At 37.7% G+C, this 144,179-nt stretch overlaps 2 protein-coding genes across 12 annotated transcripts in view; both read left to right on the top strand.

Annotated features, from left to right (window-relative positions):
- ABCA9 (ATP binding cassette subfamily A member 9) overlaps nucleotides 1–10,615 on the top strand; it is an 81,353-nt gene extending 70,738 nt beyond the window's left edge. For 8 of the 9 annotated variants that reach the window (XM_034942788.3, XM_063599360.1, XM_063599359.1 and 5 more), the window contains 7 exons: nucleotides 130–205; nucleotides 279–373; nucleotides 1,086–1,205; nucleotides 1,412–1,552; nucleotides 2,622–2,701; nucleotides 9,069–9,124; nucleotides 9,246–10,615. In XM_034942788.3, the coding sequence (XP_034798679.3) occupies nucleotides 130–205; nucleotides 279–373; nucleotides 1,086–1,205; nucleotides 1,412–1,552; nucleotides 2,622–2,701; nucleotides 9,069–9,124; nucleotides 9,246–9,344 (667 nt within the window). In that variant the 3' untranslated portion in view covers nucleotides 9,345–10,615. Of the gene's footprint in view, nucleotides 1–129; nucleotides 206–278; nucleotides 374–1,085; nucleotides 1,206–1,411; nucleotides 1,553–2,621; nucleotides 2,702–9,068; nucleotides 9,125–9,245 lie in introns of those variants that run through there. The other variant, XR_010110710.1, reaches the window with a different exon arrangement.
- Nucleotides 10,616–27,210: 16,595 nt separating this feature from the next.
- On the top strand, nucleotides 27,211–115,916 carry ABCA8 (ATP binding cassette subfamily A member 8). Of its 3 annotated transcripts, XM_063599352.1 has the most exons (40): nucleotides 27,223–27,417; nucleotides 33,982–34,142; nucleotides 41,394–41,494; nucleotides 42,471–42,675; nucleotides 46,314–46,478; nucleotides 50,146–50,249; nucleotides 50,921–51,147; nucleotides 53,720–53,861; nucleotides 54,188–54,373; nucleotides 55,355–55,502; nucleotides 58,551–58,719; nucleotides 61,135–61,193; nucleotides 61,932–62,042; nucleotides 63,947–64,122; nucleotides 64,878–64,997; nucleotides 65,239–65,377; nucleotides 65,971–66,061; nucleotides 75,570–75,709; nucleotides 77,280–77,399; nucleotides 79,928–80,126; nucleotides 80,545–80,711; nucleotides 88,436–88,569; nucleotides 89,139–89,276; nucleotides 91,617–91,724; nucleotides 95,692–95,862; nucleotides 96,068–96,181; nucleotides 97,885–98,004; nucleotides 98,804–98,869; nucleotides 99,319–99,410; nucleotides 100,482–100,602; nucleotides 101,224–101,341; nucleotides 101,993–102,084; nucleotides 105,538–105,698; nucleotides 106,517–106,592; nucleotides 106,666–106,760; nucleotides 107,494–107,613; nucleotides 107,828–107,968; nucleotides 113,429–113,508; nucleotides 114,850–114,905; nucleotides 115,022–115,916. In XM_063599352.1, the coding sequence occupies exons 3-40, from the start codon at nucleotides 41,399–41,401 to the stop codon at nucleotides 115,118–115,120; spliced, it is 4,866 nt and encodes a 1,621-aa protein (XP_063455422.1). In that variant the 5' UTR covers nucleotides 27,223–27,417; nucleotides 33,982–34,142; nucleotides 41,394–41,398; the 3' UTR covers nucleotides 115,121–115,916. The 3 variants fall into 3 exon arrangements, with proteins under 3 accessions (XP_008959337.3, XP_063455422.1, XP_057156282.1); XM_008961089.4 differs by lacking the exon at nucleotides 33,982–34,142 and having other exon boundaries at nucleotides 27,211–27,417; XM_057300299.2 differs by lacking the exons at nucleotides 27,223–27,417; nucleotides 33,982–34,142; nucleotides 41,394–41,494; ... (6 more) ...; nucleotides 55,355–55,502; nucleotides 61,135–61,193 and having other exon boundaries at nucleotides 58,641–58,719.
- The last annotated feature ends 28,263 nt before the right edge of the window (nucleotides 115,917–144,179 follow it).

The raw sequence follows: 144,179 nt of genomic DNA, 5'->3' as shown, positions 1-144,179 counted from the left end.
CTTAAATTTTATGACCACTCTGACCACTCATAAACACCTCCCCCACCGTCGTGTTTCTCCTGATTTGCTCATTCTCCCATGTACATTCGCCAGTGTTGGGATTATGTTGATTGACTCTGTTTTCTTCAGGTTAGTGGATGCGCTCAAGCTGCAGGACCAGCTGAAGGCTCCTGTGAAGACCTTGTCAGAGGGAATAAAGCGAAAGGTACGGGCAGGGCTTGTTGTTGCTCTGCAAGTGCCGTAGATGGGAACCAGAGGGGCTGTTCCTCCCGTTGCAGCTGTGCTTCGTGCTGAGCATCCTGGGGAACCCGTCAGTGGTGCTTCTGGATGAGCCGTCGACTGGGATGGACCCCGAGGGGCAGCAGCAAATGTGGTGAGGTGCTATCATGAGCAACCTCTGCATGAGTGTATTGATCCTGTGAAAACTGGCCTGCAAAATCATTGTTTACTTAGAAAGGGAAAGACACTCACAGTATCAGGAAAAGCAATATTTTAGGAAAAAAATTATCTGATTTCAAATCACAACCAGCTTTTATTGAGAAGAAAAAGCTATATTATCTCACCCTAATATTTGCTCGAATAATTTTTGTGTCTGTGCCTACATGGAACATTTTTATACAGCCAAATCAATCTATAATTAAGCTTTAAATCTTTCTGCAACATCACCTGATATACAATTCCTATGGAGGAAAAAAAGAAACATTCTAAATCTTCAATATATTTTAAAATTATTTTTGGGAAGTTTCTGAATTCTGTCATTTTGTACCTATAGGGAGTATGTCATGATTATCAAGCTTTTTGGTAAATTCTCCTAATTTTCTTTGTTCCTACTGCATTCTCATAAATATTTCTGAACTTAGTATTTTTATAAACAGCATCTTACCCAATATCATTTTCTACGTTCTGAATTATATACTCTATCCAATAGTTTGGTTTCCGTGCCTGTCATCCCTACACACACCCCTTTTTTGTCTAGTCTGAATTCGCTGCATGTTTCATCTTTGCATCGATGGAAACTTCTTTTAAAAATTCCAAATACCTTGAGCATTCCCATGAGTTCACGTTTTCTCTTGACTTAACTTTAGGCAGGTGATTCGGGCCACCTTTAGAAACACGGAGAGGGGCGCCCTCCTGACCACCCACTACATGGCAGAGGCTGAGGCGGTGTGTGACCGAGTGGCCATCATGGTGTCAGGAAGGCTGAGGTGAGTGCCTGTCCAAGCCGGCGCTCAGCCCCCAGGTTGTGTGCTGTGAGCAAAGTTTATTTCCCTGCACCAGGCTACCCATTGTGAGGAGCTAGCATGGTTGCTCCCAACTCTATGTGGCCTTACTCTGGCCTCCAGAGGCTGAACATCACAAGCCATACATTTTTCTCTTTTCTTGCTTGACTTTATCCTTCTGTTACCTTCAGATGTATTGGTTCCATCCAACACCTGAAAAGCAAATTTGGCAAAGACTACCTGCTGGAGATGAAGGTGAAGAACCTGGCACAAATGGAGCCCCTCCATGCGGAGATCCTGAGGCTTTTCCCCCAGGCTGCTCGGCAGGAAAGGTAGACACAGGTGTTTTGTTTTATCACAGTCCTTGGTTTTTGTTTCCATATTTCTGCTATGATGACGGAATAAGAGCTTTATCTTCTCATTCTTTAACTCTATGGTAATTGCAAGTACTTTACTTAAGAGAAAATTCAATTCCAAGGGCTCCCACAAGAGGGAAATAAGAGAACAAAGTGCTGATTTGAAAGCTGACTCTTGTAAGAGAATCAGCATGCATGGGGGCTCTAACGTGCCAAATACTGATGCATGCATGCGCTTAGGTTATCTCAGGGGTTCCTTCTAGAGGGTAAAACCATCCCTCATTAAAGGAAATCACCTGCATAAAGCCCATGCCAGAGTGCCAGGCATCAGTCAAAGCTCAGTGAATGGTGTCTCTTAACATTTCTATATATTATTATCAGTGAAATCAACTGAGGCTCAGAGTGTGGAGACAGGAGTAGAATCTAGTTCTTTTTACTGAAATGCTACTCTCTTCTCACTAAGAAGAAGGATAAGAAGTTCTGCTTCTTCCCTTCATAAGGCATAGGGGCTGTTAATTTCCTTCCCTTTGTCTTTCATTCCTCCTCTTAGTAGATTGACTTCTTGTTGATCAAAGAGCACTTACATTATGAGTGTCTCTCTAACACCACACAGATGTGACTATTTAAACAGATTGCTGACGATATTGTTGCTCCTTTTCATTTTTTTATTTTTATTTTTTGAGACAGGATCTCACTCTGTCGCCCAGTCTACAGTGCAGTGGTGCAATCACCGCTCACTGCAGCCTCAATCCCATGGGCTCAAGTGGTCCTCCTGCCTCAGCCTCCATGGTAGCTGGGAATACAGGCACACACCACCATGCCTGGCTAATTTTTAAGTTTTTTTTGTGGAGATGGGATCTCCATCTGTTTCCCAGACTGGTCTCAAACTCATAGGCTCAAGCAATCTTCCCTTCTTGGCCTCCCAAATTGCAGTGGTTACAGGCATGGGCCACCGTGCCTAGCCTTGTTTCCCTTTTTAGACTTGTACCCATCGGGGTTTCAACCTTGACACCTGGAGTTCAGCCTCACTGTCTTCTCTTCGCAGGTTCTCCTCCCTGATGGTCTATAAGTTGCCTGTTGAGGATGTGCGACCTTTATCACAGGCTTTCTTCAAATTAGAGATAGGTAAGAGTGACTGTTTAGAGACAAAACTCTGGGAAACAGATAAGCCTAAATCTGACATAGAACCAGTATTTAAAAAATACATAAACATAGAATTATGCTGTTACATCATTAATACATTACTAAGACTGCTAATCCAGTGTTTTTCCATAAGGGGTGATTTGGCAATGTCTGGGAAGATTTGGGGTTCTTACAAGTGTGGACAGAGAGGTTGGATGCAAGTGGTTTCTAGTGGGTGGAGGCCAGGGATGATGCTAAATACCCTACAGTGCATTGGTCAGCCATCACAGGAAAGAATGATCAGTCAAAACGTCATTAGTGCTGGGGCTAAGGTACCCTACTGTAATTGAACAAGGCTCTGGGAGAAAGAGACCATTTACATTCAGGGGTAGATTATCCACAAATTCATACAAACAGAAACATATGAATTTGGTTTTTGCCTCTATGTATTGTTTTATAGCCATCTATTGATAGATGCAGATAAGGAGGTTCCTGTCTCTGTTTAGGTGTGTTAATCTGTAACTCATTTTAGGCCCTTGGATTTTGGTCTTTGCATACTGCATCAATGTATCAGGGGCTTGGTTTTTCCCTGTCATGTTAGTGTATGAAATCTGATGAGTTAGTGTATGAAACCTCATGCCCCTTCTTGAGCTGTACTTTCTGGCTTGTCACCTGCCTTCATCAGAGGCCTCAAGCATCCTAGCTTTTTTTTTTTTTTTTTTTTTTTTTGAGAAAGAGTTTTCCTTTGTCGCCAGGCTGGCAAGCTGGAGTGGTGCAGTGGCACAATCTCGGCTCACTGCACCTCTGCCTCCTGGGTTCAAGCAATTCTCCTGCCTCAGCCTCCCGAGTAGCACACACCAGCACACCCAGCTAATTTTTGTATTTTTAGTAGAGACAGAGTTTCAACATGTTGGCCAGGATGGTCATCCTAGCTTTTAATGAGATTCTTCTTGAGACAGGGTTAGGATCACCCAAATAGGTTTTTGTTTCACTTTCTCATCCTGTTGGTCAACCTCACCCTGTGGTCTATGTGGCCGTTTTTCACATTGACCACACTGACCATTATGCCCCAATGGCTGGTTGGCATCTTTCCAGTTGGAAGGATTCCGCAGTGAGATCAACAGGAAGTATTTTATAATGGATTAGGAGCAGAGATTGATGTTTCAGGAAGGCTGCCTCCCTAGAGGCTTTTTAAAAAAGGCTGCTCATGTTTCTGCTTTTTCTTTTTTTTTTTCACATCACATACTTAACATTTATTTGTGCTGAGAATATTTTAGATTTACCCACTTAGCAAGTTTCAAGTATACAATAAATTATTATTAACTACAGTCATCATGTTATACAGTCAATAAATCTGAATTTATTTATCCTGTCTGACTGAAACATCGTACCCTTTAACCAATATTGCTCTATCCTCCCTACCCTCTATTGTTCCCTTCCCTTCCCTCCACCCACCCCTGGCCATCTCTTGGCAACCATCATTCCACTCTCTACTTCTGAGTTTGACTTATTTAGGTTCTACATATAAGTGAGGTTATGCACTATTTGTGTGGCTGTGCCTGGCTTATTTCACTTAGCAAAATGTCCTCTAGATTCATCCACAACACGATTTCCTTCCTTTTTTTTTTTTTTTTAGTTTTTTTATATTATTATACTTCAAGTTTTAAGGTACATGTGCACAACGTGCAGGTTAGTTACATATGTATACATGTGCCATGTTGGTGTGCTACACCCAGTAACTCGTCATTTAACATTAGGTATATCTCCTAATTCTATCCCTCCCCTCTCCCCCCACCCCACAACAGGCCTTGGTGTGTGATGTTCCCCTTCCTGTGTCCATGGGTTCTCATTGTTCAATTCTCACCTATGAGTGAGAACATGCTGAGTGAGTTTTCTGAGAATGATGGTTTCCAGCTTCATCCATGTCCCTACAAAGGACATGAACTCGTCATTTTTTATGGCTGCATAGTATTCCATGGTGTATATGTGCCACATTTTCTTAATCCAGTCTATCATTGTTGGACATTTGGGTTGGTTCCAAGTCTTTGCTATTGTGAATAGTGCCACAATAAACATACGTGTGCATGTGTCTTTATAGCAGCATGATTTATAATCCTTTGGGTATATACCCAGTAATGGGATGGCTGGGTCAAATGGTATTTCTAGGTCAAGATCCCTGAGGAATCACCACACTGACTCCCACAATGGTTGAACTAGTTTACAGTCCCACCAACAGTGTAAAAGTATTCCTGTTTCTCCACATCCTCTCCAGCACCTGTTGTTTCCTGACTTTTTAATGATCGCCATTCTAACTGGTGTGAGATGGTATCTCATTGTGGTTTTGATTTGCATTTCTCTGATGGCCAGTGATGATGAGCATTTTTTCATGTGTCTTTTGGCTGCATAAATGTCTTCTTTTGAGAAGTGTCTGTTCATATCCTTTGTCCACTTTTTGATGGGGCTGTTTGTTTTTTTCTTGTAAATTTGTTTGAGTTCATTGTAGATTCTGGATATTAGTCCTTTGTCAGATGAGTAAATTGCAAAAATTTTCTCCCATTCTGTAGGTTGCCTGTTCACTCTGATGGTAGTTTCTTTTGCTGTGCAGAAGCTCTTTAGTTTAATTAGATCCCATTTGTCAATTTTGTCTTTTGTTGCCATTGCTTTTGGTGTTTTAGACATGAAGTCCTTGCCCCTGCCTATGTCCTGAATGGTACTGCCTAGGTTTTCTTCTAGGGTTTTTATGGTTTTAGGTCTAACATTTAAGTCTTTAATCCATCTTGAATTAATTTTTGTATAAGGTGTAAGGAAGGGATCCAGTTTCAGCTTTCTACATATGGCTAGCCAGTTTTCCCAGCACCATTTATTAAATAAGGAATCATTTCCCCATTTCTTGTTTTTGTCAGGTTTCTCAAAGATCAGATAGTTGTAGATATGTGGCATTATTTCTGAGGGCTCTGTTCTGTTCCATTGATCTATATCTCTGTTTTGGTACCAGTACCATTCTGTTTTGGTTACTGTAGCCTTGTAGTATAGTTTGAAGTCAGGTAGCATGATGCCTCCAGTTTTGTTCTTTTGGATTAGGATTGACTTGGCAATGCGGGCTCTTTTTTGGTTCCATATAAACTTTAAAGTAGTTTTTTCTAATTCTGTGAAGAAAGTCATTGGTAGCTTGATGGGGATGGCATTGAATCTATAAATTACCTTGGGCAGTATGGTCATTTTCACGTTGTTGATTCTTCCTACCCATGAGCATGGAATGTTCTTCCATTTGTTTGTATCCTCTTTTATTTCCTTGAGCAGTGGTTTGTAGTTCTCCTTGAAGAGGTCCTTCACATCCCTTGTAAGTTGGATTCCTAGGTATTTTATTCTATTTGAAGCAATTGTGAATGGGAGTTCACTCATGATTTGGCTGTTTGTCTGTTATTGGTGTATAAGAATGCTTGTGACTTTTGCACATTGATTTTGTATCCTGAGACTTTGCTGAAGTTGCCTATCAGCTTAAGGAGATTTTGGGCTGAGACGATGGGGTTTTCTAGATATACAATCATGTCATCTGCAAACAGGGACAATTTGACTTCCTCTTTTCCTAATTGAATACCCTTTATTTCCTTCTCCTGCCTGATTGCCCTGGCCAGAACTTCCAACAGTATGTTGAATAGGAGTGGTGAGAGAGGGCATCCCTGTCTTGTGCCAGTTTTCAAAGGGAATGCTTCCAGTTTTTGCCCATTCAGTATGATATTGGCTGTGGGTTTGTCATAGATAGCTCTTATTATTTTGAGATATGTCCCATCAATACCTAATTTATTGAGAGAATTTCATATTCAGCCAAACTAAGCTTCATAAGTGAAGGAGAAATAAAATCCTTTACAGACAAGCAAATGCTGAGAGATTTTGTCACCATCAGGCCTGCCCTAAAAGAGCTCCTGAAGGAAGCACTAAACATGGAAAGGAACAACCGGTACCAGCCACTGCAAAAACATGCCAAATTGTAAAGACCATTGAGGCTAGGAAGAAACTGCATCAACTAACGAGAAAATAACCAGCTAACATCATAATGACAGGATCAAATTCACATATAACAATATTAACCTTAAATGTAAATGGGCTAAATGCTCCAATTAAAAGACACAGACTGGCAAATTAGATAAAGAATCAAGACCCATCAGTGTGCTGTATTCAGGAAACCCATCTCACATGCAGAGACACACATAGGCTCAAAATAAAGGGATGGAGGAAGATCTACCAAGCAAATGGAAAACAAAAAAAAGGCAGGGGTTGCAATCCTAGTCTCTGATAAAACAGACTTTAAACCAACAAAGATCAAAAGAGACAAAGAAGGCCATTACATAATGGTAAAGGGATCAATTCAACAAGAAGAGCTAACTTTCCTAAATATATGTGCACCCAATACAGGAGCACCCAGACTCATAAAGCAAGTCCTTAGAGACCTAGAAAGAGACTTAGACTCCCACACAATAATAATGGCAGACTTTAACACCCCACTGTCAACATTAGACAGATCGAGACAGAAAGTTAACAAGAATATCCAGGAATTGAATTCAGCTCTGCACCAAGCAGACCTAATAGACATCTACAGAACTCTCCACCCCAAATCAACATGTTTCTGCTTTCAAAAGCATTCCCTCCCACCTCAAATTCCTCCTGCAGTACTTAATTTGCTAAAAGTGAAGTTCTCATTTAGGGGGAAAAACAAAGTATTTATCAGAGTTTCTTGCTCCAATATGTGAAGACGACACAAAGTACAAAATGTGGAGATGTAAGCTAGCATTTTTTCCTCCAAATGTTCTTGGACACCGTTACATTCTCAGGTGCAATACACTTATTGAAGGGGCTAGGCACGGTGTCGTCCAAGCCAACTGCCTGCTCCATGGCAATCCTTTTACCTTGTTGCATAGTTTCATTCTTTCCTACCACCAATCTCTGCTGGGTAATGTAAACTCCAGCAAAACCCTAGCCTCACATGCCCCTTCTTGGTCAGACTTGCTTCGAATTTGAAGACCTATAGCTAAGAAGGTGAAATGGTCAATTTTATGTCTTTTCTTTCTCTATTTCCTCCATGACTCATAAACGAATGTTTTGGGCCTCTCCAGGGTGTAGTGTAAGTGGAAAAAAGAAGAGATAATATTGCATCAGAGCTTGATCTGATCATTAGAGCTATGATATCACATTGGGGTCTCCAGTATAGAAATGAAGAATTGCTGGCCCTTTCTTTCATTGGGTATTTTTATGGGTTCCTTGATGACTTTCTTTCCCCCCCTCATCTATTACCTCTGATTACAGCTCCCCGGGGTGGGTGATGCATCCTGCTTTTGGCTCCTGTGACCACCTGGCGGCTCCTGTGACCACCTGGCAGCTCCTGAGTCCCTTCCTTGAAACCCCTTTCCCTTTCCAGGTGATCTTCTCAAGATACCTCCCCTTTGAAATCCATGAGAAACACACAAGCATCTTTGCTTCTCTAAACTCTACAAGTGCAGGGAAGTCAGCCACCCACTGTATTTCTTCTTCACATGTTTCCAGATATAAGATAGAGACTAGTCCTATGTCCAAGGAAAGAAGAAAGAAAATGCCACAGCAGTCTGACACTGTCCAAAAGAAATATTTGCCTTCCAGTCTCATTTTTCCATTCATTATCTTCCTCTTCTTATGTATCTACATGGTTGAGGTCTCAGTCATGGTCCAAATTGGTATAAGATGGTAAACTCAAAATAGGATAATTCAAGGAACGTTTGTTTATCAGAAGACTCTGCAAAGGTACATGGAACAGTGCAACTACCTGAGACGAGAAACAATAGAAGTGTTACCATTCTTAGGTCCAAAGGGACTAAGAGAGGAAGCAATGACCTGAACTTGAGGGTAGAGTCATGTAGAACTTACTACCTTGAGAGAAACAAGGCACACACTTGGTGTCAGGGAGGAAGTGAAAGAATAAATGCCTTGACCTCCTGTCTCCCCTGTCCTTCCTAATGGGCTTGCCATTGGTGATGTCCACCAGAAGACATCTGTTACATCAGCCTTTGGAGTAGACAAGAATGAGGGCTGGTACAGAGGGGTACGTGGTCATCGTCTAGCACAGAGGGTACCATCTCTTAGCTTGTTCTGCACAGATGCTCTGGAACCTCTGATATTGCTTTCTAGTTTTGTGGTGCCTCTACCAATACTCTAGATGAAAGGGATGGAGTTTCCTCCTGTTATATGACTATATCGCGTTTGCTTTCCCATATTTAGTCTAAGAATACTTATGACCTTATCTTTTATGTTTAAGATCTACTTGTATGTATTTTGGTTTGTTACTTGGTAAAACTCACTGAAAAAAAAATAGAATTCCTAATGTATGCTCATTCTTATGCAGTTAAACAGAGTTTCGACCTGGAGGAGTACAGCCTCTCACAGTCTACCCTGGAGCAGGTGGGTCATTTTTAGTGATTCTATATCATCCATGGAATATACATGTATAATGCATTCGCCTGGAGCTGCAGGAGGCAGTATGGCATTGTTCTCCTCTCTTTCTTTCTTTCCTTCCTTTTAGGTTTTCCTGGAGCTCTCCAAGGAGCAGGAGCTGGGTGATCTTGAAGAGGACTTTGATCCCTCGGTGAAGTGGAAGCTCCTCCTGCAGGAAGAGCCTTAAAGCTCCAAATACCCTATGTCTTTCTTTAATCCTGTGACTCTTTTAAAGATAATATTTTATAGCCTTAATATGCCTTATATCAGAGGTGGTACAAAATGCATTTGAAACTCATGCAATAATCATCCTCAATAGTATTTCTTACAGTGAGACAACAGGCGATGTCAGTGAGGGCGATCGTAGGGCATAAGCCTAAGCCATACCATGCAGCCTTTGTGCCAGCAACCAAATCCCATGTTTCCTACTGTGTTAAGTTTAAAAATGCATTTATTATAGAATTGTCTACATTTCTGAGGATGTCATGGAGAATGCTTAATTTTCTTTCTCTGAACTTCAAAATATTAAATATTTTCTTATTTTTTTGATTAAAGTATAAATTAAGACACCCTATTGACTTCCGGGTAAGGGGAGTCAATTGATTACCCAGCAGCAGAGTATTTGCTTTTTATGATTCCCTTTTTAAATACTTGTTCTTAATTCACTGGTTTTCCTTTTCTGTCATTTTTCAGAGTTTAGATTGTGAGTCCATGTTTTGTCTGTTGTGCCTATAAAGGAAATTTGAAATCTGTATCATTCTGCTATAAAGACACATGCACACGTATGTTTATTGCAGCACTGTTTACAATAGCAAAGACTTGGAACCAACCAAAATACCCACAAATGATAGACCGGATAAAGAAAACGTGACACATATACACCATGGAATACTATGCAGCCATAGAAAAGGATGAGTTCATATTCTTCACAGGGACATGGATGAAGCTGGAAACCATCATCCTCAGCAAACTAACACAGGAACAGAAAACCAAACACCGCATGTTCTCACTCATAAGTGGGAATTGAACAATGAGAATACATGGACACAGGGAGGGGAACACCACACCCTGGGGCCTGTTGGGGGAATGGGGGCTAGGTGAGGGATAGCATTAGGAGAAATACCTGATGTAGATGATGGGTTGATGGGTGCAGCAAAGTACCATGGCACACGTATACCTGTGTAACAAACCTGCACATTCAGCACATGTATCCCAGAACTTAAAGTATAATAAAAATAATTTCAGTAAGAACCTGATCAAGTTGAACATGTATATATATGTTATATACAAGTTTGAAACATATTTCTGTTTTTATATGTTTTCTTATGATGCAAGGGCATACTCTTATGCAAATAATTAAAACTTCATAGGTCTTAATTTCCCATATCTCTATATATTATTATGACCTATCCAACTGGTAACCCTATGAACACCTTAAAATAAACTTGTATACTCTTATTTAGGTGAGTTTTTCTTGTTAATAGTATTATTATTGCTATCTAATTGAATACTTGAAGGAAGTTGTGTGAAAGACCTTGGCTTTGATTTTAGTTCTTATATTCTTCTAGTTTTTGAAAATAAAACACTTCCATCAACCCGTAAGAATATTCGTATGAGACCTTGGGCCAAGGGCCCCAGACTTCTTATTTTTTTAAAAAAGAGACATTAATACTGATCCTACTGAGTCACTTGACTTTTATAAGTCACAAATGAGTTGATACAAGTCAACCCATTGAAAACTATAGTTCACTTTACGTACATCAGTAATAGAGTGTTTCTCGCAATGAGCCAAATTTCCAAAGACTGTGCCATTATCATTGTATATAAGGCCTATGCCTTAAATAAGACTTGATTTTATAAGACTGGGTTCATCCGCACTAATGACACACTCAGACTCAGGACTTCAGTGAAGCAGTTTTCAACAAGAAAGTGTCAATGCGCTATATGTTGGGAGCTGATGAAGAAACACATCATTTCAGTATTCTAAGAGTATGTTCCCAAAGCTAAAAAAAAATGCCAATAATAATCTCAGTGAAAATGTGTTAAGCAAAGGATTTATATCCAACAGTTCTATAAAAGAAAGTGAAATAGTAAACTTGAGCCACATAAAAATTCTAGAGCTATAGTAATTTTGGAAGCATAATATGATAATGGCAATATTATCATTATTTATTAGACTAAGAATACACATTATAACTAGGTTCTGTACATATATTGATTATTTTATGCAATCTTCATAATAACATTACCAACAAATATTCTTATTTATATTTGGCACTGTGAGAGGCAGAATTTCCAAAATGGCCCAGTAGAGATCTGCCTCCCTAATCTCTGGACCCTAAGAATATGACACAATATTGCTCCATTGTCTCTGTTATATTTCATGACACCTTTGACATTAGGAAAAGAAAGATTATCTCTGTGGGCCTGATCTAATCATCTGATGCCTTAAACGTAGAGAGCTTTCTTAGAATAGTGGCAGAAGGGGAAGTCATAGAGATTTGAAACATGAAGACTTGTTGCTCTGTGTCTGTTTTTGAAGATGGGAGGGTCATGGGGAAGGAAGGTGGGTGTCCTCTACTGTGGTAACTTAAAGAAAACAAACAAAAGAAAAAGAAAACCCTGAACTGCCACAGACCACCGTGAGGTATTAAGATATAGAGATTGTTGAGATTTAGGGGTTGGTTACAACAGATAGTCAGCATTACATCGACTAGTACAGTAGTTCATGCCAAGAAAACAATGAAAGCAAAAACCTAGGGTAAGAATCTCTCAAGCATGCAGGGCACTGATGCAATTGCAATTGAACTGTTCCATGCTTCCTGTTGCCAGTCCTTACCTGGTGCAGAACTCTGCAAGAGTGATCCTTCCTACTGTCTTCCCACGTGTTTATCTGTGTTGACTCTCTGGCTAGTGGATACTTCCTTCATTCTCAGTGTATTCACATTGCACCAACCTGAAAGTGTCTAGCCAAGCAATAGTAACTTGCCTACTACTAGTGCTAAAATAAATTATCTTCTTGTTTTGATTTACTGAGTTATATTCATGGAAATTGCAAAGCAAAAGAGTGGAAATCTTGTGCTAAAATCACTGTCTTGACTGGGTGCAGTGGCTCACACCTGTAATCCCAGCACTTTGGGAGGCCGAGGCGGGCGGATCATGAGGTCAAGAGATCGAGACCATCCTGGTCAACATGGTGAAACCCTGTCTCCACTAAAAATACAAAAATTAGCTGGGTGTGGTGGCGCGCACCTGTAGTCCCAGCTACTTGGGAGACTGAGGCAGGAGAATCGCTTGAACCCAGGAGGCGGAGGTTGCAGTGAGCTGAGATCCCACCACTGCACTCCAGCCTGGCGACAGAGTGAGACTCCATCAAAAAGAAAAAAAAAGTCACTGTCTTGAAATGAAACTCTTATCATAAGTTGGTGGAAATATTTTAATGTCTCCTCCAAACCCCTCTTCGGACACAATCCAACCCAAGACACAATGCCTTTGGATGAGTTTATCCTTTAACTTAATATAAAAAAACTAGGAAGGAATATCTCCACTTAGATTAAAAGTTATATTGCATGAATGTTTGGAGTATTTGAAATAGAAGGTAAGAATAACTTATTTTGAAGCCTAAATAAATGAAAATATTATAAGGATTATAAAGAAATAATTTTAATGATACTTAGTTTATTCTTATATGAGATGTGAGTTTCTCAACAGTGGCACGATTGACATTTTGTATTGGAAACTTCTTTGTTGGAGTGGTGGTGGGGGAGGCTGTCCTGTGAATTGTGAAATATTTTGCAGCATCTCTGCTCTCTTATCCACCAGATGGCAGTACCACTCCCCAAGTGTGACAACCCAAAATATTTCCAGAAATTTCCAAAATCTCCCCTAATCCGCTAGATTTATATGTTATTTAAACCAACTGCTCGATAATTTTATCTTTAGTAAAAAAATGAGGAATTCAGAACAGTTATCTCCTTTATTTAGAAATTTTGGGTTCTGTGCTTAGCACATTCGGCCAACCTGCAAAAATTGTCCTTTGAGAACAAATCTAGTAAATTAGCAATACGAATGTTCAGTAATTAATAGAAATATCTATAGACATTGGAATACATTTTGTTTGACGTTCACGTCCCTTTGAATATTTTCAAGACGGCATGGGCCTCAGTGATGTCACATAATAATCTGTAGATTATTTCTGTGAGGGAAAATAAAGACCTCAACAAACTGTAGTATATACGGAATCAGTGAAACTTCTGACAAAGCAAGTGTGGCAAAGACTGTTGAAAATAAAATGAAGTCTCTCTTTCTGGGGTGGCACCGTAAAAAGCCATTCCTTGGGTTGTCTTGACAGGAAAGGTTAATGCTGAAGTGGATGTGTTAGCTTACCGGGAAAAAAAGACCTTGACTCAGCACCGACTCCTCACGTGAACCCTGGGAGTGCATTTAAACCAGCGCTACACAATAATCTTAGAATTCTTGGTGGAAAAGGACCTCGAAGGCTGGACACACACCTGTAATCCCAGCACTTTGAGAGGCTGAAGTGGGAGAATTGCTTAAGGCCAGGAACTTGAGACTAGCCTGGACAATATAGCAAGATCCCATCTCTACCAAAACACACACACACACACACACACTCACACACAAACACCTTTTTAATTAGCCGAGCACAGTGGCATGAACGTGTAGTTCCAGCTACTCGAGAGGCTGAGGTGGGAGGGTGGCTTGAGTTCAGGAGTTTGAGGCTGCAGGAAGCTATAATTGCACCACTGCACTCCAGCCTGGGCAATAGGTGAGACTCTGTCTTTTAAAAAATAAAAATAAAGGACCTCAGCGATCCTACTGTGATTTGCTTATTTTACAAATGTAGAACCTGACAAATTTCATTACTTGCTCTTAGAGAATAGAGAGATATTTATCTCAGGTCACAGTAAACTTTTGCAGACTTATTTTTGGGACTTTTGCAGACTTATTTTAATATCTCTTTACATATAATAAAATATAAGATTGTAACTAGAGGCTGGATAATGGCTTACAGTTCTTCCCTCACTAATAGATGCATAGTAAATCATAATGAGTTTGACCAGGAGAAGAGTCTCTTTTATGATTGGCTTAGTTTGAATTTTTACCCTTCCCTGTATAGGTTCATGCTTTCCTAGAACCACACTGCCCAGTCCTTCATTTAGGATCCTTAAGGCTGAACAAATTTTAAGGTGGAGCCCATTGACTGACATGGTTGAGTTCAGGAAGCAATGAGCTGAAAATGGTGGAAAAGACTGTCCTATTAAAAAAAAAAAAGGATGGAAAATTTAAGCAAAAATGTTTCTATCAGATAATGTGGATTTCATATTGTCCTTTTTATTATTTATCTTCTGCTAAACTCATGTGTTATTCTGACACTTTGAGTAGCTCCATTTGCTAAATATTTGGTTATTATCTCACTATTTTGAAACTCTGTCTTGTTAATTATGTCATTCATTTTAGATAATCAAAAGAGAACTTACAGTTTCAAGGCCCATCCATACTTTGACCTGCCTTCCAACCCTAACTAACTTCATCTCCTTTCTTTATCACTTAAACTATATTTTCAAGGTCACATTTTGCCTTCCCCCAAACCCATCCTAAACTCCCAAACTCAAGTCTTGCAGTTTTCCACTTTTCCAGTCGGAGCTGAGCATTGCTGGAGAAAATCATTTATCATGCTTACCGAATGCAATAGATAGAACAGTGTGTATATGTATTTAATTTGCATCTGTCAATATACTGCAGGATTAATGTCCTTGGGGATTCAAGACACATGAAAATTGTATAGGTAATGTTGTTTTGGCTTAGAAAAAATAAACTCTACATTCTTAAAAAATGTCCCATGTTACATTTTTCTCAACTAGGATTCTGATTAAATTTTACTCCTATTATTAAAATTGAAAATCTTTCTCAACACCCTAGAGAGTAGGTATTCTACGTTGCTAATCAGAAGATTGATATTCTTAAAGCTCAGCTGAACATGTGTTAGGTTTATGAACACTAAGTAATAAAATAAAGGAACTATGACTTTAAAATATGTTTCCAAAGAAAGTCTAGACCACAGCAGGATTCTAGGCAGATACCTGGAGTTTCATGTGCTGCAGGCCAAACCAGCTATTCCCTCCTGCTCCCACTCCACTACCACAAACTAAGGAACAATCTTCTCAAAGACAGTAATTGGAATTGATTATGCACCTCCCACTAAAAAAGCAAGCAGGCCAGGTGCAGTGTCTCACAACTGTAATCCCAGCACTTTGGGAGGACAAGGCGGGTGGATCACGAGGTCGGGAGATGGAAACCATCCTGGCTAACACGGTGAAACCCTGTCTCTACTAAAAATACAAAAAATTAGCCGCGCATGGTGGACAGCACCTGTAGTCCCAGCTATCCGGGAGGCTGAGGCAGGAGAATTGCTTGAACCTGCAAGGCAGAGCTTGCAGTGAGCCGATATTGTGCCACTGCACTCCAGCCTGGGCAACAAAGCAAGACTCTGTCTCAAAACAAAAACAAAAAAACAAAAAAAAGCAAAAGCAAGCAAACCCTTTCTAATTAACCACATCAAGTTTCTGTTTACTGAAATCATCATTAAAAGTCTAAGACTCCCAGATTATCCATCAGCACTAGAACTCTTATCCGCATGTAGTCTTCTCATCCTTAGATCTTTGCCTTCCACTTTGTTCAACCCCACCCATCTGACAACCAGAGAAAACTGAGCCTTAGCTAATAATTCAACTTCATTTGGAAGGTGTAAGTCTAGGGCAGTGAGCATAAGAAAAAGGGGAAGAAGGTAAGGAAAGATATGAAACAGATTTTATGTGCGCTGCTGGGCTGGCTGCTGCTCCATCATGAGCTGAGAAAAAAGCAAGCCGGTTGCTAAGCCAGTATGTTCACTCACTTCATAGGATTTCTCTGGAATGGCTGCAAGTGGGTACTTGCAGATGTAGTCCATGAAAGAAAGAAAGAAAAGTAAATTTATCTTCCAAGCAACATCCTATTTCTATTTTCCTGTTGTATAAGGTTTAGCCCACAGTGTATTAGTTTTCATGCTTTTTAAAGATTTCCCCCTTGGGAAAATGGATCTGATAACTGATTGTGTGTTGTTAAGTCACAAATTGAGGGCCAGCCCTTATCAATAAGGCTTGGCAGGCAGAGAATAAAGGCCACCAGACCCAGGGCTATACCTGGGATTACAGTCCTTTTGGAGAGCTCTGCAAGAGCACCAGCAAAGGGGCATATGGCAGTACAGCCTGGCAGGTGGGTGGTGGCTTTCTAAAGAAAGAGATGGGGCCGGGTGCAGTGGCTCACGCCTGTAATCCCAGCAATTTTGGAGGCTGAGGAGGGCGGATCACCTGAAGTCAGGAGTTCGAGACCAGCCTGACCAATATGGTGAAACCCGTCTCTACAAAAAATACAAAAATCAGCCGGGTTTGGTGGGAGGCATCTGTAGTCCCAGCTACTCGGGGGGCTGAGACGGGAGAATTGCTTGAACCCGGGAGGCGAAGGTTGCAGTGAGCCAAGATCATGCCACTGCACCCCAGCCTGGGCAACAGAGCGAGACTCCATCTCGAAGAAAAAAAAAAAAAAGGAGGTGGAAGGGGACATCACTATCTTATATAAATTGAAATGATTATAAGGGAATACTGTGAGTAAATGTTTGCCAACAGATCAGCTAACTTAGGTAAAATGGATAAATTCATATAAAGTCACAAGCTGGCAAAACTGACTCACGTAGAATAGAAAACTTGAATAGACCTATAACATAAAGAGATTAAATTAGTAATTTTAAAACTTCCTGAAGAAAATAAGCCCGTGCCCAGATGACTTTACTGATAAATCCAAATATATATTTAAATAAGAATTAATACCAATTCTTCTCAAACTCTTCCAAAAAATATAAGAAAAGTAATACTTCTCAACTTCCCAACTCACTTTATAAAGCTAGTATTACTCTGATACCAAAACCATACAAAGATATCACATGAAAAAGAAAACTACAGATCAATATCTTTTATGAGTATAGATGCAAAAATCCTCAACAAAATACTAGCAAAAATAATTCAGCAACATACAAAAAAGATCATACACAACGGCCAAGTGGGATCCATCTCATAAATGTTAGTGGTTTAATATCCAAAAAATCAATCAATATAATACATCACATTAATAAAATAAATATCAGACGAAAACAGATGCATTAACAAACAATCCCATCAAAAAGTGGGCTAAGGAGGTGAATAGACAGTTATCAAAAGAAGATATACAAATGGCCAACAAACATATGAAAAAATGCTCAACATCACTAATGATCAGGGAAATGAAAATCAAAACCGCAATGTGATACCACCTTCTTCCTGCAAGATTGACCGTAATAAAAAAAAAATAGATGCTGACGTGGATTTGGTAAAAAGGGAACACTTCTATGCTACTGGTGGGAATGTAAACTAGTACAAACACTATGGAAAATAGTGTGGATATTTCTTAAAGAACTAAAAGTAGAATTAGCATTTGGACCACCAATCCCACTACTGGGTATCTACTCAGAGGAAAAGAAGTCATTACATGAAAAAGATACCTGTGCACGCATGTTTATAGCAGCACAATTCACAATTGCAAAAATGCGGAACCAGCCCAAATGCCCATCAATCGACGAGTGGATAAAGAAACTGTGGCATATATTCCATCATATGATGGAATACTCATATGATGGAATACTACTCAGCCATAAAAAGGAATGAATTAATGGCATCCACAGCAACCTGGATGGGACTGGAGACTATTATTCTAAGTGAAGTAGCTCAGGAATGGGAAACCCACCTTCGAATGTTCTCACTCATAAGTAAGAGCTAAGCTATGAGGATACAAAGGCATAACAATGATACAATGGACTTTGGGGACTCAAGGGGGAAAGGTGGGAAGGGGGCGAGGAATAGAAGACTACAAACTAGGTTCACTGTATACTGCTCAGGTGATGGGTGCATCAAAATCTCACAAATCACCACTAAAGAACTTACTCATGTAACTAAATACCTCCTATTCCCCAAAAACCTATGGAAATAAAAAAATTTAAAAATATAACAAATATCAAAACTACATAGTCATCTCAACTGAAACAGAAAAACATTTGACAAAATTCAACATTCTTTCATGATAAGAACAACAACAATGTAGGAATGGAAGGGAATTTTTCCAACCTAATAAAGGAAACCTTTGGAAAATCTGTATCTAAAAACATGCTGATCAAAGAGTGAATGTTTTCCTCTAAGATCAAGAACAATAAAGGGATGTCTGCTTTCCACTCAACATTATACTCAATATTTTATCTAGGTGGTTAGTTAAGGAAATGAAATAAAAAGCATCCACTTCAATAAAATATCTAATAACATTTCCCCAAAGAAGTTGTACAAATGGTCAGTAAGCATATAAAAAGATGCCCAATATCACTGGACATTAGGAAAATGCAAATCAAAACCACAATGTGACACCACTTCACAGCTCCTAAGACAGTTATCAGAATGGCAGAAAGTAACAATTGTTGGTGAGAATGTGGATAAATTAGAATAGTCATGTATTGCTGGTAGGAATGTAAAATGGTACAGCCACTTTGGCAAAGTTTGGCAGGTCCTCAGGATGTTAAACATAAAGTTACCATATGACAGCAATCCCCCACCTAGGTATATACCCAAGAAAGATAAAAACATATACCCATGAAAACTTGTGTGTGAATGTTCATATAGTACCATCATTCGTAATAGCCAAAAAGTAGAAAAACCCAACAGTCTGTCAACTGATAAGAGATCAAATAAAATGTGGCACATCCATACAATCGAATATTATTTAGTGATGTAAAGGAATGAAGCAAAGGTACATACTCTAACACAGATGAACCTTGAAAACATTACACTAAATGAAAAAGCCAGCAACAAATATTATATAACTCTATTTATGTGAAATATCCAGAATAAACAAATTATTAGAGATGGAAAGCAGATTCTCTCTGCAAGATAGTTCTTTATAATATGATGAAAGTCAGTGATATGGTTGGCTGTGACCTCACCCAAATCTTATCTTGAATTGTAGTTCCCATAATTCCCACATGTTGTGGAGGGTCCTGGTTGGAGGTAATTGAATCATGGGGGTGGGTCCTTCCCGTGCTATTCTTGTGATAGTGAGTAAGTCTCATGAGGTCTGATGGTTTTATAAGAGGAAATTTTCCTGCGCAAGCTCTCTTCTCTTGTCTGCCACCATGTGAGACATGCCTTTCACCTTCCGCCATGATTGTGAGGCCCCCCCACCCACTTGACACTGTGAGTCTGTTAAACCTCTTTTGTAAATTGCCAAGTCTCAGGTATGTCTTTATGAGCAGCATGAAAACAGAGTAATACAGTCAGTCAACCAAGTACAGCTGATGCTTCTCGGCCACAGGACCTGGCTTGCAGTCACTAAAAAAGGAATTTTTCCCAAGAGTGATCATGTAAATTTCATATTCAACAGGCCAAGGATCACAATCTTTCTGGAAAACAGACTCAAGCAAGACAAGTCAAACATAACATAGAGATGACATAGAGACCATTTTCCTAAAAATAATGAGACTCAGGGATAAACTGAGTTTGTAGGTCACTTTCTTCAGATGTCCCAAAAGTAAGTCCTTTTTTCTGTTTTGTTTGTATTATTCAATTATAAATGATTTCATATACTAAGTGCCAAACATCTCTAGAGAAATTATTTTTAAAACAATGAATTAATGTTTCTGAATAATGGCTGATATGGTCTACAAGAAAAAAAAACTTGGTTAATTATTAATTTTTAAATTTTTTTAACTATTATATCATGTTAAGACAAAAAATGCGAATATGTGAAGAAGCTGGGATTTTATGGACTGACTATGAGGAACTTAGTGAATCTTTTTGGTGCATTTGATGTGTGGATATGAATGTGGCTGCATTTACAAATCTGAGTTACAAATATACATACACACACACATATATATATGATTTTATTGCACAAAAATTCACAGGCATTTTATATATACTTTCTATTGCTTTGAGACTTTTCCACCAATAATATTTAGAGAAAGGTTTTTATTGTCTCTGTTTTTCACTCTCAGACTTACATTTTTAAAACATAAGATGCTTTTCTATATCTTTTACTCTACGGGTACAATGTATTGAACGAGATTGAGAAATATGTACCTTTTCATTACAACCCTATTATTTCAAATATACATCCTTTGCTGTTTAGAATCGTTTCTAGTAAGCAGTTTTCTGCACTCATGGTGAATAGCAAAGCGTTTTCTTCTGACATGAAGATCAGCATGACAGGAGAATAATCAGAAACTTTACAGTTAGAAGTAAACCACGACATGCATAATAACAAGTCCATGTTATTATTTTTTATTTAGATAAGAGCTACAGAGATTACATGAATCAGGGAATAAAAGAAAATGTAAACAGGAGGGGTAGTTTAATGAACTTGTTTATACTTCAAGACTGACTTACAACGGTAAGACTAACCATTGCGAGTCAGACTCAGTTATCCAGGACATTGGGCGGTGGTTGATTCCACAGTTAGCAGATCACCTTTTTGGCCAGCTCACCCTCCTGTCCAGCCTTGCACAATCTCTTTAAGTGTCTACATAGCCAGGACCAATCCTTGGGGATCTTAGACGCCCTGACCTAATGCTTTTATTCTTGGACTAACTTCTTCCCTCCAAATGTTGTTCATGGGCTTTCTGACTTCTTTTTTATTTTTATTTTTTTTTATTTATTTATTTTTTGAGGCGGAGTTTCACTCTGTCACCCAGGCTGGAGTGCAGTGGCCTGATCTTGGCTCACCACAACCTCCGCCTCCCTGGTTCAAGCAATTCTCCTGCCTCAGCCTCCTGAGTAGCTGGGATTACAGGCGCGTGCCACCACACCCAGCTAATTTTTGTATTTTTAGTAAAGACAAGGTTTCACCATGTTGGCCAGGCTGGTCTCGAACTCCAGACCTCAGGTGATCCACCTGCCTCTGCCTCCCAAAGTGCTGGGCTGACCTCTTTACCTGGCCTGCTTGACCTAGATTTGCCTTTCAACCTCATTAAACAGCCAGGTGTAGATTCTTCCTCTGGCAATACTCTTTGAGACTGCCTTGGCTAATGTGCTTCCTGTTGCAACTGGCCCCTAAACACCTTACCTGAGCTTTGACTCTAGTAAGTAGCACTGCCTTGAGGGTCATCCTGCCTCATGAATGGGATAAGCGCTTCAGGCAGGGGCACAACCACTCCTTATCTCCATGCAATATTCCATGATGACTGTGTAGATCATTCTTGGCCAACATGATGTAAAAGGAGGAGGCCACATCCCTCAAATATAGGACCTAAAACCCACGAGGGGACGCGGCGGAGGAGGGTCGCTGTCCACCCGGGGGCGTGGGAGTGAGGTACTGGATTCAGCCCATTTGGCCCCGACGCCTCTGTTCTCGGAATCCTGGTGCTGCGGGTTGAGGTCCCGGTTCCTAACGGTGGGACTGGTGTCCTCGAGATGAAATTTGGGGTTTCCTTGGGGCTTTGGTGGGATCGGTGTCCTCAGGATGAGATTTAGGGTTTCCTTGGGGCTTTGGGGATCTTCACCTAATATCCGCGATTATTTTATGAGAGGAGTGGTCTTGGCTGTCAGAACTGGATCCCTGGGGTGATATTTGGGAGTTACTGGAGTGATCTCTGAAGACCTAGGGCTATGAGCTGGAGCTGCTGGGGCTGAAATTTGGGGCCTCTGAAGTGGCATGGAGATTAAGGTCCAGAGAGCCTGAGATCTTGAGGGCTGACATTTGGAGAGATGGGGTCGAGGGTTGTCTTTGGGCCTTGACTGCTTTGGGCCTTTCTTACTCTCATTCCCGGGATGCTTTGCCAGAATCTCTGCTGGATTGGCCGTAACCCTGTCCCGGAGCGGGCTCACAGGGTCTGAAGGCCACGCACGAGGCAAAGGTAAAGACTCAACTGACATAGGCCATGACAGAGGTGCTGACTTCGTGCCTAAAACTTCTGATTCATTTATGCAAGCCTTGCCCCAACCTGCTTCCCGGAATACAAATGTTCCTTCTAAAATCCCTTTTTCTTTGTAATTCACACAAACAGTCTATTTTCTTAAGCAATTAAAACCTTTCATGAACACTTAAGTTGTACAGTTTTCAGGAGAGGCTCAGCAAATCAAAGTTGTATGGGATTTGTATGAGCTACGGAAAGATGCGATATTCAACTCTGCACTGAAACGTTTCCTTCTGGGAAAAGTACAAAACGTTAAACTGTAAAGTTTTTGCTGCAATAAAGTGTATATATAAATTCCTCCCTTGTGATGGTGAATTTTATATGTCAACTTATCTGAGCTATGGTGCCCACATACTTGGCTGAACAGTAGTCTAAATGTTGCTGTGAAGGCGTTTTTTAGTTGGGATTAATGCTTAATCCAGCAGACTTTGAGTAAACCGGATTTCCTTCCATAATGTTTGTGCTTCATTCAATCAGTTGAAGACACTAAGAACACAGACTGAGGTTTCCTAAAGAATATGAAATTCTTCTTAAGACTGCAACCTAGAAACCTTGCCTGAGTTTCCAGCTTGCTGCCCTGTGGACTTTCGACTCAAGGCTACAATATCCACTCTTACCTGAATTTCCATCCTGCCAGCAAATTCTACAGATGTAGGATTTGCAGCCCCCACAATCATGTGAGCCAATTCTTTAATGTAAATCTTTCTCATTCTCTCTCTGTCATATCTATAGATCTATTTGCTATATCTATCTATGTATCATCTATTATCTATCATCTATCTATATCATCTATCATCTCTATCAATCTATCTATCTATCATCTATCTATCTATCATCTATCTAACATATTCATCTCATTGGTTCTGTTTCTCTACACAACCCTGACTAATAAACCCACCAAATTCTAAGAAGTTCTCCTACCCCTCCCAGGTGCAGCATACATTTCTTTTGCTACAGGTGAGAAGTGCTAAGGCTGTAATTTGCTGTTTCCACCAGAGGATGGGACTGGCCTATGACTGCACTTCTGCTTCCTGATTATGCATGCACAGGGCTCCTTTCAAGGGCCTCCAAATATAAATTCATTAGATTCATCTCTGCGTCTCTGCACTGCTAACTCCCTCACCAATATTATTTACCCACACACCAACCACACATGCGCATGCACGCATGCATACACATACAATAAAAAACGAAAGTCATATTTGTGTCACATTTTTGGAAATGACAGCTGTTGCTCTGTCTCCCTGGGGCAGGGTGCCTGGGCCTGCCAAATACTGAGTACGTGGCAACAGCCCATCTGTGCCTGTTTTCACAAGATGCTGTTCCACAGCAATCCCTGCATCCCTATCTCAGCAAGCTCCAGCACCACTCCAGGGAGCCGTCAATGTCTAGAAGAATCCCATCCTCTCCAGACACTCTACAGTAGCATCTCTCAAACTATCCGTGCTGAAGGACTATTTTATTTCTAGTCTGCAGATGAATACTTTTAAAAAATATAAAACATGTACCACGACATTGCAGAAATGTTAAGTTGCTACAAAAGCTTCAAAAGCAAACTCTCATTTCTTTACTATTTCTTCACTGACCAGAAAGCAATCATGCTTTGAACAGAACTGTCCTAAGTGCCTAACACAGAGTGGCTGAGGATGGTGCCTAGGGCAATAGACAGCACTGATCAGGGAAGACTGTGCAGGAGGATGTATATCCTGGTGTGGCTCATGTTCCATATCATCTGCATCCTCAGGCTCGCTATGAACGAAGCCTCCAAAACAGGAAATATTTCTCTGCACCCCAGTTTTTCCCATCCAAGCACACTCACCCCATTTTTATTTAGTATGCCTGCCCTACTAATTGTAATCACTTTATAATCCAGGCCATTTTGATTCTCCCAGATGATCAATGACGGGAAGTTGAAGAAGACAGGCCATGGGTTTTTAGTCTATCTAAAGCCTATTCAAATCTCAGTTCAGAGGGAGACTCTTTCCCCCACCTCGTCCAAACATATTATGGTCTTTCCATGGTAACTGTGAAATCAGTTTATATATTTAATCACCTCATATCTGATTATCTACTCTTATGTATTATGAACAGAGAAGGTGGAACTAAATTTCTATTCCACAACAAGAAGGAGGTTGAGATTGGAAATTCTATACCCAATATCACTGCAATTTCTTTTCTGGATACATCAGCTCGACATAGTTTCACACATGTGCACAAGGAGTCAATATTATTCTTGATATAATCTTTACATTGTCAAAAAGCATAGAAACATTGAGGTCCAAAATTCTATTCTATTTCAATAGTGTAATGTTTTTAAAGAAAAAATGTGAGGGTTAAGTTTTTCTTTTTATTTTATTTTATTTTATTTATTTATTTTTTTGAGACAGAGTTTCACTCTTGTTGCCCAGGCTGGAGTGCAATGGTGCAATCTCGGCTCACTGCAACTTCTGCCTCCCGGGTTCAAGAGATTCTCCTGCCTACGCCTCCCGGAATTAAGTTTTTCTTACAGGAAAAAAGGAATTTGATTGTCTCCTCACATCAAATTAGTGTAAATGAAATGACTCCTGTAATAATAAACAAATTACCCCTTAATTGTGCTAGATACATCAATTTCTAAAGGCTTTTGTTGATGTAATGAAATGGTTAAATATTACACAGAATCTAAGTAGGAATACTAATGTGTTAAAATACATTTATGTCTATGTGTACTCAATGATTAGCTGCCAGTTATAAGTGAGAATATGCAGTATTTGGTTTTCTGTTTTTGTGTTAGTTCACTTAGGATAATGGCCTCCAGCTGCATCCATGTTGCTGCAAAGGACATGATTTCATTTTTTTTATGACTGTGTAGTATTCCATGGTGTATATATACCAAGTTTTCTTCATCCAAACCACTGTTGATGGGCACCTAGGTTGATTCCAAGTCTTTGCCATTATGAATGGCACTGCCATGAACATACAAGTGCATGTGTCATTTTTGTAAAATGATTAATTTTCCTTTGGGTATATACCTAGTAAAGATATCGCTGGGTTGAATGATTATTCTGCTATTCTTTTTTTAAGTTACTTAAGAAATCTCCAAACTGCTTTTCACAGTGGCTGCACTAATTTACATTCCCACCAACAGTGTATAAGCACTCCCTTTTCTCTGCAGCCTAGCCAGCATCTATTATTTACTGGCTTTTTAAAAATGGCCATTTTGACTGGTGTGAGATGGTATCTGTATTAGTCTGCTCTCATGCTGCTAATAAAGACATACCTGAGACTGGGTAATTTATAAAGGAAAGAGGTTTAATTGACTCACAGTTCCACATGGCTGGGGAAACCTCACAATCATGGCTAATCATGGTTATAGTTACTGAGCAGCACCCTTGTTGACCTCCTTCCTATTTTGTCTGTATATCATAGTAAGGTTTATATATTTCACTTAAAATGAAGAAATATTAATTCTGGGTAAAGCATGTCATGTTAAGTATGTCTTTTGTAATCCTGAGAGTGACCACTAAAATAACTATACAAATAGATACAGTTATGAAACATAATAGATACGTTGAAATGCAATACCAAAAAAATAATTTCAAATAACCAACAAGAAAGCAGAAAATGGGAAATAGGAGAATTAAAACCAGAGAGAAAAGAAGCAAATAACAAAATGGCAGATCTGATTTTAAAAATCAATAGCTACATAAAATGAAAATAATTTAAACACACCCATTAAAAGATATGCATTGTCAAATTGGATTTTAAAAACCAAACACATGACTCTATTATATGCCATCTACAAGAAACTCACTTGAAATACAATTTAGAGCTGGGTATAGTGGCATGTATCTGTAGTTTCAGCTACTCAGGAGTCTGAGATGGGAAGATCACTTGAACCCAGGAGTTCAAGTCCAGCCTTGGCAACATAGCAAGACCATCATCTTAAAATAATAATAATAATAATAATAACAAACACAGACACACACACACACACACACACACGCATACACATATAATATGAATGTGATGTTTGGCAGGGCCAACAGAATTGAGATCATAACCGCCACTCTGAAAGCATATAGTGTGTGTGTGTGTATAGATAAAAATAAACGGATGAAAACAAAATACCATGAAAACAATAATCACAGGAAAGTAAGAATGGCTATATTATTAATATGAAACAAAGTAGACTTTAGAACACAAAAGTTACTAGAGATAAAGATTAACATTACATAATGATAAAAGGGTCAATTCACCAAGAAGACATAACAATTCCAAATGTTGCAAAATACATCAGGCAAAACATGATAGTTTTAAAGGGAGAAATTTAAAAGTCCCTAAGTTTTGTTAAAATCTTCAACATTCCTCTCTTAGTAATCAACAGAACTAGGAGACAGAAAATTAGGAAAAATATAGGAAAAACTGAACAATATCATCAACCAACTAAATGTAATACATATTATATAATATTCCACTCAACACCAAAAAACTATACAACTTTTCAAGTGCCTATGGAATATCTGCCAAGATAGATCATATCCTGGGTCATCAAATAAGCCTTAACAAATTTGACATACATAATTTTTTTTCTGAGTATAATTGAATTAAACTCCTGATTTAAAATTAAATCAATAACCAAAAGATAAGAAAATCTTCAGACACTTGGAAATTAAGCACATTTCTGATTAATCCGTGGGTCAAATAAATTGGAAAATAGTCTGAACTGAGTGAAAATGAAGCTGGGAAGCAGAGGAATGAAAATTTTGATTATCTAGGTAAAGCTGTCAATTAAGCAGACTAGAGCTCTGGGTAGAGAGAAGAGCTTTTCTCTGATTAAGCTGTTTACTTTCTCATGGCTTAAAGACAGCACTTTAAATTTTGGTATTAGCCACAATAATCTTGGACGTAAAAGAGAAATTGCTCCCTATAATATGATATAGCCAGGCAACCCAGTATAAATGCCACTGCTCTGCAGGAACTGGCCGAATATCAATGAGAAGACAAACAGTCCAAGCATGATGACGTGAATGTGATGTTTGGCAGGGCCAACAGAATTGAGATCATAACCTCCACTCTGAAAGCAGTCTTCACAGAAACTTTTCACAGAAGTCAAACAGTTAAAGAAAATTCTAGATACATGGTAGAGACTAGGAGAAAATATGAATAATTTTCTTCTAAACAAGGAGCTCAGTGGATAAACCATACCTCTAGATTCCTTGCTTCCATTTTCCCAGAAGTAAGTTCACTGTATTTTTTCTGTTTTGTTTTGTATTTTGCTTTTGTGTGTGAGTTTGTTTCAGAGGTTTTGTCTTTTCTTATTCCTATCACAAAATTATAAATAAACCTTTATAAACTGAATGACAATCATCTATGCAGAAATTATTTTGAAAAATATTGGGCTATTTTAAAGATTTTATATCTGGTAATTAATATTGGATAGATAAAAATATTGAGTTAGAATGTTTTTTAAAAAATTATGCAACCATTATGTTGTTTTAAACATAACTGAGTGTAGAAATAAGTTTAAATTGGCTAAAAATTTTTTGTGAAGAGCTTAGAGTTTTAAGAATTGGGTTGGAAGACTGAGTTGTTTTTGAAGTTAAAGTTATCTACTTTGATTGCACAATAATGTAGGGCGTTTTGGATAAGTGTTCTTCTGACTTTAAGACTGTTTACCAAGAGCACTTACAGAAATATTTTTATTGTTCCTATCGCTCACTCTTAGGCTATAAGAATTTTAGAAATGTAAGATTCTTTCTAGGATCTTTTACTCGTTGGATACAGTGAGTTGAATCAGAATGTGAAATATGTAGCTTCTCTTTATCACAATGTTATTTAAAATGTACATTGGTAAAAAGAATTTTCATACTCCTATAGTGAATACATGTTGTTCTGAATTTTACAACAGTATAAGAGGATAAAAATGAGTCATTACAATTTGAGACTATTTGCCATATGTATAATAAAGAATTCATGTTTTTGCTAGCCTTTACATAAACTGCAGAACATACAAAAATTGGGAAGAAACAAAGTTGGCAATAATACTTTACGATGGAAGATATAAGGGATTGGAGTCAGACTGGAGTTTGCATGCTACCCAAGACTGTAGCTGATTCCATAGTGAGGAGATCATCCTCTTGGCCAATGTCTATTAACTTCGCCAGTGAATTATGCATTTCTGTAGAGATGCTGTGATATATTTGTGCTTGTGCACGAGGTGGAGTGTAGGGAAACATCACACTCTGGGGACTGTTGTGGGGTGGCGGGAGGGGGGAGGGATAGCATTGGGAGATATACCTAATGCTAGATGACGAGTTAGTGGGTGCAGCGCACCAGCGTGGCACATGTATACATATGTAACTAACCTGCACAATGTGCACATGTACCCTAAAACTTAAAGTATAATAATAAAAGGAAAAAAAAAAAAAGAAATTCCTCCTGTACAGAGCTTGCATTGGCGGCAGCTGCTTTAAGAACCCAGAAACTTTTGCCCTCTCTGTAGGCTAGCTCACTGTGAAAATATCCCATGGATTTTACCTAAAATTGCTTACAGAGAGCGGCATTATACTTCTATAGATAACTGCATCAGTAACCAGAGAGGAGAAGTACAGCAGCAGACTACCCTCTACCCCCGGTAGGAGTAGTAGCACATCACAGTTTCAGCAAGTTCAATCTTGAGCAAAGAACATGATGTGATTGTTTGTGGGTATGTCTGTATACGGAGGGTGATTTTAGGTAAGGAGAGCCTTGCACAGCTCTCTTAAAAGTATCCATGGTGTATATGTGCCACATTTTCTTAATCCAGTCTATCATTGTTGGACATTTGGGTTGGTTCCAAGTCTTTGCTATTGTGAATAATGCCGCAATAAACATACGTGTGCATGTGTTTTTATAGCAGCATGATTTATAGTCATTTGGGTATATACCCATTAATGGGATGGCTGGGTCAAATGGTATTTCTAGTTCTAGATCCCTGAGGAATCGCCACACTGACTTCTACAATGGTTGAACTAGTTTACAGTCCCACCAACAGTGTAAAAGTGTTCCTATTTCTCCACATCCTCTCCAGCACCTGTTGTTTCCTGACTTTTTAATGATTGCCATTCTAACTGGTGTGAGATGATATCTCATAGTGGTTTTGATTTGGAAACCATCATTCTCAGTAAACTATCGCAAGAACAAAAAACCAAACACCGCATATTCTCACTCATAGGTGGGAATTGAACAATGAGATCACATGGACACAGGAAGGGGAATATCACACTCTGGGGACTGTGGTGGGGTGGGGGGAGGGGGGAGGGGTAGCATTGGGAGATATACCTAATGCTAGATGACGAGTTAGTGGGTGCAGCGCACCAGCATGGCACATGTATACATATGTAACTAACCTGCACAATGTGCACATGTACCCTAAAACTTAAAGTATAATAATAAAAATAAATAAATAAATAAATTCTGGTATACAGAAAAAAAAAAAAAAGTATCCATGCTGAATTTTCTGCACCTTAACCTAGGCTGCTTTACTCTTGGAACTGTCTTTCCCTCTTCTCTTTCCATGGGCTCTCTGACCTCTTTACTTGGTCTGCTTCCACTTAGGCCTGCCCCTCAGCCTCATTGCATGGCCATGTGTAGGTTCTTCTTCTAGCAGTGTTCTCTGAGACTGCTGTGGCTAATGTGCCTTCTGTTGCAACTGACCCCTGGACACCTTACTTGAGATTTGGCTCTAGAAAGTAGCACCACCCTGTGTGTGATCCTGTCCCATAAATGAGATGATGGCTTCAGTTGGGGCTCATTCACTTCTCATCACTATGGAGGAGTTCATAGAAACTGCATGGCCAACATGGCATGCATATGGAGGGAGATCACTTGCTTCAGAAGTCAGGACTTATGAGCCAAATGATGGTCTTCAGGGTGGAGCTGCTGGCTTTGTGCTCAAAAGTCCAGACCCATTCTTCCAAGTCATGTCCTTCACATGCTTCCCAGAAAACTGATGATGGTACCCTCCAGAATCTCTTTACTTTCTATAATTCAGCTTAGGTTGCCTGTTCTCTCCCACAGCAAAGACCATTTGAAAGCACTCTAGTCCTACAGTTTTCAGGAGTGGCTTAGCAAATCCTATTTGTGTAGCAGTGGTTGATTGAAGTTATGGAAAGATGTGGTGCTCTTATTATGCACTGAATTATCTTCTTCTGGGAAGTATTTCATGTGCCTGCTGCAATAAACTGTATGTATAAATTCCCCTACAAAATCACCCCCCATATACAGACATACCCACAAACAATCACATCATGTTCTTTGCTCAAGATTGAACATGCTGAAACTGTGATGTGCTACTACTCCTACCAGGGGGTAGAGGGTAGTCTAGTGCTGTACTTCTCCTCTCTGGTTACTGATGCAGTTATCTATAGAAGTATAATGCCACTCTCTGTAAGCAATTTTAGGTAAAATCCATGGGATATTTTCACAGTGAGCTAGCCTACAGAGAGGGCAAAAGTTTCTGGGTTCTTAAAGCAGCTGCAGCCAATGCAAGCCCTGTACAGGAGGAATTTCTACACTCCACCTCCTGCACAAGCCCAAGTATATCAAAACCTCGCTACAGAAATGCATAATTCATTGGCAAAGTTAATAGACATTTGATGGTAAAAAATGAATCTACTTTGTATGTTCTTTAAATTGAAAATTGAATCACATTTCTACACAACAACAGGCGGATCACAAGGTCAGGAGATCGAGACCATCCGAGCTAACAAGGTGAAACCCCATCTCTACTAAAAACACAAAAAATTAGCTGGGCGTGGTGGCGGGCGCTTGTAATCCCAGCTACTCGGGAGGCTGAGGCAGGAGAATGGCACGAACCCAGGAGGCGGAGCTTGCAGTGAGCCGAGATCGCACCACTGCACTCCAGCCTGGGCGACAGAGAGAGACTCCATCTCAAAAATAAATAAATAAATAAATAACCAACCAGGATAATTAGATTGGAATTCAGCAGAGTGTTAAAATAACTAGAAGGCATTTGTTTGTGAAAAGAGAACAGAGATAATAAATACTTTTGAGTTTTCATAAAATAAGTTATAGTTCCTTAGAAAAGTATTTAAGAGTAACCATAAAAGACATATAACCACCTTATACATCTTTGGGACAGGAGAAGAAATGAAGAAGGGGAGGAAAACATTTTCAATTCAATAGAAGGTAAAGATGTAGACAAAACTAGAAGCAAAGGAAAAGTAGGTTTAACGTGAGAATAAGATAGAATGAGAGATCATCCAAAACAAAAATTCATACATGGTTTAATGCATCTCTTAAAATATAGTTATCTATCAGTTTAGATTTCTAAACATAATGCATTGATAGTTTTTTATACATTAACCAAATATTTAAAAATGCAGCAAAAGGTTAACAACAAAGAGATAGAAACAGATACATTGGGCAAATATTAACCTACAGAAACCTAGTGTCTCCGTGTTATTATCAGAAATAGAAGCAACCTATTACTGAAACATAAAAAAGCAATGTTTTATGCACCTAGCCACCTAGGCTTTAAATGCACTTGCTGAAAACCAACAGAGATATAATAAGAAATTGCCAAACCTATTATTAGAGTGGAAATTTTTAATTGAACTCTATTATGAAATGATTGATCTAGGAAATATAACATTAGGATGCTGAAGATTTGAAGAACACAATGAAAAAGATTGAATAGATACGTACAAAACACTTCACCTAAATGGTGAGTTACAGGTATGTTAGGTGCATGTGGAACACTTTCAAATATTAAAATATGCTGCACCAGCGAGGAAGCCTTAGGGAATTTTAAAGAAGCAGTATCTTACTGAGAAGTCATTTCTTTGGTCACAATATAATTGTTAGAAATCAAAAATAAAAAGTCACTAAAAACAAAGAAACTTCAATATAGTGAATGCTAAAGAGGTAATCCTAAGTAACATATGTATGGTCTATTGCCACATTTATGTTACATAGCAAAAAGGAAATAAACCCAAATAATAACACACAGCAATAAGCATTTGTAGTTGTGGTGTCTGCAGTGGTTCCTAAGAAACTGCTGATCTTGGATAGGCTTGATGGTATCTCTGGGAGGGGACTGGCTAGCACTCTCAACTGGATGACTGAGAGGACTCAGCTTGGTTTCATTCCGCAGTAGGCTAGGCCAGGTCTGCTCTCACAGCAATGGAAGAAACAAAAAAGCAAGCAGATACACTCAAGGTCTCGGGAGGCTGAGGTTCAGAACTGGTGCGTCATCACACCTCCCTTCTTCTCTTGGCCCAAGTACTAGCCTGCCTTGATGACAAAAACTCCAAAATTACCAGACAAAGGGTGGACACAGACAGATGGATAATTGGGTCACTGATGCAATCAATCACCCAACTCCAGAATCCATTTTCTCAGCCACTCTGCTAACATTAGTTCATTATTTCAGCCAAGAAGCCAAAGGAAAAAGCAGCAAAACCAACCCCCAAAAGAGTAGAAATAAAACCGTGAAAAGTAAGAAGATAAATTAATAAATTAGAAAACATAGTAAGCAATGAAAATGATGAAACAGTAAACTGCTGTTTTGTTTATAAGGCCATTAATACATTCAAAATTCTAGCAAGACTAATGAATAAAAATAAAAAGAAGCTTAAAAATAGAAGAAAAAATACATCCATTTATAATAGGTTTTCAAAAGTATTTTTAGTTATAGATATTTTAAATTCATGCTAATAAATCTAAATATAGTTTGAAGCCGGGTAGCATGATGCCTCCAGCTTTGTTCTTTTTGCTTAGGATTGTTTTGGCTACGCGGGCTCTTTTTTGGTTCCACATAAAATTTAAAGTAGTTTTTTTCTATTCTGCAAAGAAAGTCAATGGTAGCTTGATGGGAATAGCATTGAATTTATCAATTACTTCGGGCAGTATGGTCATTTTCATGATATTGATTCTTTCTATCTATGAGCACGAAATGTTTTTCCATTTGTTTGTGTCCTTTCTTATTTCCTTGAGCAGTGGTTTGTAGTTCTCCTTGAAGAGGTCCTTCACATCCCTTGTAAATTGTATTCCTAGGTATTTTATTCTCTTTGTAGCAATTTTGAATGGGAGTTCATTCATGATTTGGCTTTTTGCTTGTCTATTGTTGGTGTATAGGAATGCTTGTGATTTTTGCACATTGATTTTGTATCCTGAGACTTTGCTGAAGTTGCTTACCAGCTTAAGGAGTTTTGGGGCTGAGACGATGGGGTTTTCTAAATATAGAATCATGTCATCAGCAAACAGTGACAATTTGACTTCCTCTCTTCCTATTTGAATACCTTTATTTCTTTCTCTTGCCTGATTGCACTGGCTAGAACTTCCAATACTATGTTGAATAGGAGTGGTGAGAGAGGGCATCCTTGTCTTGTGCCAGTTTTCAAAGGGAATGCTTCCAGCTTTTACCCATTCAGTATGATATTTGCTATGGCTCTGCAGTAAAGAGCTCTTGTTATTTTGAGATGTTCCATCAATGCCTAGTTTATTGAGAGGTTTTAACATGAAGGGATGTTGAATTTTATGAAAGGCCATTTCTGCATCTATTGAGATAATCATGTGGTTTTTGTCATTGGTTCTGTTTATGTGATGGATTACATTTATTGATTTGCGTATATTGAAATAGCCTTGCATCCCAGGGATGAAGCGACTTGATCATGGTGGATAAGCTTTTTGATGTGCTGCTGGATTTGGTTTGCCAGTATTTTATTGAGGATTTTCACATCGATATTAATCAGGGATATTGGCCTGAAATTTTCCTTTTTTGTTGTGTCTCTGCCAGGTTTTGGTAGCAGGATGATGTTGGCCTCATAATGTGAGTTAGAGAGGAGTCCCTCTTTTTCGACTGTTTGGAATTGTTTCAGAAGGAATGCTACCAGCTCCTCTTGTACCACTGGTAGAATTCAACTGTGAATCTGTCTGGTCCTGGGCTTTTTTTGATTGGTAAGCTATTAATTACTCCTTCAATCTCAGAACTTGTTATCAGCCTATTCAGGGATTTGACTTTTTCCTAGTTTAGTCTTAGGAGGGTGTATGTGTCATGGAATTTATCCATTTCTTCTGGATTTTCTAGTTTACCATGCTATCTGACTTTAAACAACACTACAAGGCTACAGTAACCAAAACACCATGATACTGGTGCCAAAACAGATATATAGACCAATGAAACAGGACAGAGACCTCAGAAATTACACCATGCATCTACAACCATCTGATCTTTGACAAACCTGACAAAAACAAACAATGTGGAAAGGATTCCCTTTTAAATAAATGGTGCTGGGAAAGCTGGTTAGTCATATGCGGAAAACTGAAACAGGACCCCTTCCTTACACTTTATACAAAAATTAACTCAAAATGTTTTAAAGACTTAAATGTAAAACCCAAAACCATAAAAACCCTAGAAAAAAACCTAGGCAGTACCATTCAGGACATAGGCATGGGCAAAGACTTCATGACTAAAATACCAAAAGCAATTGCAACAAAAGCCAAAATTGACAAATGGGATCTCATTAAACTAAAGAGCGTCTGCACAGCAAAATAAACTATCATCAGTGTGAACAGGCAACCTACAGAATGAGAGAAAATTTTTGCAATCTACCCATCTGACAAAGGGCTAATGTCTAGAATCTACAAGGAAATTAAACAAATTTACAAGAAAAAAAAATCCCATCAAAAAGTGGACACAAAATATGAACAGACACTTCTCAAAAGAAGACATTTATGTGGCCAACAAACAAATAAAAAAAACTCATCACCACTGATCACTAAAGAAATGCAAATCAAAACCACAATGAGATATCATTTCATGCCAGTCAGAATGGCGATTATTAAAAAGTCAGGAAACAATAGATGCTGACAAGGCTGTAAAGAAATAGGAACACTTTTACACTGTTAGTGGGAGTGTAAATTAGTTCAACCATTGTGGAAGACAGTGTGGCGATTCCTCAGGATCCAGGATCAGAAATACAATTTGACCCAGCAATCCCATTATTGGGTATATATGCAAAGGAATATAAACCATTCTACTATAAAGACACATGCACACATAATGTTTATTGCAGCACTATTTACAATAGCAAAGACTTGGAACCAACCCAAATGCCCAACAATGTTAGACTGGCTAAAGAAAATGTGGCACATATACACCATGGAATACTATGCAGCCATAAAAAAGAATGAGATCATGTCCTTTGCAGGGACATGGATGAAGCTGGAAGCCATCATTCTCAGCAAACTAACACAGGAAAAGAAAACCAAACACCACATATTCTTACTCGTAAGTGGGAGTTGAACAATGAGAACACATGGACACATCAAGGGGAACAATGCACACCAGGGCCTGTTGAGGGGTAGAGGGCAAGGGGATGAAGGGCATTAGAACAAATACCTAATGCGTGCGGGGCTTAAAACCTAGATGATGGGTTGATAGGTGCAGCAAACCACCATGGTTACATGTATACCTACGTAACAAAACTGCACATTCTGCACATGATCCCAGAACATAAAGTAAAATAAAAATAAATAAATAAATAAATAATCTAAATATAATGAATACTTTTCAGTGAAAATTATCAAAATTGGATCAAGTTGAAACAGACAACTTGAATAGACCAGTCATATTTAATTAATTGAACCTTCGTTAACAGCAATGATAATCTAGCCCATCCTTATCTCAGAAACAACAGGCTCATAAGGTTTTATCAGCAAGTTTACTAGCCTTCTAAGATCAGATCTTCCATGTGTTACAAACTGCCTTGGAGAACAGAAAAAGAGAAAATGCTAGCCATAATAAAGCTAACATAACACTGAGGCTAAAAGCAGACAAGCACACTGTATAAACAATTAAATTATAGTACACTGTAACTTATGATTATACACAATCCCAAGTAAAATATTGGCAAATTCAATTAAGTAGTATTAAAAAATACCTTATGACAAATTATAGTATTTGCTGGAAAACATGAGAGAAAACATCAATCTAATTTACATGTTAGTAGATTATATTAGATATAATCATAATCACAAAAGAACATAAGAAAATATCTAATGTCCATGTAGAAGAAAACTCAATACCATAAACATTTTAATTATATCTGAATGAATCAATAAATTTAATGCGATAGTAATCAGACCTTTATTTATCATGAAACTTGTCAAAATGTTTCCAATATACATTTAGAAGAGTATAAGTAGCTAATATAAATTGAACTATAGAATAAATCTAACAAAAATTATTTAATGGCTCAACTACAATACAATACAATTTATTTTCTTTCTTTCTCTCTCTCTGTCTCTCTCTCTCTCTCTTTCTTTTGATGGAGTCTCACTCTGTCGCCCAGGCTGGAGTGCAGTGGCGCCATCTTGGCTCACTGCAACCTCTGCCTCCTGGGTTCAAGCGATTCCCCTGCCTCAGCCTCGTGAGTGGTGGGGATTGAAGGTGCATGCCACCATGCCCAGCTAATTTTTTTGTATTTTTAGTAGGGACAGGGTTTCACCATGTTGTGCAGGCTGGTATCAAACTCCTGAGCTCAGGTTATCCGCCTGCCTCAGCCTCCCAAACTGCTGGGATTACAGGCATGAGCCACCATGCCCGGCCAATACAATATAATTTCTTGCTCATTAAACTAATATATCAATTTATCTTCCCATGATAATCTAGGAAACTGAATTCCATCCATCTTTTGGCCAGCTGTCTTCTAAGGCATCTACCTATCAGAAGGGAAAAGAGGATATAGAGAGACTCACCTATTTCCTAATATTATGACTTAGAAATGGCACATTTTTTCTTCTGCTTATATTCCATTGACTAGGAAGCAATCTCATGTAATTATGAATGGAGTATAGCTCTGTGCTCAGAAAGAAAAGTAATAAATTTTGGTAAAAAGCGGCCGGGTGCAGGGGCTCACGCCTGTAATCCCAGCACTTTGGGAGGCCAACATGGGCAGATCATGAGGTCAGGAGTTCGAGACCAGCCTGGCCAATATGGTGAGACCCCATCTCTACTGAAAATACAAAAATTAGCTGGGCATGGTGGTGGGCGCCTGTAGTCCCTGCTACTCGGGAGGCTGAGGCAGGAGAATCGCTTGAACCTGGGAGGCGGAGGTTGCAGTGAGCCAAGATGGCGCCACTGCACTCCAGCCTGGGCCACACAGTGAGACTCCATCTCAAAAATTAATTAATTGATTAATTAATTTTGGTAAAAAGCTAGCAGTTTCTGTCACAAATAGTAAGCTCCCAGAAGAGCCAAGACAATTTTGAAAAAAATAAATAAGATGAAGAACCTGTTCTAGCATTTATGAAGGCTTATTATGAAGTTCTAGTAACTGCTAGTAACTAGACTATGTGCGAGAAGTATACAAAGAGATTAATTGAAAACTAGAATACTTCAAAGTGCATACACGCATAATATATATACATATGCACACACACACACATATACACACAAACATAAACACAAACACACACATATCTGCTATTCGAGAGAGAAGGAATAACAAATGAATACGGAAAGAAGGAACCAGAAAGTAGTTCATGTTGGAACAATATGCTTGAGAAATGCAGAAAGAAAAAAACTCATCACCAACGACTTAGGTCACTCTCTTAGGTCTTACACAAAAATAAACTCAGATGTATGAAAGAGTACATCTTTCATGTACTCTTGACAAATACTTGAGATTATTAGAAGAATATGAAGGAATGTGCATTTATGACTTCTGAAAAGGAAAGTGCTTTCTAAACAGGACACACACCAAATACACAATCACAAAGGAAAAGGTTGTTTAATTTGACTACAACAAAACTTAAACTTGAATACAATAAAAGAAAATTAGAGATTGACAAAATTAATAACTAGCAGCAAACAAATATCTAAAATACATAATGAACTCCTGCAAATAGGTATGACAAAAAAAAAAAAATCAACTGAGTACAAAAAGCTATTTCCAGAAGTCTAAGTGGCCATTCAACATATAAGAAGACGCTCAAATTCTATAAAAAACAAGACAACAGACAACACAAATTCTAATAATGAGATACCCTACACACTCCATGTTTGTAAATAATTTGGCTCTGAGAAGCTGCAAATTGTTTTCTCTGTGTTCCTGTTCCACCCTCAACTTTCAAAGGCCTTGTGCACCCAAGCCGTAAAGGAGATCCCCTCTGTTATCTTACCCTTCCCCCATCCATAGACTGCCATAGCTTTTTGCTCAGTGCAGTGCTTGAGATATGGGCAGGAGGAACTCTAGATTTCCTGCTCCGGCCTCAGTATTAGGTACTATAGATCTGGCCCTTGAGATGGGGCTTCCTCAACATGTTTTCCTCCCTACATACCAGCCAATTCCTACCTTGTATCTGTTGAGAGGTTCTGGACCTGTGAGAGCGTCCTCTCCCCCGCTGTGGTGAGAGCCTGTCTGTGCTTTGTATCCGTGCTGGGTCCTTGTTGCAAATCTCAGCTGCAACTTATCTTTGCTTGGGAATGGGAACTGGAAGCTTCCTGCCCCACCTGCAGTGGTAGCAGGCTGTTGCTTTTTACCAGGTGCAAGGCTTTTATCATAGAGCGACGTGGTTTCCTTCCTCTCCCTCCACAAAGTGGTTTTTAGCTTCTACCCATAACTTAGCAGCAGAAGTTCACTTGGAACAGGAGTAAAGGTTGGGGGAAGGGGTAGTTGGTGGTTTACAGATTGCCCCTCATTAGCTGCTGATTTTTGCTTTAACTCCTCCCCAAGATGCAATAACAGCTTGTTTTGTGGGGCTGACAGGGATTCCTGTCCTTCTACCAAGGCTTCTAGATTTGCCCTTTGGAAAAAATGTTCTGAGACATGGGTAGATTTTGTGGCCTGTGAGCTACTGGGGGTCTTTCAGGTCTCTTGTTTGCATATATATATATATATATATATATATATATATATATATATATATTACTTTAAGTTCTGGGCTACATGTGCTGAACATGCAGGTTTGTTACATAGATATACATGTGTCGTGGTGGTTTGCTGCACCCATCAACCCATCATCTAGGTTTTAAGCCCCACATGCATTAGGTATTTGTCCTAATGCTCTCCCTTCCCTTTCCTCTCACCCCCCAACAGGACCCAGTGTGTGATGTTCCCCTCCCTGTGACCATGTGTTCTCCTTGTTTAACTCCCACTTATGAGTGAGAACATGAGGTGTTTGGTTTTCTGTTCCTGTGTTATTTTGCTGAGGATGATGGCTTCCAGCTTCATCCATGTCCCTGCAAAGGACATGACCTCATTCTTTTTCATGGCTGCATAGTATTCCATGGTGTATATATGCCACATTTTCTTTATGCAGTCTACCATTGATGGGGATTTGGGTTGGTTCCAACTCTTTGCTATTGTAATTTTTTTAAATGAATACTAGGTGAAGCCTGTAAAAAAAGAGTTGACAAATGTGCTGGGGTCCTGGTAATTGTAAACAAACACGCAAGCTGTGGGTCCACACTCAGCCATTAAAAATTTAACATTTCAGCTGCTTTCTCCCTACCTGCTTTTATAGTAGCCATGTCTTTCTCTAATACTCTACCAATTCTGAAACTGTTCATGGGTCCCTTTTATCCCTGGAGAAGGCTTTTACCCTTTGGACTTTAGTTTACCTAGTTACCTGTGAATTCAGCTCTTTGATAGACCCAAGAAAAGTTATAATTTTATAGATTATCTGACTTTGTTTCATTAGTAGGAAAGTAGCAACATTCTCTTGAGAATTTATGCATTGTAAGTGAAAGAAAAATCCAGGAAATCTTATAGAGAATGGCAATATGGTTATAGATGAGAATGTGGAAAAGATGAATTTTGAAATACTTCCTATCATAGTACAAATTGCTACAATGATTTTAGAAAAAAGTATATCTATACACATACACGGAGATCATATATATGCAAATACGTGTGTGTATTTTTCCTGATGACTCTGCATAATAAACATAAATAAATTCTTAAAGATGGAAACAATAAATAAATGTCACTTTAAAATGACATTCGATTAAAATGACATTTTAAAAAGACAATGTAAAGCTTTTTCCAGGCCAAACTATGGTGATTATCCTATATTAAGATTTTAATTCTTCAAAGAAAGATAGTAAAAAGTTCAATTTCTTTCACTAGGGAAAGAAAATTTTCTTTCATCCCACAACAAATTAGTAAAGAGAGCAATTATTTCTGCCAGAAATAACAAAGATCCCATTAAATTGTCTTAGATAGATCAATTCCTAAAACAGATTATTTATTCAGGTTCTTAAGCTAAATATTATAGAGTCATTAAATTGGGTGTTCAAGGATGTATTTATAGAAATTAAGAGTGGTGTATGTGTAGGTGTTGGTCTGGGTGCAATGTGGGGACAGAAACTACATAGTAATTAAATGAAGTAAGTTTAATATACAGAACTATTGAATAGTGATAGGAGAATAACTATAAAGATGGACTGAGAGCTCAAGAGGGCTTCCTAGGGCTGAGGGAGAATATCCAAAAAAGAATAAACATGAGGAGATAAGGTATTGACAATTGGATAAGAAGTGGTTGAAACCCACTGAATGGCAAAGAAGTCTGAATGGCAAGCTGTGGACACCAGTACTAGAGTGCACTCCTTTTGCAACAGGACGGCCAAAGGAAACAGAGCTTCGAGGAAAGGGATGTAGCTATCTGGGGCTCCCAGATATACTACTGCTACCCAAGTCAAGAGCTAGAGGAAACACACAGTGAATCCTGCACACTCTAGGTACTTTGCATTGGAGAAAACAATTTACTCAGTGGGGAAAAATACATTCTATAGCAACTTAGCAAATGAACTATTCTGATACCTGGATGGCATCAGATGCCTGCAGTGTCTCTACTATCCTCTCTGCTGAAACAGCATAACATTATGCCAGCTGGCAAAGGAAAGTACTTAAAGGATTCAGATCCATTTTTATAGAGCAGGCTATGCAGAGTGAATTTAGGGCTGAGAGACAGTAAATTGATAATAGGCACAGGGCATCACAAATAAATGATGGAACAGAGTCTGCAAGTGGGGACGGAAGGAGAGCATGGGAGTAATACAATGCTGACTTGGGAACACTCAGACTCTTTGCACTCATTTGGAACATTGGAGTATTAGGCTACGCTTTTTTGTTGTTTGCAGGATATTTCTTCTTCTTAAGAACTTCATATTAATTTTATCTTCTTTCTTTTTCATTAAACAAGACAAGATGAGGAAGAGAAAGATCAGTATGTGTCAACAAACTTGGGCCTTATTATGCAAGAACTTTCTTAAAAAATGGAGAATGAAAAGAGAGTCCTTAATGGTATGACTCAATATCCGTGTTATTCTCTATTTATGATAGGAAAATACGTGTTGCCTGGGAGGTATCTATGCCATGTGTATCTCCCCCGACACATACACCAAAAACACTAAAATACAGCAACGTTTATACAACAGAAAACGCTATTCTTCAGGCCATGAATCTGTTTGAAGATATTTCAGTTGACATGGGCTCATAAATTGAGGTCTGAAACCACTGAATCTGGTAGCAATTGAGAAACCAATACATGTTTTAAAAGCCAGTGGTCACATTTGTTACTAGTGTCCCCAGTCATGGAGACTAGGGTTAAGATACTGACATTCCAAAGATATGGTAAACAAACCAACCCACCACAATGGGTAACTGGCATTTTCTCTTTGAGATCTTTTTCTCTTCTTGAAACAATTAGTTTTCTTCAAAAAAGTAGAAAAGTTGGAATTGTATTAAATTCCAAGAAGAAAATTAGCATTAGCTCTTATAATCTTACCATATAAAAAATCTTGATTAAACTTTGGTATATTTTAAAAATCAGATCGATATAGCTAGGTAGCATTTTTAACTAAATTGGAATTCCACTATACATACATCGTAAAGTTTTTTCCCCTAAGATCATGCATTTTGGAAATAAAGTGATTTCTTATTGGGAGTTCGCATGTGATCAGGATTTATAACTAACGAAGATACTATCCCTCCGATACTATCTTATTATTAGAATTATCAGAATGCCCTTACAAACTGGTATACTGTTGAGTTTGAAATTCCAGAATCTTGGCATGTAACCAGTATATCATTACTAAGCTAGCAATGCCTTGGAACTATCTCCTAAAACACATTGACTTTCAGCAGACTTTAAACAGTTTATAATATGGGATATATTGAAGTTAGAAAAGTAAAAAAGAGGCAAACTTTATGACAAAATGATTGTGGATGACTAATTTTAAATAAGATTTTTCTTTATCCTTTTTCCTGTATTATATAGGAATGGCTGAATTCATTGCTCCTACTACTTTGTTTGTATATATATCCTCATAGTCATCAAGTAAATGATTTTTCTTCACTGCTTACCATGGACCTGGGACGGGTAGATACATTTAATGAATCCAGATTTTCTGTTGTATACACACCTGTCACCAACACGACCCAACAGATAATGAATAAAGTAGCCTCTACGCCCTTCCTGGCAGGTAAGTTTTCTAGTTACTTAAGAAGAATGTCTGGTGTGAATATTTGGTTTATTTGACCGCAGATTTATACATTTAATTTGTATTTCAGTTTGATAATTAAACTTTCTGGAGTACATGAATTGGGAATGTGTCTTCCCTTTATTAGAAGTAACATCTCACCACTCAGTATCTAAGTTAAAACTACATGTATTGCTTGCCAAACAAGGGTTTACCATTTGGGGTGCACAGTCTCTCAAAAAGAAACTTGTTGATCTGGTATAGGATTTGAGGAAGCATGAAATTATACAGACTGGTGCACATTTAGAGCAGTAGTGTTTAGGGATATGTTGACATGTGACTCTGAAAGCATTGTCACCAAAATGAAATCGTTGCTGTAGTGTTTTCTTGTTCTTATAGACAAAGAAAAACCAGTCTCTTCTTTTCCTAAATTTGATTATAGGAATTTTAACCTTACCTTTTAACACCAAAAACATGTGCTTGCTCTATTTGAATATTCCTTTGAGTATTCTGTATTTCAGATTTTCATCCTTCAGCATTAAGGTACTTAACGAGTTAAGGTTAAGTAGTTGTTAAGTTGAGTTAAGGTTAAGGTTACTTAACGAGTACCTTAAAGCTGAAGGGTAAAGATCATTTTTATAACAATCATTTTTACAACAATGCTCTGAAATTAGAGGAGATGCAGCCTAGTACAAAGGCAAGAGAACTAGACTTAGAGTCAGAGGACATTTGATTAAAAGTAGTTCTAAGAGTCCACTCAGAACTGCTGTAATACATATGTGTCTGGAGTGCATTATGAAAGCCATCAGCGTCTCTTAGCCTTATTATTAGCAAACGCAAAATAAGATTAACAATTTATGCAACAATAAACTCTTACAGTTTGAAGAAATAAGACCTTGTGTTCGATAGATCAGTAGGGTGACTAGTTAACAATGATCTATAAAAAATAATACTATATTCTTCATAAATATTTCAGTTGAGAGTAAGAGGCCCAACTCAATCTGTCTTAAGAAAAAGAATCCTTTGTCTAGCTTAAAAGAGCAGAGTATTAATGCAAGGCAGATTAGAGGTTTATCACCAACAGAAGTAAGTCTCTGCCCCTCCGATATACAGCTTTGTGTGCTGGCTTCATTCACAGGTTGGTTCTCCCAGAGGCAGAGTTGGTCTGCAGACTCTCCAGATTTAAGCCCTCCCAGATTAGCAACTCCAGTGAAAAGATTACAGATCATTTCTGATAGTTCACAATAACTTCAAGGATTTTATCCACAGGAACAAATAGGTGACTTTGGGTTAGTGTTGATCTTGGTTCACCGAGAACTAATCTCTTTGGATAGGGGATATGCGGTATTTTCATTGCCCACTTGTTGAGTTCCCAGGTCATGAACCACATTGAAACCACAGGATATGTGAGCAGAGGAAGGGAAGTATCCCAAATGGATCATAGTGTGTTTTTATTAGAAGAAGAACTGGATGTCGACAGATAAAAACAACATATATCCTTTACAACTATAAATGCATACTTCAAAGGGAAATCTGTGGTGATTGCCCTGTCATTCATTCATAGGCTAGGTCGAGGGCTAAGGTAAAGATTAAAATTAGTGCTATAGTGAGTATAAGTTTTAAGTTGTTCATTTGAGATGCTCATGGTAATGGTAACAGGAGGATGGTTTCTAGATCAGCTAGTAAAAATGTAATGGCTACTAAGAATTTTGTAGAGAATGGCAAATGGTGTGTCCTGTTGGATGGGACCCACATTCATATGGGCATGATTTTTCTGTATAAATATTTAGTTGTTATAACCAGAATAACTACAAAAATAATGCTAGCAATGTATTTGTCAATAAAGTTAATAGGAGGTTAGTTATTCTGTTTTGGATTATACCAAACCTAACTGATTGAAAGCCAACTACGCTAATACTAAAAGAAGATTCTCATTAACAAATGGAGGTAGAAGTACAGGAACAGTCAGACTATATCTACAGGATGTCAGTATCAGGAAGCAGCTTCAAATCAGAATTGATGGTTGGATGTAAAGTGAGATTTAATTTGATGAGTTGAATAATTTTTTATGAGTTGAGTTATAATTTTAAAGTGACTTCGAGTTTGTACAACTGTGTGAGTATTCTAAAAACCATGAAATTATTAAAAGGGTGAATATTATGGTATGTGAATTACATCCCAATTTTTAAAGGAATATAAAAATTTGACTTAGAAGGTACTGACTATTCATTTTAAGCAACATAACTCCCACCAAGGGCGTTCTTCTAAGGAGAACCTATGCATCTTGCTCCACCAAGTCACTGGAAGCCTGCATAACCTCTTTTTTTCCTTTCTTTGTCAACTTCTGTCCAAATTCCACTCCAGCTTAAGTAATTATTAATCTTATGCCTGGATTCTGACCCCTTCACTGGGTTCTGTATCCAGTAATCCAGTTCATGCACTTGCTATTTGGACTGTCTATGGCCAGAGTTTCCAGAGTATGTTGGACTTTTCCTTCCTGTGAGTTATCCAAAATATGCTTTCCAATGGCGCCTCACCAAGCATCACACCATTAGTTCCACATACATTTTAATGCCTATATTGTGCATCCTACCTACCAACACTGAATCCACTTCTGATTCAAGATTATAATGTGATATGAACTATCCACTTAAGGTCCAGTCTCCTAAACGGCCCTGAGACGTGTCTGCTCTTGCTGTTTCACAGACGTCCATAACAAGACCCAATGTCAGGAACTTGTGCTTCTCGACATTACCTCATTCAAAACCACATGCAATTATAATAATAAATATTCATTAAATGCTACAATATGGTATATTTCTACAAAAACTGTATTCTGTAAAAAGAGAATATTTTGTAATGATATTATTCTATATTCTGTACTCTATTAATATTCTATAATAATAATGGTTATTAAGTTTATTTTACAAATATAGAAATTGAGTAACAAAGGGTAAGGAATTTGCTCATGATGACATAAGTTTGAGAATAAAATTAATTCTATCAAAATACATACTTCTTGCTCCCTCTACATTCATATTCAACACTTCCACCCCAATCCAGAACTTTTCTTGTATTTTGTCTCATTTTTCAGTATTAATAAGACATCCATGTGGCCTCGGACAAAATACCTACAGAAAAGATGGATTCTTTCAGTGATGTCAACATAGTTTCTTAACATGTTTTTAAATTATCACTTTTTTTAGCTTATTAACCATACCATCAGGATTATTAAAGAAAAATAAATTTGTATAGGTATGTCCACCTGATACAAAACAGTGCCTAATTGCAATTTAAATATCTATCTCTCTATATTTACCATTTCAAATTTATAGGAATATTAATTATTTTTGAACAGTTTAATTGGTATAGTAGGACATTGTATGTGATTGAAATTGGCTCAGTAATCACAACATATGAAAATAAAATAACTAATTTTCATGTATTTCTTCTGATTGTATCTAGATGGAACTTTAGAAATTTCTCTCCCACCCAACATTTTAGTCTAACTTTCTAAAAGTTAATACTTGATTATGTTTTATTTCCATAGAAAACTCTAGTAAAAGCAATTCAACATGACATCCTGAAGTTGTGTCTCCTAGTAATTTACTAACAATAATATTCCCTTCTTGTAACAAAAGGTAAAGAGGTCTTGGGACTGCCAGATGAGGAAAGTATTAAAGAATTCACAGCAAATTATCCCGAAGAAATAGTAAGAGTCACCTTTACTAATACATACTCATATCATTTGAAGTTCTTGCTAGGACATGGAATGCCAGCAAAGAAGGAGCACAAGGACCATACAGGTAATTTTCTGGCTCTAAAATTTCACTACTCTCTATTTCAATTATGTCATAAGTCATGTGTGGGAATAGAGGTTAGTATGCCAAATTAGAGCATCGCTATCTGTCATAATGATGTATGCATGTCCCTCAACATTTAAAAAAAATTCATTTTTGGGCATAAGAACATATTGATAAGTGGTCATTATATATAGTTATCTACATATATTTACATAGATATATATTTATATATGTAAATGAAATATGTATTCATATGTACACACATAGATATTATATGGAATATATGATTGTTAAAAGAAAACAAGGTAGTTTATGGATAAGATAGAACAAATTTCCCTTCAAATAAGCTCAGTTGTTCAAATTATACTACAAGGCTATAGTAACTAAAACAGCATGATACTGGTATAAAAATAGACATGTACATAAATAGAACAGAATAGAGAAACCGGAATGAAGCCACATATCTACAATCAAATGATCTTTGACAAAGTCAACAAAAATATACACTGGGGGAAAAATCCTTTTCAATAAATTGTACTGGGAAAATTGAATAGCCTTATGCAGAAAAATAGAACTGGACCCATATCTCTCACCATATACAAAAATTAACTCAAGATGGATTAAAACCTAAACATAGGACCTGAACCTATAAAAATTCAGGAAGAAAAAACTAGGAATAACCTCTTCCGGACATTGGGCTAGGAAAAGAATTTGTGACTTAGTTCTCAAAAGCAAATACAACAAAAACAAAAATAGAAAAACGAGACTTAATTAAACTAAAAAAAACTTCTGCAAAGCAAAAGAAACAATCAACAGAGTAAACAGATGACCTACAGATGGAAAAAAAAATCGCAAACTATGCATTCAACAAAGAACTCAAAGAACTCAACAAGCAAAACAAATAACCCATTTGCCTATTTTTCAGTGCAGTTATTTGAGTTGTTTGAATTCTTCTTTTTTCAAAAGAAGACATACAAGCAACCAACCAACGTAAAAAAATGCTCCACATCACTAATTATCAGAAAATGCAAATTAAAACCAGGAGATAACCGTTTTACCCTAGTCGGAATGGCTATTAGTAAAAAGTCTAAAAAAATAAGATGTTGGCAAAGATGCGAAGAAAAGATAACACTTATACATCGTTGGTAGAAGTGTAAATTAGTACAACCTTTATGGACAACAGTATGGAGATTTCTCAAAGAAATAAAAACAAACTACCATTTGATCCAGCAACTTCACTACTGGGTATCTACCCAGAGGAAAAAAAATCATTATATTTAAAAAGATACCTGCACTCATATGTTTATTGAAGCACTATTCACAAAAGCAAAGATAGAGAATTAACATAAGTGTCCATCAACAGAGGGCTGGATAAAGAAAATATTATATATATATATATATATATATATATATATCATGGAATACTACTCAGCCATAAATTAAAATATTGATAAATTTGACTAGATATAAATTTTAAGAACTTCCCTTTATCAAAAGAACCATAGAGATAGTGAAAAATAAAGGCAAAAATTGTGATAAAGTGGCCGGGCGTGGTGGCTCATGTCTGTAATCCTAGCACTTTGGGAGGCCAAGCCGGGCAGATTGCCTGAGCTCAAGAGTTCGAGATCAGCCTGGGCAACATGGTGAAACCCCGTCTCTACTGAAACACACACACACACACACACACACACACACACAATTAGCCAGGCGTGGCAGCGTCTGCCTGTAGTCCCAGCTACTCAGGAGGCTGAGGCAGGAGAATTGCTTGAACTTGGGAGGCGGAGCTTGCAGTGAGCCGAGATTGCACCACTGTACTCCACTGAATGCCAGCCTGAGTGACAGAGTGAGACTCCATCTCTAAAAAAAAAAAAAAAAAGTGATAAAGTGTTTATAACAGAAAAATCTAACAAAAAAATTAATTCCAGAATATGTAAATATTTACTTTGAATAAATAGGAAAAAGATCAAAAATATAAAAATAATAAAAGGACATTAATAGGAATTTCATAAAATAACACAAATCAAGAATAAGCACTAGGAGAGGTGTTTTTCCTCATTAGCAACCAGGAAACTGCGTGTTGAAACCACGTTATATCATTTCATGTTCATAAGATTTGCAAAAATTAGCAAATAGAACAATTCAAAGTATTGACAAGGATATGTAGCAAAGAGAACACCTATCCAACTTTACAAAATTTTTAATTTCCATAAAAACTGAGAAATTTTATCTTAAAGTTGATGTGCACATAACTTATAACTCATCATCATAGAAATGTTATTAGTGAAACTCTCATACTTGTGTTAAAGATTTGCAGCCTATTCTCCTCTTCTTCCTGAGGACATAGAATAATTACTTTTTGTAGTCATAATAAGATAGCTAGACCCAAGGCATTTAAATGCAGGTATAAGTTCTTCATCTTTTCTCACCTGCTTCTGCAAACTAAGGAGTTGTGTATAATACAGACAGTACAACTCAACCCTCCTACCAAACAGCCTGAGTGAGAAATACACGTTCACTGTGATAAATCACTGAGATTTAGGGGTTATTACTGTAACATATAAGAGACTATCCTGACCAATACAGATATATTTACAAGAAGACATATATACAGATTTTTATAGCAGCAGATTTTTTTTTCTGGTAATCACAAAAAGAAAAAAGGAACTAACCAAATTGTTATCAACAGGAGAATGGATAAATATATTGATTTACATTCCTGCAATGGGATTCCATAACCATAAAAAAGAAGAAAAAATTAAATGAGGCAATTTATTTACATTTCAAAATCATAATATGGAACAAATGAACATAGTTCATAGTAATTATTAGTAGAGTTTAATTTTTTAAATTACATATATAGTTTAGAGATATGTAGTGGCATATATATAAACATAACGTTCAGGAAAGCAGTTAGCTAGTTAGAAACTTGGTGCTGGGGAAGTGCACAAGAGATTCTAATTGTATTTGAAATGATGCATTTATTTTGCAAATTTGTAGTGAGTCCATGCGTGTTTATTGTATTTTTATATCATTCGTATATCTGAAATATTTCAAGATGATTTCATGTAATATGCATTTAATTCCTATACTCAATTTTAATTCATCTTATTCAAGGATATCTCTTTAATATAGTTTACTATTAAATGGACTGACAGCTCTTTTTGAATAAATCCTTTTCTTCAAAAGATATTCTGATTGGCATGATTTAAGCGTAGTAAGTAATCTTACTTGAACTTCCATTTGCCTATTATGCCTGTGTTATATCCAGTGTTAGAAAAAGCTTTAGTTTAGTGTCTCTCAATCCATGTTAGGCTCTGTGAACTTTTGAAAAACATTAAAATATGTAGTTTTCACAATACAAATCAGAAAAGAGAAGAGACCAACAAAATTCTTGATCAGCAGAAAAGCACAGGACACGGTATGAGAAAGCTTAGAGTGTTATAATTTAATGTAAAACATTTCCTAAGAGTGCTCCACCTCATGAGTCTGCCTGATTCATTTTGAGAATCATTGTTATAATTTATGTTTTCATAAGCTTTGAGTCAAAATAAGAATATTTGGAATTTGGGGTCATTGTAAAGTCCACTGTTTGCTATAATCAGTATTAAAATCATATTTCAATAATATAGATAGTGATGTAATGATAGTTATGATTTGTTTTTTCACAAAGCTCATTGTTATGAAACAAATGAAGATGTTTACTGTGAAGTTTCAGTATTCTGGAAGGAAGGTTTTGTGGCTCTTCAAGCTGCCATTAATGCTGCTATTATAGAAGTGAGTACAAAATGTTCAAAGCAAACTAATGTTTAATGCAAGTTAATGATATTAGAGGCATCAAAAGTTTCATGAAAGAAAATATAAGTGGATAGCCTTGTTATTTCCTTTGCTCACTCTGAAGTTTACTGAAGTTACTATATACCACGGAATGTAGATACAAACCGAAGAAAAAGTATCTCATTCATGGACTCAACTTTGTTGGGAAGCCAGGAATATAAGAAAATTATTAGAACAGAAGTAGACTATTACAGAACTATAAGTCAGGTCCTCATAAGTAAATGAGTAAAAACCTCTCAGCCTTAGAATGCCATGGAAGAATGCCTAATTGAAATAACATTCCAGCTTGAAGCTTGAGATGAGGGGTGGCTTACTGAATATGTAAATTCAGAAAAGCCATGCCAAGCAAATCATAAAGTAATGTTAGGCAGGGAGGTAATGAAACACACAGTAAATTCTGAGAGTGGTGAGTAACTCAGAATGCCTGGACTCCAAGCTCCCAGCAGGTCAATGACAGGACATAGAAGTGGAAATTTAGGTTAGTATCAAATCCCAACATTTATACATCCACAGGATGTATAATTATACATCCACAGGAAAATAGATGGTTAAAAGAAAACCGCATGCTATTCATTAACATACAAATTTTGCTTATTAATGCCTTTCTTCAGATCACAACAAATCACTCAGTGATGGAGGAGCTGATGTCAGTTACTGGAAAAAATATGAAGATGCATTCCTTCATTGGTCAATCAGGAGTTATAACTGATTTGTACCTTTTTTCCTGCCTTATTTCATTTTCCTCATTCATTTACTATGCATCTGTTAATGTCACAAGAGAGAGGAAAAGGATGAAGGGCTTGATGACAATGATGGGTCTTCGGGATTCAGCATTCTGGTGAGTCAAACGCAGCACAAATAAATAAACGGAGGAACTCAGGAAAACTGGGAATCTTCAATGCATCTTTTTTTTTTGAAATGGAGTCTCGCTCTGTTGCCCAGGCTGGAGTGCAGTGGCGTGATCTCAGCTCACTGCAAGCTCCGCCTCACAGGTTCACGCCATTCTCCTGCCTCGGCCTCCCAAGTAGCTGGGACTACAGGCGCCGGCCACCATGCCTGGATAATTTTTTGTATTTTCTGTAGAGACGGGGTTTCACCGTGTTAGCCAGGATGGTCTCGATATCCTGACCTCGTGATCCACCCACCTCGGCCTCCCAAAGTGCTGGGATTACAGGCGCGAGCCACCACGCCCGGCCTCTTCAATGCGTCTTTATTAAAACCTGTTTCTCCACAACCAAGGGGTACAAATGAGAGATACCTACACAGAATAATTTCAGATCATGAACAAATTTCCACTTAGTTAATTTCAGTGGGGAGAAATGCTCTGCAGTGATGGACAAAAAAAAAAAAAAAAAAAAAAGGAAATGTATTTTGCTTCTGGAAATTTTACAGGACTAAGTAGAGAGGCTGGTTATTTAATATATTTAACAATCTCTGACCCAATTTTATCTAAATCTATTTCAGATTCACTGTACTGTGAAGGAACTGCTACAGGAAATAAGATAAAAGGGGACAGAATGTGCTAACATTTAAGAAAATACAACTTCCATTACGAATAATATTGACTTTTTTAGAAAGGAGGAAGATAATCTTTTAAAGAAACATAAAAAGTAAATAAAAAAACTTTGAGAAAACAAATAAGGAGCCAAATGCAGAATTTTACAGAAAAAATAATGTCACAACTATCACACATCAATGTCCATTTAAAAAAATGTGTTGCCATGAATAAGAAAATGCCACTTTTAAACGTTCTTTAGTAACAAGGAAAGAAATATAAAAATCCTTTATCCCCATGAATGGTATAAATTGTCATTGGTGTAATGTTTGCCAGGCTGAGGCTGCGTCTTACTGTGCTTCTTTGAGTTAAGGAAGAAGATTGGGGTTAGGTTATTGGTTGATTGTGAAGAAGGTGTAATGAGGAATGGCCATGGCAAGAGAGGCGTAAACAAGATAGACAATGGTGTCTGTGCCAGACAGAGGTGAGATGTGAGCTAGGAGGGGATTGGAAGGGAAAAAGAAGCCGAGGACCAGGAACTCCTTTGAGACTGAGGAACATGCTTGGTGTGCCTGAGGGAATGAGCTGGCGAAACAGGATGGTGAATAGGGGCTGGGTAGTGTGGGTTTAAAATGTCAGCGGTTGGGTGATTCCAAGAATGGACAAGGTTCTGTGTGAGAACTTATGAATAATTGACTGAAAGGGCGTGGAAGTGATGTTTACAGGGAGTAGGACATTAAATAACAGAGAGGCTAGGGAGGCAGATGGGCTGTGCATAGGGCAACAAATTAGGAGTCTGGAAGAGTTCCTTCCAGTATTAACATCTTATAAATCAATATCGACCTCTTGTTTGAATTAATACTGGAGGGAAACGTAGCAGAGCAGTGAAATCTAAAGACTCTAGAGCCAAAACCCCTGAACTTGAAACATAGTTACATAACACCCTTGTTCTATCAATAAGATGAGGAAAATAATGGTATTCTGAATAGGGCTATTGGGAGAATAAAATGCTTTAATGTTTGCTAAGTTTTCTTCAATGCATATTAATTGCTATGTGTGTGAGTTATTATTGTGTTGGTTTTGCAGCTGTTTTGTTTTTTAAAATTATTATTTCATTATAGTTTTCAAAGAATATTGTAAAACAAAAGAAAAGAAATTGATGAGGAAAGTGAATTATTCTGACATAAAAGAATGGGATTCAAAAAAAAATCTTTCTTAACAAAAACAATGAACGGAACTAAAGGCAAGTATGTAGACTTTTCAGTGAACACATCCAGAGAAAGATGACAACAGCTTTTGGGGAAGGAGTGACATGACCAAATTACACATAAGGAAGAATTTCTTGTCTCTGAGGAAGCTTGTGATGGTCCTGAACTTGGAGAGACTCCAGAGAGGAGAGAAGGGTCTGAGGTTCACTGAGGGGCTACCCTGTATTAAGACAGTGCCCTACATAGCCATCATCTTATTTAGTCTTCAGTGGTAGTATTATTCCTGGTGTCCAGAGAAATAAAGGAATAATAGAGGGGTTACAGAGGTTGCCCAAGGTTACAGAGCAAGAATGCAGCAAATAAAATGTTCGATCCAAAATCTATTAGACTGGAAACCTAATTTCCCCCCCACCGCCCCCGCCCCCCAGAACAAGGTGCACGTGTGTGTGCATGTGTGTGTGAATGTATTTCTGAAATCAATTTTAGGAAAAACAATTCCTAATTCCCAAAGAATATTCCTAATTCTAAAGAATTCTGCCCAAAACTTTTACCTTGTATTTATATATCTTAGAACACCCAATAAATAAATGTTGAAAGAGAGAATGAATGGATGAATAAGTGAATGAAAAGTTATGTTAGAATCCATTTCAGGTCTTCCTTTTCAAGTGAACATAAAATACTAAAATAACATTTTGTTTCCACATTAGGCTCTCCTGGGGTTTGCTCTATGCTGGTTTCATCTTCATTATGGCCCTTTTCTTGGCACTTGTTATAAAATCTACCCAGTTTATCATTTTGTCTGGCTTCATGGTAGTCTTCAGCCTCTTTCTCCTGTATGGATTGTCTTTGGTGAGTTAGTGAATTAAATTTCTTTCCATCCACCTATAGCCTAAAAATTGTTTGTTTCCGACTGATTACTCTGTATGCCTCCTTTTTTTTCTACCTACTCTGTTTGCATGTGAAAAATCTATAAACAGGTACAATTCGATTTGAGGTGTTTTGTAATGTCAGTTTTTAGTGCAATTTGCAGAGTGTAGTTTTGTATGTTATATACAAAATAACTATAATATACAACTGTTACATACACAAAATAACTATAATGTTGTATATCTATTTTATTATGCTAGTAATAATGTTAGAGAAACATAAACCAACTAGATCTTCTCTCATTTTAGGTAGCTTTGGCTTTCTTAATGAGCATCTTGGTAAAGAAATCTTTCCTCACCGGCCTGGTCGTGTTCCTCCTTACTGTCTTTTGGGGGTGTCTGGGGTTCACATCACTGTACAGACACCTTCCTGCATCCTTGGAGTGGATTTTAAGCTTGCTTAGTCCCTTTGCCTTCATGCTTGGAATGGCCCAGGTGAGACGCCATCTGAATGTCTATTAATGGCATTTCTGAAACATCTGTCCGTCTGGAATTCATAGGCTGTAATCATTTACAAACTCAGCATTGTAAGGCTTAAAATTCTAGCGAAGGCTGTTGTAAAGTTGCAAAGACAGAACTTTTAAAAGCTTTGAAATTATTTAGCCCAGCAAAATAAGACATTTGGAAAGTGAAAAAAAGAGGATCAACATACAATTATTTAAAGGCAATATGAAGTATTTTCTTAGGCTATTAATTAAATATGGACATGTGGCAAATCTAATTATAAAAAACTATTCCAGTTCATGTTTTTACCTAGTAATTGAAGAGAATACGTGATTAAAAACCATTAAATCAAATTAAATTAAAAATTTAAAACATCTGGAAAATTCATTAGTAAATTATGTTTCTGTTCATAAAATGTCTTTTCTGTTTATGTGATTCTTATTGAATTCCCCTTGCCTTCCCTCTAATTAAATGGAAATGTCAACCATTAAATATCCATTATTTAGTGTTTAACAAAAGGATTGTTAATTATAAAGAGCTCATTAACTTGAACATCATAGACAAGCCCACTTCTGGTTCTCCTTAAACACAGCAGTGCCTTTTGCCCAGAAATTCTCCCTCATGCCGCCAATTTACATGGATCACCACACCTTTTGACTGTGTCCTATTTGGTAAAAGTTCATCTAAGTTTGATCTCAAATGTCATCTCTTCCCATACTTCCCTACTTCCTCCTAATGTTTCAATTTCATTTGGAACATATTTTTATCATAGCAATTACTAAATTGCATTCTAGTTGCTCATATGTCCATGCCTTCCAAGGCATAGATTTGAGAACCATAAAGGAGGCAGTCTCCCTATATAACTCTATTCTCAGTATGAGGCAATGAGTAGTCATTTTATTACTATGCTCAACCTGTTTAAAATGTATCTTATACCTAATTTCCCTTAATTAATTACTTTTTAATTTTCAGCTTGTACACTTGGACTATGATTTGAATTCTAATGCATTTCCTCATCCATCGGACGGCTCAAATCTCATTGTAGCAACAAATTTCATGTTGGCATTTGACACTTGCCTCTATCTGGCATTGGCGATTTACTTTGAAAAAATTTTGCCAAGTGAGTAATGATACGATTAAAATCATATATCATTTAAATAATTTTATTTCTGAAAACAAATCTCCTAATGGATATACTATTTATATTTTAAGAACTATTTTGTGTATCAACAGCAAAGAGAGGAACAAAGTCGTCGCTACTGGCCAAATTATCTCTTCATTTCTTTCTCACTACTTGACTTGTCAGAACTAAAGCCTGAATTTTGTTTATAGAATCACTAACCTTCATTTGAACTTCACTTTAAGTATATGGTATTTTTTTTTTTTTAGACCTCTTAGAAAGCTAGTTCCTAAACAGTTCTGGTAATCATGGTCATTTATAGCTGCTTATGTCTAACTGTTTAGCTCAATGGTTCTGAGCTCCGGCTGGGCAACAGAATCATGTGAAGAATTTTAAAGCAAGTCTAAGCCCAGCTCAACCTGAAGAGATTCTGATTTAATTAATCAATGCATCTACGTTTAAAAAAAAATCTCCCCAGAAGTTCACAATAGGAAAGCCAATATATCATAAATTTTCATTTGTATCACCTTGCAACATACAAGAATATGAGTTTCATAAAAGCAGGGATTCGTTTTGTTCACAGATGAGATTTAAGCACCCACCACAGTGTCTCATGCAACCTAGATACTTGTGTGCTTCACTTTCTTTTTTTTTCTTTTTGAGACAGACTCTCACTCTGTCATCCAGGCTGGAGTGCAGTGGCACAATCTCGGCTCACTGAAACCTCTGCCTCCGAAGCTCAGGCAATTCTCCTGCCTCAGCCTCCCAAGTAGCTGGGATTACAGATGTGTGCCACACGCCTGGCTAATTTTTCTGTTTTTAGTAGAGACGACGGGGTTTCACCATGTTGATCAGGCTGGTCTCGAACTCCTGACCTCAGGTAATCCACCCGCCTCGGCCTCCCAAAGTGCTGGGATTACAGGCATGAGCCACAGTGCCCGGCTTGCTTCACTTTTTTCTCCCTCCTTTTATAACCAAAGGCAGGCCCTGATTCTCCCTTCTGCGTTTCCTATTCAAGACAGAATGCCAAGGGCCCTTTATTCAAAAAGCAATGAATACACACTTGTGGAAAGGGAAGAAGGGGAAAGGGTGAGCAGGAAGACAGAAAGCCACATCTTGAGGCAGGAAATTCATCCTGTTTTGTTTTTGTTTTTGTTGTTGTTGTTGTTGTTTTTAAGATAATCCTTTAAGAATTACTGTCTCTTCCTTTTAAAAGAACCCAGAACAAAAGATGTCAGGATCCACTATTGTTGGCTAGCACACTTATTATACAATTAGAATTGTTTGAATATGGTATGTTTTCATTTGATTTTTTCCAGTAGAGGTAAAAATTACATAACTGATTAGAAAAATTACTTTTTTGCCTACTAATATTTTAAGCCTTTCTACCCCTTGTTAACATTGCTTATTTAAGACACATACTTAAATATATTTTCTCTGTTCTACTTTTGTTTTTATGGCAAAATCTCACTGACTTTTTTTGTGTTTCTATCATACTGTATATCCCTGGCATGCTGTGTATAGTTTAGGAAATTTACTCGTGTGACCCTTGTACTTACTAATTCTTCCTTTTCTCCTTCTACTTATTAAAACATCCTGGTTGTATTATTTTTCATTTTTGTTTATTTTTCCAATGTGTTTATTCTCAGTGGATCCACAAACAGATGTCACTGTGTTTACAATTGCTTATTAGTATCCTCTTAGGTAATTGTTTTCTCTAACCAATTTAAATTTTATTTTGGTGTGCACTATGTGATATATTCCATCTTTTTTTAGTCCTTGTTTCAAACATACTCTAATGATATTACTTTAAATATTCTCTTTGTACATGTTTTATCAAGTTATATCACATATTGTTACATTTTCATGGCTGCATTTTATTTTTTACTTAACATTATGTCACAAAAATATCTTTCACATCCATGCTTTTTCCAGTTTCAAAAGCATAGTATTTTATTATTATAACTAGAAAATTTATTTCATCCAAATAAGTGAGTTGTTCCATTTTCTTCCTAATTATCTCTGCTCACTAAGCTTGAACTTGAGACCAGAGGTGACTTTGTTCAAAACACTTCTAAAGATAATAAATAAGAATGACAGAAAAATTAACTGGATAAAATGACAGCATTATTTCATGGTAAATCTGGTGGCAGAAGGTATCCAGTTATGGTGGCATGCTTTTATTTGCTAGATTTTTCTTTTGTCAAAAGGGAGAGAGAGGTACTAACAACATACCAAGTGGCAGGTATACAGAGAGTGTAAGACATTTATTGCATGAATGAAGGACTGAACATGTGAGAAATACACAGAAGTTTGAAAACCCATAACCTTACAGTGGGGATAGTTGCAGAATATTAGTGAAATACGATTCTTCCATTTCATAATGTCTCCTAATATGAAGAAAAACAGAAGTGATCATAGAATACTAATACAGTTGGATTCGTTTCCAGCAAGATGTTTATAAGTAATATGTCTTCAAAGCAGATCATAAATTTGCTTAAGAGGAAAATTATGGTTTGGGGATGAAATAAAGCAGAAATACAAAATAGCTTTAAAAGTATTCACTTTGTGTTAAGTTTCAGTTAATTATTTTATCGTGTTCTTTTTCTTTCTTACAAATGTGTCATTTACTTTTCTTAAATCCTATTCTATCTTCTTTTGGATCCAACAGTCGTTCTCAATTTCTTCTTTCTTTGCCTATGTAATGACACCTGGTCTTCCAGACAGAATTCAGCATGCCTGCATATCTTACATTAGCAATTCAATCTGTCTTTCTTGAGGTTAAGAAATTCTAAAACATTTATTTAAATTCCTTTTGAAATATTTAAAAATCACAGTTTCATTGCTTCCTATAGGATTTATTATAGTAGAGATATCTGGTATTTTTTTTTCCTTATGAAGCTACATGTGTCAAAACGTGCATTACCTGCTGTTGACCACATGTTCAGGTTTAGCGACAAAGGGCTGCGTTGCCGTGCTACATTACTGTGACTCTCTCTCCCTAACGTGGTCATTGACCCAATATTTAATTGTCTTCTGGCCATGTAGATGAATATGGACATCGACGTCCACCTTTGTTTTTCCTGAAGTCCTCATTTTGGTCTCAAACACAAAAGACTGATCACGTGGCCCTTGAAGATGAAATGGATGCCGATCCTTCATTTCATGACTCTTTTGAACAAGTGCCTCCAGAATTCCAAGGGAAAGAAGCCATCAGGTAATAAGGCTGCAGGTGGAGAACAGGGCAAAAAGGCAGGAAGCTAAGAGATAGCACCTGAGGCAAGCAGTGTTCCCTTTTGTGCTCTGTAGACAGTTCCCACCTGTCCTCACCTACGCTGCTTCTGTCACTTTCCACCTCAAGTTCAAAGAAAGATCCCTTTACCAACCCCTTACAGCCTAACATTGTCGACATTTACACTAAATAAAAGCTTAAATTTTACCAGCTAAGATAATTCAACAAAACCCTTGCCCGGATTCAGTCTTTTACTTGTTTCTCTTCACCCTTAGCCTCCCTCATTGCTTTCTAGGTCTCAGTTATTCACTCTTTGTCCCCACCTCATCTATCTCCCTTTTCTTTTTTTTTGACGGAATTTTGCTCTTGTTGCCCAGGCTGGAGTGCAATGGTGCAATCTCAGCTCACTGCAACTTCCACCTCCCAGGTTCAAGCGATTCTCCTGCCTCAGCCTCCCAAGTAGTTGGAATTACAGGCACCCACCACCAAGCCCAGCTAATTTTGTGTTTTGAATAGAGACAGGGTTTCTCCATGTTGGTCAGGCTGGTCTTTAACACCCAACTTCACTCGGCCTCACAAAGTGCTGGGATTACAGGCATGAGCCACCGCGCCTGGCCTTTTCTCTCCACTTTTTAAACTTCTTATTTTTCTTCTATTTTTTGTCCTTTAAAAGAAGATGAAAGAGTAAGAAAGAAGGACAAAGAAAAGGCCTAGAGGTAGATACAAAGGGAATTCAGGGAGAGGTGCCCTGCAGAGTTAAGCCTATCTCATTCTGTGTGACAACAAAATGTCCATTTTGTTTGGTGCTGGTGACTTTTATTTCTAGATATGAGAAAATAGGAAGAAAGTCCTTAAGATCCTTGGCTGTCCAAGTCATACTCATCATCAATGACCAGCCTGTGTCAGTCCCCTGTGAAATGTCTCAGATTATCCCAGGTTGCTGAACTTCTAAGGAGCCCATTTCATTTTGTTCTTTTAACCTGTTCCATATTTATCTTCCATATTTTTATTTGTCCCACAACTAAGCTAGGTTTACTCTAGCAGAGCAGCTCAGAGCAAAACAGTGGCTTTATTTGAGGTGCTTGTGTGTTTCTTTTTGTTCCTCTTTGATCTCTTTAACACCTTGCCCAATTATAAGTGCTGTGGAATGAGAGTAAAATGGAATTTAAAATAAGAATATTTAACGAGACAGTTTTGGCCAGGAGCGGTGGCTCACACCTGCAATCCCAACACTTTAGGAGGCTGAGGCTAGTGGATCACTTCAGCTCAGGAGTTTGAGACCAGCTTGAGCAACATGGCAAAACCCCATCTCTACTAAAAATACAAAAATTAGCCAAGCATGGTGCTACACGTCAGTAATCCCAGCTACTTGGGTGACTGAGGCACAAGAATCGCTTGGACTCAGGAGGCAGAGGTTGCAGTGAGCCAATATTGTGCCACTGCACTCCAGCCTGGGTGATAGAGCAAGACTCTCTCTCAAAATAATAATAATAATAATAATAATAATAATATCTAATTAAACAGCTTTATATGAATAGAGACTGAATATTTTATGAATAGTAGATGATAAAATAAGAAACATAAATTTGATTTGGCCTATGGATTATATACTTAACTGGTAGAATAAAACCATGCAGATTTATCGCCTAGAATTCCAGACCTATAATAGTACTAAGCATAAGTTAATTTCATTCCTTTCTATAGCCATCAACACCATGTAACCAACATCATCTTATATGCACTGTACATGCGAGATGAAATATTTTACTTGCCTTCCAACACAGCCCTAAAGCCCTGCAAAAATTTTCAGGTTGTGAAACCTGAAGCTGATCTGGAATAAGTACGTTGGTGAAGGTAACAGAGCACTAAGTGGTTGTAATGGAATAAGCTTAGATGGGCAGTACTGTGAACCCCATGCTCTTGCTATTATGATACATTGATTGTCTTTCCTACTGTAGTTCTTAATGAACCTTGGGAGACCTTGAATCAGGATGGCCAAAGATCTTTCCAACCTGTGCCAGTGGTTCACAGGAGCCTTTGGGTATTGAATGTCCATGTCATCTCTTGGCCTTGCTTCCTTAGCTTTGTAGTTCAGAGGTGATCCCGTTCTCAATACTAATATTAGCTTAAACCCCAATCTATGGAACCTTTGCTTATGGGTCCCAATCACAGTGAAATTCTTATAACTCCTCACATGTAACTCCTCACATGACGCCAATGTGCAGACAGGGTTGGCAAGCGGTATTCTAGCTGATTCTGTCACACAGCTATGACTGTGTGAGAGTGAAGACCCAGATCTTCATGTATCCTGAAGTTAAGATTTATCCAATCCTGTCTACCAAACTGGAAATTACAAACTGAAGAAAATTGTCACTTTGAAGTATCTTTTCTTTTTTTCAGAATCAGAAATGTTACAAAAGAATATAAAGGAAAGCCTGATAAAATAGAAGCCTTGAAAGGTAAAAAAAAAAAAAAAAAAAAAAAAAAAAAAAAAAGAGAGAGAGAGAGAAAATATTTGTTATATTAATATTGATTTCCTGATTTTAATTCAGTTTTGCTTTCGGTGATTAATTAGTGGTGGTATTTTAGACTTGAAAAGAGTTATTTGAGCTACATAAGACTTTTTTTTCTAACGTATTGCTTCTACTTTATAAAAGTTAGAAAAAAATGAATGTGTTTTAGAAATAGATGTATTTAGAATCTATACTGGGTAATATTGAGGTAGTCTAAGGATATTCTGGGTTTTTTTTTTTCTACAAACTCAAGTTTTTTGTCTGTAATCCAAAAGCTATTGGTAGATACTGTATGTTTTTCTTTTGTGTGAAAATATCACTTACCTCAAAGGAGTTTTAGCCATGTAATAACTTACTATTAATCTATTCTTCCATTTAATAAATACTAACATTGACCTACCATATGCAGGCAATGTCAATGAACCTATTATATAGACATGTTTCATTCATTTAAACTAAGTAATTTCAAAATTTCAAAAGAAGCTATTTTGAGAAATAAGTTTATAGAGGGAACTTTTAATGTTTTATTTTGAATTTAACAACCCACTATATTTATATATAGAAAAGACAACCATTCAAGAGAATTAATAACAATTCATTGGCTCCATAATGGAATATTTTTGTGGTTTTAATTGTTTTCCATCCCTTTATCTTATCTTTCTTTCCTTTCTTTTTTCTTCCTAGATCTGGTATTTGACATTTACGAAGGCCAAATCACTGCAATACTTGGTCACAGTGGAGCTGGAAAGTCAACACTGCTAAACATTCTTAGTGGGTTGTCTGTTCCCACCAAAGGTACAAACTAGTTTGTTTTCTTTTTTTTTTAATTATACTTTAAGTTTTAGGGTACATGTGCACAACGTGCAGGTTTCTTACATATGTATATATGTGCCATGTTGGTGTGCTGCACCCATTAACTCGTCATTTAACATTAGATATATCTCCTAATGCTATCCCTCCCCCTCCCCCCACCCCACAACAGGCCCTGGTGTGTGATGTTCCCCTTCCTGTGTCCATGTGTTCTCATTGTTCAATTCCCACCTATGAGTGAGAACATGCGGTGTTTGGTTTTTTGTCCTTGCGATAGTTTGCTGAAAATGATGGTTTCCAGCTTCATCCATGTCCCTGCAAAGGACATGAACTCATCATTTTTTATGGATGCATAGTATTCCATGGTGTATATGTGCCTCATTTTCTTAATCCAGTCTATCATTGTTGGACATTTGGCTTGGTTCCAAGCCTTTGCTATTGTGAATAGTGCCGCAGTAAACATACGTGTGCATGTGTCTTTATAGCAGCATGATTTATAATCCTTTGGGTATATACCCAGTAATGGGATGGCTGGGTCAAATGGTATTTCTAGTTCTAGATCCCTGAGGAATCGCCACACTGACTTCCACAATGGTTGAACTAGTTTACAGTCCCACCAACAGTGTAAAAGTGTTCCTATTTCTCCACATCCTCTCCAGCACCTGTGGTAAAAACTAGTTTATTTTCAAAGTCAATTGACAAATAAATCAGCTGTTAATATGAAATTCTTTCAAGTGTTAATCACAAACACACATACCTAGGGAAAAATGGAATTTTATTTAATAGTAATATTCTGTAGAAGTATGTAATATTTAATTGGTATACTGCATATGGAATCTGAGTATTTCATAATAACTATTTTCATGCTCATTAGTTGCCATTTGGCATTCCAGCTTCTATCTGTCAGCTCTTTTTTTGTTGTTAAGCAATAAGGTATTTATTTTTTTATTTTTTAAAATTTTTATTTTAGGTTTGGGGGTGCATGTAAAGCTTTGTTACATAGATAAACACGTCATGGGGGTTTGTTGCCTATATTATTACATGACCCAGGTATTAAGCCCAGTACCCAATAGTTATCTTTTCTGCTCCTCTCCCTCCTGCAACCCTCCCCCATCAAGTAGACCCCAGTGTCTGTGATTTGCCTTTTTGTGTTCATAAGTTCTTATCATTTAGCTCCCTCTTATAAGTGAGAACATATAGTATTTCATTTTCTGTTCCTGCATTAGTTTACTAAAGATGATAGCCTCTAGCTCCACCCATGTTCCCACAAAAGATATGATCTCATTCTTTTTTATAGCTGCATAATATTCCACGGAGTGTATGTACGCCCATTTTCTTTATCTAGTCTGTCTTTGAGAGGCATTTAAATTGATTTCATGTCTTATTGCTCCTCATGATTCTGCGGGTTGACTGGGCAGTTTTTCTACTCTGGACCAAAGTGACAGGGGCTGGATGATTTAACATGGCCTCACTCACATATCTGGGGCTTCAGTTAGGACAGCTGCATGTCTTTTCCCACATGGAAATATATCTTTCAGAAGGCCCGCTGGGATTCTTCACCCAATGATCCCCATGATCCCAGCAGCAAGCAAAGACAAATCACTAGGTGGAAGCTCTTCATCAGGCTCTGCTTGTATCACATTTGCTAGGATACTACAGGGTATATAGGCAAAGCTAAATGTGAGGGGGCAGACAAAGAGACTACACTTTGATGGGAAAAGCTGCAGATGGGAACATATTTTGAATATACTATGCAACTAAAGTAGAAGTTTCTAATGCCTGAATTGTATAAACTGTCAAGATAAAGTCATACATACATTGAATTAACAGTGATTTTATTAAGAAATATCTTAAGCCTTATCTTGATATTAACTTTTCCTTTGTTACAGGTTCTGTCACCATCTATAACAATAAGCTTTCAGAAATGGCTGACCTAGAAAATCTCAGCAAGCTGACTGGAGTTTGTCCACAATCCAATGTGCAATTTGACTTCCTCACTGTAAGAGAAAACCTCAGACTCTTTGCTAAAATAAAAGGGATTCTGCCACAAGAAGTGGATAAAGAGGTACAAAAATATGTTCAAGTTAATGTGTTGGTCAAAATGAGATTATTAAAACCATTTGCACTGAGTTTTAATTTTAAATTATTTGTGCGCAAATCATTGTACAATTGTTGGACAAGAAAATCCAATTTAAACAATAGGTAACATTGCATATAATTTACAATGCGCCAAGCATATCCTTAACTTTAAATCTAATAAATCATTTATTCCTCATAGCAACCCTATGAGATAGGTGCTATTATTATCCCTATTTTATACATGTGGTTCAAGAGAGCAAGGAACTTGACCAACTTAGTAGTCAATGTGTGTGACATTCAAACCCGGAAAGTTTGGCTCCAGTGTTTGTTCTTTTTTTTTTTTTTTTTTTTTTTTTTGAGACAGAGTTTTGCTCTTGTCGCCCAGGCCAGAGTGCAATGGCCCTATGCCGGCTCACTGTAACATTTGCCTCCCAGGTTCAAGCGATTCTCCTGCCTCAGCCTCCTGAGTAGCTGGGACTACAGGCACACCACCGGGCTTGGCTAATTTTTGTATTTTTAGTAGAAACAAGGTTTCACCATGTTGGCCAGGCTGGTCTCGAACTCCTCACCTCGTTATCTGCCCGCCTCAGCCTCCCAAAGTGCTGAGACTATGGGTATGAGCCACCGCGCCTGGCCCAGTGTTTGTGCTTTTAACCATTTACACTTTACAGCCTTGTATTTATAAATTTTTAAAAAAGGAATAAATTTTGGTGTATGACATAAATACTGTCTTTTGGTTAGATACAAAGGGTTCTGCTGGAATTGGAAATGAAAAATATTCAGGATGTTCTTGCTCAAAACTTAAGTGGTGGACAGAAAAGAAAGCTAACCTTTGGGATTGCCATTTTAGGAGATCCTCAGGTGAGTCACATTGAATTTGCAGGTGAATTCAAAGTTTAAAAAATGGAACTTTTGGTAATAGTTCAAATATTTTATTCGCAAAGGACATGTGTTATAAAATATTCATAATAGAACATTAAATAGAGTATCTAAATCCTAACCATAATAGTCTGTTAAATATAATCAATATGGTTTTTGCGTTGTTTTCTGGAAGAACTTCACCTTTGAGGAAAACCGCCTTATATACTTTCCTCGTTTATAGATTTTCCTGTTGGATGAACCAACTGCTGGATTGGATCCCTTTTCAAGACACCAAGTATGGAACCTTCTGAAAGAACGCAAAACAGACCGCGTGATCCTCTTCAGTACCCAGTTCATGGATGAGGCCGACATCCTGGCGGGTAATCACTGGTTTCTGTTAAGTATCCTGAGGAGGACTTTAAGAGATCTAAAAAATATGGATTGGTCTCTGAACAGTTATATTTTGTAATTCGGTAATCTAGCTGTATCTGGTAAATTGAATGGCTGGTGGTAATTTGAACTGGACGCAAAGCCTCTTGCAACCATTTCAGTGTATCTTGCAGAATTTTGTATAATTTGGTCACATAGAAGCATGATCTGCCAGGAAACTCGCTTATTGCAAAATAAGTGAAGTTGAGTTTCTAAGAGATCCATCCTTTTACTCAGAATTGAGGGAAATCCACTTGAAATATTCAAATGATTTTAATGTTTCATCTGTTAAAATATATAATGGGATAATTTTCTATATTAGAACATATATCCACAAAATTTAACCTCCCTGATGGGATGGATTGCAAAATTCACGTAAACGAGATTAAAATGTGTCTATTTCATTGAGTCCTTATCGAGTCCTGCATTTAAAACCTTAGAAGCTCCTGAATTAAAGTTTGATTATATAGATGATTACCTGTCTTTTCTTGGAAATGGATGGGCCACTTTTTAACAAACTTTCTTCTTTGCTCTTCTTTTTCAGACAGGAAAGTATTTCTCTCCCAAGGGAAGCTAAAGTGCGCGGGCTCTTCTTTGTTTCTAAAGAAGAAATGGGGGATTGGATATCACTTAAGGTAAGGTCACTTAAGAAGGCTGGGAGTAGATCTAGCGTAAGGCTTGATGCTTGAAGCAAAACATTACAACACACAAGAAGAATTTGTATTATTATTATTTTTTGTTTTGTTTTGTTTTTGAGACGGAGTCTCGCTCTGTCGCCCAGGCTGGAGTACAGTGGCGCGATCTCGGCTCACTGCAAGCTCCGCCTCCCAGGTTCACGCCATTCTCCTGCCTCAGCCTCCCGAGTAGCTGGGACTGCATGGGCCCGCCACCACGTCCGGCTAAGTTTTTTTGTGTTTTTGGTAGAGTCGGGGTTTCACCGTGTTGGCCAGGATGGTCTCGATCTCCTGACCTCGTGATCCGCCCGCCTCGGCCTCCCAAAGTGCTGGGATTATAGGCGTGAGCCACCGCGCCCGGCCAAGAATTTGTATTATTATACACAGGTGTTTGTACAAACATGTACACGTATTTGTGTCTACCTAGTTAGTATGTATATGTAAGAGATATTGATCTGGAGATTTTAGATATTGAGAATATAACAACAAAAGTTTAGATAAATATGACTAAAAAATATATATCTGCAACACAGTTTTTATTAATGGAGGTATGTATTAAGGGAATCTTTTCAACTGACACACTTGTATTTTACACCTTCATCATCTCTCATCTTCCCAGGGTGTTAATATATTCTTAAGTCGGCTACTTGCTTCCACTCCTTCTAGATCTTCCCCTTCTTTCTTGTTCTTCTGCTCCCGTCCATCCTCTTCATTTTATTATCTTTATTTTGAATAGCAGCATATTCTAACTGTAATTTACTGAGTGACTCAGATACGATATTTAACATTATTTTACTTAAACCTTCTATCTTTTAACTTTTAATTTTAAAGGGTATATAGTAGGTGTATATATTTATGGGGGTACATGAGATATTTTGATACAGGCATACGGTACATAATAACATCGGATAAATGGGGTATTCATCACCTCAAGCATTAATCATTTCTTTGTGTTACAAACATTCCAGTTATATACTATTTTAGCTGTTTTAATATATGTTGACTATAGTCAACAATATATTGCAATATTAATATAGTCTGTATAGTCATATTAATATATTGTACATGTAATAAAATCTGTGAAGAACGTCACAGTAATATAATTATATTCACATGTAATATAATCTGTGAAGAATGTGCTATCAAATACTAGATCTCATTCTACTAACAGTATTATTGTACCCATTAACCATCCCCCCTTCCCCACCACCCCACTACTCTTCTCAGCCTCTGGTAACCATCCTTCTACTCTCTATCTCCATAAAATCAATTGTTTTAATTTTCAGCTCTCACAAATGAATGAAAACGTATGAAGTTTGTCTTTCTGTGCAGCTTATTTCACTTAATATAATGATCTCCATTCCATCCATGTTGTTGCAAATGACAGGATCCCATTCTTTTTATGGCTGAATAGTACTCCATTGTGTGTATGTACCACATTTTCTTTACCCAGTCATCTGTTGATGGACATTAGGTTGCTTCCAAATCTCGGCTCTCGTGAATGGTGCATCAATAAACACGAGAGTGCAGATATTTCCTTGACATATTGATTTCCCTTCTTTGGGGTATATACCTAGTAGTGGGATTGCTGGATCATATGGTAGCTCTATTTTTAGATTTTTGTGGAACTTGCAAACGTTGTCTATAGTGGCTGTACTAATTTACATTCCCACCAACAGAGTACGATGATTCCCTTTTCTCCACATCCTTGTCAGCATTTGTTATTGCCTGTCTTTTGGATGAAAGCCATTCTAACTGGGGTGAGATGATGTCTCATTGTAGTTTTGATTTGCATTTCTCTGGTGATCAATGATATTGAGCCCTTTTTCATATGCCTGTTTGTCATTTGTATGTCTTCTTTTGAGAACTATCTATTCAGATATTTTGCCCATTTTGAATTGGATTATTAGATTTTTTTCCTATTAAGTTGTTTGAGCTCTTTATATAGTCTGATTATTAATCACTTGTTAGATGGATAGTTTGCAAATATTTTCTCCTACTCTATGAGTTGTCTCTTTACTTGATTGTTTGCTTTGTTGTGCAGAAGCTTTTTAATTTGATGTAATTTCATTTGTCCATTTTAGCTTTAGTCACCTCTGCTTGTGGGGTAGAGAAATCTTTACCCAGACCAATACCCTGGGAAGTTTCCCCAATGTTTTCTTGTAGTAGTTTCCTAGGTTGAGGACTTATAATTAAGTCTTCAATCCATCTGGATTTGATATTTGTAAACAGTGACAGATAGGAGTCTAGTTTCATTCTTCTGCATATGGATATCCAGTTTTCTTAGCACTGTTTATTGAAGAGACTTTCCCCAATGTATATTCCTGGTCCTTTGTTGAAAATGAGTTTACTGTAGATGTATGGATTTATTTCTGCATTCTCTATTCTGTTCCATTGGTCTATGTGTCTGGTTTTATGCCAGTACCATGCTGTTTTGGTTATTACAACTCTGTAGTATAATTTGAAGTCAGATGATGTGATTCCTTCAGTTTTGTTCTTTTTGCTAAGAATGGCTTTGTCTACTCTGGGCCTTTTGTGGTTCCATATAAATATTAGTTTGTTTGTTTTTTATTCTGTGAAGAATGTCATTGGTATTTTGATAGCGATTGTGTTGAATAAGTAAATTGCTTTGGGTAGTATGAACATTTTAACAATATTGATTCTTCCAACCCATGAGCATAGAATATCTTTCCTTTTTGTGTCCTCTTCAATTTCTTACATCAATGTTTTATGGTTTTCACTATAGAGATCTTTTACTTCTTTGGTTAAGTTTATCACTAGGTATCTTATTTTATTTGTAGCTATTGTCAATGGGATTACTTTCTTGATTTCTTTTTCAGCTTGCTTGCTGTTAGCATGTAGAAATGCTATTGATTTTTGTATATTGATTTTGTAACCTGCAACTTTACTGACTTTGTTTGTCAGTTCTAATAGCTTTTTGGTGTAGTTTTTAGGATTTTTCAAATATAAGATCATATCATTTGCCCACAAGGATGATTTTATTTCTTCCTTTCCATTTTGGATGCCCTTTTTTTCTGCCTCTTATCTGATTGCCACAGCTAGGACTTCCAGTACTATGTTGAATAACAATGGTGAAAGTGGGCATCATTGTTGTGTTCCAGATCTCAGAAAAAAGGCTTTCCCCCATTGAGTATGATACTATCTGTAGGTTTGCCATATATGGCTTTTATTTTGTTGAGACATGTTCCTTCTACACCTAGATTTTTGAGGGTTTTATCATGAAGAGATGTTGAATTTTATCAATTGCTTTTTCAGCATCAGTTGAAGTGATCATATCTTTTTTGCCCTTTATTCTGTTGGTATAATGTATCACATTGATTTCCATGCATTGAACCATCCTTGAATCTCTGGGATAAATCCAACCATGACCAAGATGAATGATTTTTTAATGTGTTGTTGAATTCGGTTTGCTAGTATTTTGATGAGGATTTTCACATCAATATTCCAGTGATACCTGGCCTCATAGAATGAGTTTCAAAGTATCCTCTCCTCCTCTATTTTTCAGAATAATTTTGAATAGGATTGGTATTAGTTATTCTTTAAGTATTTGGTAGAATTCAGCAGTGAATTCTCTGCTGGAAGACTTTTTATTATGGCTTTAATCTTGTTAGTTGTTATTGGTATGTTCAGGTTTTGGATTTCTTCACTGTTCAATCTTGGTAGATTGTACATGTCTAGGAATTTGTCCATTTCTTCTAGGCTTTCTAATTTATTGACATACAGTTGCTCATAGTAGCCACTAATGATCATTTGAATTTCTGCAGTATCAGTTGTTATTTCTCCTATTTATCTCTGATTTTATTTATTTTTGTCTTGCTCTTTTTTTTTCTTTTTTTTTAGTCTGGCTAAAAGTTTGTCCATTTTGTTTAACTTTTCAAAATTTTCAGCTTTTTGTATTGTTTATTTCATTTCAATTTTATTTGTTTCTGCTCTGATGTTTATTATTTCTTTTATTCTACGACTTTCGGTTTTGGTTTGCTCTTGCTTCTCTAGTTTTTAAGAAGTGTCGTTAGGTTGTTTGTTTGAAGTTTTTCTCTTTTTGATGTAAGCACTTATGGCTATAAATTCTCCATTTAGTAATGCTTCCACTGTATTCCATAGGTTTTGGCATGTTGTGTTTCCATTTTCATTTGTTTCAATAAATTTTTCAATTTCCTTCTTAATTTCTTCCTTGACCCACTGGTCATTCTAACACATATTATTTAATTTCCATGTGTTTGTATAGTTTCCAAAGTTCCTCTTGTATTGATTTCTAGTTTTATTCTATTGTGGTCAGAGAAGCTATTTGGTATAATTTCAATTTGAAAAAAAAATCTAAGTCTTGTTTTGTGGCTAGCATATCGTGTATCCTTGAGAATGATCCATGTGCTGAGGAGAAGACTGTGTATTCCACAGCCATTGCATAAAATGTTCTATAAATATTTATTGGGTCCATTTGATCTATAGTGCACATTAAGTCCAATGTTTTTGATTTTCTGTCTGGATCATCTGTCCAGTGCTGAAAGTAGTGTGTTGAAGTCTCCGGCTATTATTGTATTGGGTCTCTCTCTCTCTCTGTCTTTAGCCTTAATAACATTTGCATTACATATCTGGGTGCTCCAGTGTTGGGTGCATATATATTTACAATTGTTATATCTTCTTGCTGAATTGACCCCTTTATCATTATATAGTGACATTCTTTTTCTCTTTCTATGGTTTTTGTCTTGGAATTCATTTTGTCTAATATAAAGATATCTATTTCTGCTCTTTTCTGTTTTCTATTTGCATGGAATGTTCTCTGTTATTATCCCTTGAATAAACTTTCTATCTTTATCTCTTTCTTTATCTCCTCCTTAAGGCCAATGACTCTTATACTTGTCCTTTGGAGGCTCTTTTTTAGATCTTGTAGGCATGCTTCATTCTTTTTCAATTCTTTTGTGTTTTGTCTCTTCTGAGTATTTTCAAATAGCCTGTCTTCAAGCTCATTGATTCTTCTGCTTGAGAGACTTTGATACATTCTTCAGTATGTCAGTTGATATTTTAGCTCCAGAATTTCTGCTTGATTTTTAAACAGTATTTCAATCTCTTTGTTAAATTTATGTGATAAGATTCTGAGTCCCTTCTCTGTGTTATCTTAAATTTATTTGAACTTCCTCAAAACAACTATTTTGAATTATCTGTCTGAAAAGTCACGTATCTTTGTCACTCTGGTATTGGTCCCTGGTACCTTATTTAGTCATTTGGTGAGGTCATGTTTTTTTGGATAGTCTTGATGCTTGTGGATGTTCATCAGTGTCTGGGCATTGAGGAGTTAGGTATTTATTGTAGTCTTCACAGTCTGGGCTTGTTTGTACCCATCCTTCTTGGGAAGGCTTTCCAAGTATTCAAAGGGAATAGAATGTTATGGTCTAACTCTTTGGTCACTGCAGCTGTATCAGCACTAGGGGGCACCCTCAAATCCAGTAACATGGTGATTCTTGCAGACTCTTCGACGTGCCACTTTGGTGCTCTTGGAGAATACTTTGGATTACCAGGCAGAGATGCTTGTTCCCTTCCCTTAACTTTCTCCAAATGGAGTGTGTGTGTGTGTGTGTGTGTGTGTGTGTGTGTGTGTGTGTGTGTATTGAGCTGTCTGGAGCTGGCAGAGGGGTGACACAAGCACCCCTGTGGCCACCACCACTAGGATTATGCTGGGTCAGATCTAAAGCCAATACAGCACTGGGTCTTTCCCAAGACCCACAGTGACCACTGCCTGGCTACCGCCAATGTTCACTCTAAGCCCAAGGGCTCTTCAGGCAGCAGGTGGCAAATACAGCCAGGCCTGTGTCCTTCCCTTTATGGTGGCAAGCTTCCCACTGGCCCAGGTGGGTCCAGAAATGCCTTCTGGGAGGAAGGACCTGGAGTCAGAAATCTTTGGAATCTACATGGCACTGTATTCTGCTGCAGCTGAGCTGACACCCAAATCAGAAGACAAAGTCTTCCCAATCTTCCCTCTCCTCAAGGAGAAGGAGTCTCTCCCCCTAGTCACCACTGCCCCAGGCCTGCAGCGAGTACTGCCTGGCTACCACTGATGTTCACTCAAGGCCCAAGGGACTTCAGGCAGCTTGTAGTACATACTGCCAGGCCTGGGTAGCAGCTCCCATCAGGGCAATGGGCTCCCCTCTGGCCTGGGGCAAGTCCAGATCCAGGAGCCAAGGCCTAGAATCCAGGACCCCAGGAGTCCGCTTGGTGCTCTCTACTCCACTGTAGCTAAGCTGGTACCTAAGCTGCAAGACAAAGTCCCCTTTACTCTTCGCTCTCTTTTCCTCAGGCAGAAAGTCTCTCCCCACAGCCATCACAGCTGGGAATGTGCTAGGTCAAATCTGAAGCCAGCAGAGCACTGGGCCTCACCCAAGGCCTGTGGCAAGTACTGCCTGGCTACTGCTGGTGTTTATTCAAGGCCCAAAAGTTCTTTAGTCAGGAGGTGATGAATTCTGCCAGAACTGGGTCTTTTTCTTCAAGGCAGCAGGTGCCCTTCTGGCCTAGGGTATGTCTAAAAATGTCATCTGGGAGCAAGGGCCTGGAATGGGGTCCTCAGAACTCTGCCTGGTGTCCTATTCTGCTGTGGCTGAGCTTGTATGCAAGTTGGAAAACAAAATCCTATTTACTCCTCTCTCCTCTCCTCAACAGAAGGAGGGAGTCTCTCCTGGAACAGCGAGCTGCACTGTCTGGTGTTGGGGAAGGGGGTGAAACAGGCACTCCCCTGGCTGCTCCAGCTGGTGTCTCTCGAGGTCTTTTGCACCCCAAGTCCATTGGCTTTGAGCCCAGAACAGCATCAGGACTTGCCCAGGAATTTCAGTCCCTGTGGTCCTAAGTTTATTTAGATCCCCGGAGCACTTTAGTCCATGGTAGTGGGATGAATGGTTCCCCTCTGGCTAAGGCTGGTCTAAATGCTCCCTCTGTGGGCAGTGGCCGAATTCTGCCCTATGTTGCTTTTCACTGTGACAGGCAACACTGAGTTCCAATGCGAAGTCCCACAATCACTGTCCTCTCCCTCCCCCAAGCATACAACATTCTCTCTCTGTGCCACACAGCTGCTGCCAAGGATGGGAAGTTGTGTCAGCAATTCAAGACTGTCTTTCCTATCCTCTCCAGTGCTTCTTTCCTTATATGATGTTAAAACCACTATCATTGCTCACCTGATTTTTTTGTTCTTATGAAGGTGCTTCCTTGTGTGGACAGTTGTTCAATTTGGTGTTCCTGGGGGATGGGAAGATTTCTGGAGGGTTCTATCTGGCCATCTTGCTCTACCTCCCCTCCTAAATCTTCTATTGTTTAAAATAGAAGTGTTGTTACTTTTATTTTACAGATGAAATTACAGACTCCCTAGATTAAGAAGTGCTGGAATCAGAAATTGAACCTGAATATTTTTAAATTCTAAATCTAGTAGTCAAATCCATATTTTAAACTACTGTTTTTGTTACATGATTGGTCGTTTTTGTAAATTTATACCATCTATACTTAAGAAAGAAAACAAACCTATCATGACAACAATACAAAGAAAATAGGATGACAGTTTCCTTAACTCATCTGCACTTGTTTAAGTCCTAGAAAGTTATTTGAAAAATATCTCATGTAGATATTTTTCCAGTTCTGTGTAATGTCCCAATTTTTTTTTATTTCTTACAGCACTTTGTTTGCATCTCTTCTTGGAAATTAATTAAACTATCTGAAAGTCAGTGTTTCCACCTACAAAGTGAGAGCAGCAATTTCCACTTACAAGTAAAGGTTATAGAAAAATAAATAAGAGACTGCCTGGCACACTGCATGGAAACATAACATGTTTTCAAAATAAAAAGTGCTAGTCAGGATCCCTGCCCAATTTGCGAGTCCATTCATGGACTCCTATTTGTGCAATTGCCTTATTTTCTTCTAATCTAAGGGTCAACAAATTATAGCTCATGAGCCACATCCAGCCTACTTCCTCTTTCTGTAAATACAGTTTGGTTGGAGCCCAGTCATGCCCTTTCTTTTACACACTGCTCTGGCTGTCTCCACGTTACAACAGCAGAGTGGAAGAGTTTCAACAGAGTTCTAACAGCCTACAAAGCCTAGAAAATTTACTATCTAGTACACATTTTACAGAAAAAGTTTTATAACCTCCCCTTTCAAGCTTCCAGTTCCTCAAGGAATGACTTTCTGCATGACTCATTCATTCCCCCCCAGCACTCAGCACAAGTTCCTACAAGTGGCCAAGGAATAATTCTTAAATGGTTTTCATTTCAGGAGTCAGCATCATGGAAAACAGCTACGACATTTTTTGCTTCACTCTTTCAGTGGATTTCACTACTTCTAAAAAAAATAGCATATATTCTTTTAAGTTCATACATGACTTATGTGTCAGTGGAATAATTTTTGACTTATGCATTTGGTCAAATAAAATTGCTACCATTTTTAAGGGCTTGCCAAGTGCAAACATCACTATTATTCCGTTGTTAGAATAACCCTAGAGGCTAGGAATCATTATTCCAGTTTTCTAATAAAGTAACTGTTTAGATAAGTTAAATAACACATTCCAGATGCTAAAACAATATTTCAAAGCCAAGTCACTACTGATATTTTGCCCACTGTATAATTTATAACCTCAATTAATAGAATATTGTGTTTGTTTCTCTATAATGGAGAAATAGCTGTGGTATTTTTCAATGGATAGACTGGTTTTCTCAGTGATACTTTGTTCTTATTCAAAGTTCTGGGCTTAGCATTACAAGAAAAGCAAACCACATTCATTCATTATTAGTTTCTATCTATAATCCAGTTTCCTTCATAGCACTTACTACTATTGATAATTATTTACTCATCTGGTTGTCTACATGTTTTCTTCCTGACTCCCGCACTAGACAATGAACTCCATAAGAGCAGAATAATGCTGTTTTAGTCACCATTGTATCCTCAACACTAAGTATGATGTTTGTCACATACTAAGAACTTAGTAAATTTGCATTGGATGACTACATTGAATAACTGAAACTGTTTGGCATCTATACTTATCACAAGTCTCTTGTTCTTTTGAAGCAATACAACAATTCTATTTAGTCAGCTTAAAACCGAACCTTCATCTGCAACGTTATCCATTTTGCATAGTCCTGACCTTTGCTGTATTGCAACCCTGGTATTTTCCACTCTGTGACCACCCTCTCTTCAGGAGCTTCAATCAATATGAAACTTCTCTGGGCACGACTCCTGAGTAACCTCACCAGTAACTCTCATTAGCTCATTCTTTTCTTTTGTCCATCACATTTATATGATTTGGCTGGGTTTTTGTCCTCTTATTTCTTGGGTTTTTGTCCTCTTATTCTGTGTTTGTCTGACCTATTTCTGGCATTAGATTTTAACTGATTTTCTTTGTCCTATGGAGACTAGTTAATTATTTTCTTGCTATTGGAGACTATGTCAAGTAACATATGTCTTTTTTTTTTCTGAATTCCAGCTTGCAGTTAAATGAAATATGTGTTGAGGAAAACATAACATCACTTGTTAAACAGCACATCCCTGATGCCAAATTATCAGCCAAAAGCGAAGGAAAACTTATTTATACATTACCCTTAGAAAGAACAAATAAATTTCCAGGTAATGTGCATGAACACTGTGAAATAAAATATGTGAATAATAGTCATCATCATCATAATTATTATCATTACAACTAACATTTATCAATGTCTTACAGTATGCTCAGGTACTGAAACATAATCAAAAGAATAGTACAATAACTGAATTATTTTCTGTATAGTGGGAAATAGAATTACATTCTAATAGTTGCATTGTAATGCCTGGGCATTTTAGAGGGCTTCTTTTAGTCCTTCTTCCCTAGTAGTGTGTAACATAATATTGTAGTATTCATAAATGTACACAAACCCAAATGGTTGAAAACCTCTGGCTTACGCACTACATTAAACAGCCCTGTGATGTGGCTATCTGTCTCAGTGAGACTTTTGCAATAACTTTGGGTTTTTCAGGCTAACGCATAAAAGTTTACTAACTATGTTTGTTGTTCAGGGAACTTGTTCCTTAACAATGGGGCACTATGAGGGCCCACATTAGTGGTTGAAACAATTAACCTTGCTGTATATGTGGTTAACAAAGACATATACATTCATTCAAATACACATTTTATGGTGACAACACAAGCATTCCTTAGAATCATCAGGAAAGTGTTAAGCAAGTTCTGATTAGTACTTTTTAACAGTAATTATCATTTAAAGAAAATTTGTAGACGTTTTAGGTGGAATGAAGAATGACGCATAATACTCATTATTAGCTTAAATCTTACTTCTTTTCTACCTTTCTGTATGAGGTATTCTAGTCAAGACAAAAAGCTTTTAACTTATCCTTTTGCCCAAGCAGGAGCTCCAGATGGAAGCCTCAGGACTTCTGTAATCACCCTAGTATTAGAAGTAGGTTTTTATTTAAGCTTGATTTAACCACTGTAATTCAAATCCAGGCAGGCAGGGGCACTGTTCATTGCTTCATGAACAATGACAGATGCATAAGTATATTTTGGTGAACGAACTAAAGAATGAATCGATATAAAATTGCTAGAGCGAATAATCACTGTCACAATTCCAGGAAAATTCCCTGATTCAGTTCCACATTCTCTGCCTGTTAGGTCTTGTGAATTTTTTCTTCCACTGTTAGAAACAGAAAATTTTTTAATGGTTTATATTCTATGTCTTCTCTTTAACAAATATTTTCTAAACTACAGAAGATTCTGCACCATCCAATTAATTCTCAAAAAATTAATTCCTTTCCTTTTGTCAGTTAGAGCATAAATGGCTCCCATTTATATCTGTTCTCTAGAAAAGACTTTTCAATTAATTAGGCTTAGAGTTGAAAAACCCAGTCTCACAATTAATTAAATTTTAAAAGGAAGTCAGAAAAAACTAAGATTAAACTTTAATAGAAATGCAAATGAATATAAATTAATGTTTGATTAATATTTGGGTTGTAACACATGATGTAAAATAGAAAATAATATATAGAATTTGCAGAATAAGATGATCTATTATGAAATGTTAATTTTCAAATGTTTTTGACATATCACAAGTATAGTTTCATAGATTTGTGCTTATTAGTTTGAAAAATGGTCTTCAGTTCACTTGTGATTCTTGTTTTAATTCACTGCTGTATATGTATTCTTTAGAACTTTACAAGGATCTTGATAGCTATCCTGACCTAGGAATTGAGAATTATGGTGTTTCCATGACAACTTTGAATGAAGTATTCCTGAAGCTAGAAGGAAAATCTACAATTAATGAATCGGGTAAATAAAATGCATGAAAATTATTACGTAAAAGCACATATTTCAAGAACACACTGTTCCAAAGATGTGATTACAAAATGTGGGGTTCATGATTAAGGCTCTTCTTAGACAAGCTTGTGTGAATATGAAACGCATCCCTGTCAACATTGCTTTGTAGTTAAAAATAATCCATTTTTCTACATCCAAGGCTCACTGCACTCATATTAGCTCTAGGCTTCTAAGGGCAATTTCAGATAAAACATTTATTCTAAATCATAAATTAATATAAAACATGAACCCACAGATCTAAAACACTTAAGAACCCCAAACAATACTTTAAAATGAAACTATTAAATTCCTGTAGGCCAGCAATAAAGAAGAGAGTCTTAATTAGACATATTGTACTGTTCCACAGATCTCAGATTCTCTGGTGTCAGGTTTTTCTTTTTTTTTTCTTTATGTTAGAAATTGGACACTATCTATCCACCTATTTTCAAGGTCACAAATAACTTATTCTCTTGTGTTCAGACTGTTTTGAAGCCGAACATAATAAACTCTCTATTTCTGATACTGCACTTTTTCATTCTAACATTTTCATTTGTTCTTTTTTAGAGTTTCAGTTCTTTACTATTTCTCATCTGCTCCCAATATTGTCCATATTTTCCAGTAGATCTTATAACATATTTATCATAGTTATTTTTAAACTTGTGTATTTTAATTCTAACATGTGGACCGTGTGACTGATGACCATTATCAGCAACTGACTCTGATTTTTTTTCCTCTTCCCTATGGGTTATATTTCCCCGCTTCTTCATATGTCTTGAAATTTGTATTTTATCATGTTACTTTAACAAAACAGGAACACTGAGGTAAACAATGGCCAGAAAATGGCATGGCTCTTCCTCTGTCAGACTACTGATGTGGATGGCAGAACTGATCTAATTTGTATTTGGCAAGTGCCTGGGCTTTTGCACAGGTTTTATTAGATTCAGTCCACTCCCAGCTTCGAATGTTTTAAAGGTAGAATCAGGTCTTTCCCTTAGACGTGACTTTGAATTATAGCACTGGAAAAATTCTATATATTTCTCTATAGCCCTGCTATCAAAGATCTCCATAACGATTAATCTCACTGATTTTCAGCCTGTCATCACTTTTTGTTTATTTATTTGTTAGTATACATCTCTCCACTCCTCATTCAGTGACTGGACCCTAGTGGACTCATGTATTACACAAAAGGAAAGACCCATGAACCCTGATGGTGTCTTGCTCAAGACACTATGCAGCTTCTTGTGTTTCTCTCTCCGTTTTTCTGAGTATCTGCCCCCAGCTACTGCTGTACTGTTCCTATGCACTTAGGAAAGGCTCCACGAAAAAAAGTTCGTAGATGCTGTAAACTCATTTTGTGACTTAGGTACCCCATGATTCTAGTCAGTTCTATCAGCCCACATATAATCACAGAATTTTTTAATCTGGGCTGCTTTCTTTTCACCTACCTATGGTGGTTTTCTCCTTTTTCCTTTTTCTGCCATGTCCCTAAAGATGAAAGCTTCCACAGGAATCTTCTCCCCCTAGAAATGTTTCCTTCCTTTATACATGTTAGTTTTTTAGCTTTCTTTGTGCTCTCGCCCATCTGATGGATTAAAAATAACTAATATTTATTCCCTTGGTAAGACAGGTTGACAGTCTCTTGCAACTAACGAGAAGCAGAATATCCCTGAATTATTATTATTATTATTATTATTATTATGGGTTTTTTTTCTTTTTTTTGAGATGGAGTCTCCCTCTGTCACCCAGGCTGGAGTGCAGTGGCACGATCTCGGCTCACTGCAAGCTCTGCCTCCCGGGTTCACGCCATTCTCCTGCCTCAGCTTCCCGAGTAGCTGCAACTACAGGCGCCCACCACCACGCCCAGCTAATTTTTTTAATGGACTTTTGGCCACTATCTTAAGATCCTTATATCTTCATTCACAGTGTGTTTTGTGTCCTGTCACTGTACTTATACATTTACGGGTGTGTGCTTTTTGAGGTTTGATATTAGGCTTATTTTAGCATTATACAATGGACAGCATCCTGGGTATCCAGAGATTATAGAGAACACACAAATGAATGCAGTCTCAGAAACTATTCAAAACTGAATAGTTTTGAAATCTCTGCAGTAACAATTTATAGCTAACTCCCAGTTTGTAGCTTGCCATTTACAGTTTACTCCCTGTTCAGAGCATGTCAATTTGTAGCTTCATTGAACATGTAAGATATTTGTTTCCTTTACTGACTTTCCAAGTCATTTCTAAGCACTGTGATGACCTTGCCTATTTATCTTGACCTCTGTAATGTATTGTCTGTATCCAAATTACCTAAGGTCTCCTTTCTATCCCTTTTGTTCAAGAAATAAATATTTCTTCTATTTCTGTATTTTAAGGCAGTAACCAGCAAAACCACATTATACCTATAGTAACGCGGAAGAGTCTAATCATGAGATCCTTAGCAGAGCCAATCCCTATAGTAAGCTCAATAAAGTACATATGAGTTGCTTATTTTATGTTTTGCAGATATTGCTATTTTGGGAGAAGTACAAGTGGAAAAAGCTGACGACACTGAAAGGCTTGTTGAGATGGAACAAGTCCTCTCTTCACTTAACAAGATGAGAAAGACAATAGGTGGTGTGGCTCTCTGGCGACAGCAAATCTGCGCAATTGCAAGGGTTCGCTTGTTAAAGTTAAAGCATGAAAGAAAAGCTCTTTTAGCACTGTAAGTATCAGAGTTGCCATAGGTTTTCTTTTTAAGTCAATGCGTTAAAAAGCAAATCTAAGGTATAAAGGCAAGCAAAAAAACACAAAGATATGATAAATTAGGCAGCAGAAAGGGAAAGCATCACAGTGGAAGCACAGGAGAGAGGCAGAATCTTGACATCCAAGGGACAAATATTGCATGAAATTTCATGGGATATCCAATGGCCAAAAAGCAACAGGAGAAATGAACAAAGGACAAATCTACGGTTTAACATCTTGAATTTGGAGTTAGTAAAAGGACAAAATACTCAAGAAATGTGACAGTTAATTGTGTTTAATTTTTATAATTTCTTTATCCCATTACATTATAAACTGCTCAGAGAGTATTAGATCAGGAAATGACATTGCATTCATTTTGGCAATTTTCTTTTGTGTAGGCTATTAATTCTAATGGCTGGATTTTGCCCTCTTCTTGTGGAGTATATCATGGTGAAAATATATCAAAACAGTTACACCTGGGAACTTTCTCCTCATTTGTATTTCCTTGCTCCTGGACAACAACCACATGACCCTCTCACTCAATTACTGATCATCAATAAAACAGGTAAAATGGTGGATACTTGATTTCCAAATACATTTACTGTTCAGAGCAGTACTTAGAAAACATAATCATGAGAAAGAAAATAGCTTTTCACTTATTCAGCATGTGTTAAAAAACAATTTATGAAACTTAAAGATAATAAATACAGGCCCCCAAAGAAGCAGGAATAGGTAAAGTATTTTCTAAAGGAGAAACATCTGGTGGCAACTTGCTAAATGAAAGAGTTTGTACCAAAATAGCATTTTTAACAGGTTCATTAAGATATACTTCACATGCCATACAATTTATCCATTTAAAATGCACAATCCCATGGTTTTTAGTGTATCCACAGAACTGTGAAACCATCAATACAATCCCTTTTAGAATATTTTCATCACCCCATAAAGAAACCCCATACCGAATAGCAATTACTCCCATGTAGTCCCTCCCCCAACTCCTCAGCAATCACAAATTTACATTCTGTTTCTATTGATCTGTCTACTCTGAACATGTAATATCACTGGACTCATACAACATGTGATATTTGGTGACTGACTTCTTTCGCTTAGCATGTTTTCAAAGTTGATCTATGTTGTAGCATTTATCTATGTATCAATACTTCATTTTTATTGTTGAGTAATATTTTATTGATGGTTATACCACAATTTATCATTCATCAGCAGATGGATATATTTTTTCCCAATAATTGGATATCATGAAAAATGCTGCTACGAATGTTCATGTACAAGTTTTTATTTGAACATATGTTTTCATTTCTCTGGGGTGTAATCCTAAAAGTAGAATTGTTGGGTCACGTGGTAACTATGTTTATCCTTTGAAGGACCTGCCAGACTGTTTTTCAAAGTGACTGTACCACTTTATATTCACACCAGAAATTTTTGTGGGTTGTTTTTTTTTTTTTTTTTGAGATGGCATCTCGCTCTGTCACCAGGCTGGAGACCAGTGGCACAATTTCGGCTCACTGCAACCTCCGCCTCCCAGATTCAAGCGATTCTCCTGCGTCAGGCTACCAAGTACCTGGGACTACAGGAGCTTGCCACCACACCCAGCTAATTTTTTTGTATTTTTGGTAGAGACAGGGTTTCACCATGTTGGCCAGGATGGTCTTGATCTCTTGACCTCGTGATCCACCCGCCTCAGCCTCCCAAAGTGTTGGGATTACAGGTGTGAGCCACTGCGCCCGGCCTCACATCAGCAATTTTTGAGGATTCCAGTTTCTACATATGCTTGCCAACACTTATTTTTTGTTTTTTCTATTACATGCATCATAGTGTATGTCAAGTAGTATCTTGTGATTTTGATTTGTATTTTGCTAATGGCCAGTAATGTTGAGCATCTTTTCGTGTGATAACTCATCAATTGTACACCTTCTTTGTAGAAATGTCTGTTTTCTTTTGAAAAAATGGATTGTATTTTTAATTGAGTTCTAAGTGTTGTATCTATATTCTAGATAAAATTCTTTTATCAGATACAGTAGGTCCTCATATTCAGATTCTGTATCTAAGAATTTGCCTATTCACTGAAATTTATTGGTAACCCCCAATTACATATCTGTTGCATTTCATGATATTTACAGATATGCTCAGAGAAGTGAACATTTTTAGTCACCTGATGTACACATTTTCAACTCAGATTGAACAAAATGACACTGCTTTCTTGTTTTAGCTCCCATACTGTAAACAAATGCCTTTTTGCAATCTGTTTCATGCCACATTTTTCACATTTTTGCGTTGTTTTTTTTTTGTGGTGATTTTGCTGTTTAAAATGACACAAAGAATAGTGCTGAAGTGTCATTTAGTGTTTCTAAATGCAAGAAGGCTGTGACATGTCTTTTTCTAGTTTTTTTTTTTTTTTTAGGGTTGTCATTATGAACAGATGTTGGATTTGTCAAATGTTTTCTCTGTGTCTACTGAGATGATCATGTGGGTTTTATACCATATTATTTTCAGACATTAAACCAACCTTGCATTTATAGGATAAATCATACTTGGTCATGGTGTATAATCCTTTCCATTTTCTCCCAGATTTGATTTTCTAGGGTTTTGTTGATAATGTTTTCCATCTCTATTCATAAGGGATATTGGTCTGTAGTTTTATTTTATGCTAATGTCTTTAGATATCAGGGTAATATTTGCTGCATATAATAAGTTGGCAAACGTTCCCTGCACTTCTTTTTTTTTTTTTTTTTTTGAGACTTTGTGAAGGATTGACAATTTTTGTTTATTAGGTAGAAATGTACTAGTGTAGCTATCTGGGTGAGGGATTTTCTTCATGGAAAGTTTTGTAATTCGCAATTTGATCTCTTAATTGTTACAGGTCTCCTTACATTTTATATTTCTTCTTGTATCAGTTTAATAGTTTCTGTCTTTCCAGGAATTTTTCCATTATACTATATTATCTAATTTGTTGTTACACAAACATATTCCATTTTAATCCTTTTAATCTGTAAGACTGGTATTCATGCCCTCTTTTTGTTCCTGATCTTAGTAATTTTCATGTTATTTTATTTTTCTTGGTCATCCTAGATAAGGGTTCCTCAATTTTGTTGATGCTTTCAAGGAACCAACTTCTAGCTTAATTGTCTCTATTGTTTTTCTATTGTCTATGTCACTCATTTCCAAACCAATATTCTTGGTTTCATTTCTTTCTGTTTGCCTTGTGTTTAGCTTGTTCCTCTCTTTTCAGTGTCTTAACACAGAAGTTTCACTTACTGATTTGAGATTTTTCTTCTTTTATTTAACATAGGTGTTTACAGCTATAAACTTCCCTCTAAGCTATGCTTTCGCTGCATAGCATAAGTTTCGGTATATCATGTTTTAATTTTCATTTATCTCAAAATATTTTCCAATTTCCCTTGTGATTTCTTTTCTGACTCATTGGTTATTTAGGAGTAGACTATTTAGTTTCCAAAAATTTGTGATTTTCTAAGTTTTTGTTGTTGAATTCTAAATTCATCCCTTGTGGTCAGAGATCATAGTTTATAAAATTTCAACCTTTTTCGATGTGTTGAGGCTTGTTTGATGTCCTTGCCTTTAGAGCATCTTGGAGAATGTTCCTTGTGCACTTGAGAAGAATGTGCATTCTGCTGTTGTGGGTGAAAATTTGTATATTTCACTTTTCAGTGCTATTTTGTATTTGAGTCTCTGTTAAGTGTATATATGTTTATAAATGTTATAACTTCCTGCTGTTTTGACCCTTGTATCATTAGAAAATGTCTCTTATTATTTCTAGTAACATTTTTTGTTTTCATCTATTTTGTCTGATATTAGAAGAGCCACTCCAGTTTTCCCATGGTCTTATCTTGCATGATGTGTTGTTCCACCTTCTGCTTTCAATCTATTTGTATCAATGAAATTTAATATGTGTCTCCTGTAAATTTAATTTGATATGTGTCTCCTATAAACAGTATATAGTTGGATAGTGTTTGTAAATACAATCTAACAATCTATGCCTTTTGAGTGTATTATTTTATTCACAAATCATATTTTTACTAATAATGTAGGATTTGTATCTGCCAGTTTATTGTTTGTTTTCTGAATGTCTCATGTCTTTTTTTGTTCCTCTATTTCTTCTTTACTGTTTTCTTTGGCATTGAATATCTTCTAGTTTAATGATTTAATTATTTTAATGATTTTTTATTATATTTTTGAATTATGTTCTTGGTGATTGTTTTTGGGCCTAGAATATACATCTTATTTTAATCTACTTAAAGTTTACACAGATTTAAGATTAATGTAACAAAGTCTACAAATATGTACTTACTCTCCTTTCTTCTCTCAGCTTCTTTAAAACATATGAAATCATATTGAGTAATAATTGTACCAATGTATTGCTGGTTTAAAAACATATAGATGTGATATGTGTAATAATAACATCAAAATGGGGAAGAGTGAATACGGCTATATAAGAGGAAAGAGTCTGTAGCTCATTGAAATTTTTATTTACCATTTCTTGTTCTCTTCATTTGTTCCTGTGAATTCATATTATCATCTTATGTGATGTCCTTACTCCAATACAGCTAGGCTTCCACCTGCCTCCTTTGTGCCATTGTTTTCAAATATTTCACATGTCTATGTTTTACAGCCTCAACAATAAAATTATATACATACTGCATTATACATTTGCTTTTAAAATGAGTTAATACAAGAGAAGGAAAAATATGCATTATACTACCAATTATAAGTACATAGTTGTGTTTGCTGATCCTCTTTGGCCTTTTCACTTGGATTCAAATTGCCATCTGGGGTAATTTGCTTTCAGTTTTAAGTATTTCTTATAAGGCAAGTCTGCTATAACAAATTCTTCATTTTTGTTTATCTTGGAAAAAAGTTCTATTCTACCTTCATCATTTTTTATTCTTATTATTTTTATTTTTATAGATTTACAGGATAAAAGTACAGTTTTGCTACATGGATATATTGTGTAGTGGTGAAGTCTGGGCTTTTGGTGTAACCTTCACTCAAACAGTGTACATCATACCTATTACTGCCTTCATCTTTGAAAGCTAGTTTTGCTAAATATAAAATACTTGGCTGAATTTTTTTCAGTACTTTGAATATGTCATTTTACTGTGTTCTGGCTTCCTTTGTTTCTGATGAGAAATCAGCTGGGTTCTTATTGGTGTTTCCTTACACATCACTAAGGAAACATTCTCTTTGCCTTTGTCCTCACCATTTTTACTCTGATGTGTCTGGGTTTGGATCTCTTTGCATACATCCTACGTGGAGTTGGTTGAACTTCTTGGATGTATAAAGTTTTTAATTAAATTTGGTAAGTTTTCAGTCATTATTTCTTCAGTGGTTGTTTTTCTCTTCCTTTATCTCTCTCCTCTCCTTCTGTAACTTCCATTGCATATGAAATAATGTGATTAATAATGTCCCACATTTTTCTGAGGTTCTGTTTTTTTATTGTTGTTGTTCTTCAGGTTGCATAATCCCATTTAATATATCTTCAGGTCTGCTAATTCTTTCTGCTGATCATTCAAATCTACTGTTGAGCTCCTTCAGTGAATTTTTCATTTCAATTATTATACTTTCAACTCCAGAATTTCTATTTGGTTCTTTATTACTTAAAATAACTTTTTATTGGTATAATCTATTTGGTGAGACTTTGTCATCATACCTTTCTTCACTTCTCTAAACATGCTTTCTTTTAGTTTTTTGAGCATACTTACAATACCTGCCTTGAAGTCTTTGTTTTTTAGGTTTGCTATCTCAGCCTTCCAAAGGCAGTTCTTGTTGCCTACTTTTTTTCCTGTATAAGAGTGACACTTTCTTATTTTTTTTAGCATGTCTCATAATTTTGGTTGAAAACTGGACATTTAAAGTAATAGATTGTAACAACTTTGAATAATGACCCCCAACTTGTCTTGAAGCTTGTTATTATTGTTTACTCATTTCCCCTGCTTTATACAACTCTGATGCCATTCTTCAGAGGCATAACTTTGGCCATGTGCATTGTTCCCCTGAGATGGCAATAGATTTAACAGACCTTTCTTTGTCTCTTTTCCTGATCTCTCCATTACACTGGCTAACTCTACTGGTATCACATTCAGTTGTTAGGCACCACCAGTAGCAAGCTGATTGGCCTATTGATTTCAAAAATGCCCATATGCATAAATTGCTCCACAGTTTGATCCAATTACAGTAATTCCCTCTCATCTGAAACATTACAAGATCCCCAGCAGATGCCTGAAACCATAGATAGTACCAAACTAATGGCTATCCATAGGAACACGTTTCTGTTCATGTTTTTTATCCACAAATTTATCGCCTTTTCCATCTTAACTAAGCACTTATCATGCACTATGGCTATAACTTCTACAGTTTGAGGTGCAACAGCAAGACTAGCATGAGTTTCTTTTTTCTTCTTCACAATTTACAGAAGAGATTTGCTCTCAGAGTAGATCTTAACAACCTCAGCATACAATTTTTTTTCATTTCCTTATTAAGTCAATAACTTTCACCTTTCCACTTAAAGGAAGCAATATATTGCTTCTCCTTGACATATCCAAATTGCCAGCATTACTCTTCTTGTGCCTTGGGGCCACTATTAAGTAAAATCAGGGTTAATTGAACACAAGCACTGTGATGTCTTGACAGTCGATCTGATAACGGAGGTGGCGACTAAGTGACTAATGAGTAGGTAGCATATGCAGTGTGGACACAGAAGACAAGGGGCTGATTCATATCCTGCACAGGACAGAGTGGACGATACGAGATTTCATCCATCTGCTCAGAATACCATGCGATTTAAAACTTATACAATGTTTATTTCTGGAATTTTTCATTTTGTATTTTAGAGATGCAGTGGACTAAAAGTAACTAAAACTGCAGAAAGTGAAACCATGGATAAGGGAGCACTACTATAAATATGGTCTTGTTTGTAGGAAAAGTCTTTGAAGCCAGTTATTGAGGTTTGTCCTCTCCACAGAAGGGCTCTTCTTAACTCTCTGTTTTGCTGCTCTCTCTAGTAAACTTTTAGCTGGTGTATGGTTCAACCAAGGGAATTGCAATCTCCTGTCAATTGCTTACCAACAAAATCTTGATGGTTTTTAGTGCACTCTTAGGCTGAACTTCCCCAAACTCTGTTCCAACTAAAGTCAGTTTATTTAGGGAGAGTTTCAGCACATACTGTTCTTATGGCTTGCCGCTGTTCCTGAAACAAGAATCTCACCATTGCTTCAGAGCTGGAAGCATGGATCATGCCTGATTCTCTTGCTGTGGAGCCCCTGATTTGTGAGCAGGGTACTTGGCAGGGGTGGTGGCCTCTGGTCTTCTCAGCTTGCCTCTCCTGTCGTGGAAACTCTGCCCTACACATGAGATGGGACAAGGATGATTGTGTCCCGGTGTTTTTGGCCTCTTATTCCTAGGGTAGAGCTTCCACCTTAGGATTAGGGAATGGGTGGAGGAAGAGAACTCCAGATCTCTTAGCCACTCTTGCCTGGTATTGATCTTCTGCAACGCAGATGTGGGGAAATGAGAAAAGTCGATGGGAAGCCCCTCCCATGAAGATACTATAGCCCTGAACTGGGCTTGGGGAATAGGGATCCCTGTTCTTGCCCACACCCTTTCAGAGTGAAGCTTCTATTACACCGATCTGGGAAGGAAGTGGGGAGTAGACGGATCAGGCTGTGGCTCAGATGCCACAATTTCTCAGTGTTCTTACTGAGATTTAATACATTTTATTAAATAAATGTGTCATCATTTTCTGTATGCTCTTAGAACAATTTCAAAACATTTTAATTTGTTGGTTTTTTAGGAATTTTTATAAGTTATGATTGTTTTTCTGGGGAGAAGGTCTACAGAGCTCCTCACATTGCTAGTCTACATGTTGTCTTCCGGTATCAAGAAAATTTTGAAAATTAATTAATAATCTAGCAGTAGTAAAATGACTTTTAGCAAATTTGATGGTTAATCAATGGAAGTTATCAGTATCATTAAAGCTTTATTGGTTATGGACATTCATTGCAAGATTCTAAAAAGAAATCTATTTTGAAAGACATTTGGAACTAAAAAAAATCTTTTACATTAATAATAATCATAAGCAAATAAAAATATCATGAAGGAATTCCATGAGAAATAATAGATGTTATGTATGTTATGTAGAAAATATCCTGACAGTCCATATTACTGCTTCACATAATGACATTAACTGTAATTTGACTACACAACTTGACATTAATTTTTTTAGTTTTGTGATACCCAATATCTTTAACTACACCTTAGGGGCAAGCATTGATGACTTTATACAGTCTGTGGAGCACCAGAACATAGCTTTAGAAGTGGATGCATTTGGAACTAGAAATGGCACAGATGACCCATCTTATAATGGAGCCATCACAGTGTGTGGTAATGAAAAGGTATGCAGGTCTCTAATAATCTTTCTGAAAAATGTGAAAAGCTAACATAATATCAATATACTCAGGCTTCCAACTTAAGAAATAAAAATGAAAAGCAAATACTGTTTTCATTTATTACTTAGTGAATTATATTCACTGGCATAAACAATTCATATATCCATCATTGTCTACTGGCACAAACTATTAGCAAAATACATACTATAGAATACCTACTATCAAGACTATATATAAGTTCAAACATTTCATGTTTCCCCTCAAGGATTTTATAACACATGTATTCCAAAACTTCTGTTTTGTTCTTAAACAATAAACACTGAACATATGATTCTGGCCTCAAGCAAGACATCTGGTGTCCTAAATATCAGATACCTGATTTAGTTTTACTATATACATGTTTTGATTTACTTATACAGTATTTGATTTTACTTACACAGTGTTTGGCTTTTTATTATGATTATTTAACACCATATGAAAAACATAACCTCTTAATTTAACATGTCAAATTTTGACTTTTTTAGAGAACAAAATGAAGATATTTGAGAACTTATATCCTACTTGTTATATTTTAGAATTACAGCTTTTCGTTAGCATGCAATGCCAAAAGATTGAATTGCTTCCCAGTTCTTATGGACATTGTTAGTAATGGGCTACTTGGAATGGTTAAACCATCAGTACATATCCGAACTGAAAGAAGTACATTTTTGGAGGTAAATATATATAATCTTACAATTCCTGACTCTCCTCTATCAGGAATCTCCCAGATCACCTTTTTAAGTGCTGGAATCTTGTTTTTACTGAGTAAACCACTGCATAATAAATTAACATTTGGACTCATTCTAGTTCTGTGACTTTGGAAAATCAGTACCTTTTCAGAGCTTCAATTTGTTTAAAGTAAAATAAAACGAACAAAACATTTTTCAAAGAGAATATGAAGCAATAAAAATGAAATCTTACAGCACTGTGACCAGCACAAGAATAGTGAACAAATGAAACAAAGGAGAAAGGAAGGAAAGAATGAAGGAAGGAAGGAAGGAATGAACGAATGAATGAAGGAAGGAAAGAACGAAGGAAGGAACAAATGAAGGAAAGGGCTTTATTATTACTTTTAGAAATTTTACAAAAGAAATTCAAGACAAAGTTCAGGCTAGAATTTCAGACTATCTACATTAGAATTACTGCAGATTCTTGTCAAAAATATTAATTCCCCTGGCCTACTCCAGACCAATCAAACCACTTTTCCTCATGGGGGTGGTGAAAGGAGGGAATCTATTCTTAAACAAAGGTCCAAGTGATCGGAATGTATATAGCCCTTTAAGTTGAGAACCAGAATAACTAAAAGTTTGTAATGATTCCTTTTTAATTATTGAATACATACATTTCTCCCTTTCAGAGAGTTCTTTGAGCACATAGATCATGTATTTTTAACACTTTATAAATACCTTGTACGTAGGAAAAAACCTGTAACATGATAAACATGAAACAACTTAATTGTTAAATACATAAGTGAGTGTTAGGGTCACCAAATTATCTACATCTCATTCTAGGGTTTTATGATAATATATATGGCCAATAATCATATACTCATGTATACATAAAATGGATCACATATCTGTCATTCTTTTAAATTTATTTTTAGAGGCAGGGTCTCGCTCTGCCACCCGGCCGGAGTGCAGTGGCGGGATCATAGCTCACTGTAACCTCGAACTCCTGGGCTCAAGAGATCTTCCGATATTGGCCTCCCAAAGTGTTGGGATTATAGGTGTGAGTCACTGCACCCAGCTGCCAGTATTATTTTCATATGGTCCAGCAAGATCTTCAGTTTCCTTCTCACACCATATCTCACTGTACTCAGGAAGTAAAACTTCCTTTCATTAAGGATGTGCGAGAAACTTAATCATTAAAGTAAATGATTTTAGGGACCCACCAAGTATTAATTAATTTTGGAATATATGCTATGGTTCACTTCATTAACATTTTGTGACTGTGAAGACCTTTTAATTTTCTGGTTTCTGAGAGTAGTATGCAATAATTGGGCAAATTGCCTCAGACTTCTATCTATCAAGATATCCTGTGTCAACTAGAATTAATTAGATACCAACCAGCTCAGCTGACTTCGTATTTATGTGCCCAATATAGTCACTTTAACCAATATCCCCAGCAACTCATTTTATTCTCTATTCTACTTTACCTGCTCATTGCCCCCAAAGTCAGAGTTTCCCAGATTTTCAGAACTTGCTTGTATCCTGCCCAAAGTCAATAGATTGGCCACTAAGTATTGACCCTACCCAGTACTCAGGACATTCTGGAAGCATCCAGACAATAAGCTATAACCTTACCATCTATGGTTAGCAAGTGTCTTTCTGGTGACCAAGCTGAAGACCACCAGGCTCTGGTTAGAACTTTCTTCAGTAACGTGTTTAATCAAAGAAGCAACTATGTGAATCATGAAAATAACATGGGACTGGCTTTCAAGAGAGTTTGTGATCTTTTATCCTTAAAGATTTTTACAAACAGGAGTAACAACAGATGGAACTAGGGCAAAGATTTTCTTGGTGATTTTGCTCTCCCTTCTAGTACTTCATCTCTCCTTTTGCATCCTCAACCAATATTTATCTGGTCTCATGATGTACCTAAAAAACTGACTTATTATCACTGTACCCATAAAATGTTGGATATTTTTTGAGTCAAGCTGTCACATTCGAGATAAAGATCAGCTAAGAAATTGAATGTATCAACTGTGAATTATAATGTATTATTTAGCACCAAAATAAATTTTAGAATCATAAGGCAAGAAAAGAGAAAAATCTGGTTCTTATTATTTTCCAAATGTTATCAGTGCATTCATCTTTTCAATCACTTATCTGTAAATTTGAGTATAAAGCCAAAAGTTAAGTGTGAAAACTGGAAGGATAATGAAGGAGTCTGGGAATCTCAAAAGGGACCTAAGGCAGAATTATGTAAACTTAGTCTAAAATTTTAAAAATGTATTCCAGAAAATTAACTTTAAATTTCTTCATTCAGTTCATTGTATTCTTTGGGTTTTTCAGAATGGACAGGACAATCCAATCGGATTCCTGGCATATATCATGTTCTGGCTGGTTTTAACATCGAGTTGCCCACCTTACATTGCCATGAGCAGCATCGATGATTATAAGGTAATAATGAGTAACTGCAACTTCCATTATTTTACATAATTGAAAGCAGAAGGTAATTTTAAAGGATTTTTCATAAGAATATTTCTACATGCTTAATTGAACAGCCAATTCAGACATAAATTCTAAGTTATAAAAATGAAAGAAAGTTTTATAAGTTGAAATATATAGATAAATAGGTAATAGAGAATTATTCTGAACTTTATCTGGATATTCCAACAAGCTAGAATAGACAAACCAACTCTGAAAAAAAAAGCAAAGCTGGAAAAATATGCTTCTGACTTCAAGGCTCACTACAAACTTGTAGTAAGTAAGAATGTGTTGTATTAATTAAGAATAATTATGTAGATATTTTAAATGAAATAGACATTTCAGAAATAAACCCACACATATATCAATTGATTTTCAATAAAATTACCAAATAACTTAAATAGGGGTAAGATTAGACTTTTCAACAAATTCTGGTGGAACAAGTTGGTATCATTCTGAAAAGAAAAATGTTCTTAACATCCGTCACATGCACAAAATTAATTTCTAATGAATCACAGATCTTGTGATAGGCAATATTTTTCAGATGGGGAAGAAGAAGCATATGCTTTTTTAAAAAAGATAACTTGAACTTCATCAGAGTTAAAAGCTTCTGCTCTTTGTAAAACACGAATAAAAAATAAAAGGCAGCCGAGCTTGGTGGCTCACGCCTGTAATCTCAGCACTTTGGGAAACCGAGGTGGGCGGATCACCTGAGATCAGGAGTTTGACACCAGCCTGGCCAACATGGCAAAAACCTGTCTCTACTAAAAATACAAAAATTAGCTGGGTGTGGTGGTGCATGCCTGTGATCTCAGCTACTCAGGAGGCTGAGGCAGGAGAATCACTTGAACCTGGACTGCGGAGGTTGCAGTGAGCTGAGATTGTGCCACTGCACTCCAGCCTGGGCAACAGATCGAGACTCCATCTCAAAAAATAAATTAATTAAATAATTTTAAAATAAAATTAAAGGCAAGCCACAGGCTGGGAGAAAAATATTAACTATACTTATATATGTGACAAAGATTTGTATCAAGAATATGTAAAGAACTCTCATTCCTCTGTAATAAAGGATAACCTAATTTTTTAAATGGACAAAGTATTTGTATATATACTTTACCAAAGAAGATGTACAGATGGAAAATACTCCCATGAAAAGATGGTTAATGTCATGAGCAATCAGGAAAATAGCCTCAATGAGATAGCTCTACACACTCAATAAAACTAATAATGTTAGAATGACCAACACTATCAAGAGTTTATGAGGATGTGGAGAAACCGGAACTCTCATGCATTGTGGGTGGGACTGTAAATTGTACAATCACTTTGCAAAATAATTTGGCTGTTTCTTATAAAGTTAAAAATATGCTTATTGTTATAACCTAGCAATTCTTCTCCTAAGTATTTACTCAAAAGAAGAAAAAACATCTTTCCACATAAACACTTGAGCATTAATGTTCTGAATAGCATTAATCATAACAGCCAACAACTTGAAACAACCCAAGTGTCCCCCAAGCAGTGAACTGATAAACAAATTCTGATATAGCCATACAATGGAATACTATTCAGCAGTATAACAGAAGGAACAACTAATAAATGCACCAACACAGGTGAGTCTCAGAACCATTACACTGAGGGAATGATAACCACAAATAATTAGGTACCTTTAATTAGGATGATTTAATTTATATAAAATTCTTAGAAAGGTAAAATTAATCTATAGTGACAGAAGGCAGGCTCGGGGTGTGGGGGGTCACTTGTAACCAGTGGTAAAGGCTATTGACTGCAAAGGATCATGGGAAACTTCAGGGGTTGTTCTACACCTTGCCTATGATTGTGGTACAGAAACATGCATTCATCAGACCTCATTCAGCTATATACTTAGTATGGGTACTTTTTCTTGTTTGAGAATTATACCCCCCAAAATTAAAAAGAGATTGTTGAAATAAAAGGAAATGATATTTTTGGAAATGCGAGAACTTGAAAAGATAAAGAGAAAACTTCAATATTGAACTGACAACTTACAAATGTTTATTTACAGACACTCATTAATCCAAACGAATCTATAATGTGTTTACAAATTACCTGAGCATCTTGTTTAAAAGATGATTCCTATTCAGTAGTTCTGCAGTGGAGGCAGATTTTGAGTGGCAATCTTAAGCGGTGAATTTATATGATTAATAACCCAGGCCAACTCCCATTTTTGTGACTTTATGGAAAAAGTCTATGAAACCTTGTGTAAGCATCTCTACTATGTCATCTTCATCTGTTTCGTTTTTTCTCTCTCTCTATTGCCCACAAAAAGAGTGTATGATTTATGTAATGTTCCCTTTTCATGTGGAACATGCAGGAATCTCAAGAAATTCTATTTACTAGTTTGATGTAACTATAAGTCTTTCTGGTGTTAACATAATCCAAACTTTAAAACTTCCTCCGCAGGAACATGAACACTTTCTCTGGCTTTTGTGATGCCACAATTTCACCATGTTTATCCTAAGACTGTCCATTGTTTGTCTCCTTTGGAGATTCTCATTCCTCTATGTAATATTTAAATTTCGGAAATCCTCAGATATTGGCCCTTGGCTGTCTTCTCATGTTAGATACCATTCTGTCTTAGGCAAACCCATCTAGCTCTATGGCTTCGAATCCCCTCTACTGGCTGGTCACTCCCAGATCTGACTCTACCCCAGATCTCTAATTGTATCTAATTTGACCTCCAAGGTTGATACAAACTCCCTTCTCAGCATTTCCACAGTAGGCAACACAGATGTCTCAAGTTTCATGCTTCCAAAACTGAACTGAATGTAGAGCTACTTAAATGTCTTCCCCCCTTGCTATTTTCTCCGTATATAGCAGCACCACATGCTCAGTCATTTCCTAAAGATCCAAAAATTATCCTCAATTCTTCTCTTGCCTCTAATATGTTGAGTCAATCATCAATTCCTTACCAATTCAACTACCTGCGTAGACCTGTGTCTGATGTTGTGAGGCTCTGATATGAATCTTTAGGTCAAATTATGTCTCAGGCAGGAGCATTATTTAGCTCATCAAAGCCCATCAACAAAGGTATTTAAGTATTTTTTAAAAGAAAAAAATTCACAACTCTTAGAATAGTTTAATATACAAACCTATTGATTATACTGAAAACCACATCACTTCATAAGTAGTTTTAAAACATGTAATTTGGTATGTTTATTTAGGGAATGACAAATAATGTAAAATACATTTACATTTATAAATGTATTTATATTTATGTAGATACACATAAATATTTGAATCCGTGATAAATACTTGAATGTGGACTATGGCAGAACAACCCAATTTCTTTTATTCCAATTAAAGGATAAAGCAATTATATATGTGTGTGTGTGTGTATGTGTGTGTATATATATGGAGTGTGTATATATGTGTGTATATAAAATAAACACACATATATACACACTCCATATATATATCCATATATATGGATATATATATGTGTGTGTATATATATCCATATAATATATATGTATATATATATATGTGTGTGTGTGTGTATATATATATATATATATATATATATATATATGGAGGAGAGAAAAGAGAGAGAGGAATCACTGTGATGAGAAGGTAGTTGTTTAAGGGAATAAACTGTCCATCCCATTCACCCCTACCCCCCTGTAAGTCATTAAATCACTGTTTTGTTTGCTGCAGTGTTCATGCTTTGATCATTCTAAGGTCTTCTTTTACATATTTCTGCCAGGTGTGTGATGAACATCAATGTAGTTCATTACAGCAGCAGACTGGTTATTTATGTTTGTAACTATCCACATCCCTTAGTCCAGATTACATTTGTAGACATAATCTAGAATTGTTACAAATAAAGGTTTTGCTTGAATAGTTCCTTGCATAATCCACATATTATTAAGCCACAAACTTTGTATCTTTGCTGTCTCCTAATTAGAACAGAGCTCGGTCCCAGCTACGGATTTCCGGACTCTCCCCTTCTGCTTACTGGTTTGGGCAGGCGCTGGTGGATGTTTCCCTGTACTTCTTGGTCTTCGTTTTTATATATTTAATGAGCTACATTTCAAACTTCGAAGACATGCTACTTACAATAATTCATATTATTCAAGTAAGTGACAATATCCAAGTAAGTGACAATATTCACAATATCATTGTGTGATTTAATTTGAAATTTTGGAACATTTCTATCAATATTTATATGGTCATAAATTAAAGAACTATAAAATCCTGGGCTATGGCAATGTTTTGAATCCTAAATGTTTTCCTTGATTGCATTTGTATTTAACTAAGCTTCACATTCCTGTTGATTTTAGATCCCATGTGCTGTTGGTTATTCCTTTTCCCTCATCTTCATGACATACGTGATTTCCTTCATCTTTCGCAAGGGGAGAAAAAATAGTGGCATTTGGTCATTTTGTTTCTATGTTGTAAGTATATTTCTTGTGGATGTATACTGTGTATATTTGATATACAATTCTGAGCTAATCCTTTAAATTTTGCCCTCTGTAGGATGATAATATTATGGTCTATAATAAACACAAGATTACAAATTCAGTTACTGACATGGTTAAAACTAGAAATTACTTCACCAAACTCCCTAATAAGAATTAATTCCATAAAGCCTCTCTTCTTTTGTCTAAATTAGGAGGAAACTTGTATAATTTAAGAGTGTCTATTCTAATTTCCTATGATTTCAGGATGCCAAAAGGTAAGTTATTAATTCAATAAATAATTGTTGACTTCTGCAGTGTGTCCAAGTTAAGATTGATAATGGGAGGAAAGAGATTAAATGGACAGTTTCAATCCTGAAAGAGCTCTCAAAAGATAAACAGATGAGTAAGCAGCCACTTGTTAAAATAGTCACGAGTTATTTTCCATCTTAAGAGTCTATTATACAACTGAATAATAAAGAGGTCCATGAAAAACAGATAAGGGAGAGATTCATTTGTGAAAATGAAAGCAGAGATTTCTTTTAAAAGATGAAATCTGAAAAAGAGTAAGATTTCAGCCAAGAGAAGTATGAGGTACAAATAGAGCTAACAAACAGAAACCTAGCAGAGGAAAAGCCCAAGCTGATCCTAGGAACTGGTAATAATCTCTCCTAGATATAGACAAAAAACAAGGTGCACAATGGCCATGGTCCTAGTTATGGCAAAAAATAAAATCATGGCAGCCCTTAAATGATGTTCTCAAGAATTTAAAAGCTTACAGAGCAGAACAGAAATAGGATTACAGATAAACTTGCAGGAAGAATACTTTGATAGCCATAAAAATGATGGTTTGGAAGACAGAGAAATTAGAAGTACAAAAACTTTTAAGTAGTCATTACAGTGTATTAGAAGGTAAAATATGAGGGCTTCCAGTGTACCTATCACTTTCTGTTATCCCTAATTTTGTATTTTAGTACTTCTGCTTAAGCCATTCCATGTTGTTAAATGCTTCTATTTCCCCATTGGTGTAGTTACCAAAAGTCTTACCTTTCATTTTTGTTGTTTTATTCCTGCTAGATATCAATTTCAATGTTTTCTTTGATTTTTGATCATCCACGTTTATTTTTTAAAGTTTATTTACTTTAATTAAAATATTATATCTATGGGTACTGGGTGTGTCTTATACCTGTAACCCTAGCACTTTGGAAGGCCGAGGTCAGTGGATCACTTGAGCCCAAGAGTTCAAGGCCAGCCTGAGCAACATGGTGAAACCCCATCTCTACTAAAAATACAAAAATATTAGCTGGGCATGTTGGCATGCACCTGTAGTCCCAGCTATCCGGGAATCTGAGGGAGGAAGATCACTTGAGCCCAGGAGTTTGAGGCTGCAGTGAGCCATGATCACGCTACTGCACTTCTACCTGGGCAACAGAGCAAGACTCCATCTCGAAAAAAAAAAAAGAGAGAAAAAAATTCTACATATCACATCCTAGATTGATCAAGTGATACCTCATTTGTGAAACTCTAGGCCAAAGGAATTTGGCTAAGTCACTAAAATAAACTGTTAATGGAGATATACTGATTTCAGCTTGGTTTGCAAGATTGGAGTTGAAATTAGTAATATCTTCAAGATGAGCCATCTCGATTTGGAACTTACATTGAAATTCAGAGTGATTAACCTTCATATTTGCTTCTTTTAGATCACTGTATTCTCTGTGGCTGGATTTGCGTTCAATATCTTCGAAAGTGATATTCCATTTATCTTCACTTTTTTAATACCACCTGCCACAATGATTGGCTGTTTGTTCTTATCTTCTCATGTAAGTAATGACACAGTCTGTCCCAGTCCCTTGAAACTCATGACCAATTGTGAAGCTTTGCCCAATGTTGAAGGTCTACTACAACATGTTTAAAGTGCATGGGGTTCAAAGATTTCTGCCTGATGGAATCCAAATGATTTTCTCCCAGATAAAACAATATGTTCCAGCTGACTGGTAATGGAAAATTTGGTCCTGATTAATATATGGGAAGGAAGGGTAAGGGGTAGTGGGAAACAGAGTAGTCCTTATACTCATGTGGGGCCTTATTTCCTCCTTGATATGCTTGGCTTTAGAAGGAAGCAAATGAAATGTCCCTAATCTTTGGGATTTCAGAGTTCTAAAGAAGCACCCAACATAAGCAAAGTCCTTTTTTCTGGCTGACTGATACCTATACCTATGCAAAAGGAAGGAAGTTACTGTACATGAGTGAAGAGGTATCTATGGGAAGGGGAAAGGAAGAGAAGGGGCCCCACAAAGAGAAACGATGGGCACAGGAAGGTGTGTGAAGTTCTGTGTGAGAAGAATAAACACTGTCTCTCACTGTTTGGGGAGGTTAGCACGGATCTCCAGGATTCTCTCGCCAGGTGATTAGTAATTGATAAATCCTATTGCTTCAAACAAAAGCTCATAGACCTTGGGAGGAAGGAAGACAGCCCCTTGCTATACACTTTAGAAAGGACACTTAGGTGATATTCATGGTCAAATGTTAGCAGGGCTGTTTAGGGCCAATTCACATATATGTGGACAAAATTCAGGAAACAAAAAACTCCCTGTTTAGCAATTGTCTTTTCTTTTGCAGCTTCTCTTTTCTTCTCTCTTTTCTGAAGAACGAATGGATGTACAGCCATTTCTGGTATTCCTAATTGTAAGAACACACTGTTCTTTAAAAATTATCACTTTTTACTAAATTTAATAATTTTCAGTTCTGTACACACTGTGAAACTTTTTTTTATTAAGTTAGAGATATAGGTATCTATAGCCCAAGGAGATATAATGCTTGTAAAATCTGGAAGAATTATTTTTACAAAGATCAAATGACCAGGTAATGTGCCTCCCAAATTTTAAGGACTCTGTACAACTGTTAGAGGAAATGAGAAAGTAATAATATCACATAATTATAGTTGTTTCCTATGTTTCTATAAAAAAGATTTAAAATGAACTTGATAGTTTCATAATTTGCTGGATAGGTTATTAGGAGTTTGTAATTATTTCACTGAATGTATTTTTGTAGAAGTTCGGTTATTATTAGTACATCTCTGATATTGAACAATTATCTTTTTATGTTTCTAATTGTGCATCTCTCTTTATTCCTAGCCTTTCCTTCATTTTATCATTTTTCTTTTTACTCTTCGATGTCTGGAATGGAAGTTTGGAAAGAAATCAATGAGAAAGGATCCTTTCTTTAGGTTGGAAAAAACACATCAGATTTTTATTTTGTTGATCAATATCGTAAAATATTTTTCATGCATAAATCAATTCATTAACAAAGAGGTGCCGTTGTGCTAGGATAGGCTGGAGTAGGAACCATGTGCCCATACAAATAATACAGATCCAGATACCTAAACCCAAGAAGATTATGATCTAGTGGAAGAAACGGACCTGAAACATGGAGTATTAAGGCTCTATCTGACACTATCCACAGTGGAGCACTGGGGAAATTTAAATGTGGCAGGTCCCATCTAACAAACAATATATTGCCAGTTGAATAAATGCCATTCATCCAGGAGGAAGGAACAGAATGATCCACCGGCCAAGCACAGCAATAGCTGTGTTCTTTTCCTGGTAGTGAGCATCCCAGCCAGTGGATCACAGACTGGTTCAGTTATTAATGGGACTTAAAAGCTGAGACTATTTTTGGCACCATACAAAGAAGAGTGACCATAAGCATCTTGCTCCCTCTGTGTCTCCCATACCACATCAGTTTCATCTTTTGCTATTACAGAAAGTTGGATGGGAGACTGCCAAGATGAAAGCAGACCTTTAATAAATCTTCTGATATCAGTATGAAGGAGGCACTCAAGGGAAGAGAGACTAGAATAAGTATATCCTGGATATTATCAGACTTAGAATGGGGAGGAAAAGTCAATATGCCACATATTCTGAAGAAATGAGAGATCAAGCATCTAACTTGTATTTTGCTAGAAACTCCTGATTACAAATATTCTGGCCCATTTTCCCCATGAAAACATAATGATGTCAACATGGTGGTGTCAAAGCCAGGGTTCCCAGAAAAATTACTTCATTGAGCTATGATATAAAAATTCTTCGTCAGCTATTAGGTTTCAAGTTGATATTGAAAAAAACATATTTCTATAGATAAGATAAGCAAGGAGGTTTTAAGGGGATGAGAGTTGTGAAGGGAGATTATGATGGTTTGTTAATTGCTCGTACTACTCAAACATACGCTTTAAAGAATGCAACTTTTGACACAAAGATGAAAGCCAGAAATCAATATTAATGGATGGTTTTGACTCTAGAATTTCTCCAAGAAGTAGTGATGTGTGTCAAAATCCAGAAGAACCAGAAGGAGAGGATGAAGATGTTCAGATGGAAAGAGTGAGAACAGCAAATGCCTTGAATTCTACTAATTTTGATGAGGTAAAACATAACACAAAGGTTTTTTTATTAGTCAATCTACCAGTCTAATTCTCTAATGATTTTGAGTTTCTCTATTCCTTACCAATGAGGATCACTATTTTAGTAGGTAATTGCCATTTTTACGATTAAATGAGCAGACTAAAAGTCATGTTAACTCTTTTGTTCTTAGAATAAATTAAAAATAGAGTGCAATAGAAATTATTAAAGCCAAGAAAGAATTTCAGAAACTGAGCTAAGCAGCAGACATCATTGCTTGTTGGAGAAAGTGCACAGTACAGATTCAGGGTCAGGTCCAGCCCGCAGCATTTGTTTTGTTGTTTGAGGATAATCAGTGCTTCTCTAAGTTTCATTGCCCCTGTTTGTTCTGAAAGGACAGGCAAGCTGTATAAAATACTGTGCTCCTGAAAAAACTGCCTTTGTAGGAGAGGAAAATGACAGTCTCTCCTCTCCAAAAGCAAGTGTTAGGATAGGGCATGGCCAAGGAGCATGTCACCAAATAGAAGGTCTTCTTTGATGCATGGCTGGGGCAACAAAGGGTCCAGCCAATGGGAAGATGGAATTTTGTTTCAAAGCTAATGGAGAGAATTAAGGTCTGACATAATAACTTCTTGTCATTTACAGAAGCCAGTCATCATTGCCAGCTGTCTACGCAAGGAGTATGCAGGGAAGAGGAAAGGCTGTTTTTCCAAGAGGAAGAATAAGATAGCCACGAGAAATGTCTCCTTCTGTGTTAGAAAAGGTTGGCCATAGGGATCTTCCACTTCTGGCTCAGAGCCCTCCTCAGAGGTTCCTGGTTCCTAATGAGCATTATTCTGGAAACCACCTCTTGGTTCACATGCAGACCCAGAGGAGAATGACAATGACAGCTTCCTTTATATGTTTCATTTCTAACTTAAATTAACTCACCTCACACAGAGGAGCCTAGTCACATCTACAACTAAACCATAAGCTCTCTAATAAGATGAACTTTTGAAGTAATAACATTTCTATTAAATGAACACAATTGATTTCCTAAAGTTCATTGTTTTTCACAAGAGAACCAAGATGTGCTAGCACACTCTGAAGGCTTGGCCAGCAAGTGTTAGATGACCTCAGTTTGTGCCATTATTGCACCAAGGTTAGGATCACAGGAGACAGAATCTGAAACACTTGGCTTCCAAGAGTGGTTTTGCCACTTTCCATCAGAGTGACTTTGCACAGGTAACCCCATCATTGAGAGCTTCTGCCCCAACTACATAAGAAGGGGCTAAAATAACAACTTCTCAGGGTGGTTGTGACAATTAAATGACAACTAATAGCAAATGCTTGTCACATAGTGAGATTTCAACTATGTTTTGCTCTTAATGTTACCATTAAAATAGATTAATATTAAGTGTAACCTTTTTTTCAGGTGAAGTTTTAGGATTATTAGGACACAATGGAGCTGGTAAAAGCACATCCATTAAGGTGATAACTGGAGACACAAAACCAACTGCTGGACAGGTAGGTGAATTATGTGGAAAATATGTTATCTAATGGTGAAATAGATTGATAAGATTTGATGACCTTAAAAACAACAGATTCCACTTAATCCTTATATAACTGAAGTGATTAATGAACTACCCATGAGAATAAATTAACGAATTATCACATAAATGCACACAAAAGCTAAGCACTGAAAGGTTGTCACAGAATCCTTAGGGTGTCGCTTTTCCAGTCAAAACCTCTGGAGCTGGTGGCGCCTTTGCCCAAGTTTGGCTCAGACCCGCTGGGCTCATTCTGTCCACTCAGCTCAGCAGGCTGCACTCTGTTCATGCCACCAGCCTGGATCCCAAGCCTGCCAAGAATGAGCCAGGTGCAGAGCGGTGATGGGTGTGTGAGCAAGCATGGGGTCTGGCTGCTGCACACAGCCAGGCATGCTGGTTGTGGTGGGGCAGGCTGCTCCAGGCACTGGCACAGGCGCCACCTCCATGCTTGCATACTGCAAGCAGCTTCCACTGCAGGCACCAAAAAATGTGGTGGCACCCAGAAGCTTGGAGGTGCCAGAAACCACAGAGCCCTAAAAAGGATGTCACAGCCCTGGCTCGGGGATCCCCTAAGTCTGGGATCCCCGAAGGGCTGCAGCTCTTCTCTGCTTCTCATTGCCTGCAACATGGCAAGTGGGGGGCATGTTTCAGCCCTGTTTGTGTTACAGCTTTTTTAGTCCCACCATTTGGCAGGTCCTGAGCTCTTGTCCCATGTCCAGGAAGAATGAGGTATGTGAATAACTGGAGGTGTGGAGCTTCACTGAGTGACAGAATAGCTCTCAGGAGACCCAAAGTGGGTCTCCTATTTGTAGGCAGGTCATCTCGATGAGTGTCCAGCCCCTAATGGAGAGGAGACCCAAAGTGGGTAGCTCCTTTCTGCAGCTGGTAGTCCCTATGTCTGTGTGACTCTGGCTGAGTCCAGGATTTTTATGGGCTCAGAAAGGAGGAAGTGTGTGCCATTTGGTCCATGAGTGGCCATGGGCAGGCCTGGAAAAAGCATCATAAGTTCTCACTCTGGGTCACAGACTCCACCTAGAACCGGCAGCCTGGCACCCAGGCTTCAGGCCATCCCTGAAGCTTGAAGGTGGCTTGAAGGTGGCTTGAAGGTGGGGTTTCACCAGAGAACCACCCCTTTCTATCCAGGAACCTGTCTGCCTGCTGCCATCAACATGCCATCTATGGCACCCAGGTGGTTTGTGCTGAGGCGCACCTGCAAGTCCATGCTGAGCTGCCCTCAGCGCCCCCCCAGAATCCCTCCCACACTTGTCAGGGCCCAAAATCCAGAGGGAGCTGAGGTGGCAGGAGGCTGGCATGGCAGTTCCACCCTGGGCACGTACACACCCAGCAGGGTTGCAACAGCACCTGGGCTTGGCCACAACTTTGCTCCAAAATTGGAGCATGCAACTGCCCCTGAGATTCAGTAAAGGATGCTGCAATTCAGCAAAGGGCAGGGCTCTTACCTGTTTCTGGCCCCTGCCAGTCCCCCAGAGTACACAGCCCCAGTCACACCTCCCCTGCTACAGCCAGCATCTTTGCTGTGGTGGCTCCAGACAGGCTGCCACTGCCATCAAGGAGTAATTATTAAAGGTATTAAGACGTCTCCCTTGCTGCAGCCAGCATCTTTGCTGTGATGGCTGCAGACGGGCTGCAGCCACCATCAAGGGGTAATTATTAAAGGCATTAAGAGAGAATGTCCAGCATCAGAGCTGAAATTAATGCCAGAATTCACACACATCCTATTTATACTGCCATCAGTCACATGGATTTGCACTTTCAGTGAGCATTGTCTTTCCAGTATGTAATATTTAATCTTTCATAAAACTGTTTTTAAAAAACTGTATTAGACAGTTGTCCTTCACAAAGTGCTTAGTTATTGGAACATACATTTTTGTGCAAATGCAACTATTTTTTGGGAGTGTTTTCAAGAAATAGATCAAAAATTAGATACAAGGAGGTGAAATTGACTTTAATTGTACTTGTAATTTAGTTGTATAAGGTGGCTAGGCAAACAGAAAAAGAGCTCAGGTTTATCTAAGAGAGACATCATGGGGTAGAGATAAAACATTTTCTCCTAAATTCTATGGCAGAAGATAGAAAACCTTAAGAACTCTTTTACAAAGAATGTCCAAGGGAAGTACAGAACAGAATATAAGGCAGATGCCTGTGAAACTGTACCCTGGGAAAGGGGCTAGTAGTCAAGCCAAGAAAGGAAAAGACAGCTTGGAATGCTATTGACAAATACTCCACTAATGAAAGAAGAGAAAACCGACATTCACAATCCCTCTGTAGCCACAGTGAGAGCAGATGTTCATGAAGGTTCCTCTCTGCTGGTGGCTTGGCCAACTCTAATTGAGTCCTTAACTTCAATCATGGACACCCTCCAACTCAGTCACCACCTGGGCCCAAAGTCAGTATTTTATTTCTCATTAAGCATGGGAGGAAAGGAGATAACTGCTCATTAATACATTGGAATGAAACCTTTAAAAGGTAAGTCTGATCTGAAGTAGAAAGCCAGCCATTTGGATGTCACAAAATAAGCTTAATTGGATCAGCCAGTGTGAGTTTTTTTTAATCCATGCATTCTCCTGATTAAATACTTTCAGTGAACGCTTGCTGCTCTATGGCTGGAAGGACACATCCCTGCTTGTCTTGCAGGCAGCTGCAGGAACGGGCTTCCCTGTCCCTCTTGCCACATATTTGTCCTCCCCGTCAAGCTTCCACATCAAGCTTCATCCCCACACAGGGCTTTGGTCTCGCTCTTGCTCTGCCCCAGATTCCTTGCCTCTTGCCTTTTTTCCATGACTAGCATCTTCTCCTCTTTGTTGAAATGGCCCCTCAGCAGACACGCTCTTTCTAATTACCCTACCTACTGCCACTTCCCCAGTTATTCTTACCCCAGCCTCCTGAATTTCCATAACAGCACTACTTTTGATCTGTCTTTATTCTGCATGTTCATTTCTCTACTTGTTTATTGCCTGATTCATTCAGTAGAATGAAAACTCCAGATAACGAAGCACTAGTTATTCCACCCTCCGCTGTACCCACAGGCAACACAGCACTTGTTACATAGGAGGTACTCAAAAGACGTTGATCCATGAGCAAAGTTAAATAGTAATCCAATCAATATGCTTCATTTTGACAGTGATTTTTAAAAAAATGGATATAAACTGTTGGCCAGGATGGACAGGTACCACATTTATGGGATATTGGATTTTTCAGCTGAGATTGGATTATTGGCTGTGGACACACTTATTTTCCTGTATTTACTCTCTGACAACCTTTCTCCAATGCAAAATGATTACAGATTATTAAACCCAATGAGGTTTAGAGTTTCTCTAGTTTTTCTAGGTTCGTGAAGAGAATGATGTCATGGAAATACTCAAAGAAGCAGTGCAGAAGGTAGGTTCTGAGAGGGAACTTTCATCTGCAGGTGCTACTGAAAGGGAGCGGTGGAGGGGATGCCCTGGAGTTCCTGGGGTACTGCCCTCAGGAGAACGCGCTGTGGCCCAACCTGACAGTGAGGCAGCACCTGGAGGTGTACGCCGCCGTGAAAGGGCTCAGGAAAGGGGATGCTGAGGTTGCCATCACACGGTACACAGAGGAGCCACATCTGTTCTATACCCAAGGGAGGGATGGAGGAGAAGATTGGGAGTGACAACCCTCACAGGAGATTCAGGGTGGGAGACTCTAAATGCTGACCCAGGTCACACTGGGTAGATTTACAACTAGAAACTCCTTTCCTGGATATCAAAGTATTAAGTTTCTTTCTCATATTAAATAAGAAAATTTTAAAAGGCTGGGTGCAGTGGCTCATGCCTCTAATCCCAGCACTTTGGGAGGCCGAGGCAGGTGGATTGCTTGAGCTCGTGAGTTTCAGACCAGCCTAGGCAACTTGGTGAAACCTCATCTCTAAATTAAAAAGAAAAATACAAAAATACAAAAATTAGCCGGGCATGGTGGTGCGCACCTGTGGTCCCAGCTACTTGGGAAACTGAGGTGGGAGGATGGCTTGAGCCAGGAGGCAGAGGCTGCAGTGAGCCAAGATTACACCACTGCACTCCAGCCTCGGGGAAAGAGTCAGACCTTGTCTCAAAAAAATAACAATAATAAAATTTAAAATTTAAAAAGTAATTATTCATTGCTAAAGTGTATAGAAAATACTAAAATTTGGACTGTCATAGAACAACTATTTGGATATCATGTCATGTCCTTCTATTTCTTCAAAAAGCAATATTATCTTTTGTAGGGGAGCAAGTCAGCCAGTAATATCACCCCTCCTTCCCTGCCCCCCGACCACATGTATTTCCAGAACTGCATTTTTGAGTTCTGCTTCTCCACCCTTGCTTGGGTTATCCTCTTATCTACTTCCTCTTGTCAAGAAGACTGTACGACTCTCCTGTTTCCTTCAGGTTAGTGGATGCGCTCAAGCTGCAGGACCAGCTGAAGTCTCCCGTGAAGACCTTGTCAGAGGGAATAAAGAGAAAGGTACGGGCAGGGCTTGGTGTTGCTCTGCAAGTGCCATAGATGGGAACCAGATGGGCTGTTCCTCCCGTTGCAGCTGTGCTTTGTCCTGAGCATACTGGGGAACCCGTCAGTGGTGCTTCTGGACGAGCCGTCGACCGGGATGGACCCCGAGGGGCAGCAGCAAATGTGGTGAGGAACATTACCACAGTCAGGGACAGCACGGATGACTTGCATGGAGCCTGTGAACCATTTTTCTTCTGTAAAAATTGTCCCTTAAACTCTTTTATGGAGAACAAAAAAACCATCAATGTCACTTGTAAAACCAATACTTTGCAAAAAAAAATTAAAAAAAATCTTTCCCTGATGATATTTTACAACCATTTCTTATTGAAGAAAGAATTACCATTGTTAGGGCCCATAGGTCTCACTCTTGAGTTTCATAAGTGCTCAGCTGATCTTTTAGGTGCATTTCTAGATCACAATCACGTAGTGTTCCGTACTTAGCATGAGAACAGTAGTTCTCATTAAGGTGTAAACATGGTTGTGATTGTATGTGTTTACTGTACATTTTATTTTCTTCTCACTAGGTTGTGAGACGCTGTTGTTAAATTTTATGTCATTCTGTTCCCCTTCACACAGACTTCTCACAAACAAGCCTCTCTTGCTTAGCACTTCTCTTTGAACACAACCCTATAATGAATGTTGTGTTCTGTAAACGCCCCTCTTCCAATGCATGATTCCAGTTTAACAGCTCTCACCTAGCTTGTCCTTCCTCATCCTACCTGCCCTATTAAGAACCCTCTTTTACTTAATCTCTTTTTGCTAATTATTCACATGCATGCCAGTTAAAAATTCTTTTCTCTATCTCTTTCTGATTAATTAGAGGATTTCCTAAATTGCAAATAATCTCTTGACATTATAGGCAGGCCATCCGGGCCACCTTTAGAAACACGGAAAGGGGCGCCCTCCTAACCACCCACTACATGGCAGAGGCTGAGGCCGTGTGTGACCGAGTGGCCATCATGGTATCTGGGAGGTTGAGGTGAGTGCCTGTCCTGGACCCACACTTGAGCCCAACGTGCATTGCTGGAAATTTTTGTCTGTGGGCAGGGAGAGATCACTGAAAACAGCTGAAATGACTGTGCCCAGGTCTAACAATAGGGACCTTGAGACAATGCTAGCAGCAAATCAAGGTTCTCAAACAATATACTGAATGGTTTTTTTTTTCTCCTTTCTCATATGACCTCATTCTCCAGATGTATCGGTTCCATCCAACACCTGAAAAGCAAATTTGGCAAAGATTACCTGCTGGAGATGAAGGTGAAGAACCTGGCACAAGTGGAGCCCCTCCATGCAGAGATCCTGAGGCTTTTCCCCCAGGCTGCTCGGCAGGAAAGGTAAACATGGTTGCTATTTTGGAAATGGTACCAAATGTTCACTGTTACTTGTCAGTTACGTTGAGTGATAGTCATTCAAAAGGAAAACCTAAAAGAAAGAGATTATTTGTTGGATTCTGCAGGAAGTAAACTAGAGAAGAGAAAGCAGATGTAAGAGCTGATATAGCAAATGTCATGGTTCCACTATGCGCCAGGGGTTGTCCTGGTATTGTGTTATCCTATCCAAAACTTACAGAGACTTTTCAGCGTAGACATAGCTATTCCAGTAAAAAAATGAGTAGACTTCAAAAAAGCGTTGTGAGTATCCTTCGTAAATGAAATTGATTATTATCTTTATGAAGAGGAAATTGGCTGAGAGACAGGTTAGGTCACATGAGGAGTTAACAAGTGGCAGAACCAAGAGGTAAACCTAATTATTTCAAATCAATTAACATTTCCAATTTTATGTAAATTCTGGTAACAGCATCATCCTGATGTATTTATTTTCATAGACAGAAAAAAATTAAAGAGTAGCCTTAGGATCATTTTTAACACCTAGAATTTATAGCAGATGATAGATAATTTAGGAGTTAGGTGAAGAAAATGATAACAAGGAGAAATAAGTCATCATAACAATGTGGGAAAATATATTTCTACAGTGTAATATAAATGGAAAAGCAATGCTATAATTCAATGTCCAGCTCATGGCTGTATAGAAATACATCATGAAGCCACAGGGAATAAGCGAAATAGGTGAGAATGACTGCACCATAAATATATGTAATGATGTCTTGTGAAATGAAATGTAAATCTTCCTAATTTTCAAATGATGAAAAGACAAACATTTATCTGAGAAACAAAATATTAAAAAATGTTGTTGCCTACATTATTTGGTGCTGAATTTCTGCTCTTCTAACCAGAGGCTCAATTACATTATCCTATATTAGGAAGGCAGTTTGAGTAGGATGGAGGAGAAGGAGAGATATGTGACTTGTGGGAAATATATATAGATTTCTACTCTATTTGAGGAACTTTAAGAAACTATGCAGTATAAATTCCTTGTTGAAGGATGAAGTTGAAGATCAAGTATTCAGTTAGAAAACAAGGTGGAAGATGACTTTGGCAAATCTTGAAATATCATCTGGACAGCACCTACTCACTTCCATCCAACGGGCCAACAACACTAAACTGTCTGAGTATTACACTCCCTTCCCCCAGTTCTCCTTGTGAACTGCTTCCTTTTGATTATTATCAATTCACCCTACCCTTTTTTCCTACACAAAACTGACTCTCATTTATAGAAATAACAACCCACATACAAAGCTACACAAATAAAAACAATATGGCACTAGTGTAAAGACCAACATATAGATCAAAGGAACAGAATAGACAGCCCAGAAATAAATCCCTGAATATATGGCCAACTGATCTTCAAAAAGCGTGCCAAGAATACATGATGGGGAAGGGATAGTCTCTTCAACCAATTGTGTTGGGAAAACAGGATATCCACATGCAGAAGAATGAAACCAGACCCCATCTTATGCCATACACAAAAATCAACTCAAAATGGATGAAAGACATAAACATAAGACCTGAAATTGTTGAACTCCTAGAAGAAAACATAGGAGGAAAGCTTCATGACATTGGTCTTGGCAATGAGTTCATGGATATGACAACAAAAGCATAGGCAATAAAAACAAAAATAAACAAGCGGGATGATATAAAACTAGAAAGCTTCCACATAGCAAAAGAAACAATTGACAAAGTGAAAGGCAACCTATGGAATGGGAGGATTATTTGCAAATTATATATATGACAAAGGGTTAATGTCCAAAATACAGTCATGCACTGCTGAACAATAGGGATACTTTCAGAGAAATGGGTTGTTAAGCAATTTCATCATTGTGTGAATATCACTGAGTGAATTTATACAAACCTAGATGGTGTAGCTTACTGCAAACCTAGGCTATATGGTATATCCTATTGCTCCTAGGCTACAAACCTGTACAGCATGTGACTGCAGGGAATACTGTAGGCAATTGTAACACAATAAGAATCTAAACATAGCAAAAGATAGAGTAAAAATAGGCATAAAAGATAAAAAATGATACAACTGTATAGGGCACTTACCATGAACGCAGCTTGCAAGACTGGATGTAGCTCTGGGTGACCATCAGTGAGACAGTGGTGAGTGAACGCGAAGGCCTGGGACATTACTGTACATGACTTTTATAAACACTGTACACTTAGGCTACACTAAATTTACTTTTAAAATTTATTTAATAATAAATTAACCTTAGTGTTCTGTAACTTTATAAACTTCTAAAACTTTTTTAACTTTTTAACTTTTTTGTAGTAACACATAACTTAAAATACAAACACATTGTATGGCTGTACAAAAATATTTTCTTTTTTCATATCCATATTCTATAAGCTATTTTCTATTTCTAAAATTATTCATTTATTTTTTCTACTTAACATTTTTTATTAAAAACTGAGACACAAACACACACATTAGCTGAGGCCTACACGGAGTCAGGATTATCAACATCACTGCCTTCCATCTCCACATCTTGTCCCACTGGAAGGTCTTCGGGGCAATGACACATGTGGAGCTGTCATCTCCTGTGATAGCAATGCCTTCTTCTTTTTTTTTGTTTATTTTTTATTTTTTTATTTTTTTAATTTTACTTTAAGTTTTAGGGTACATGTGCACATTGTGCAGGTTAGTTACATATGCATACATGTGCCATGCTGGTGTGCTGCACCCACTAACTTGTCATCTAGCATTAGATATATCTCCCGATGCTATCCCTCCCCCCTCCCCACAACAGTCCCAGAGTGTGATATTCCCCTTCCTGTGTCCATGTGATCTCATTGTTCAATTCCCACCTTTGAGTGAGAATATGCGGTGTTTGGTTTTTTGTTCTTGCAATAGTTTACTGAGAATGATGATTTCCAATTTCATCCACGTCCCTACAAAGGACATGAACTCATCATTTTTTATGGCTGCATAGTATTCCATGGTGTATATGTGCCACATTTTCTTAATCCAGTCTATCATTGTTGGACATTTGGGTTGGTTCCAAGTCTTTGCTACTGTGAATAATGCCGCAATAAACATACGTGTGCATGTGTCTTTATAGCAGCATGATTTATAGTCCTTTGGGTATATACCCAGTAATGGGATGGCTGGGTCAAATGGTATTTCCAGTTCTAGATCCCTGTGCAATGCCTTCTTCTGAAACACCTCCCGAAGGACCTGCCTGAGGCTTTTTTACAGTTAACTTTTTTATAAGTAGAAGTAGTACACTCTAAAACAATGATAAAAAGTATAGTATGGTATAGTATAGTGTATACATAAACTAGTAACATAGTCATTTATCATTATCAAGTATTGTGTACTATAGATAATTGCATACTTTTTTATGATTGGCAGCACAGTAAGTTTGGTTACACCAGCATCCCGACAAACACATGAGTAATATGTTATGCTATAATGTCATCATGGCTATGATGTCTCTAAGCAATAGAATTTTTCAGCTCCATTATAAGCTTACGGGGTCACTGTCATATATGTAGTCCATTATTGATTATGACATCATTATGTGGCCCATGACTGTGTATAGGAAATTCCTAAACTCCAATAGCAAAAAAAACTAATAACCCAATTAAGAATGTGCTAAGGACTTGAATAGACATTTCTCCAAAGAAGATATGCAAATGAACATGTATATGAAAAACTGTTAAATGTCATTAGTCATCAGGGAAATGCAAATCAAAACCACAATAAGATATCACCTCACATCTGTTAGGATGGTGCTATCGTTTGAGTGTCCCCTCCAAAACTCATGTCGGAATTTAATTACCATTTTGATGGTATTAAAAGGTAGGACCAGGTGGGACCTTTAAGAGATTATTCGGTCATGAAAGCTCTGCCCTCATGAGTGGAGTAATCTATTCAAGGATTGATGGGTTATCTCAGGAGTAAGTTAGTTATCTTGGGAGTGGGTCTGTTATAAAAGCCAGTTTGGCTGTCTCTTGAGTGCCCCTCCCACCCTATAATGCCATCTGCCAAGCTATGACACAGCAAGAAAACCCTCACCAGATGTATCCCCTCAATCTGTAACTTCCCAGCCTCCAGAATAATAAGAAATAAATTATTTTTATTATAAATTGCCCAGTCTGTGGTATAGTGTCATAGCAACAAAAAACTGGACTAAGATGGATGGCTATTCCCCCCAAAAAAATAACTGTTGCTAAGGAGGTGGAGAAATTGGAATGCTTGCACACTTTTGGTAGAAATGCAAAATGGTGCAGCCACTATGGAAAACAATATGGTAGATTCTCAAAATATCAAAAATAGAACTATCTTACGTCCTAGCAATTGCATTTCTGGGTATGTATCCAAAAGAACTGAAATCAGGATCTCAAAGAGATACCTGCACCCACATTTTCATTGCAGCACTATTCTTAATAGCCAAGATGTGTAAACAGTCTAAGTGTTCACTGAGAGATAAATGGATAAAGTAAATGTGTTAGGTACATGTAATGAAATACTATCTGACCTTGAAAAGAAATTCTGCAACATGTGACAGCACAGATGAACCTTGAGGACTTTATGCTGAGTGAACTAAATCAGTCACATAAAGACAAACTCTGCATGATTCTACTTATAAGATATCTAAAATAGTCAAATTCATAGAATCAAATAGTACTAGGGGCTGGGGAGAGAAGAATATGAGAAGTTACTCATCATAGATGTAAAATTTTAGTTAAGCAAGATGAATAAGCTCTAGAGATCTTCTGTACATCATTATACTCTCTTTTGTCCCACTGAACCTGCAGCTGGAATCACCCCAAACACAGTGGCAGGGGAGTTTCCACAAGAGAGTTCCCCAAACTGTCCCAAGATGGGGCCGGTTGGGATTCCAAAAACAGAACTAAGTCCACGGTGATCAGTCCAAATCATTTATCAGGGCAACTTCCTTACAGAGTGGGCTGCAGCAATTTTCGAGATGAACAGTGAGAGAAAAGGGGTGTTCTACCCAGGCATGTCTACAGTGAGGGGTCAGGTTATGGAGTTTTTATGAAGGTTTAAGGAATTTGGCACAGGGTCGGGGTTAGTTGTTTTGGACAACAATCTGAATAGCTTTATCTGTTCCTGGGAATGTTCAAGGCCCTAGCTTGGGTTCAAACCAGCTGGGAAAGACCTTCTGTTGGCCAGATCACAGAGCAGCCAAGACCATCTGATTTTTGGTCAGAACACAGAAAAATGTGTAGGAAACTGGGGGACCCTACATACTCATAGTCAACAGTACTGGATTGTTCACTTCGAAATTTGTTAACAGGGTAGATCTCATGTTAAATGTTCCTAACACCATTTTTTAAAAGAAAAAAAAAAAGACCAGAGAGATGATTGCCATCAGTTCACATCTGGCACAGGTGGTATCACTCTTCTTACCTCTCCTTTTCTCTCAGGTACTCCTCTCTGATGGTTTATAAGTTGCCAGTGGAAGATGTGCAACCTTTAGCCCAAGCTTTCTTCAAATTAGAGAAGGGTAAGAAGTATGACTTTGAAGTACGACCCTGGAAAGAAGATAATTTCAAATCATAAAATAATCACCTTTATGACAAAAATGAAATGTGACAAAATGCATTACATTTTAAAGTTACAGTCTCAAATTGAATTTTAGGAAGACCCAAACCAAGGAGATAGAGGGATTCTCTGTGTCTGTGCCAGGGGATAATGAGAGTGATTTTTTTCACTTTTGCTTTGTGGGGTTTTGTCATGTATTTTTGCACGTATGTTGGTACAACCTAAGTCAAAACTCAGTTATATATGCATTTAAGAAAACTTTCTTTTGAAACATCTATGCATACATATTTAAAATTAAATTTTTCCATGGACTGGCATATTATTTTACTGTCTTAGGCTGTATATTAAGAAACTGACTCCTGTCTGGTCATTGAAACAATCTCCTCGCATCTGTCACATTTTAGAACTAACTGCCCTGCATCTGTCATCACAGGTTCATGTTTTCCTTGCAATTTTAGCTCATTAACTCTGCTACTCTGAACTGTGCTAGTCAGAACTCCCTCGCTATACTGTTTTCATTGTCACTGCTCAGTGATATATCTTTGCTTGCGTATCCTCTGCCCTGAGGAAGAGATTCAGATCTTCTAGTTCTAGAGGAATTGTCTAACTTGCTAGAGCATCAGGAATTGCCTGATTCTCTCCTTGAGAGCATCTGTGGTCACAGTAATGCATCTTCTTTTCATTCTCTGATGTATGTGAGCTCTCCAACTTTCTGGGCCACGTGGTCATTCACAGCACTCTCCAGGTTGGCATTAAGCCCAGTACTGACCTGAAACTTTTGGTGGCATATTTCCAATCTGCTGAGCTCCTATTAGAGCTCTAACTGCCTCTCCCAGTCTATTTTGATCAAAAGAACAGTTCCTAACCCAATCAGAGGAAGCTGCAATGGTTTTTGGATAGAGGTCCGTGAAGATACCTGCTCTCTAAAAAGGCTCACAAATCCTTCTCCATAATCTTCTGATACAAGCCTTTTCAAAATGTGTCTGCCTTCCACCTGTTTGTGTTGAATGTGCAAAACCCACTGGCCCACAGGCAAGAAAGAAAGCTTACTCAGTAGCATTTTCTCCTTTAAATACAGTTCGCAAAAACTGCACAACATACAAGCATAATTCAAGAGCTTTTTCTCCCAAACCTAAGTAAATGCATTGGTGTATTCTTAACTGAACGATGTACTTAAGACATGAATGAATATTACCTTAACCTATTTAAGATTTTTCAAAAATATATCATTTGTACTATATGCTGATTTATGAGACCTCTAGATACGAAATATATGAACTAATACGTGCTCATCCCTATGCAGTTAAACAGAGCTTTGACCTGGAGGAGTACAGTCTCTCACAGTCTACCCTGGAGCAGGTGGGTCATTTTTAGGGATCGTATCATCCATGGTATATGTGTATAATGCATTCCCTTGGAGCTGCAGAGGCAGCACGGCATTGTTCTCCTCTCTTTATTTCCTTCCTCCCTTTCAGGTTTTCCTGGAGCTCTCCAAGGAGCAGGAGCTGGGTGATTTTGAGGAGGATTTTGATCCCTCGGTGAAGTGGAAGCTCCTCCCCCAGGAAGAGCCTTAAAACCCCAAATTCTGTGTTCCTGTTTCAACCCGTGGTTTTTTTAATACATTTATTTTTATAGCATCAATGTTCTATTTTTAGAAACTATATTGTAAGTACAGAAATGGTTCTCCGTGTGGTGGGAGGAGGAGGTTCGGGTGCTGGGTAAGTGCCATGTCAGTGTGGACAGAGGCATTTGACTAAGCCAGCCTCCTCTCACAGCCTCTGTATCTCTGCAGGCCATCCTGGTTCCATTGTTCTGTATAATACTGAATAAATAAATTTACTTTTATATGATCGTATAAGTTTCTAGATATGAGAAACAAATTTTGTTTAAATTTTTTTAATACAAATCTTAAAACACTTTTTTTCTAACCTAGACTGAGAAATTCATATGTTTACTTTTCTAGGTGTATGATACTTTGTAAAGTTGATATTTTCCTAAGAATTTAACATGTCATATTTTTGAAATAGATTTAAGTGTGCTTCTTGTTGCTAAAAATACTAAATGTCATGGGTCATAGTATCTGATATCAATATCATTGATAACATATCCACAGGTAACACCATGATGTAGGCATAAATGGAAAACCCAAACCCTACTATTTCAAATATATTGTACTTTTTTATTTCTGTAAGCCAACTGTGTGCCATTTTCACTGGACTTTTAAATCTAGACTTTAGTGATGTCTACATTGTAAATGATCTTTTGTGGATATTTGTCACTTGGTTTCAGAAAGTTCACAAATGTAGCAACAGCTCACATGACTGAGTAGGTAGAAAATGTGAAATAAATCTCATATATATAGTTTTGAAATACGTTTTCTATTTCATGTGTCTTTTTCTTAACTTGGTGGCTTCCTGCTTACAAATTTCATTAAAAATATTTTCTAATATAAGCATAATTACTGGACTTTAAGACCATCAAAATAGGATTTTCTGCTAAACTAATATTTAGGCCAATGTTTGTGATATTAGCCTAATTATTACTCTTGTTTACCAAGTATAATAATGAAACACCAACTCCACATACTTCCTGGTACTGCACTCCTTCATGTTTACAACCATAAAACCAGACAGTTAACATAGAAAATAATACTCATATTTCTATTTGCTTGGGCCTAAGTTTGCCTATCTAATTCAACTTTTGTGTTATACAGAAATATGCTGGGATTTGGAATCCCACGAAATATAAGTCTTATTTTTTAGATATGCATTTGGAGTAAATCCTACAACCTTGTCAAGCCTTAGTGTACTCCATTGCTGCTAGTTGGGGTGGATTTCACAGGAATTAAACCCTTCTCATTTTTAGATATGCAAATCTGTGTTCAAAGAGGATAAGTAACTTAACCAAGATCACTAACTGGTAATTAGCCCATCCAGCATTCAACAACATCTGATACCAAAGCCCATGTTTTTCCCACTACCTCAAGCTGACTCAAGCACTTATTGATAACTTAATTCAGAAGGCAGTGGACATAGAAAGCCCGGAAGCTTCTTGATGTGCTTACAATTTAATCAGAAGTGAAATTACACATACTTAGTAGAAAGCAAAAAGATAACGATAATCAAATGTTACATGGCATGCTATCAACAAAGGTACTGTCTACAAAAATTAAGAAGATCCATTTTGAACTAAGGCTATCTAATGAAGATGTTTATGAGTGAAAAGGAATTTAACCTTCATTTTAAAGAAAACTGAATTCATAAGGGGAAAAAAGAACAACAACATTCTAAGCAAGAAAAACTGAAGAGCATCAATATACAGGGTACTTCACCATTGATAGTTAGGAATGCTTACTCTAGCTGTATTACTAAGCTAAACAAGAAGACATGGTTTTTATGTTAGTGGAGTTTTCATCCAGACTATGAGAAAATGTTGAAATTAATATTAAAATTGCATGTATTTTTTGAGCAAAGAAGTTTATTCCTTTGTTGAGTCATTCCTGGAAAAGGTACATAATTAAATACTTAATGTAACAACAATATATTTTGGCTAACAGTCTCTCTCAAATAAGTGAGTGACTCTGGAGATCCTTGGACTAAAAAAAAAAATTTATCTGTGCTTCGTGTGCTGCCCCTCATGTATAGATTCAAATTGCTCTCTTGAACGCACATGAAAAACCGATGATCACCTTTATTCTCCATAGTCTTCATAATATTGGTTCTCAAAATATAGTTCATGTGCCAATATCATCACCATATGTGGGAACTTGCTAAAAATGCAAAATCCAGAGGTTCACACAGAATTACTGAATTAGTAACTCTGGAGATGGGACCCAGCAATCTGTATTTAACAAGCCCTCCAGGTAATGCTCATGCATGCTAAATTTGAGAACCACTAGATTATAGCCCATGGATCCTTTTGTGAATATCAAGTAAAAATGCAATACTCTATAATCAATACGACTTTCTTAAAATTGTTAAGAATAAGAACGACTATTTTTATTGATGGCAAAGTACATTGAGAGAAGGTTAAGAGTAATGGATACCATTCAGGACATAGGCATGGGCAAGGACTTCATGTCTAAAACACCAAAAGCAATGGCAACAAAAGACAAAATTGACAAATGGGATCTAATTAAACTAAAGAACTTCTGTACAGCAAAAGAAACTACCATCAGAGTGAACAGGCAACCTACAAAATGGGAGAAAATTTTTGCAACCTACTCATCTGACAAAGGGCTAATATCCAGACTCTACAATGAATTCAAACAAATTTACAAGGAAAAAACAAACAACCCCATCAAAAAGTGGGTGAAGGACATGAACAGACACTTCTCAAAAGAAGACATTTATGCAGCCAAAAAACACATGAAAAAATGCTCACCATCACTGGCCATCAGAGAAATGCAAATCAAAACCACAATGAGATACCATCTCACGCCAGTTAGAATGGCAATCATTAAAAAGTCAGGAAACAACAGGTGCTGGAGAGGATGTGGAGAAATAGGAACACTTTTACACTGTTGGTGGGACTGTAAACTAGTTCAACCATTGCGGAAGTCAGTGTGGCGATTCCTCAGGGATCTAGAACTAGAAATACCATTTGACCCAGCCATCCCTTTACTGGGTATATACCCAAAGGACTATAAATCATGCTGCTATAAAGACACATGCACACGTATGTTTATTGCGGCACTATTCACAATAGCAAAGACTTGGAACCAACCCAAATGTCCAACAATGATAGACAGGATTAAGAAAATGTGGCACATATACACCATGGAATACTATGCAGCCATAAAAAATGATGAGTTCATGTCCTTCGTAGGGACGTGGATGAAATTGGAAATCATCATTCTCAGTAAACTATTGCAAGAACAAAAAACCAAACACCTCATGTTCTCACTCATAGGTGGGAATTGAACAATGAGATCACATGGACACAGGAAGGGGAACATCACACTCTGGGGACTGTTGTGGGGTGGGGGGAGGGGGGAGGGATAGCATTGGGAGATATACCTAATGCTAGATGACGAGTTAGTGGGTGCAGCACACCAGCATGGCACATGTATACATAAGTAACTAACCTGCACAATGTGCACATGTACCCTAAAACTTAAAGTATAATAATAAAAGAAAAAAAAAAGTACCCCCCCCCAAAAAAAAGAGTAATGGCTACTCAGTATAGATATAAAGCAATTATTGAAAATGGAAGCTATGTATGTATGCATTATTGCTAAATAAAAGGTGATGATATTTTTGTGGAAATAAATTGTACCCATTTATTCCTTCCATTTTTAACATTCAGAAGAGTTCATCATTGGGTTTTAGAGGATAAGTATTTTTATTACAGTGTAATTTATATACAATAAAAGTCAGCAATTTTAAATGTATAATTTGATGAGTTTTGACAAACACACACTGATATATATTTTTTTGACAAATATATGCTTTGACAAATATATGCATTTGTCAAAACTCATCAAATTGTGTGTGTGTGTGTGTATATATATAGGATTTATATATATATCATCCAATGCCTCAATTGTGGTATACAACTTTGCCATTTGCAACAAAAGTTCTCTCACACCCTTTGCTGACAATTCCGTCCTCTCACCAGTTTGCATTATTTAATTTGTATGTAAACAGATCTCACTAGGCATCTCAGAGTGCAAATACTGGGTGTTAACTATGCGTATCTATATAGATGCACTTTTTAAAATGTGTGTTCCGCTGTTGTTGTTTTAGTGTTCTGTAAATGTCAATTGGGATAAAGTCATTGACAGTGTCATTTAGACTTTCTGTATCTCTTTTTAGACCTGATTATTCTGTCAGCTACTTAGAGTGTGTGTTACAGTCTCCATCCACGTTTGTGGATTTATCTGCTTATCCTTATTTTTCTTCATAGATTTTGTCTCACATATTTTCACAATTAGGCAAATATACATTTAAAATTGTTATATCTTCCTAATGCACAGACCCTTTTATCATTTGTAGTGTCCCTCCTTATCTTGAAGTCTATTTTAAATATTAACATAGTTACTGCAGCTTTCTCCTGGCTATCTTGTTCATGGTATATCTTTTTCCATGTGTTTACCTTTAGTCTATTTGTGTCTTTGTAGCTCAAATGTATCTCTTGTACACAGCATATACTTAGTTCTTGCTTTTATATCAAGTATGAGGCTTTATCTTCTGATCAGAATGTTAAGTTCATTTACATTTAATGTAGTTATTGATAGGATTGTATCATTTAATATTTGTGTCTCTTTTTTCAGATATTGTAGTTATTACTGTTGCCTTGTTTTTTCCTATCTTGCCTTTTACTGGCATTCAATTTTAATTTTTCTATTGGCTTTCTAGCAGCTTCTCTTCACATACATTTTAGTGGCTGCTCTGGGAATTACAACACATATTAAATTTATGCTAATCTATATAGAGTTGATACTGACTTTCTTCTTGCATAATAAAGAACCTCTGTGATAGTATATTTCAATTTATTCCCATCCTTGCACCACATTTTGTTACATATCTCAACTATGTACATTATAAAAACCATCAATATAATGTAATGTTTTGCTTTAAAAAGCCATATTATATCAACAAAATTAAGGAAACAAAGAAAATACGCATCATTTATTTTATTTGCTTATATTTTTACAATGCCTGGTGTTCTTTGTTTCTCCCTAAAGAACTGAAATGCCATCTAGTCTCATTTACCTTCAGATGAAATCATGTCCTTTAAGTTTTTGTTTTGTTTTATAGCAGGTCTATTGGCAATAAATTATTATTTCAGTTTCCATTTATCTGAAAATGTAATTTTTTCCAATTTCACATTTGAATAGTAGGTAGGCTGGATATCAAGTATCTGATTCACAGTTTCTTTATTTTCTTTCAGCACTTTGAATATGTTATCCCAGAGTCATAAATCCTTCTTATATACTGATAAGATTTATACCTATTTCAAAAGAGCTAAACTTTTACTGGCTTAAATTATAATATCACTATCTTGAATAGTATGGATATCATATGGACAGTGAATCTTAAAATACCATACGTGTGTGTGTGTGTTTGTGTGTGTGTGTGTGTGTTTGTGTGTGTGTGGTGTGTGTTAAACTAGCATTTAACACTGGTGTGTATTTGAATCTGTCAAATTTTGAAATTTGCATTGACTATTCTTTTTAAAAATAAGACCACAGTTTCTACTGTATCTTGAGGTTATTTAGGACCAATAATAGTAAAATTATGTCATTGCCATATACCTTCTCTAAGAGGTACAACCAACTGGATTCTCTCTTAAGCCTGAAGTTCATAAAGTTGCCATTAGCCCATTTTGCTTCCAAGCATTTATTAAACACTTTTTGGAGAACTCAATATGAATTGGATATAGTTCTGCTTTTTGAAATGCTTGTAATCAAATTAGGAAGAGAAAATATAAACACTTGGGAAGATTAAAGAATATTTATAAGTACACAATTACAGCTAGTTTGCTGCTTTAATCAATCTTCTACCAAAATGTAAACAAAGAAAACACCACATCATGATTAAGGCAGTAAAAAGTGGTGGAAAGCAGAAACACTTCTTAGAACAATCCTCTAAAAGTACAAGATACATGATTATCTACATGTGTAAAACATAATTAAGCAAGATTTTCTGAGTCAGGGAGATGATGGTCTGAGCTTTCTCTGCCAGTTTTGTGCACACCTTTCCTTCTGGGAAACAATAGATGACTAAAATTCACTCTCTTCCTGCAGTAAATGCTGCTGAATGGCACAGTGATTAAGATCTTGACCTAAATTTAATCTGGGATCTGCCATTTATCATCTACACAGACTTTGTTTCATTACCCGGAAAATGGAAATATCAGTACCCACTTCAGAGGGTGACCATAGCAACCAAAAATGACAAAAGCAATACCAGCACCAAGCAGCTGCCTGGCTGTTCCCAGAACTCCAAGTTCTCTCACATCCTGGATGGTTCCCTTCCTGCTCCTATTCCCTCAATTCTTCAGTGACACATCAAAATGTACCTGTTTTTTCTTTATTTTTTTTTTTTACTTCATTTCCCAAGGGCCAACTGAGATGTCTGCAAATAATGCACTAAACAAATTTATTTCAATAAAGAATTCATGCTGTCATCCAATGAAACAGTACAAACTAGCTCAATCTTTGTTATCTGAAGGTACTTGGGAGGTCAGTGGGAGAGATATCCCAGGGCAGGCAGAGTTTCAGCACCAAAAAGGATTTTTATTCAGCCTATGGATCCAACTAGCATTGATACCACAGACACCCACATTTTTGGGAAAAATGAGACTGACAACTGTGTCAAATGAGCTTATGTTTTGTACCTGCTCTTTTGCAAGGAAAACCCTGCCCAACTCTTCACGTGGCTTTATGTGAGCCCAAGATCTGGTGCTGTTGTCACCTGATATATCTGCAAAGGAAATCCATTATTACAAACCTAGAACCACACAGAGCATGGTGAACTGTAAAAAGTTGATGACTGACTGGCAGATATTTACATTTCAGAGGCCAGTGAGAAAACTGGAACTGAAAACATTATATTACTCCCAACATGTCATAACTAGTTATATTTATAGGCCACAAAAGGCAGGAAACATATTGCTGCGTGAAAGGTAATTCCTTTTGCTTCTTATGGCCAATCTTATACTACCCTTCTTTTTCTTCTCATAGTCTATAAAATTATTTTAACTTCTCTTTGTTTTCTTTTTACTCTGTGTAGACACTATACCAAATTGTATTTGAAAGATACGTTCAACTAAAATTAATTTATTGGCATGGAAGAAACAATTCTGATGCCTAACGAACCAACTCTTCACTTTTCTTTTTTCTTTTCTTTTTTTTTTGAGATGGAGTTTTGCTCTTGTTGCCCAGGCTGGAGTGCAATGGCGCGATCTCGGCTCACCGCAACTTCCGACTCCTGCCTCAGCCTCCCGAGTAGCTGGGATTACAGGCATGCGCCACCACACCCAGCTAATTTTTTTGTATTTTTAGTAGAGACAGGGTTTCTCCATGTTGGTCAGGCTGGTCTCGAACTGCCGACCTCAGGTGATCCGCCTGCCTCAGCCTCCCAAAGTCCTGGATTACAAGCATGAGCCCCTGTGCCCGGCCAACTCTTCACTTTTCAACCAGGTAAACTAGGGTCAAGGAAATATGGTTTCTGTCTCTCTGTCCTGGGCTCCTGCTTATTCCAGTTTCTGTGCTTTAAATTGCTTTTCTGCTTTCTTACCTCTCCTTCTCTCTAGGCCTGTGCAAATTTCAAATTTCAACAAAGTCTTTTAAAGACTTTATTGAATTAAAACTATAGGGGAGGACTTTTCCTGCAATTAAAAAAATATGTACAATCGTCTAAGATCCCAGAGAGGCCAAGAAATACATTGAACAAGAGATGCTAAAGAGAACAGGGAAGATATGCAGTTGTCTTTAAGTGGTGGGAACTGAGTGTCTCAAGAGACATCCTTTTTCTCCTTCAATAAGGAGACCATTACCAGCTGTGAAAGGATTGAGGGAAGAAATTAAACCATCACCACCACACAGTAGAGGGCAAATAGCAAGATTTTGAAAGATGAGAGGCTTAATATTCTTTTTATAAATTCCAGAATGTCCTTACTCTTTTTTTTTTTTTTGATAATTTAAAATTTGTGTCCTGATCCTTCCCCTCACAACTAAGAAAAATATAGATGAGACCTACAGGAAGACCTCGAAGATATTGTAGGTTTCATTCCAGATCACCGCAATAAAGTTAATATCAAAATAAAGCAAGTCACACAATTTCTTTGGTTTCCCAGTGCATATGAAAGTTATGTTCACACTCTATTGAGTGTGCAATAGCATTATGTGCAAAAAAATGCACATATCCTAATGAAAAAGTACTTTATTGCTAAAAAGAAAACGCTAACGATCATCTGATCCTTTAGCAAATCATAATCTTTTTGCTGGTAGAAGGTCTTGCCTCAATATTTATGGCTATGACTGATCAGGGTGATGATTGCTGAAGACTGGGGAGCTGTTGCAATTTCTTAAAATAAGACAGCAACGAAATTTGCTGCATCAGTTGACTCTTCCTTTCACAGAAGATTTCTCTGTCTCGTACAATAATGTTTGATAGCATTTTACCCACAGTAGAATTTCTTTCAAAACTGGACTCAACCATCTCCAACCCTGCTGCTGTTTTATCAATTACATTTATATAATATTCTAAATCTTTGTGTCCCTTCAACTACATTCACAGTATCCTCATCGGGAGTAAATTCACCTTCAAGAAACCACTTCTTCATCATCTATAAGAAGCAACTCCTTGTCCATTCAAGCTTTATCATGAGATTGCAGCAATTCAGTCACATCTGCAGGCTTCACTTCTAATTCTAGTTCTCTTGCTATTTTCACCACATCTGCAGTAACTTCCTCCACCAAAGTCTTGGACCGCCTCAAAGTCATCCATGACAGTTGGAATCAACTTCTTCTAAGCTCCTGATAATGTTGATATTTTGACCTCCTCCCATGAATCACAAATATTATTAATGTAATTAGTAAATGTAATTAATCTAGAATGATGGATCCTTTCCAGAAGGTTTTCATTTACTTTGCCAAGCTCCCTCACAAGAAAAATTATCTATGGCAGCTATAGCATTACAAAATGTCTTTCTTAACTAACAAGACATGAAGCTGAAATTCTTCTTGATCCATGGGCTGCCAAATAGATGTTGTGTTAGCAGGCACGGAAACAACGTTCATCTCTTTGTAGATCTCAAACAGAGCTCTTGACTGACTAAGTGCATTGCCAATGAGCAATAGTATTTTGAAAAGAATCTTTTTTTTCTGAGTAGTAGATCTCAACAGTGGGCTTAAAATATTCAGTGAACCATGCCGTCAACAGATGTTCTGCCATGCAGGCTTTGTTGTTCCATTTATGGAGTACAGGCAGAGTAAATTTAGCATCATTCTTGAGGGCCAGAGGATTTTTTTGAATGGTGATTGAACACTGGCTTCAACTTAAGCTACCAGCGACATTTTTATCACCTAACAAGAGAGTCAGCCTGTCCTCTGAAACTTTGAAGCCAGGTAATAGCTTTTATTCTCTAGCTATGGGAAAAGTCCTAGATGGCAGCTTCTTCCAATAGAAGGCTGTTTCATCTACATTGAAAAACTATTGTTTAGTGTAGCTATCTTCATCAATTACCTTAGCTAGATCTTCTGGATAACTTCCTGCAGCTTCTATATCAGCACTTGCTGTTTCACCTTGCACTTTTATGTTATGGAGATGGATTCTTTCCTTAAACCTCATGAACCAACTTCTGCTAGCTTCCAATTTTACTTCTGCAGCTTCCTCACCTGTCTTAGCCTTCACAGAACTACAGAGAATTAAGGCCTTGCTCTGGATTAGGCTTTGGTTTCAGAGAATGCTGTGGCTGGTTTGGTCTTCTATCCAGACCCCTAAAACTTTCTCCATATTGGTAATAAGGCTGTTTTGCTTACTTATTCATATGTTCAGTGAAGTAGCACTTTCAAGTAGCACTTTTCCTTTGCATTCACAAATTTGCTGTTTGGCACAAGAGGCCTAGCTTTCAACCTATCTCAGCTTTCAATATGTCTTCTTCACTAATCTTATGATTAAAATGAGAAACATGTGACTTTTCCACTAACTTAAACACTCAGATGCCATGTAGGGTTATTATCTGGCCTAATCCCAATATTGTTGTGTCTCAGGGAATGGGGAGGCTGAAGGAGAAGGAGAGAGATAGGGAAACAGCCTGTCAGTGGAGCAGTCAGAATACACAAATTTATTCATTAAGTTTGCTATCTTACATGGGTATGGTCTGTAGTGGCCCAAAACAATTGCAATAGTAACACCAAAGATCACTGTTCACAGATCATCATAACAGATATAATAATAATTTAAAAGATTAAAATATTGCTAGAATTACCAAAATGTGAGACAGAGACATGAAGTGAGCCTATGCAATTGGAAAAATGGTGTTGATAGACTTGCTCTACACAGAGCTGCCACAAACCTTCAATTTGTGAAAAACAGTATCTGGGAAGTGCAATAAAACAAGGTCTACCCATAAACTAAATAGAGGTTCTGGAGTTGAGAGTTTAGCCTTTGGGAGCCTGAGTGATTGAAGTCTTGGTGCTGGGATTGAGATGTAGTTTGTATCCAAGTCCTTTTTTTTTTTTTTTTTTCCGATGGGGTCTCAGTCTGTCACCCAGGCTGGAGTGCACTGGCACGATCTTGGCTCACTGCAACCTCTGCCTCCTGAGTTCAAGCAATTCACCTGCCTCAGCCTCCCGAGTAGCTGGGACTACAGGCATGCACCACCACGCCCAGCTAATTTTTGTATTTGTAGTAGAGACAGAGTTTCACCACGTTGTCCAAACTCGTCTCGAACTCGTGACCTCAGGTGATCCTCCCATCTTGGTCTTCCAAAGTGCTGGGATTACAGACGTGCCTGGCTGCATGTATCCAAGTTCTAACTTGGCTGAAGTTGTTTTGCTACCACCAGTCAGAGAACTACTGAGGGTAAAACATAGCAAATGCTAGAAGTTCTGATTATTTTGGCTTTGATTTGAAACCTGACTCCCTGGAATGGTTGTGGTGGTTCTGAAACTAAGGAGAGGAGGCTTTGTAGCACCTTAAATTCCAGGCCTCTGCAATACTGGAAAGCACACAGGAAGGGGGCGGGAGAAATGTTGAAATCCAATCTCTTAAAGCAAAACTTTCAAATACCAGACAGACCTTTCTTTCGAGCCTCGCTCATATATCCAACCACTTGGATGTTTTTTCCTGTTGAATATCTGGTTGGCATCTCAAAGAAAATGCGTCAAAAATAGAAATCTTAACATTTCTTTGTCTTCTCCATCTCAGTAAATAGAAACACCCTAGTTGCCAAGCTAGAGACTATTCTTTACTTCTCTCTCCCCCATTCCCCTTGGGTGATCCAATGGTACTGTTGACTGCTTTCAAGAGGTATCCCAAAGATATTCACTTCTTTTTATCTGCTGCTACCACCCTAGTCCAAACTGCCATCATCTAGCACGCAGATTTCTGCATTAGCCTCCACCCTGTTGTTCTTGAATCCAATCTTGCACCCTGCAAGATTATTATTTGGGTTATTATCTGGTCTAATCTCAATATTGTTGTGTCTCAGGGAATAGGGATTCTGCAGTTCAGAAAGGTGAAAAGCCTGGATCCTTTAAGAAATCCCAGCAGGGCAGAAAAAGAATGTTGGCAAAGAACCCAGAAAGGAAGAAAATGAGCCCTGGGATGACAGGATGGGGCTAAAGGATCCCAGGCTGGAGAGGGAGGGAGCTGACTGACTGCCATTTTGAATCACAACAAAAACTTGCCAGAGCTCTCTAGAAGAACAAAAGTTTGAGAAGTTTGAATTTAAAGAAGCAGGAAAAGCCTATTAAACTATTGGAACCTCTAATACTACTGACGAAGAGCTAATGATGCAATTAACATAAATATTCCAATTTAAGGTAAAACCACAATAAGCATTATTTCTTCTCCACTCAAAACCACGATGCAAGTTACGTCTGATGACCCAGACTTCAAAAATAATGCTGCTTTTGTTTGTGTTTTTATTAAGCCATGCTGCTCAAGTGTATACTCCAAAGGTTTCGGGACAAGGAATTGGTAAGCACATAGTCTGAAACCATTTCCTTATTTTTTGATAGCAATAATAGTAAGTAAGTAAGCATAGAGCATAGAGTATTGGTAAGTATAGAGTTGGTAGTAATCTTTTGGTTTTTTGTTGCTGTTGTTGTTTTTGTTTTTGTTTTTTCGAGACGGAGTTTCACTCTTTTTGCCCAGGCTGGAGTTAAAAGGTGCACTCTAGGCTCACTGCAACCTCTGCCTCCCAGATTCAAGTGATTCTCCTGCCTCAGCCTCCCAAGTAGCTGATTACAGGCACACGCCACCACGCCTGGCTAATTTTGTATTTTTAGTAGAGACGAGGTTTCACCATGTTGGCCGGACTGGTCTCGGACTCCTGACCTCAGGTGATCCGCCAGCCTCAGCCTCCCGAAGTGCTGAGATTACAGGCATGAGCCACTGTGCCCAGCCTAGAGTTGGTAGTAATCCAACAGGTCACTTGAGCAGGTAAGGCTCTGGGTTCTCAGCCCCTCCCAATGCATTCATGTTGCATTTGAGACTTTGATACCATTAAATCAAATTAGCTACATTTCTTTTTCAGAACATCTAATTACATTTGTGAATCAAAATAGAAGTAGAGCAACGTTCCAAGAGGCAATATTAGAACCTTAACCTCCTCCTCCCTTGGAGTTCAAAGATATTAAGCTGGGCCAGGCACGGTGGCTCATGCTTGTAATCCCCGCACTTTGGGAGGCCAAGGTGAGCAGATGGCTTGAGCTCAGGAGTTTGAGATAAGCCTGGGCAACATGGCAAAACCACATCTCTACAAAAAATAACAAAAATTAGCCGGGCATGGTGGTGCATGCCTGTGGTCCCAGCTACTGAGGAGGCTGAGGTGGGAGAATGGATTGAGCCCAGGAGTTTGAGGTTACAGTGAGCCAAGATTGCACCATTGCACTCCAGCCTGCACAACAGAGTAAGATGCTGTCAAAAAAAAAAAAAAGATTAAACTGTTAAACTTATGGATTAAGGTATTCTCAAATTAACTGAGGTTGTTATATTTTGTTGTACATTTCACATAACACCAATAGCACAATGAGAGTATGTTTTCTCATTTAAAGGGATCTCAGATTTTAAAAGACTGAGAAACACAGGTTGAAAGGTTTATTTGCTCCTTCTCCATTACTCTGTTGAGCTTTTTGTAAGTATCAGATGCAGAAAGCAGATTGTGGGTTATTCCACAGCTCTTAGTTGCCCCATGTAATGAATGTCTCAGCATAAACATGGAAGAATTTCAAAAGAAAATGATTGAATTATTAAATATAGTGTTCTCTTTTTTTATTCATACCCTCTCATATTGATAAAAAGGAGTTCAAATAGCTTATTAAAAAAATACAACCAAACTATTGGGACAACAGTAAAACGACAAAAAAAAAAAAAAACTAAAACAGCAACAATACCGAGAAAACACATAATGAGAGGAGGAAAAGGATGGAGAAAAATTTAGGAACATGTAAAATGATACTCCATTTGTACAAATGATTTTAAAAGAAAATAGTGTCTTTTGCCATTAAAAATGGCTGCAGCTGTATCTCAAAGGAATTAACCTACTCTGGCCAGCCAGATTTAATAACAAATGAACCCTTGAAAATACTGCAGCTGCAAAAGACCTCTAGAGAGAGAGCTGTATCGGTCTGGAACATTCCACAAAACAAAAAAGAAATTTTAAAAAATAACCCCTGTAGGTATATCAGAAAATAACTCCATAGTGGTGACATTCTATCAAGATCAACTTTATTTTTTCCGTGAGAAATATAATAAACACTCATATATGAGAACTGGGAGTCCCATAAAAATTCATTTGTCTTCTTTCCCAGAACAATTGTAAGACTATTTCCAGTAAAGGCAGCATGAGGTCAGATAATTCCTATTCCTAGAAAACAGCACAAAACTGGACTAAATTATTTAAAGCAATTATTTTGAGGTACTGAAAAAAATGACCAACAAAAAAAAAAATGAGAGACAAGAAATTGTGAAGATTTTCCTCTTGAAATGGTGCTGCTGTATCTGGTATAGTACTGGTGGGTATGTGGCCTTCTTTCCTGGAGCTGTTCTCGTCCTTTCCAACACGCTCAGTCTTCAGAACCTACATCATTACAGGTAGGGAGAGATGGCAATGCCAGATTGAAGCTGGCAGCAAAGACCCACAGCTCTACAACTGCAGGCAGGGAATGCAATTCAGAGCAGTAAGCAGACCAGTAAGAAATTTAATGGAGGAAACATGGAAGTCCACAAGCATAGAAAATCTGAGAAACTTAACTCTCCATACATACCTGACTATCTACAAACCTATGAATGCATGGGAGATACCCATGATAGCCTGGAAAAATGTGAGCTATTTGAGAACTTGCTGATTCTGTGAAGGCATTCCTCAACTCATACATAGCTCATGCAGGAGAAGGAAGAAGTCTTACAAGCACAGTGTCCACAGTATAATCTCCACCAAAATTGCCATCTGACCTCCAAAGCAAAAAGATACTGGGGAGAAGAAGCAGCAGCCTCACAACTGAAGGAGAAGCCCCTAAGAAGCCAGGGATAATCTGCATGCCTGTTTTGCCCTATCCCATGACTCATTACCGAGGGTTTTCTCTCTCCCTTGGCTCCAACTCAACCTTGTTTTTCGTGTCGCTTTGGGGCAATTGGGATTGAGGAACAGAGTTGCTTATTACAAATCATGACCGTCTGAGCAACAGGAGCAAAGGGTTGGGTAGTAATGGGCATGCACCATAAAAAAACACCCATTGAAGACACACAGAACAAGGCAACATGTGGTTCTCACCAGAAACTCAGGAATTTGGAACAGCACATGGTATGAAAATATACCCACTGGGAAAAGAAAAGCACAAGGATGTCTAAATCAGAAGAGTTACTCATTGGAGACAGGTACCAACAAGGGTCAGTGGACACACATAACCCTCTGCCTTCCTGATTCCCTTAGTCTACATAGTGTAGTTTATAGAAAAAGAATATGAATCAAGAAAGCAAAGTACACTGACACGTTAAATCTCCTTTTCTCTCTGCCAACTTTCTGCGAAGAGAAGCCAACTATTCTACATAATGACCCATGAATACATACATATATGCCTCGGTGCCAAAACCAGAAACACAAGAAGGGTCCCACTATAAGCCAAAGCCTCGAAGAATTACTTTGTAGGCAGTGTAACAATCTTGGTTGAAATAATAGGAGTCAAATCTGCCAGCTGTTAAAGGCTTTATTGTAAAGAAATAGAGAGTTCACAGGAATGTTGGGAAAGCTATAGGCTTAGCCTCAAAATGTGGTCAAGAACTAGAAGAAGCTAGATAGTTGGAAAATACAACTAATGTCACACTGCAGGGACAATCTGTTTCACGGTCAGAGCGCCAGACAACTACCGCAGGATTGTCAATGCAGCGTTGCATGCGGCCACTGAATTCTCGAAGCTGTCATTGCTGCTGGGTTCTCAACATGGACACCATGAAATGGTATCTCTAACATCTTTTGTTTTTTTAATTTTACATTCCAGGATACATGTGCAGGATGTGCATGTTTGTTACATAGGTAGATATGTGCCATGGTGGTTTGCTGCACCTGTCAACCCATCACCTAGATATTAAGCCCAGTATTCATTAGCTATTTTTCCCAATGCTCTTCCTCCTCCCACCCAACTCCCTGACAGGCCTGAGTGTGTGTTGGTCCCCACCCTGTGTTCATGTGTTCCCATTGTTCAGTTCCCACTTACAAGTGAGAACATGTGGTGTTTAGTTTTCTGTTCCTGCGTTAGTTTGCTGAGGATACTGGCTTCCAGCTCCATCCATGTCCCTGCAAAGGACATGATCTCATTCCTTTCATGGCTGCATAGTATTCCATGGTGTACATGTACCACATTTTCTTTATCCAGTCTATCATTGATGGGCATTTGCATTGATTCCATTTCTTTGCTATTGTGAATAATCTCTACCATCTTTTATCTTTGCCTCCCCTCCTCTGGTTCCAAAGACTTGAGCAGGAGCATCTTATTAGTTGGGCTTGAGTAACCTGCCTGCCCCCAGGTTAACAGCGGAAAGCAAGAAGGAAGATTGGCTTCCTTCCATTTGGCTGCCAAAGTGGACAGTTTTTGCCCTCCACCAAGACTTCAAGTTTATAAATTGTTCAGTTTAGTGTCCAAAAGAGTTGTGCTAAATTTAGGAAAGTTTAAATGAGGATTAGAAGAATGGCTTGTTTTGAGCAAGTAATACTTTGGGGAATGGAAAAGAATGATTTATCTTGAAGGAACATGAACCCCTTAAAAGACAAGGCTTCACAAGAGAGAACATCTGGAAGATGAACAGCTGTGGAAGTGTATAGGAGAAGAGAAAAATTGCTCGATGACAAACAGAATCAAATTTATCATAGGAGTTTCTTGTTCTATTCTTTTCTGTGTGTTTTTTGTTTATTTGTTTGTTTGTTTTGGTCACTACTCCAGGATCTCCATACTCTTCTTGGTATGCATCAATTATTATCAATCTTAAATTTAAGTATTTAAATATTCAGACTGCATAAAAGATTTTCTTTCTTATCCAAAAACATATCCTGAACCAAAACAAAGCCACTTGCCATAGGATTCTCACCTCAGAAACTTTTCTAGTTTAATACTCTTATTTTTTTAATGATAGAAAGAAGAATTTAAAAAATCATATGCTGGTGACAAATTCCTTAGATTAATTGAAAGTTCCCAGCATCATGACCAAGGACCTCTGGAAATAATGGGTTTTATCTACTTCGTTGTATTTGTAAACCATTTTGTTGGCTGCTTTTGAGACATTACAAATATTTCAAATAACTTCCTGTATGTTGACAAGGTTGATGGCCACCTTGTTCTTCTAGTCCTGAGCCTCTCTAATGACACCAGTGATACAGAGTTGAGACTCTCCAGAACACCAAAAATGTGAATGGATTCCATGTATCTATTTAAGCTGTATTCTGGAGCTTTTCTCTCTTAAGTCCAATGTTGCAGTGCCTGTACATTTTTGAGCCAAACATTGAATGCTTTCCTCAACAAGAAATACTCTACAATTTGAATAATTTGCCAAGTAGAGCTAAGGTCAAGGTCAAGAGGGAAATCTAAGGTTTCACCAACTTTGGATTAAATATTATAAACAAATGAAAGAAAATCTTCACAATAGTATTTGCTTTTAACTTATTTCAACCGGGAAACTCTGTAGTCATGTCATTAAGAACTTGATGTAACTTATTTTGTGCCTTTTATACATCAGAAAAAGTTCAGATTTGAACTATAAAACATCTTTGATAAGTGCTGAAAGAAAAATAAATCACTTGGATTCTTACATAAACTAGCTTTTAAAAAAGCAATTAAATGCATTTTATCCTTTGCTTGTTTTGAGACTTTGCCATGTAGTAAATCCAGTTTTCACCACCCTATCCTGGGATGACTTGAAGAGTCTTTCCTATGCATGCTCAGGATTTTGCTTAAACAGGATAATGGGGCCTTACTTTCCTTGGTTACCCCTACTGTTCAGTAAAGTCTTTATGAGGAGTCTTCGGGGGAATAAAGAGAAGGAAAGTAAGAAATATGTGATCTGTCCCTAGCCAATGTACATCTCCCCTAAAGCTTGTAATGAGGAAGCATAATATAACAAGGTAGAATTCTAAGTCATGAGCAATAGCAAACTATGGAGTTGTCCACAGTGAGCCTGGAGCAGAAAGCAAGAGAATCCCTGCAGAGAAGCTACTTCAGTTGGCAGTGAGTCTTTTTGAGCATGGACAGCGAAGAAGAGAAAGAAGAGGCTGATTCTTGATTCCCTTGTTATTTACTATCACAACTTAAATGGAAGATATATGTTTCAAGATAAATGCATCCTCCCCTCCCACTCTAATCTTCAGAGATTATGGGAAAACAGCTGTATAGTGAGCATGGTGTACCAGAAACTGAAGAATTCCTGAGAGAAAAAAAAGCTAACAAGAGCACATTTGAAAAGGAAACTTGGCCTGGAATGGTTCTCCACACTCAGCTTAACACTTGGGGGCAGGGGGCAAGGCAAATAACAGGACAATTTTTTTTCAGTGGGTCGACCCTTCGCAACACCCCTTGTTTGGACCACTAATGTTCATGCAACGTGGCTGGGGAATAATAGAGAGAAAAACGCAAGACAAGTGAATGGATGTAAACTCACTAGGTTTAGTTGGGACTAAAACTGCATTTCTAATAGACTGGATCTGAATATGTCTTCCTGCAAGCTTTCACCCTCACTTGGTACTACTTAAATCAAGTCCACAACATCTGTTCTCCACATGAGTGGTTTGCTTCTGCTTCTTAGTGATAAATTCTTACCATTGAAGTCCTTAAGCTTTGCCATTCATTCTTCTTTCCCTAGCCTGATTCTTTTTCCTTTAGGTAAGTCTGATATGATTTTTCAGGGGTTGTTTGGTTAGTTGGGGATATTCCAGTCTTGAGTGCTCTGAAAAGGCAGCTCAAGCGGCATCACTTCCTGCCTGGGCATGTTGACCTGGCATGTTGCCAATCTTTACCTGCCAGCATCTCTGGCCCTGATATCCCTAATGGCTCACGCCCTCTGCCATGTGTAGACCCCTCCCTTCTACTCCCAAAATGCAAATTTACAGAGAATTCCCCATCACTAGAATTCTTCATGCCTAAAGGACTTCAGCAATACATGGGCACAGATTTAAACATGGTGTCTATTGGGACACGCAGATGGGAGAGAAATGAGCTAGGGCGACCCGGGAGTGTAGCATCTCCTGTTACCTGTACCAGTGGATATGATTTGCAAACTATGTGTACCTTTGAAAATAATCCCTTCCAAACCAGATATAGTGGACAGTTTTACTGTTTTTTTAATGTTTTGATAAACTATATTTTTAAGGGCAGTTTTAGGTTCACAGCAAAATTATGCAGAAAGGTAAGAAATTTCCCTTTCCCCACCCTTCCCCACACATGCACAGCCTCCCCCATCATCCACATTCCCCACCAGAGTGGCCCATTTGTTACAACTGATGAACGGACATTGACACCTCATGATCACAAGAGTCCATAGTTTACATTAGGGTTCACTCTTGGTGTTGTACATTCTATGTTTTTAGACATGTATTCACCATTACAATATCATACAGAATAGTTTCACTGCCCTAAGAATCCTCTATGCTCCACCTATTCATCTCTCTCTTTCCTCTACAGACATCGCGTTTTGATACAACACAGTCACTTCGATTACTACTTGTTTGAATTATGACATTTAAAAAGTAGATTGGAATTGAAACAGTCTACGGTTCATAATAAGCATAACCCATACTATGATGTAATTAGACAAAGAACAGTTTTAATAGCTGGCTTTCCTGAGAGCATGAACGTGAATGAACCCTGTTCATTGGGGAACTTATTTTCGACATTAGAGGTGCTAGGGATAAATTGCGTGTATTTTCTTTTTTCTAATTAAACTTTTGATCTTTGTCCACACTTATATGACTTAAGTATTGTGTCAGCTTCATCAAGAATTTGGCCTTTCATTTATTTTGGAATAACGTGTTCACATTAGCACGAGCAAGTGTTAAACTAGTTCTTTTGGTTTTAATGGTTTTGTCCTAGTCTGTGTTAGTGGTTTATAGAAAAACTTTATTTTTCAGTAAAATATAAATCTAGGTATTAAACCATCGACATCTATTATTTAGGTAAGTATTTAAAACCCATTAAAAATTTCTAGGTTCCTTCCTAAAAGAGTATTATGGTTTTGTCTTTTAGATTATGAATATTTACCATTTTTTTTGCAATGGCTTAAGTTTAAGATATTTGAAACTTAAGTAAGACAAATATTCAGTAGTAGACAGCTGTTACTTTTAGTTTCTTAGCATCTCTTTTCCCTTTATTCTTTTCTTTTTTATATAGAGACAGGGTCTCACTATGTTGCCCAGGCTGGTCTTGAACTTCCAGGCTGAAGTCATCCTCCCGCCTCAACATCCGAAAGTGCTGGGATTACAGGCATGAGCCACTGCACCCAGCCTCCCCTTTATTCTTTAACCATGCCCTTTTTCTAGAAGGAATTTCATCTCCTCCACGACAACTGTGGCGTTCTATTTGATCCTGGCAAGCTGAGACAATCATGAACTTCACCCCTCTCTCTCCAACAGTTGGTTCAAAGCAGTGAGCCTGTGGCCCAAGAGAGAATACCTAGATTCAGCACTCTGGTATTAAGAATTGAAGCAGGATTCCATTTCCTTTGTGATAGTTAAGCTAAGGAGGCGAAAGCTTGGAGTTGTCCACAGATATGGCTCCAGAGTCAGAGAGAAAGGCAGTTTGAGGAAACGAAGTTAGTATGCAGAGCCAAGGAGAGATCAGAGAGCTTCAGTTGTACACAGGATACTGCATTACATTAGATGAGGCTATATTGGGAGTAGCAATTGGAAAGAAAGGCCTTTGTGAGAATGGGCAGCCAACAGGTGCACTGTAGCAAAAGTCACTTCCTTAATAAATCCTTCTTTCTAAAATAGAATATGACCCATAAAAGTGAAGAGTACCCAGTGAGTGAAATTTGACACTTGGTTCACAAAAGTAACATTACGTATTACATGTGTACATGCCAGGAGATATACACAGATGTGTGTGTGTGTGTGTGTGTGTGCATTTGTGTGTGTGTAATCTTTACCAATTCATCTGGTAAGAACAAACTGTAAAAAAGAAATAGAAAAGAGATACAAAGTTAAAGAGGAATTTTATAATTTATCAAGCAGTTTTTTCCCTCCTAACTACACTCCCCTCCAGATAAATTAAGATTATATATGTGCCATTTATAACACATTTCCTAGACAGCTATGATAATATAGACATTTTAGGTATCTAATATAATCATGAGAAAGATCTCCAGAGCTTGTAGGCATGCCTTTAATCTGTGGAAGAATGGTCCTTATAATAATTTGTACCTGTTTTTCCCTCCTTGGATCTAAGTAAAGTGTGAGGAACTCAGATATATAACATGAAACAGAAATAGCCTGTTTCAAAAAAAAAACACAATGTTCCCCAATCAGAGAATCAATATAGAGGCAAATAATATTTTATTTCATCATCTTTGATATGCATGTGAACCTTTCTAGCAATTCTTGAATAATTATAAAGTGAAAAAGATTGATTATTCCCTTTCTACTTGAGTATTTTTCATGAAAGGAATCTGTTGTTTACAATTACATAGAATTCCAAAAAATCCATTTCTACCAATCAAGAAATTCACTTACTTATTTTTGTTCTCAGCAATGTCTGTTGTTGATGTCCTTTTTTTAAAATTTTATTTTATTTTACTTTAAGTTCCAGGATACATGTGGAGAATGTGCAGGTTTGTTACAAAGGCATACACGTGCCATGGTGGTTTGCTGTACCTATCAACCTGTCATCTAGGTTTTAAGCCCGATGTGCATTAGGTATTTTTCCTAATGCTCTCCCTCCCCTTGCCCCCCCAGCCCCAGACAGCTCCCGGAGTGTTTTGTTCCCCTCCTTGTGTCAAGGTGTTCTCATTGTTCAACTCCCACTTATGAGTGAGAACATGTGGTGTTTGGGTTTCTGTTCCTGTGTTAGTTTGCTAAGGATGATGCCTTCTAGCTTCATCCATGTCCCTGCAAAGGACGTGATCTCATTCTTTTTTATGGCTGCATAGTATTCCATGGTGTATATGTACCACATTTTCTTTATCCAGTCTATTATTGATGGGCATTTGGGTTGGTTCCAAGTGTTTGCTATTGTAAATAGTGCTGCAATAAACATACAAATGCATTTGTCTTTATAGTAGAAGGATTTGTATTCCTTTGAGTATATATCCAGTAATGGGATTGCTGGGTCAAATGGTATTTCTAGTTCTAGATCCTACAGGAATCACCACACTATCTTCCACAATGGTTAAAGGAATTTACATTCCCTCCAACACTGTAAAAGCGTTCTTATTTCTCCATAGCCTCGCCAGCATCTATTTTTTCTTGACTTTTTAATAATTGCCATTCTGACTGGCATGAAATGGTATCTCATTGTGGTTTTGATTTGCATTTCTCTAATGATCAGTGATGACGAGTTTTTTTTCATATGTTTGTTGGCACATAAATGTCTTCTTTTGAGAAGTGTCTGTTCATATCCTTTGCCCGCTTTTTGATGGGGTTGTTTGGTTTTTTTTTTGTAAATTTGTTTAAGTTCCTTGTAGATTCTGGATATTCGACCTTTGTCAGATGGATAGATTGCAAAAATGTTTTCCAATTCTCTAGGTTGTCTGTTCACTCTGATAGTTTCTTTTGCTGTGCAGAAGCTCTTTATTTTAATTAGATCCCATTTGTCAATTTTGGCTTTTGTTGCAATTGCTTTTGGTGTTACAGTCATGAATTCTTTGCCCATGCCTATGTCCTGAATGGCATTGCCTAGGTTTTCTTCTAGGGTTTTCATGGTTTGGGGTTTTATATTTAAGTCTTCAATCTATCTTGAGTTAATTTTTGTATAAGGTGTAAGGAAGGGGTCCAGTTTCAATTTTCTGCATATGACTAGCCAGTTTTCCCAGCACCATTTATTAAATAGGGAATCCTTTCCCCATGGGTTGATTTGGTCAGGTTTGTTGAAGATCAGATGGTTTAGATGTGTGGTGTTATTTCTGAGGTCTCTGTTCTGTTCCATTGGTCCGTATTTCTGTTTTGGTACCAGTACCATGCTGTTTTGGTTACCATAGCCTTGTAGTATAGTTTTAAGTCAGGTAGTGTGATGCCTCCAGCTTTGTTCCTTTTGCTTAGGATTGTCTTGGCTATACAGGCTCTTTTTTGGTTCCATATGAAATTTAAAGTACTTTTTTCTAATTCTGTGAAGAATGTCAATAGTAGCTTGATGGGAATGGCATTGAATCTATAAATTACTTTGGGCAGTATGGCCATTTTCATGATATTGATTCTTCCTATTCATGAGCATGGAATGTTTTTCCATTTGTTTCTGTCTTTTCTTATTTCCTTGAGCAGTGGTTTGTAGTTCTTGTTGAAGAGGTTCTTCACGTCCCTTGTAAGCTGTATTCCTAGGTATTTTATTCTCTTTATAGCAATTGCGAATAGGAGTTCATTCATGATTTGGCTCTTTGCTTGTCAACTGTTGGTGTGTAGGAATGCTTGTGATTTTTGCACATTGATTTTGTATCCTGAGACCTTGCTGAAGTTGCTTATCAGGTTAAAGAGTTTTGGGGCTGAGACGATGGGGTTTTCTAAATATAGAATCATGTCATCTGCAAACAGAGACAATTTTACTTCCTCTCTTCCTATTCAAATACCTTGCATTTTTTTCTCTTGCCTGACTGTGCTGGCCAGAACTTCCAATACTATGTTGAATAGGAGTGGTGAGAGAGGGCATCCTTGTCTTGTGCCAGTTTTCAAAGGGAATGCTTCCAGCTTTTGCCCATTCAATATGATATGGGCTATAGGTTTGTCGTAAATAGCTCTTATTATTTTGAGATATGTTCCATCAATATCTAGTTTATTGAGAGTTTTTAACATGAGGGAATGTTGAATTTTATTGAAGGCCTTTTCTGCATATATTGAGATACTCATGTGGTTTTTGTCATTGGTCCTGTTTATGTGATGGATTATGTTTAGTGATTTGCATATGTTGAGCCAGCCTTGCATCCCAGGGATGAAGCTGACTTGATCGTGGTGGATAAGCTTTTTGATGTGCTACTAGATTTGGTTTGCCAGTATTTCATTGAGGATTTTCTCATCAATGTTCATCAGGGATATTGGCCTGAAGTTTCCTTTTTTTGTTGTGTCTCTGCCAGGTTTTGGTATCAGGATGATGCTGGCCTCATAAAATGAGTTAGGAAGGAAAAATTTCAACTGTTTGGAATAGTTTCAGAAGGAATGGTACCAGCTCCTCTTTGTACCTCTGGTTGAATTCGGCTGTGAATCCATCTGGTCCTGGGCTTTTTTTGGTTGGTAAGCTATTAATTACTGACTCAATTTCAGAACTTGTTATTGGTCTATTGAGGGATTCAACTTCTTCCTGGTTTAGTCTAGGGAAAGTGTGTGTGTCCAGGAATTTATCCATTTCTTCTAGATTTTCTAGTTTATTTGCATAGAGGTGTTTATAGCATTCTCTGATGGTAGTTTGTATTTCCATGGGGTCAGTGGTGATATCCCCTTTAGCATTTTTTATTGTGTCTATTTGATTCTTCTCTCTTTTCTTATTAGTCGAGCTAGTGGTCTATCTATTTTGTTAATTTTTTCAAAAAAAAGCTCCCGGATTCATTGATTTTTTGAAGAGTTTTTTGTGTCTCTATCTCTTTCAGTTCTGCTCTGATTTTAGTTATTTCTTATCTTCTGCTAGCTTTTGGATTTGTTTGCTCTTGCTTCTCTAGTTCTTTTGATTGTGATGTTAGGGTGTTGATTTCAGATCTTTCCCGCTTTCTGATGTGGGCATTTAGTGCCATGAATTTCCCTCTTAACACCTAACTAAATTGATATGCGACCAAGAGTAGCCTCGTCTTAGAACTATGTCCTACATTTCTGAATCAATTTAACAGGAGGAGGCCAGCTAGCGTCTGCTTTGATTCACATTGCTTGAATCAGTATTTGTCTCTCTGTTGATGTGGGAATTTCGTGTTGTGGTCATGCTGAGCAAATTAGGTATTTGTGATGTTTCTTATTAAATTGTTGACTTCCTGCAGCTGTTGAAAGTCCCTAATTAACATTGACTGGAGGCCAGAGGAGTCTGACCCGGAGGACTCTGACCCTACTGTTAGTATTTTGCTTCTCAGTGCTGCATGGAAGTGAAAATAAATTCACTTCCCCAGCTGGTTTGGCAATTTTAAAGTTAACAAATCCAAATTTATGTCATTCTGAAAATAAGATGAACAAAAAGATCATCCTATTTTGCTTCAAAATTAACTTTAAGAAAGTTTTCTTTAAGAACCGAGACAATATATACTTCTGTGTTCTACTATTGGGGAATTGTAAAAATAAAATTATAGGTGCTGAAGGAGGTAATATAATTAGGTTTGAATTGGAACCTTCAGGTCAAGTGACCAAGACTCCGGATCATCCCTTAAGAAAAAGCATCTATTATTTGCTGTTAGTCTTTGTTCCAGACTGTGTGTACCCTGGTATCAGCATCCTCTCAATTTACTGCCACCTAAATTTGACTATAATACAGCAATCCCAACATAGCAATCATGAGTGTTTCCAATACTGGTCTTCATTCATTGACTCCTATAAACCTGTGCAACTCTAATGTAATTGCCCTGGGGCTACCCCGATCTTGCCTTACCACAGTGACACACAACCAGAGTGTCAATAAATGAAGAGTGAAGTCCCACTCCAAGAGTGCTGGAGACTATGAGAGATGCGTACTGAAGTTTTTGGTTTATTTTTACTTTTATTTTTATGTTTTTTTTTTGAGATAGAATCTCACTATGACTCCCAGGCTGGAGTGAAGTGGAAAGATCTTGGCTCACTATAACCTTCGCCTCCCAGGTTCAAGCGATTCTCCTGCCTCAGCTTCCCAAGTAGCTGGGATTACAGGCGCATGCCACCATGCCCACCTAAATTTTTTTGTAATTTTAGTAGAGACGGGGTTTCACCATGTTGGCCAGCCTGGTCTCGAGCTCCTGACCTCAAGTGATCCACCTGCCCTGGCCTCCCAAAGTGCTCAGATTACAGGCGTGAGCCACCGTGCCCAGCCTGAAAGATTTTTTTGTGAAGCTGGAGCACAGATGGTGCCTCACTTATCACATACCAAAGCTTCTTCAAACTCCTTGTTAAAATCCCTGTCTCAAAACCCTCCCAAGACAGGTGCCACATTTTCTCCTTTTTCCTACCTCTATCATTGACCACAGCCACTGCAGCTTTCTGGCCCCATAATCATACCTCTTCTCACACCCGAGATCACTCAGGCTCTGACTGCCGTTTTCTTAGGCAGAACGAGCCTCTTTAGGCTTCTCAGTTCAGCAAAAGGAGAAGATATTTTGAAAGTCCTTTGTTATTTAAAGCTCAAAGTGCCTCACATTTTGATGACAGGCTAGGCCATACTACCCAGCTATTCATACAAATACTAACCTTCATGTTGCTAAGAAGATGTTTTGCAGATGTGATCAACATCTACAATCAGTTGATATTAAGTAAAAGAGGTTATTGTTGATAACTGGAATAGGACTCATCCAATATACTGAAAGATCTTATGGGCAAAACTGAAGTTTCCCCAACGAGGACAAAATTCTGCCTGTGGATTGCAGGATCCGATCCTGCCCAAGAGTTTCCAGCCTTCCCTTCCCTAGCTCAGATGCACCAGATATGCCCAGCCACCCCAGCAATCACATAATCCAAAGGTTTTCAGTGTGTGTGTGTGTGTGTGTGTGTGTGTGTGTGTGTGTGTGCATCTTGTCGGTTCTGTTTCTCTGGTAGAAAGTGAGTAAGGGACACTTAAGATTAATATTCATCCCTGTTGGGTGCAGTGGCACACACCTGTAATCCTAGCATTTTGGGAGGCCGAGGTGGGTGGATCGCCTGAGCTCTGGGGTTTGAGACCAGCCTGGGCAACATGGTGAGACTCCATCTCTACTAAAAATACAGACTAAAAATTAGCCCGGCATGGTGGTGCATGTGTGTAATCCCAGCTACTTGGGAGGCTGAGATATGAGAATCGCATGAACCCAGGAGGTGGAGGTTGCAGTGAGCTGAGATGGCACCACTGCACTACAGCCTGGGTGACAGAGCGGGACTACAGCCTGGGTGACAGAGCAGGACTCTATCTCAAAAAATAAATAAATAAATAAAATAAAAAAGAAATATTCCTCCTATATTTAAATTCCTAGAAAAGTGCTTTAATTATGAATGGATATTGAATTTCTTCAGATGCATTATTTAAGGGACCAAAGAGAGGATTGTATGACTGATTGTCTTATTTTTTTAATATTTCAAATCATATTAATAGATTCCTTTGTATTGTGCTATTCTTTCAATAAATTACACTCATTTATGATTTAATGTTTTAATTTCAAATATATATATATTTTATTTTGCAAGGAGACTTGTTAATTTCTACCCACATTGATCTGATGTCAAAGACAGGAATAGAGTTGGGAGGTCCCCGATCCAGGCGTGCAGACGAGCATCCTGGTTAACCCATCTAGCAGCCCCAGAAGTCTGTGCCTTACATATTCCCCCCATGGTCATGTGTGAGAACAGCACTCAGGAGGTTTTTCTCTTTTGAAGCTTGCTCAGGCTTGGTAGCCCATTCTCTGTTGTTGGTAGCTTGCGTGATCAGGACCCACCTGAGGGAGTCAGCAAATATAAGCCACTTTTTCTCAGGCCTAGTAAATGTTTGATATGGTTTGGCTGTGTCCCCACCCAAATCTCATCTTGAATTGTAGCTTCCTTAATTCCCATGTATTGTGAGAGGGACCTGGTGGGAGATAATTAAATCATGGGGGTGGTTTCCCTCATACTGTTCTCGTGTTAGTGAATAGGTCTCATGAGATCTGATGGTTTTATAAGGGCTTTCCCTTTGTACTTGGCTCTCATTCTCTCTTTGCCTGCTGCCACCATGTAAGGCATGCCTTTCACCTTCCGCCATGACTGTGAGGCCTCCCCAGCCACGTGGAACTGTGAGTCCATCAAACCTCTTTCCTTTATAAATTACCCAGTCTCAGGTATGTCTTTATTAGCAGTGTGAGAACAGACTAATACAAGGTTCTTCAGCAAAGCCGCTTCCTTGAAACCCGATTGGGCCGCTAGACATTTTGGCTTTAATTTCTAGGGAAGGTATAAGAAGCCTATAGCATTTTGTGTCTTGGTCTCTGAACCTGAGCCTGGCACAGATGTGAGGGTTTCTACCATTAACACCCGCCCCCCTTAGGCTCGCTGGCTTTTCTCTAGGGCTCTGCTTCTGACCCTGGGGAGGAAGAGTCAGGCAAGACCTTTCAAGGCTTCCAAAAGTGACCAACATACTCCAAAATCTTGATAGTTTTCTAATAAATCTCCTCATCTTTACTCTCAATAGACATCTGTCATGAGCTCCAAAGCATAGCTGCCAGTTTAGCCAGCTGTGCCCTTGCCACATGGCGAGGATTGCCGCACATCCAGAAGGATGGGATAACATGCAGTAAGTGAGACAGCAAAGCAGTCATAACTGGGAGGCCCAGCCTACAGTGTGAATGTCAGCTCCAGTCTTACACGAGACTGATGGATGGATGTCAGCTCCAGTCTTACACAAGGCGGATGGATCCCTTGGGGCCAGGAGTTTGAGACCAGCCTGGGCAACACGGCAAAACCTACCAAAAAAAAAAAGACACCAGTCCTTTTGGATTAAGGCTCCACTCTTGTGATCTTATTTAAACTTACTTACCATCTGAAAGGGCTGATCTCCAAATACAGTCACATCGGGGGTTAGTGCTTCAACATACGGATTTTGGAGAGACGCACTTCAATCCACAGCGAACAGCAATAATAGAAGGTATGCAATTCCTCTTCAGGCTCTTCAGGGTCCTCAATGTGATCCTTCCAATGAGCATATGGCAGCCTAAGGGGTGGGATCTGAGTGCCCCCAGTGAACTTCGGAATTGCTTAAAATCCCCACCCCTTCTCACTGAAAGCATAGAAGGACTTTATTTAAAAGTAAAATATACTTTGATTGTGAAAGAAGTGTGACAGATGCAATTACTATCTCCCCACTATGGACGAATTTGTGAGATCATCTTTAGTCATTTTGCTTGCCCATCAAGACATAGACAGATAGCAGGTGAGTTTGTTTGGTTGGTTGGTTTTTGATGGAGTCTTGCTGTATCGCCCAGGCTGGAGTATGGTGGTGCAATCTCGACTCACTGCAACCTCCACCTCCCAGGTTCAAGTGATTCTCCTGCCTCAGCCTCCTGAGTTGCTGGGACTACAGGCATGTGCCACCATGCCCAGATAATTTTTTGTATTTTTAGTAGAGATGAGGTTTCACCATGTTAGCCAGGATGGTCTCAATCTCCTGACCTCATG

The sequence above is a fragment of the Pan paniscus genome, chromosome 19, assembly GCF_029289425.2.
Source record: "Pan paniscus chromosome 19, NHGRI_mPanPan1-v2.0_pri, whole genome shotgun sequence".
Classification (NCBI taxonomy): domain Eukaryota; kingdom Metazoa; phylum Chordata; class Mammalia; order Primates; family Hominidae; genus Pan; species Pan paniscus.
Note: the sequence above shows the minus strand (reverse complement) of the source record. Positions and strands in the feature narration are given on the sequence as shown.

Excerpts from the sequence above, each read along its gene's own strand:
- ABCA8 (XM_008961089.4), top strand. The coding sequence starts at position 41,399 with ATGAGGAAGAGAAAGATCAGTATGTGTCAACAAACTTGGGCCTTATTA. Across the intron at positions 42,676-46,313 it reads CTCTACGCCCTTCCTGGCAG|GTAAAGAGGTCTTGGGACTG; the intron begins GTAAGTTTTCTA and ends TTGTAACAAAAG. Across the intron at positions 107,614-107,827 it reads ATGGTATCTGGGAGGTTGAG|ATGTATCGGTTCCATCCAAC; the intron begins GTGAGTGCCTGT and ends CTCATTCTCCAG.